Source organism: Hyaena hyaena, unplaced genomic scaffold (assembly GCF_003009895.1).
Source record: "Hyaena hyaena isolate Hyena2069 unplaced genomic scaffold, ASM300989v1 scaffold_559, whole genome shotgun sequence".
NCBI classification, from domain to species: domain Eukaryota; kingdom Metazoa; phylum Chordata; class Mammalia; order Carnivora; family Hyaenidae; genus Hyaena; species Hyaena hyaena.
Window position 1 is genome coordinate 1,201,941 of NW_024081191.1, and position 119,473 is coordinate 1,321,413.

The 119,473-nt window shown below is 42.3% G+C and overlaps 1 protein-coding gene and 1 pseudogene across 8 annotated transcripts; both read left to right on the forward strand.

Moving 5' to 3' along the window:
• Positions 1–7,956: 7,956 nt before the first annotated feature.
• On the forward strand, positions 7,957–106,041 carry NIN (ninein). Of its 8 annotated transcripts, none has more exons than XM_039256101.1 (33): positions 7,957–8,025; positions 8,485–8,538; positions 16,744–16,838; positions 17,116–17,319; positions 27,723–27,804; positions 38,893–38,982; positions 40,556–40,716; positions 54,944–54,983; positions 56,358–56,548; positions 60,842–60,988; positions 61,470–61,637; positions 62,133–62,269; positions 62,565–62,705; positions 62,962–63,136; positions 65,919–66,029; positions 66,419–66,508; positions 70,012–70,150; positions 71,941–72,062; positions 73,426–73,931; positions 74,977–77,124; positions 78,405–78,530; positions 78,635–78,704; positions 80,237–80,452; positions 83,663–83,776; positions 87,148–87,270; positions 87,966–88,079; positions 88,809–88,955; positions 90,859–91,038; positions 92,307–92,456; positions 94,883–94,987; positions 98,888–99,088; positions 102,854–102,967; positions 105,168–106,041. In XM_039256101.1, exons 4-33 carry the CDS (start codon positions 17,137–17,139, stop codon positions 105,375–105,377), a joined length of 6,501 nt encoding a protein of 2,166 aa, XP_039112032.1. In that variant the 5' UTR covers positions 7,957–8,025; positions 8,485–8,538; positions 16,744–16,838; positions 17,116–17,136; the 3' UTR covers positions 105,378–106,041. The 8 variants fall into 8 exon arrangements, with proteins under 8 accessions (XP_039112032.1, XP_039112034.1, XP_039112033.1 ...); XM_039256103.1 differs by having other exon boundaries at positions 94,886–94,987; XM_039256102.1 differs by lacking the exon at positions 16,744–16,838.
• LOC120247992 lies at positions 47,598–47,698 on the forward strand (annotated as a pseudogene).
• Positions 106,042–119,473: the final 13,432 nt, after the last annotated feature.

Below are 119,473 nucleotides of genomic sequence, written 5' to 3' on the forward strand. Positions count from 1 at the left end.
CCCCCCCCCCCCCCCGCCACCAACCACATGCACACATACCATAGAACTACTACCTGCATCTGGTAGTTAAGATTCCCACAAAGATGCCTCTGCTTTTTAAGAAGACTAAGCTGTGTCTTGATTTGTACTAATATTAAAGTATATTAACTGAGTGCATTGAAAGCAAATACTATATGAGTCCATGTAGTGTTTTTCAAAGGATGCATCCCCTTAGCATCTGTTGTGAGCTTTTTTGATACGTGGAGGTAGTTCTCATTCCTCTTTACTAATAACTCCATCATTAAACCAATTAATAATCAGCATGTCTCCCCTCCCTAACTATTTTCAAATTACAAGAAATATATATGAACTATAAATTGATGGTGCTCTGCCTGGATGTTCTTGGGTCTGTGACTTACTGGTGCAGGAGATCGAAAGCCCAGCTCCCCTGAGTCCAGTTATGGCACATTCTGGGATGTGGTTTATGCTCCAGAGCTCTACTCTGGATTCGGCTGACGTTAGGGATTTGCCTAAAAGTGTACCCTTGGCTGTCTCCTTCTTCTTCTGCTTTCCCTCTCTTGCCCCTCCCTCCCCATTCTTCTCCCCTCTTCCACCACACTCCCTTACAGAATGAAAGAGTATCTCTTTAACAACATTCTCGCACACAAATCCTCATCCCGGGGTCTGCTACTGGGGAAATGACTTAAAATTCTGTGCAGTGGAAAAATTCATTTCATGCTGATGAAAAAAAGGTATTTCCTGCTGATAGATGGAAGAGTTGCTGTTTCTGGAGCAAGGAATGTATGCATATCTGCTTTATCAATCAAGAGCTCGGAAGGAAATGGTGGATTAACTCCAATTAAGTATTTGGAGAATAGTTCATAAAGGGACTAATTACAAAGGGGTGGGCTGGGTGCAGAGAAATAAGGGCAGGGCCTGCCTGGAAACTGATCACAGGGGGTGCTGTTCCTAAGCCCCACTGGTGTCTGGAGAATTGGTGACAGAGTTGTGTGGACAGGGCTGTGGCAGAAGCTGTGGTCTCAAGGGGTGCAGCCAGCCCACAGACACCCGATAGAGGGCAAGCTGGCCAGAAAACACCCCCATCTCGTGCTCCCTCATTCCTCTCATCTTTTACCAGTGACCCCATGAGCTGAACCTAATGGGAAGCCAGGTGCAAAAGGGCCCCTTCATGCAGTACATCCAAGCTGGCTGCTTAGGTCATGGGGCGGGTGGAGAAGGTCAGAGAGGGCATCCAGAGGGACAATCAGGAGCTATCCAGCACACCCACCTACCTATTCTCTCTCTCTCTCTCTCTCTCTCTCTCTCTCTCTCTGTGTCTGTCACACACACACACACAATTTGCCTGTTCTTGACTTTGGCCTATGAACAGACACACATAAACTAGTCCCTAATTTTTCTCTCTGCTGATCTTGTTTTATTTATAGTTCGGGGACCCAGAGATAGGCTGCATGATGTTGCTCATCATGTAGCCTATCAATAATCAAGAATTGGACAAAATATATTGTTACTTTTATTAAAGTCTGGGTATGGTAACTGGGCATTTCCACAGTAGCCCCCAAAACCCCAGCCTCTAAGATGGCATTTTTTTTGTAGATTGAAATATGACTCACAGAGCTTACTACCATAAAATTTATCATCATTTTCACCTCCATACTTTGGTGTAAAGAGCTCTAATTTATATCCCTAGAGAACCATACCCATTTTCTCCCAACTGAAAACAAAATACAAATCAAAGATTTATGTGTTTGTTTGTTTTTAAATAACATATCTAATTGCTTTCTCATCAATCCAGGTGCAAAGGTGCCCTCATTATTCAGTTTACTCCTGACTGTCCTCATTATTGGAAGCAATGCTCTCTTTCTATTGGTCTCATTTTCTGTTTTTGAAATGGTCATTTTCCTCCCAAGCAGCTTTGGCCTGATTCAGAATAGAAAGCACTGCAAAATGTGCAGACTGAAAACAAAAGATCACTCAGTTAATTCAAGGTCTTTGAGATTAATCATGGAAAGCAGCATCCTGGTGCTTGGGATGCTAGCAGGGGCTGATGTGGGTGAGATGAAGGACAGATGATGGAGAAGAACCACCTGCACACATCCCTGGAGGGCAGGCAACACACAGCAGTGCCTTCTGGGTGTCTAGCCCTCTCTCTGCTGGGTGCTCTGCAGACTCAGACACAGCTGAGCACAAAGCAGGCAGGCCGTGGGAACACGCATTAACAAATGGCCTACACAGGGCTGTCATTTCTATGTATTAAAATCCTATATTTTAGACTATTGTCTTCTGAAATTTTATTTTTAAGATACTATTGGGTGGGGAGTGTCCCAAGGTTTTAGAGGGTGGTGATTTTTTAAAATATCTCGTAACACCGTGTTTCATTTTGAAGCAGCTGTTCGCATCACCCATGGATCCTCATGGAAGGTAAGTGTCCAGGGTGGTTGGATCCCATCTAAGGAGTCTGATGGAGTCGCTGTGAGATCATCTTGAGCAAGGCACCCAACCCTCACAAATTCCTTGTGAGAAGGAACGGGGTTAGATGAAGTTAGAATCTTCTTGTTCTAACATTGCACTGTGGGCTATAGTAGCCATTGGCCACATGTGACTAGTCTGAATTGAGATGTGCTGTCAGTATCAAATACTCACCACATTCAAAGACTTATACAAACATGAATGTAAGTTATATCATTAAAAGTTTTTGATATTGATTACATGTTGAAATGATAATTTAAGGTTGTATTGGGTTAAATAAAATATAACAATTTTACTAAGCCACTGTTTACATTTCTATTGGACAGAACTTTTTAAAAATGTGTTTAGTTGTTAGTTAGCTATTTTAAAATATAGGTTTCTGGGTTCCCATGTCTTCTGGATGCACAACAAATTCTAATAAACTTAAAGGAGTCTTTCTTGGGAAAAGAAATTATATCATTTTCCATTCAAAGGTCTTTTTTAAAAAAGGTAAAAATGTCGGGGCGCCTGGGCGGCTCAGTCAGCTAAGCGTCCAACTTCGGCTCAGGTCATGATTTCATGGTTCGTGGGTTCAAGGCCCGCGTCGGGCTCTGTGCTGACAGCTAGCTCAGAGCCTGGGGCTCGCTTCTGATTCTGTGTCTCCCTCTCTCTCTGGCCCTAACCTGCTCATGCTGTCTGTCTCTCTCAAAAAAATAAACAAAACATTTTTTAAAAAAAGGTAAAAATGTCATGTCGTTTTGGCTAAGTGTTCAAGAGAGTGTGAAGGGAAGGAACACCAATGCTTCTTAAACTAGAATTTCATTTTCTTTTACTTTGAATGAAACTGGAGTGTCAGTCTTCAGGCATGTATAGTTTTTAGTTTCTTAAACTAGAATTTCATTTTCTTTTACTGTGAATGAAACTGGAGTGTCAGTCTTCAGGCATGTATAGTTTTTAGAATAGTAGAGCATTTCCAGATTCCAGGCACATGAAAATCGGTGCTTCCCAAAGTGAAAAAACAGGCCTCCTTCCCTGCCACACACACACACACACACACAGAGGTTGCCTCTTCTCCATGTGAGCACCAACCAAGTGTTTGGAAAGCACCGAAATGCTTAGTTCATGAGCTCCAGAGAGCACATGTCCAATAGCAACTTCCTGCTGTGCAATAGCCACTAGGTCAAATAAAAGACAGTAGACAGAGACAGGGTATCAAATATGCCTTAGGACTGATGAGCTGGGCAGAAAGGGCAGCACAAGGAAGATTCAGAGGCACATCAGAGTTGAGTAGAAGGAGGGTAGTTTGTCTGGAGACACTGAGCATCCATTCCTCTGCAGGGATCAAGTAAATGCTTGCCTATCAGGAAGGAAATCTAGGACCTGACATGGAAGACCATGGCTTGAATGACCTGACAGAAGCTGTGTTTTAGGGGACTCATCCCTCTCTTCCCTGTCATGCTATATATGTGTATCCTCCCAACTGGATTAGATTAGAATCCTGTGCTGCCTCCCATTCTTCCCTTACTCTCTCCTGTGCGTGTTGTTTGCTTCCCAAGGGAGAATGATACATTCAAGGGCAAGGGCCAAGGTTGATGTTTCTTTTGAATATCTCATGATTTCCAGGACAGTAGTAGGCAGACTAGGTACTTAGTGCTTACTTAAAAAAAAAAAAAAATTGTGCTGAATCCATGTATCCTCTTCTTTCATATATTTCATGAGGGAAAATGGAAAATCCTAATTCCAAATGAGTATCCTTCAAGGGCAAAAGTGTAAATCAGTTTGCCTTCTGTCTACTTCCTGTCCCTTTTCTGTGTTTATCTCCTTTCTTCCTGGATTCTTACCACCACCATTTTGTCACTGAAATTTTCTCCTAGCCTTTGACTTACATGTCTAGATAGAACCCAAATTTCCCCTTTCCTCCTTCACCACCAATTTCCTTAGGTTCTTGGGGAGACTGTGATGTCCCTTTCACACAAACAGTCCCTGGCTTGGACTATAACTGATAATCTGCTTTAACCCGAGGCAGTTTTGCAACTTACCTGAAGATTGTTCTGATTAGTTCACATGGTCAGGGAAATAAGAAAGATATTTATTAAACAAGTGTAGAAGCAGCTGGGAGTTCTACGGAGTGACAGAAAAGGTGTTGTTTTATTGTTGTTTTTGTTTGTTTACTGTACTGTAAGAAATAACTTATAGCCAACTGTGACTTTGGGTTAGGGTAGACTGAGTTTGGTTAGAACTATTAGCTTTCCTTGCCTAGAAAAAAAATTATATATATATACATAGATAGATATAACACTTTGTAGATCCCAGGAAATTTACAAAGCCTGCATTTTCTCTTTTCTCCTTTTTAAAAAAAAATCATTTTTGTTGCCCTGACTCTAAACTAATCATTACAAAGTTACTTCAAGAAGAAACAAGAATAACTTTCTCTTCTGTGGTTAACTTTTTAGAGCTTTTAGCCACTTGAGAAAGCCAGTCCAATACTGAAAAAATGTTGCAGAAAAGCCACTCAAAACCATCACCTACAAATATTTTAAGGTTCCTGAGTCTCTGAACAAGGCTCTTTGTGGGAGTTAATAGCAGAGGCAAATAAACTGCAACAGATACAAGTGAACTGTGGTTTGTAAAGGCTGGGGAAATGTTTATGCTTCTTTTCATTTTCCCTCCTATTGTATATAATGTAGAATTGGAGCTTAGCCACTGTTTCTGCTGTTATCTTTTTTTTTTTTTTAAGAGAGAAAAGCTTAAGTGATAGGTTCTAAGGTAAGTCTTTGTTTTCCAGTGACTCGAGACTGTACCAAGATTAACCTTCCACCCTGTGTAACCTAAATTGCAGGCACATGGTATTAAATCATCTGCCTTGGTAGGATTGACCTTGCAAAGCTATACCACCAAGTGCTCATGCCTCACACTCTCCCTTCCTTTGTAGCAAGGCTGGGGGGTTGAATGTGATTTCAAGTTTCTAGATCCAGCATTAACTCCACCCCATTCACCCCTCTCAAGAAAGAGTATCTTGTGTTTCTCACATCACACACCCCCTACGAATTCTGACCTTTCTCCATAGGGAATGAATGCCACCTCCCACACCCCTTGGCTCCCAGAAGCCATCCCAATCTTAAGGATTCTTGCAGGTAAAAGGGATTCTTGAAGAGAGAATCACTAGCATGAAGCTTCCATGGCAGAGTAGGTGAAACAAAGAAACATCTCTTCGTTCTTATCTTCTTTTTTTTTTTTTTTAATGTTTTATTTATTTCTAGGAGAGAGATAGAGACAGCATGAGCAGGGGAGGGTCAGAGAGAGAGGGAGTCACAGACTGAAACAGGCTCCAGGCTCTGAGCTGGCAGTCAGCACAGAGCCCGACGCGGGGCTCGAACCCACGAACCGCGAGATCATGACCCAAGCGAAAGTTGGACGCTTAACCGACTAAGCCACCCAGGCGCCCCTCTTCGTTCTTGTCTTCTAAGACTGTTGGCTGTTTCCCTCCCCCATGAACATTCTTCTCTTATTTATAAGATGACACCTATGTAAGTATTCTGGAAACAAGTTAGCTATTCATTTAACAGTGTGTCTGTGTGTTGTATAATTATTACTGGACAGAGCAACTATGCACAAAATAAATGTGTGCACATGCACAGGAGTATTAAAAAGGGTGGGGGAGGAGGATGTGTTGAAAGAAGAGAGCTTGGTTCTAAAATAAGACAGATCTGTTTTAATTTTTTAAATGTTTATTTTTGAGAGAGAGAGAGAGAGAGAGAGAGAGAGAGAGAGAGAAAGAGCATGAGCAGGGGAGGGGCAGAGAGAGGGAGACACAGAATCAGAAGCAGGTTCCGAGCTGTCAGCGCAGAGCCCAACGCAGGGCTGGAATGCAGGAACTGCGAGATCACGACCTGGGCCAAAGCCGGAAGCTTAACCGACTGAGCCATCCCTTTGGTTAACAAACTTTTAATTTGGGGACAAGTATAGATTCCCATTAAGTTTTAGGAAATAGTACAGAGAAATCCCTTATAGGTCTTTTACCCAATGGTAACATTTTGAATAGCTGTAGTGCAATATCACAACCAGAAAACTGACATTAAGACAATCCTAGGGCCTTACTCACAAGTCACTAGTTTTGCATATACTCATTTGTGTATTTAGTTTGGTGCAATTTTGTCACATGTGTCATCTGCTTTCGAAGCTCAGCTGTGCTAAGTACTAGCTGTGAGATCCTGAGCAAGCTCCCTAGTTTTTCTGAGGCCCAGTTTCCCCATCTGCAAAATGCGCATAATAATGTCTGTCTCCTAAAGGCAGTGTGAGGATTAGGCAAAGTCATTTCTGCGAGGTTTCCAGCACACTGGGTTCTCATTGAATGCCAGGTTCCTTCCTGTCGATCCCTCTTTCTTTCACTAGCAAGGGAACAGTCTACAGTTTCCTGCTGAAATAACCAGACTTGTGGGTTATAGTCAATCAGGTGGCTCCTTCAAGACCAACACATTTAACCTTGCTGTTGGAAGAGAGCACAGTGGATGTCACCTGCCCTCAGCTGCTGCTTCTTGGCCTGGGCTTAAGATCCCATCTGCATCCAGATCAGAAGGGTAGAGATGGGGGCGGGAGGAGTGAAAAAGGAGAGAAAGGGGAGCTGTGGAGTAGGGGTAGGAGGTGGTAAACAGTGAACAATCGTTGGCTGGAGAACTTCCAACCCCAAAGAATCTCCGTCCTGTGTGGCTAGTGACTGAGGGCTGGGATGTACCTGGGGAACGCCTGATGGGGTGGGAGCCTCTGAGCACACGGTGGGCAGGTGCGGAAGCCCGACTAGACCTGGCACCAGGATCACACTTGTCCCAGAGTTCAGGGTCAAGTCTAGAGCTTTTCATTCTCCTGGAGCCTCTTCCAATGAGGGCCAAGGGCCGCTCAAAGGCCAAGGAATCCAGGACTGTCTGGGGGCAAGAGAGGCGCCAGATTCCCCACCTTAAGGTTCCGCTGTCTGGAGGCGGAGGCCTTTCCTCCACACGGAGAGGTGGCTGGCTGGGTGTCTTCGGCGCAGCGGGGTGTGAACGGGCGCGTTCGCGAGGACAGACTAGAGGGCAGGGGGCGAGAGGTGGACGCACTGGCCCCTGTTCGGCGGCGACCTCAACGCGCCGATCTCCTCCACCTGCGCTCCGAGAACCCTGCGTTTTCCCAGTTCACGTCTCCGAAGCGGCCTCCCCAGCGTCACGCAGCAGCCAAGCCGGGACCGGGCTGCCCCGCGCTCCCGCTGCCTGAGCAGTCCCCGGGACCCGGGGCGCAGCCCCGGTGCAGGTGGGGGCCGGAGGGCGGACCCCGCGGGGGCCGGGGCGCCGCTCGGCGCTCCTCCCTCGGCCGCCCGGGCGCCACGGGCCGCGGAGGAGGAGCCGCGCCCCGGCCGGCACCGCCCTGGCTCCTCCTCCCCGCGCGGGCCCGGCCCTTCCTCCCCGGCGTCCGAAGCTCCGGGTGGCCGCGGCCGAGCCGGGAGCCAAGCGCGCTGGGCGCGGCCGTCCCGCCGCCGCCGCCGCCGAGCCCCGAGTGCGCGCGCGGCCATGGTCCCCGAGGCGGCGCCGGGCGCCTGAGCCCCGGGACGCGGTGAGCGAGGAGCCCCGCTCCCGGGACACCCCCCTCGCGCCCCGGGGCCTGGGGGGGGGGGCGGTGCGCGGAGGCCTCGCGCTGCCCCCCCGCGCCGTCGGCGAGGCCCTGCGCGCCCAGGGCGGACCCCTCACGGGGACCGGCTGGGGCTTCCCCTCGGGAGTGCGGGGCCGGGGTGCGCGCGGCGGGGAGGGGGCGCCTTCGCGGGGAGGAGGAGGGGCGGCCCCCGGCGGCGCGGGCTGCGCTGCCGGGGGGCGGGCCGGCGGGCGGGGAGGATGCGCGCAGCGGCCCCGGAGAGCCGCGCTTTTGTACGAGCTGGCTCCTTACATATGGAAATGACGCTCGCGCAGCTCCCCGGTCGCGTCCTTTTGAAGGACGCCCGCCCGGAACCGCGGCGCCGGCTGCGAAGTATTGTCGCGCTTCTTGAGCCCTAACAAAGCGTCCCCCTTCGCTTCGCAGAGCGCTGGAGGCGCGCGGCCGGCGGTGCGGGCGCGACGGAGAGGCCGCCAGAAGGTAGGCGAGGGCGGCGGGGGCCGGGAGAGCGCGCTGCCTGGTGACACAGTGGGGGTGTCCGCGGCTCCGGGGGGCGCACCGGGCGGGCGGCTGGGAGACGCATCTGCAGCACAGCTCTGCGGGGACCGGGGCGGCGCAGCCGAGGCCGGGATCCCCCGCCACCCCCGTGGTCCCAGCCCGCGGCCGCGAGCTGAAAGCGGCTACTGTGTGTGGACCCGGGAGCGGACTGGAGTCCAGAAGCAAGCAGAAAGGGTGGCGGCTCAGTGGCCCGGGGCCACCCAGGCAGCCTTGTGATTGAGCAGCTGAAGTGAACCTGTCTGGGGAAACCCGAGGTGATGAGCCTGGGCTCTCCGAGCCGCGGAGAGCCGTTGGGGGGCCCCCAAAGGGGGAATTTTAGAAGGTGCGTGGGAGAAATGCACTTAGAAAGACTTCCCCGGTGCAGTTACTAAAACCTAAGGGAAAAGGATAAAATGAAAATGACACTCGGTTATTGCCCGTAAGCCTTGATCGCCACACCGGTGGAATGGAAGAGTGGAGTGCAGCGGGAGAAGCGTCCAGGGTTCCCAGGGCTGGTCCCCGACAAAAGGACAGAGCTGCTTCTGTGAAGTTGAAAGCTAGAGAGGGAGAGACGTTTTCCTGGCCTCAGCCTTGACAAAGCTGGGTTAAGGTGCACATAACATAGGAGCTAGAGAAGTCACCCTACAACTACCCTGTTTAATACCTAAGCTATAATGGGATCTTATGCCTTCTTAACAGGGCCAGGGCAATTGCTGAGATGGATGTGCCATAGGAACTTCTGAGCTTTTGAAATCAAAACAGATCGCATGGTTGTCTTTTGTGACTGACATGGTAGATTTTTAGGATTCAGAATCCGGAGAAAGTCCATCATGGCACATGGGCTGAGCTCCTGAGGCCGTGGACGGTTTCTCGGTTGGGCTCCCTTAAATGTGTTAACATAAATTCATGCTGCTGCTTTCCAGAGGCTTGACAGTTTACAAGGAAATGAATTTTTTCTGTGTCAGCTTAATTTGATCTCGAGTCTTCTTTAGTGGTTTAGTGTATGGGTGAATGACCTGAAATTGTGGCAGATCTTGCTCCGGAGTTGGGGGTGTGTATCTGGGGATAACTTCCAGACTGTGTGTAAAAGTAACGTTACAGGCTGGCTGAAAAACCAGTTTGTTGTAGTCTCTTTAGCTGTTGTCATTGTTCTTAGGGAGGAAGAGTGAACCCCTGGGGTGTTTATTTGCAGATTTGTTTATTTTCACCTGTTCTCTGGTGATTCCTTGGGAGAAAGCCTTCTGAACCGCTGTTTTGGTAAAGGGTTGGACTTAACAGATGTTCCAAATGGGTTGGACATCAGTATATTGCCAAGGCAGGAGGAGGCTTTGGAGGGGCAATGGAAAGGAAGCCATCACAGGTACAGTCTTCGCATTAAAATGTCACGGGTCAGTCATTTTAATAGGCACTTGCTCAGAATGGCCCGGTGTCTTTCTTCTTGTTCTTTTTTCATTTTAGATATGTGATGACCCTGAACATCCAACCTTAATTTGATAGGCAATATTCTTTTTTTTTTTTTTAAATGTTTTATTTATTTATAGGAGAGAGAGAGAGAGACAGCGTGAGCAGGGGAGGGTCAGAGAGAGAGGGAGTCACAGACTGAAACAGGCTCCAGGCTCTGAGCTGGCAGTCAGCACAGAGCCCGATGCGGGGCTCGAACCCACGAACAGCGAGATCATGACCTGAGCGAAAGTCGGACGCTTAACCGACTAAGCCACCCAGGCGCCCCTGATAGGCAATATTCTTATCGTCAGTCAAATGCTGTTAAAATAAATTGTTTTAAATGTCACTGCAAATGACTTTCTAAACTAACATTTCAACGATCTTGATGCTTCCATTTTATGTTGGTAACGAAAATGCATTTTATCAGTCTGACATTGATCAGAGGTTGGCAAGTTTGGCCAGAGTATTTTACCAGGATTCAAGCCGCCTAAAGCCTTTTTAGGGGGTTATTTTTATAGATGCCAATTCATCTGTAAGCCAATAAATTATGTGGTTTGAATTCTGGCTATTGAGCTTGCATCTGTTGGGCAGAAGCTTGTGGGGAGACGGAAGCTTGCAAAAAGATGTTCTTATCTTACAAATAAAATAGAATTTGAGAAAGACTATGGGAATAGGAGCAAGCAACTTTTTTTGAAATTAGGACACTTCTTGTTGCAATATATATCAGCAGTTAATCATTTATTCAAGCTTTTGGGTGGAAAAATTAACAAAGTGTGTTCTAATGTTCCCATAAAAAACAAAGGTGGGAAAACCTGGTTTATAGATGTGGGAATAGAAGCTCTTCCTCAGGGAACTAGCTGCAGGCATTCTGGATTAATTCAGGTACATGTAGCTTAAGAAGTGAATGTTGTTATAAGCAGTCTCTTTTCAGAAAGTAACAAGCACCTGGGTGGCTCAGTTGGTGATGCGTTGGACTCTTGATCTTGGCTCAGGTCATGATCTCATGATTTGCGAGATGACAGCACAGAGCCTGCTTGGGATTCTCTCTCCCCTCTCCCTCTGCCTTTACCCTGCTTCTGCAGGCTCTCTCTCTCTCTCTCTCTCTCACTCACTCACTCACTCACTCAGTCTCACTCTCACTCAAAATAAACATTTTTTAAAAGTCACAAACAGGTAGCTCTGTTTTTCTGTGTCTGTAATTTTACTTAGTAGCTGATTGCAGGTTACTGACGCTACAAGGTGCTAGCCTAATGATTTTGTTCTCCAGCTGCCCTGAGTTAACCAGCTGATTGGTAATCCACCTAGCTCTTAGGCTTACCAAAAGCTTGGGGTTGGTACACAGCAATATACTAAACCCCGAAATCCTAAAACCTTTTTTAATGCTTTAGAATAAATGCTAGGAAGACATCCTTAGTTGAGTTCAATTTTATAGTGTAGTTAACAGAGGTCGTTATTTCAAATTTATTTAATGTGGCTTTTTTTTTTTTTTTAATTTCTGTGCAGTGGCATTTAATCTTTTGTGTTCTCTTTTTATGCCATGATTTTGTTCTTGGTGATACTCTTGTGCTTGAGATCTCCAGCTAGAAGTGAGGTACTCTCAGAACCAAGAGGAGGCTACCTGACAGGAGTCATTTTGATGAGTAGCAGTAGTTTCTGGCAGAAATATTCTATATAAATGTAATGTAAATATAGATATATAGACATGGAGATGAAAAAAAGACAGTTGCTTTTTCCATTAAGCTGTTCCTGAACTTGAGTATATTCTTGTCACTGTTTCATTTTACACTGAAATGAGTCCAAAATGTTAAGACTGGAGATCTTTGCAATTAAAGTGTTTGCAGAAAAGAGGGAAGAAAAAGAAACGCTTTAATTTGATCATTGGCATTATGAGGCTCTGGCCAAATGGTGAAAGCTTAAAGGCATGAATGAAAAGCTTTCCCAAAGCAGGATTTGTCCATGTTCACCACTTTGGTTATAAAGTAACTAAATTAGTCACTTGGTGGCCACTGCCTGGTCTGCGGGCCCCCAACAGCTCTGTCTGAACACAAATCTGAAAGCATCTATTATGATACCCAAGGAAAGCGGCCGAGCCAGGAGGGGCCTCCAGACATTGCACATAGCTGTTCAGCTGCTGGACCATCTGGAGGGAAATAAAAGGCCTGGACCAGGGGCTATGGCATTGTGCTCATTTATTATTTGGTTTTCCCTTGCCAGACTTTGTCCCTTTTCCACTCCCTCTGGCCCACAACAAACATCCCCTTTGGCTGGGGTGCCATTCTTACAAGCTCCTTTCTGTACCTTGGATGCTGGAAAGTTCATAAGTTCATGTATCCACTTCATGTTCGCCTCATGTTGGGGACTTCATTACTCTGGCTGGACCTCCACCTATTTCTTTTCAGGCCCAGTTGGCACTGATTTCATCAGCCGGGGTTGCCGAGTGGAGCGCAAGGACACAGATCTGTAATGGCCATCCCTGTCAGGTCTGCACGTTTTGGCAGCCTTGTTTGGAGTTATTTGGAAGGAAAGTTCTCCAAATAGTTCTCATTATGGGTGGTTATTGGGTGGTAAATGTTTTGATTAATGGCTCGGTGCATCTGCCTCTTATTTAACCATCCCTAGTTAAAACTCCAAAATATTGCTTACACCGACCCTTCTCTTCCAAAGGAATTATAAAAGCTTCTGTCAATTTTATTGGGAAGGTAGATAGCAACAAGAGGCCTTGACTTGTGGGAGGCTTTATAAAACTGGAGTTATTCTTGGCAATTTGAAGGAGGCTTTATTACTCAAAATCCAACTTTCTTCATCTCTGAGTAAGATTTCTGTCACTGGTGGGTGTTAGGTAGGCTTTAACTAAGGAAAGCATTGATTGCACAGACAGACCAGACATACTTAAGCATTTTGAGGAAGTAATTTAACAATTATCAATTTCTGTGCTGTGCCCACTGTTGAAGATCTGGAACTCTTCATGGTCATTTTTATATAAAATTTTATTTCTTCTTTGCTCTAAATCCCTAAGCTGCTTTGGAAAAAAGAGGATGCTTATTCTACACATCTCTGGTGTCTTATAATTATTCAGTAAGTGGATTAAGAGGAGTAGTGAGGAAGACCCCCCCCCCCCCCACCATCCTTCCCCATTCCAATTTGGAGGAGTTTGTGGCCCTCAGGTTTTCATGGTGGTTTCTGGGACTTAGTGCTGTTTCATTGCTGAACACATTAAGGTGGAGATAAGTGATTTGTCAATGATGTCCTGCTCATGTGTTCTGTGTGCACGCATAGGACCGAGAGCTAGTATAATTTAGAGTCAGACCAGAGTTCGATCTCAACTTCATCCCCATATTAGCATTGTGTCCTTGGAGAAGTTGCTTACTTTTGCCAAGCCCCAGTTTCTGAATCTTAAATTGGAATATGATATCTACTTTAAAGAATTAGAAGGATTACATGAGATCATTTATGTAAAGTACTCAGCATAGGCCAGTTACAGTAGATGTTCAGAAGTTAAAAAAAAAAAAGTTTCTTCTTAACCCCCATCAATATTTCAGCCTTTCTGCTTTTGATTGATGTCAAATTTCTCAATAATCTGCCTTTTAAGATGAAGGAGCACTGAGCCTTACCTGTTGCCATTGACCATTTAGTAACATAATGTTGTTTATGTGCATAATATCTGCCCTGCGCATTCTTGCTGTCTCTGTGGCATTCCACAGGTCCTGCTTTGCTTCTTTGAAAGCAGATCTAGGGCTGGCTGACTTCAGTTCACCCCGCCTTTGCCAGTTGCAGGTATTTTCTTGGTTGTTTTCTCAATTCCCCTCTTGTATCGACTTTCTCTGGGGTCATCCTCTCACTTGCTTGCCATCTTTAACCCTCGGGACAGCCCTTCCAGACGGGTATTATTGTTCCCATCTGTATATATTGTTCTATAAACAAGGGGACTTGGGACAGTGGTTTAGTATAGATTCTCTTCCAAAGTCACATCCTATAACCGCTCCCCTCAAAACAAACAAAAATTACAGCCCTCGTCTATGAATCCATTGATTTAATTACTAGCTCCTTAATCAAACTCCAGACGGTTCTAGATGCTACAGTTTGGCAGTGGGTTCTGGCTTACTCCTCCTGATTCGTGATGTCCAAGATGGAAAATGCCTTTGAAAAAAAAGGCTCAGATGGGGAAAGGAGAGATGTGCTTGTGGAAGAAATGGGCATTTCATTTCACAATCTTCATAGGCTCATTTCATCACTCATTCAGGGTAAGGTTCCACTCATGGAATCTCCCTACACTACATCTCTGGTGTGAGGAACAGACTCCGCTATGCATTTGGGGGAGGATATAAAAGAAAGAAGTTGTGGACCTTGTCCTTACAGAAATTTCTGCCAAACAGGGAGGAAAAAATTCTTGCACATGAAATTAGTCACGAACATTTGGGGAATAATATCAACCAGGAAAAAAAAATGCATTCTGTGCCAAACAAGGACTGACAACTTGTCACCATATGTAACATCTTCTGGATGTTTCCGTATGCTCATTTGTTCCACAGGGTTGGGGCTGTTTTCCCCCTTCAGTCAAAAGAATGTTCCAAAGCGCAGTATCTTGGGAAGGAGGGAGATGAAAAAAAGAGATAAAAAAGGAAAGCTGCTGTGAAATGAGATTTGATTTAGTGAAAATCCAGTGACCTCCCAAAAAGCAGGGCATGATAGCTTCTTGAATTCAAAGCCATGGATAAGATCAGGACTTCTCAGTACATTATGAGTTTTAGGGCCCTCTTTCATTGGTCTAAATGAACCAATCCGCATGCCTTAAAAATAATTTTAAAAGGCAGAAATGTTTGAATTCTATCACACTTGAGGGTTTTTTTTTTAATATGCAAAACCAACTAAAAGCAAAATAGTCTGCCTTTTATGAAGTTGGTCAGATTATAGCCCAGGGGACTATACAATTCAGAGTGAGTCTGAGAGCCACGGCAACCCTGAAAATCCCAGGGCACCTGGGGAGTCTCAGATCCTAGGCGACAACAAACTGGCAGACTCTCATTAGCCAGGCAATGGCCTTGTCTAAATTTCTAACTTTTGTGGCTTCACTTAACACCTTGGAGTTTCTTTTCTGATGCTCTGATGTTTATATCGCACTCTCAACTTATTTTGAAAATATTTGCATGGTGATTAGTTCACCCAACAGACCAATCCTGGGAAGGCAGCCAGAGCCCACAGCACCTAGTAATAGAAAAGCTGAGAATTAAAAGAAGGACACTCCCCTCCCCCCCATCCCCAGACCAAGAGCCTGGACCTAAATGGTGCCACTTTGCCTTAATGAGCGGCTGCAGTTCACATTGAGTAGTGGCCGTGCCGTTTGAATCCACCTTGAGTCCATGTTGTTTTGCTGAAACTGAGGATGGTCATGGCTCTGTTTTAGCTTGTGATGTTTTGGACGGCAGCCCAGAGCAGCACTGATGTCGTACGGAAGCCTCACTCATTTTCAGTCTGGCCATGTTCAACACCTGACCTTGCCTGTTGCCCGTGTTTCCCATCTGGTATATGCATATCGCCCATGAATTAGAGAGCTTTCTTACTCAGGGCTTTTGTTAGTTAAAAATGCTGCTTTGAAAACTAGAATGATGCTTGCCTGGGGGCTGGGGCAGGGGGCAATGGGAAATTGTTCTGCAGTGGGTACAAAGTCACACGAGATGAAAAATCTTCTAGAGATCTGCTGTACAGCAGTGCACGTATAGTGAACACTGAAAATTTTGTTAATAAATTTTTCTTAAGTTAGATTTCATGTTATTTTTTTTTTATCACAGTAAAGCTTGTATGGGCAAGATAAGTATATTTTTTGAAAGTGCTGCTTTTTATAGTCAAGGGGCTGATGCCGAGAGCCTGGTTTAGATGGCTGAAGTCATCGTCTCGGGAATAGGTTGTGTTTGGCTTCCGTTGCATCATGGTGAAGGTAGCTTCAGACGTGTGCACATTTCAGGCTCTCATTGGAAGACCCACCATGTTAAAAATGAATTCTTGTACAACCAAAGAAACTCCTAGATTTCACTCTTAAAATATGAGGTACCTAGAATTTTATGATGTCTATTTTTAGCAGAAGTGATTCTGAGTTGATAATCATGAGCCCATGTTTTTATTGGTCCTATGGAAGGTGGAGAAATGGAAAACCTGGGGTTGGGGGATTGAAAAGATGGAAGACAGACTAACCCGGTGTACAGACATGAGGCGGTCTGCGTAGTGGAAGTTGCCTGAGATCCTGTATGATTCATATTGTCTGTGGCTCCTCTGAAGCTTGCAGTCTGAAAGGTGGGAAGAGTGTTTTCCCCTTTCTCCAGGCAATTAGGCATTGCCTAAACCTCCCAGGACCGAAGCGAGCTGCAGGGAATACCCTTCCTGTCACACCTCCGTAATTGCACCAGTGAAGTTAATTGCACTGCTTTTGGGGGAACTTGTGTAAAAGGCATTGTGTTTCATGTAAACAGGGACGTGGTTTTGTGTTGTATCTTGCACGTTCATCCAGTGCCTCTTGCTGCAAGCCTCTGGGCTAACTGAGCATCTAGGCTGACCCAAGTGGAACTAGATAGCCCGGCCACAGCGCAGGCATCTGGGCAGGTAGTCTGGAGCTCGCCGACTTGCCTGGCAGCTCGGACCCCGCAGCCTCTCTCGGTGCTAACAGTTTGGAAGGACTGAGTGTCAGAAGTGGCCTTTTGCCTTCTGTACATCCAGGGTCTCATGAGCTGATAGAGAAGCGCTTTCAGCCTTGAGTTTGAGACTGGCCGCCTGCCCGAGGACCAGGCAGGAAAGGAGACTCCCTCATTCTGGTAACGTTACCCTGTGTGACCTGACCTGTGACTGTGGCCCTGGTGTGAGTGCCTGTGTGGGAGCTCGGCTGGCCAGGGCTGGCTCCTGGAGGGACCTGAGGGCTCGCTGGGGGTGGGTTGGTGGGGGGGGTGTGGCGTCGCCTCCTGCCAGCCTCCACTGAGGTCCTGATGGACCAGCATCGGGGCCAGGATGTACGGAGCCTTCAGAGGGGGCTGACGAGGGCAGGGGTAGGACGCCTGGGCTGCCACCACTCGCCCTTGTCTCTGTCGCCCGCAGGTGAGCGCCGTGGGCTATGGGATGGATGAGGTGGAGCAGGACCAGCATGAGGCCCGACTCAAGGAGCTGTTTGACAGTTTTGACACGACGGGCACCGGGTCCCTGGGACAGGAGGAACTCACCGACCTTTGCCACGTGTTGAGCTTGGAGGAGGTGGCCCCGGTGCTCCAGGAGACGTTGCTTCAGGACAACCTCTTGGGCAGGGTAAGGTCTGGGGGAGAAGGCAGGTAGCGGGAAGTGGGTGCAGCTTCTGTCCGGGTGGGGGAGGGGTGCAGAGCACGCGTGTCGCAACCTCTAACATCCTGGCTGTGTGTGCCCCTAGCTGTTATAACCTGATAAGCAGAAAGAAAAAACCAAATGGGTGGGACCCAACAGTGTGGTTTGCTCGCGTGGTGAGGGCCCACTGGAATTTGTGCTCTGGAAGAAAGGTGTGCCCCGAGCATCTTAGATGAAGAGAGAGAAAAAGCATGTTTTCCGACTCTTGTTCACTGTGGATCATTTTACGGACTCTCTATTCATCGCTGGGGCAGAAGGAGGGAACTGAGATTTCCCTTGAAGAGAAGGAAAACGCAGCAAGCAAATTGCCCCTCACAGGATGAATAGATTGCTGTTATGACTTTTACTCCCAATAAGCTATTTTGTGTGCAGATTGTTTCTGGGGTGAAGTATTAATTAAACCTTTCACCTAGGAAATAAGACAGGAGGGTAAGTAAATACAGTGCAGGTTCATTTAAAACCCAGCACGACTTGCTTCCAGCAGGGATGCATGTGTGCTGATGTTAACTTCTGCATTTGACAACAAATAGTCATGTTGTCCCCACAGATCAAGTGACAGAAATGAGTAGGAAGTGAGAAGAGGCCTTTTTTTTTTTTTTTTTTTTTAACCTCCTGCTGGTAGCGGAAAGGGTGTTCTGTCTCGACCTCATATTGCCTTCAGTTTCTGTAATTATAATTAAGAGCATCATTTGTAAGGCTTTGGGTTGAGTCTTGCTGCTGATTTTTGGAAGGGATGAGAGGAAGAAATGGGCATTGCTGTTTGAGCTCTGTTGTCATTCATGACGATTCCTAGACAGTGGTTTTTATCATGTGGTGTAAATTGAGGAAGGAGGCATGAAGCTCAGCTTTATTCCAGTGACTAAGTTTCCTTTTCTTTTATTTCATTTTCGCTGTCTCTTAGTTGACAAGTTGGGTAAGTGACCTCAGATACAGTAAGATGTATTGGCTGTCTGTGACAGGAGACAGACCGGGATAGCAATCATCTTGAAATTAATGTACAAAGGATGCTATTCCCAGGGATTGGAACTATGAACATCATATTTAACAGGGTTAAAGAAAAACAAATGTGAGGTTGTTTGTTTGCTTGTTTGTTTTGCAAAACTGGAACCATTCTTGGCCACTCTGGGGAGAGGGATTAGCTGCTTGTGAAAACATGTAGTTGCTAAAATGTGCTAAAAATCTTGCTTCAAAAGTCAGAGAATTGGGAGGTTTGAGGATTAAATCATTTGCTCCTCATCACGTAACGCGCTCAAATGTGTTTTCATTCTGTCTCCATCTCGGACACCTTAGGGAGATAAGGGAGTAGCGGTTCCCACTTGGCCCTTGGGGATCTCGGCCCCTTTGGTGTATAAGGAATAGTACCAAGGGTGGTTCTGTTTCAGTGCTTATTAAAGCCTGAGAAAACCTGATACAAACTAAGGGTTCCTTGAGAGTTGTGCCCGCGTCAGCGTAAATACAGAACCCTCTGCTGTTCACAGAATGCACCTTAGCGCCTTCACAGTTTGCTCTCCAGATGTTGCACATCTTTGTCCTCATTCTGCAAACTAAAACCGGGGAACAGTTATCGATTGATTTGTTAACGACTTGACACTATCAGCCTGCTTTTTACGTTTGCTATTTGCCTGTGAATAATGAATACCTAAGTGGTCTGTAGCCTGATATTTACTTAGCGAGCCTGTGATAAAAGTTAAATCGATGTATGCATATTGATTTCACGTGGGAGGTCCCTGGTGCCTGTCTTGAGAGCAGGGTTGGCATGAATTAATGCACTACTTTTCGATTTGCATTTTTTATGAAACTGAATTATTCTCCTCAGATGATCACATAAACTTGGCCATATGCTGTTAAGATACTCTATATGGTCTATAGTTTTAAGTTCTAAGGAAAAAATCCCTTGGAATTCACTGAAGAATTCTAAGTGTTGGGTATGGATTGTAAGTTGTAAAATGGTAAGTTGTTTTCAATGCCAATCATCTTCTCTTTAGAGGTGTTTATAAAAAAAAGTTAAGGGTTAGGGATTTGGTTTAATAAACAAGGAGAAAGAAATAGTAGCATGACAAATCTAAATATATTCATCTATGTATTAATTCAACAAATATGTATTTTGTGTGTCCTACATGTCAGGCATCCTGCTAGTTTGCGTAACTTATTTATGTATATCGTAGACTAAGATTTCCCCATGAAATTGGCTTTTGGATACAGTAGTAGCCAACAGGTTCCTGGATGCTTAGGGTTTAAATGTATCTTTAAATTTTAATGAGTGTTATTTTTAAATAAAACTTCCAAATTTACCTTTATTGGAATTGGGCTGAATTAGTCATTTTTTTTCTTGAAAAAGAAATAAGCTAAAACGCATTGTCTTCCTCAATAAGAATATGAACATTTTCTGTTTATTTTTTGTTTTAAAATCCATCTGTAAAGAATTCCTGGCTTTTCTTTTTTAAGCCTGATGTTTCTTTTGACAGTTGTTAAGGAAAGTAACTGAAATTGACTTGCCATTTTCACGCATTTTACTACAAGGCCATTCAGCCCTTTCAATTCATCTGTCTGATCTTGCTTTATAACTTGAGGCCATATTCCCCTGAGCATAGTGCTTACTATATAAGTGTTCGCAGTCCCTGAGGATTGTGGGTCACTGATTTGAGGGAAGCAGGACACTGCTGGTAGTTGTTTGCTGCAACATAACCCAAAGAGCTCCATCCTTACTTAGCTTTGTCAGTAGTGAAGCACCTGTCAGGTGGGTAGGAGTCCAAGACCAGGGGCTCTTGAAGACACTGAAGAACTTCCAGTCTGGTCAGTTAATGTGCCTGGCAGGTGGATAGTCCTGGGAGCAAATACTGCAAACATAGAAGAAAACAGAGCAGCATTAGCTCTTTTATTGAACCAAGTTTTGATCCTAGCAATTGATGTTGGTCATAGGTCCTTCCTGGTCTTTTTGTATCTTCGAAATGAAATGTTTTCATTTGCCTTCCTCTTTTATTAGCCATCAGGACATAAGTATAATTTACCTTGGTTTTATTGAAGGTGTTATTTATATAGTTTTAAAAACAGATTTTCCTTTACTTATGGAATATAGCAACTTCGAGACAAAATAGCCCCCAAGGTTCTGAGGAGTTTCCTTGCTGTACTCTCTGATATGAATCTGGATGCTGAAGCGTTCCATGTCTTTGGCACTCTTTAGAATCAAAACAGGCCACCTGGTAGCAGAACTTAACCATTGGCTTCCAAAGAGTCCCATACGTGTATGGACTCTGTTCATCAAAGGCGCTTTGAAATTTTTAGTTTTAAGATCTAATAGCTTTACAAATGTGTAATTAAACTCAGATTTCCCATCTTTGTTTCAAAGTGTTGGGGAGGGTCTTTTGTAAATATCATGATGAATTTCATGTGGTAGACTTACTTGTTTGTTTCCAGTTCATTAAAGGCTTTTTCAGATATTTTTCTCTTATACATATTTTAACCATTTTCTTTCTCTTGTACATATTTTAACCATTTGAAAAGTAAATCAGAAATACAGAAGTGCTTTCTGGTAGTGATTATTTGGGTTTGTTCTCTGTGTGCAAAATTATGCTTGATCATCAAATAGTGCCTGTCTATAACTACCCCATGTTCATCCTCCTATCTCATATTGATCTGAGGCTTGTTGAATGCATTGGAGGAAATGGTGGAAACATTTCTCATCACGTCTCTTAGTAAATGCCTGGACCTTTGCTGTATCTTACTGTGTAACCACCATAGTTTAACCTGATATGGTGAGGGATATTTTCTGATTCCCATTTTGTCTTGTGACTCTGTGTAAACCATCACTCCCTTCTTTTCCAATTATCTCCCATTAGAGTTGACTTGAACTCCTAAGGGTCTGTAGTTCCCATTTGTAGATAAGAAGACAGTCTGATTAAGAGGCTGCAAGATTTACTTCTATTCTGTATTAATACTTTGTTGTCAAACTCATTGCAAAATTAACTTTGGCTTTGTGTGCTGTGAACCTTGAGTCTCTCAGAGGTTTTTAGTCTGATGGGAAGGCCTTTAGCTCCCAGCGAGAGGTGGGCACACGTGCTGAAAGACTGTTCTCTCCTACCTGCTTTATTTCAGTAATGACTGTCTCTTTCTCTGGAGAAAGTATGGTGCAGAAGGCTGATCTGATTTCTGCAGTATTCTACTGATACTTTTACGAGTAACTTCTTGTCTGGACAGAGGGGACTTCATGTTCTTTTGTGTCCATCACAGATTTTAGACTTCAGTGTTCATCTGTATGACAGAGAAACCTTAGAAAGAGAAATTGGAAAAGTACATTGACATGTCCAAGGTCAGGCAACTCAGTTGAAGTGGCAGCAGGATAGGAACCCAGATTTCCCCATCCCTGAATTTGAATGCATGTTTTCACAGCCTCCTTGGACTCCAGATATGCAAGAATGAATCTCATTCTCCACGTCCCCTCCCCATCACCGCCACTACCACATCAAGACAGTATAGTATTAGAGCACAGTCTTTGAAGTCAGATCTGGATTGAAGTACTGATTCTTGCCCCTTTTTAGCCCTGTAGGACTAGGAGTGGAGAATGGATTTGCTAGAAACTCTGGTATGGCAGTGGTTGCATCCATCTCCATCTGTAGGCAGGGCCTCTTGGACCAGTCTTGGAGTATGACTTCATGCAGTTGCTTTAGGTTTGGACTTGCCTTTTATTTTTATTAAACATTTTTTAAAGTTTATTTATTTTGAGAGAGAGAGAGAGAAAGAGAGGGAGAGAGGGAGGGAGGGGAGGAGGAGCAGAGAGAAAAAGAGAATCCCAAGCAGAATCCCAAGGCCTTGATGTGGGGTTCAAACCTGTGAATTGCGAGATTGTGACCTGAGCCGATAGCGAGTTGGATGCTTAACCAGCTGAGCCACCCAGGTGTGCTGTGGACTTGCCTTTTACGATGGCCTTGCCCCTTTCCACATTGCCCCTGTCCGCATTGTCTGTAGTAAATGACTACAATAACCTGAATGCTTTACTTAGAATGAAACATTTCACAACTATGCCTTTCCTTATGAAATGACATCTCTTTGAATCATTTCTCTTTTGCATAATGCTGTAAACATCATTTTCTTGCACAGTGTTCTTTTGAAGAGTCCATATTTCTCTATCCATTTCAGCTAGCATTTAATGTTTTGAGTGTTCTTTCATCAATTTCCCTTTGTATTGCTAGATATGAACCTCCTCAGTGTGACGATAGTTAACATGGGCCTTTGTCTTGTTTAGTAAGATCGCTTGGTTCAACACTTGGCTTGAGTCTCTCATCCTGGGTCTGTTTGAAGTACTGCACGCATGTGGCAACTGTATGCATTTGATCTCCATGATTGCGCGAGATGATTTTATGCAATGTTAGGTTCCTTATTCTACTTCCTGTTGCAGGGGTTTTTTTGTGTGTGTGGTTTCAGGTAACATTTTTTTCTTATATGGTACTTACTTTCTTTTTTACAGAAAGGCAAATTATGTTTCTAAAAAAGCATTCGTATGAAATTTGGAGAGGAAAAATGATGAGGTGAATTTCTCTTAAGCTCTGGTGGTGACACATGATAAAAAAAAATCAGATTTGACTAGTCTTCCCATTAATTTACTTTAAATGTCATGTGTGTTTTTAGTCCGTCATGTAATTTTCCCATTGCTGCAAACTGTCCTTTGAGGCATACAAGATATAGGAATGCTTGTAAAATGAATGGCAGCAATTATTATTCAAATGAGGGGGTACCAACCAGGGGAAGCATGGCTTGGAGGCTTGTTACCGCATGAGATTTAATTGCATTGCATATTTGTGAAGATTTCTAAATTTTAACGTAATGCAATAGTAAAGCTCCCTTGGAGGAGAAAAATGGTACTTACAAATTCCAGTTACTGAATTTAGTGAGCCCGCTGATGCACATTTCTTTACAAGAGAGGGCATTTATTAACGCTTTGGTTCTGGGATGTGCCCTAAGGGGCTTTTCCACCACATCAGTATTCATGTGCATTGTCAGAAAATAGCAGTCACCTGCCTCTATTAGAGAATTGTCTTCTTGGAAGATGTGGAGTTTACTGTTATTTAAAGTGGAGGGTCCAGTGTCTCTCTGCTCTGGCAGGAGGGAAAATAAGATCGGTTTAAGGCTTCAGGCTGCTCCGGCTGTTTTGATCAGCTTGCCACGTTTTCATTTTTGGATTTCTAGGGGTGTGTGTGTGTGTGTGTGTATGCGTACGTGCATGTGCGTGTGGAAGAGGTCCATCAAATAGACAGTGTTGGATTATGGAAGAACCTCTGAGTTCATCAGGTATAGTCTTTTATAGCCCCTTTTTCTTTTAAAAGAAAAATGTGGCTGATTCAATAGGTCTGTTTTGGAAACTCCGCCTGGGAATATCTCAGAGCTCTGCCTGTGAATATCTCAGAGAAGCCAAATGTCACAAAAACGGTCTCTCCAGCTTGTCTTTGTGTCTCTCAAAGCACTCACCAGCTTCTATCTTTTAAATGCTCATCAACTTTCCTCTCTCCTTCCTTCTTCTACCCTCCCACACTCAAGATCTCCCCCTGATCTTTTTACCCCTTGGAGCCCCAGTGTACTGTTCTACACTGGCTTTGTGTAAAGTTGAAGATGTGATGTAGAGCATTGTAGGGATTTCTCTGAGGGGTCAGAGAGCGAGGTAGGTCTAGGGGAGGGGGGCTGCCGGGCTTTGATGGGTCCAGTCAGAAGTCCTGGGTTCTCCAAGGAACCCCAAAACTTTAAGACGTGAGTCCAGCACAGGGCCATGGAGGCCCATGTCTTTCCTGTGCTCTGACTCCTCAATTCTAAAGGGAGATGCCTGCCTTGACTGGCTCATGTGGATGTTGTGAGATCCAAATGACCATATGCCTGGGAAAGAATGAACCTGCAGTGATACACCCACTCATCTAGTGTTATCCAGGATCCACATGAATACAATTTTCTAATAACTGCACCTCCTACCCCATAAGTTACAGTCTTTAAAAAAAAAAAGTTAACCATTGGGGATTGCAAACATTTAAAGTTTTGCCCTGTCAAAGAGGATATTAAACAGTATAAGATTATTCTTGATCATTTCAACTCTTCTTGGTCTGTCAGTTACTCATCTACATTATAAGAGCAATACTCTCAGGCTTTATTTAGTGGCACATGGATACTTGTCTCAACACTAAATAACCTCAGCCTAGTAGGTTTTTGAGTGCATGTCTTTTCTAGTAGTTGATATAGTTTTTAAAACAAGGTTTTTTAAGTATGAAAACTGTATTTTTGTCTGAGGAAAGGTAGTTAACATCTTCATCGCAAGATGTCAGTAGTTAACTTCTTGTAGTACTTAACTTCAGAGTGCTCCTGTCTCTTACTTGCTGCTTCTAATCTACAGTGGGCTGGGAAGTAGGAGAATAAATTTATGATAAATCAGGTAGGGTGAGAATAAATAGTTCCTGAGCTGGTTCTGTGGCATTTTCTGTGAACAGAGTGTGTGGGCTTCTCCATACCTTCCTCCATTTTGGACAGTGTTTGTTTATTTGTTTTCGATTGTCTGCTGCTCATTCTCTGTAAATGAAGTTTTACTGTCTCAAAGGTTGGTGCCTTTGTATGAGGCCTGACTATTCCTTAAGTGTGGTAGAACGAAGTCTTGGAAGTTGATGAGAATCAACGTCCAGATTGTAGGCATCTTGGTCATTTCTCAGGGTGAGTAAAATTGAGATACGTAGACTTCTGGTGACCCTCATGGTGAATACTCACTGAATTCAACTACGTAAGGATGAGATTCAACAACCTCTGTCAAAGCCCAGACCCGGCAGAGACCCACAAGGGAAGTAGAAAGGACATGAAGTTCTCCAGGCAAGCACCTCCCTTTCGAAATAGGAGCCTCTTTCTGTTCAACTCCGAACAGTGGCAGGGAGACACTTCATTCGGGTCATTCCCATCACTGTCCTGAGAGGAGAAACCCCTAGCTCAAGTCCCTAAACACAGCAGACTGGATCGGCTTCTCTGACGTTGGGCAACTGCCCAGATTCTGGCGGGGAGGCAAGATCCCCGCTGTCACCTCTGCCATTGCCACGTGGCTGTCTTGGTCACTTTCAGGGCCGGTTGCTTGGCTTGAAAATGTGGCCATTTCTCTGTAAAGCAGGGGAAACAGTCNCCCCCCCCCCCCCCCCGCCAATATACCTATTACAGTATTAACTACCACTTGCCGAGTAGCTGGTAAGTTACCCTGGAAGTTCTAGACACCTTACATAACTCCCATTTTAATTTCCTAATGCCTCTGTGAGGGAGGTGTTACTATAAATAACAAAGAAGACATGCGATGCTCTTAACACAGTGGCTGCCTGGACTTCCTGTGACGTTTGCTGAGAACATGCACTCCACGGCCGCCGGATAGCTGTCACTCTTGTTCAGTGCTCTGTCAGCAGGGCCTAGGATGGTGCCTGACCCATAGCAGCTGCTCAATAAATATTTGTTGAATGGATCCTAAAATTTAGTTGTTAGAGGTCCCCATTTTTATACATGAACAAACTACAGCTCAGAGAGGTTTAGTAATTTAGCCAGTTCACAGCAGGAAGTCAGTGGCTGAGGCAGGGCCGGAACCTGGACCCTGCCGGCACAGAGCCCTAGCCCTCTTCCTGCCACCCTGAGGGGAAGGAATGGTTCTAGTCGGAAGTAGTAAATGCCTGGCTAATGTCCACGGGTGGCAGAGCCCTGGGGTCTGTGCTGGTTTTGAACTGGCTGCTGGAGAAGACGGCCTTGCCCCTGGGAACGGAGCCAGGATGCCACGGTGCCTGAAGCCCACACTCTGACTATGGGACAGCAGCAGGACCTGGCCCTTCCCCCTCCTGCAGGCTCTGCAGCGCTTTCTCCACTGTGAACCCTAATCAGTACCGCTTCATTTCTGCGGTCTTCTCACCTTTTCATTGATTGCACAGCCCTGGCTCTCTGGCAGGTGTCCTGCCTGCCATGACAGATTTCTGCTCTGGCTGCATAGGGTATACTGATTTTTAGTCTATACCATCTAAAGGGACATGATTTGGGAAAGTAATTTGGAGTGATCAAAGTGGACGTGGTAGAAAAGTCGGTTAAGTGTTCTACTTCAGCTCAGGTCATGATATCACAGTTCATGGGTTCGAGCCCTGTGTTGGGCTCTGTGCTGACAGCTAGCTCAGAGCCTGGAGGCTACTTCAGATTCTGTGTCTCCCTCTCTCTCTGACCCTCCCCTGCTCATGCTGTCTCTTTCTCTCTCAAAAATAGATAAAACACTAAAAAAAAAAATTTAACAAAAAGAAAAGAAAAATCACACCTACTGTGGGACAGTATGGTAAATTCCATAGATATGACATAAAATTTTTGTCCTTCATTGTTTAGATGACTAATGAGGTTTGTTACTTTTCCCAATATAATTTACCAAGTGGTTTTTATCTGTCACTTCTATTTAAACTTCGAGGCAACGTTTTGTAAGGGTGTCCAAAGAGACCCTTAGTGGCATACGTTACACATTTACCAACTTTGAATTTTATTTATGGGCTTCTGTATAAATAGGTGCCACAATATCAGACTAGAATTATCATGAGAAGAAATACCATCTTTCCCCTCTACTCCACGGTGAGGTCACATAAATTTAAATTATAGAAGAATACACATGGCCATCAAGAAAACGGCTTTACCCCTTTAAAGAAAGTAATGCCCCAGTTCTAACGGAATATTACTTAAATACAACTTTTGTTCTTTCATCCTTCTATCAAGGTAATTGTAATTTTAAGAATTCAAGACAATGCTTCCCAACGTTCTTTTATTCTTTGTGTTTGCTATTGATTTCTATTTGTTTATAGAGTCACATGGCCTTGGGAGATAAGTATTATATACCTGCCTCAGGCAAGACTGTATTCAAGTCATCCTCAGACGATAGCTCACTCTCTTCCAGAATCTCTTCAGAGATGAAAGCGTCTTTGGGGCATTGTTACAATGGATCATTTACTTGGGAAGTTTTTCCTAATGTATAACCTAACATATTTCTGTTGTGATCTTGTTCAGAAAAATAAAAGGAGTTGAGTTCAAAACATATCTTTCTCTGAGTTTTTAAAGACGGTTTTGCTATGTAGCTTGCCCCCTCGGGGTTGAATAAATATTGATGTTGACATTAGGGTTTATGACACGGGGGTGTCAGATATGATCAGCCCACTTTCCCTTCATTGCTTCAGAGAAATGAAGAAAAGGGAACAAAAGCCATTGATGACTCACTTCAAGGCTGTCAGGATGCTAACAAATGCTTCTGGTGTCTTGAAGATGGATTTACTTCCTTAGGCCTGTGGAGACTACTTTGAATTTATTTTTAATTGTTTACTTTTTAGGTGCATTTTGACCAATTTAAAGAAGCATTAATACTTATCTTGTCTAGAACTTTGTCAAATGAAGAACACTTTCAAGAACCAGGTAAGGGCATTCACTAACTTTTCTTCTCTACATTCCCCTTTAAAAATTGCCCAGGGAAGAATTTGGGGACTTTGAAGCATGTCTATGAAAGATTTGGGGCATCTGCCTTTTACAGATTGAGCAGTTATTTTGAGTTACTTGTCTTCTGATATTATCCTAAAAGCCTTGCAGCTGTTGAACACTAAAATGAGGCTTCCCTACCACAACAATGTATTATGGAAGAAATAATTGGATTGTTCCTAGGCAATATGTCAGATGGCGTGGCAATAACTCATTTCTGGAATGGCAGAGTGAAGCTGAATGGTACCACCTTCATCCTCATTTCCTGTGTCCTTGCAAGGAACTGAGTTGGGGGGCAATTTTGCCTGAAAGAAGAAGAGTGGCCAATTTAGAGATAATTTGATTTAGTCTCTAGTTGGTGGATAACCCTCTGCTACAGGCATTATCATATATTATAATTGATAATGTATATCCAAGTGATAGTTCTTGAGGACCATGTTCATTTTTGTATTTTCAGTGTCTAGTAGAATGCTTCACACATGGTAAGTATTCAGTGAATGTTAAGAAATAAACATTACAGGACTTATTACATTTCACTGACTTTTTAAAAAAGCACCATAGATTATAAGACATCACTATTTTATGTATCTCTGAAAAGAATTTTTTTTTTTACATTTATAATAGTAAAATGCCAGTGATTTTAAGACATAGCCTACTGTCACAGTGTTCACATCTAGGATGTGTGTGTGTGTGTGTCTGTTTTAGGATAAATGAAATATAAATATTTAAAGCAAAGTATAAACAGTGCTGATATTTATATTACAATACAGTCCAGTTTTATCAAATCATTGGTTGTCAGGCTAGGAGTAAGGGTTGGTTATAAACAAGCATGAGGGGATTTTTGGGGTGATGATATTGTCTCACATCTTGATTATGGTGGTGGTTACTTAATTGCTTATTTTTTAGGTGCAGTTTTGAGTTTTTCCAACCCACAGAATTGGGCACTAAAAGGAAATTTATTCTATGTGAATTACACCTAGTATATATAAAAAAAAAAAACAACTGATTGGGGCACCTGGGTGGCTCAGTTGGTTAAGCGTCCAACTTTGGCTCAGATCATGATCTCACGGTTTGGGAGTTCGAGCCTGGCATTGGGCTCTGTGCTGACAGCTAGCTCAGAGCCTGAAGCCTGTTTCAGATTCTGTATCTACCTCTCTCTCTTACCCTCCCCTGCTCATGCTGTCTCTCTCTCTCAGAAATAAATAGAACATTAACAAAATTTTTTTAAAGAAAAACTGATTTTAAAAAAGATAACATAAAAATATAGTCCAGTTTTTGGGATTGAGGAAAAATCATTAACATTTGTCACTACAAAGAGTCATTCAATGTGACCTATTTAGATAAAGCACAGATGGGAACTCATTTCTTACCTTTATTGGTGATCTAGTTCTTCATCATACCTTCTGGAATGCTCAAGATATGTGTCATATCTGTGAACATTATGCTTAGCAGTGTTTTGGATTCTGGATTGAATCTCCCCTTTCTGCCTATAGCGACCCCCCTATGGAGATAATCTTCAACTCTGAGGCTTGCCAGAGCTCTCTAGAAGCCTCCAGTGAGCCTGTGGGGGAGGTTATTGCCTTCTGGAGATTTTCCAGACTGCTAATAGAATTTCAGTAGATGGCCGCTCCTGGAACATGAGCTTTTGTTCTTACACTGTCTCACATTTTATTGGTATTTTTACTTATTTGAGGTTGTCTGTCATCTTGATAACAATAGTGTAAGATCTAGGGACCCCAAATATAGCCTTGGTGACATCTCCACATTTTAATTAGTAAGAAGAGCCTTGGTAACATAAACATTAAGTTTGTTTTTCTTCTGTGTGCTGATCATGTGCTTTTATGTGGGTTTGGAATGGGCAACTCTGACACTAGTCCATGTGATCTCTTTGCTGCCCTTTCTTCAAAACCTGTATGGTCACCTGCCAGAAAATTGTTATAATAAATGCACAGACTTATGGTGACCCCAGATGTGAAGGGTACCTCCTAGAGTTGTTCAGTGCAAAGATCTAAATAATAGGATGAGGAGGCAGACAATGGCTGGCCGAGTTTGCCAGTAGCTGGAAGTAACATTTATGAAGCTAGCCCCAGATGGCGGTGTCAGAGTTATGTGTGTCCCCCACTACTATGCAGGTCGAGACCATAATTTGGATGAGTCTTCCAGGACAAGGCACAGAAGGAATTTTGATAGTTGCTCTGTGTGCTGCATCTTTGGGTAGGTTGTAGAAAACCCTCGTTAGAGAGCTGCCCTGGATCAGTGTAAGGAAGCAGCAGAGAACTTACTGATAGCTGTATCCAGCATTTATGGGACCCCTCTAATGTCTGGCCTGGTGGGATAAAATCTAGGCTCGAGCCAGTGCCTTAAAGGGCGGTTTATCTCAGAGGAGGCAGTGAGTCAGCCCTGCCTCCCACATTCCCTGCTTTTTGTTCCTGAACATTTCTGCTTTTTCTGTCTTTTGTCCTTCTCTCTCCAGCCCTTCCAGTTGCTCTTGGGGATCATGCAGTTCTTTCCACTGAAACGTTCTCCCACCCACACGAAAATGTGATTCAACCCCCACAGGCCAACTGGCTTGGCTTGCGAGAGACAGAGAAAGAAGGTTAGGACTCAAATGCAGTATCAAGAGGCCACCTCAGTTCACTCCCACCGTCCCCTTTATGATGATAACTATCACCTAAATCGTAGACCATATGATTGTAGGGCCGGAGAAGACACTGGCATCTTCTCATGAGTACCTTGAGGCCCAAAGAGGCACACTGCTTACCTGAAGTCTCCCAGATGGTGGCACAGGAGGACGCTGAGGAGCTCACCAAGGGCCTCCTCCTCTCTGGGAAGCGTGTTAACCCCCGGTGGGTGAGCTGGGGACAAACCCAGTCCTGTCAGTGCTGCCTGGCCAAAAAAATTCTGACAAGTGGCCAGAGTCAGCAAGAAGGGGTGGAAAAAAAAGCAAGTTTCACCTGATCATTAGTGACTGGAATGCCTATGTCTGCAGCATTATTTGGCTTTCTGGTACTTTTTTCATCTTGTACTATAAGGGCCAGACCTGTGGTTTTTTTTTTGTCTTGTCTTTTGAAAATCTTTAGACTTTGAGAGAAAAGATTACTGTTAAATGATGGAACGGGACTAAAAGAATAGGGCCACAGTGTACAGCCTTTGAAACAGAATGGGTCATGGGTGGATGTTTTATAACACCTAGGATTTTATAAGTTAAAAATACCAGATGCTGGTCACATAGACTGTCACATAGAAAATCCAGCTTGATATGATGGAAAAGCACCTGAGGCAGGAATTCTAAAATACTGGCTCTGCTTTTCTAATTGGGTGGCTTTATATGTCCTAACCTCTGGGGTCTGTCACCTCATATGGGAAAGAAGTTGTACTGGAAAATACTTAAAATCTGTTCAGCTTCAAGATTCAGCCGTGTCATCTCTGAATATCTAAATGACATCTAAATTTATGGAAAAGGCTAGCTTTGTGTTTCTGTCAGATTTTACCCAACATAAATTGACAGTATGAGGGTCTGCTTGCTAAGGGCAAACGCCCAATGGGTTTCATGCTTTCATATTCCTCTAATAAAAGGCAGTTATATATACATAAAAATGAAGCTATATTAGAATTTGAGAGGAGATGGAATTAAGTCATTATTTCCATAGACTTGGGTTCTGCTACTTATGTCTCTGAGGTACAGTTTCTTTATGTTTAAAATTGGTGTGATTTTTCAAATTAGAGGATTTGCAGCATCATTTTTCCTCTGATAATTTATGATTCTAAGACTCTTAGAAAAGAGCTTTTTTCCCTAAAAACAATTCCTACCTGATTAACGTCACCAGTGATATAATCCCTCCTATCTTCATGTCCAATTTAATTTTTAAATTATTTCCCTGGAATAAGAGAGGGGCAAAAACCTAATTATTACTTATTTATTCAATTTGCTGTGGCTTTGGATTATAGGATTGTGTCATGGAGAGCCTCTAAGGTATATGGCATCAGCACGCTGTCCGGGTCTGCTCTCCAGTGATTTTGTCCTCGTTCGATGCATCTTGCATTAGATTTCTGTTCAGTCATAGATGTTAGAATAACACAGGAAGCCCTTTCTTTCCCTGATAGGGTTAATGTAAAAGTCTTCCCTTTGTTTACTGGAAAGCGAAAATTCAGAGCTGGAAAAGCCCAATCATTGGGAAATTAAGACTATGCATGGTTTTGGTGCAGATGATTTTTAAAAAAACAATATTCCTAATTCCAGGAGCTGCCCTCATGTAATTATTTTTCTTAAATTTTGAAGAAGCTTATAGATATAAAAAAACAGATACTGTTTCATTCACTCAGCAAGTGCACACTGAAGCAGGTCTTGTGGCCAGGCATTGGGCTAGAAGACCCTGATTTGTAGCAGTTAAAGATATGTGTTTGCAACTATCTTTAGAGTCCTTGGGGCCCGCAATGAAGTCTGGCTGAGGGTGCTGCATTTAGGAGATAGATACACCAGTGGCCCAACTGCTGTGTTTGGTTGTCCTTTCTCTGGTTGCTACAATACTCTAATAACTAGTATCTGTGAGACGCTAACAGTGAAGACCAGGAAATTTTTCCAAAAGTTAAAAGCACAATAAACCACTACCACCACCACCATCAAGAAAGGAGTGGAGTCATTTCATAAGTTGAGGGAGAATTGGAAACACTTCCACTGGGAAAACCACACCCACTGGTGGTCATGTAAAATGATAGGATCTTCCTGGAATCAATCATACCAAACAATGAATGGGTACCAAAATTGTAAAAATGCCTTTGGGTAATCAATGCAACTCTCAGATTTTATTTTGTGGAAATATTTATGGATGTACACAAAGATGTATATATAAGGATAGACATTTAAAGTAGTGTGAAATATATATCAAGTATAAATATTTGATAGCGTATAGTTAGATTGTGTTGTATCTGTAATCACAGAATAAATAGCAATTAATGTGTGCTATAGAAGAACACTTGTGATGATTTTACTAAGAATATTTATGATTTTGCATGTGCCTTGTTTTCGCTAAGGGTAAGAAGGCATTCTTTTAAAAAAATACATTTGTTGGGGGTGCCTGGGTGGTTCAGTTGACTAAGTGTCCTATTTCAGCTCAGGTCATGATCTCATGGTTTGTGAGTTCGAGCCCCGCGTTGGGCTTTGTGCTGACAGCTCAGACCCTGGAACCTGCTTTGGATTCTGTGTCTCCCTCTCTCTCTGCTCCTCACCTGCTCATACTCTGTCTCTCTTTCAAAAATGAATAAAATTTTAAACTATTAAAAAAAAAATACATGTGTTGGGGCACCTGGGTGGCTCAGTCGGTTAAGTGTCCAATTTTGGCTCAGGTCATGATCTCACAGCTCTTGAGTTCGACTCCTGCTTTCGGCTCTGTGCTGACAGCTCAGAGCCTGGAGCCTGGTTCAGATTCTGTGTCTCCCTCTCTCTTTGCCCCTCACCCACTTGCGCTCTATCTCTCTAGAAAATAAATAGTAAAATTTTTTTAATTAAAAAAATAAAAAATTCATGTGTTGTGCAAAAACCAAAATACGTTAACAAAACAGTTTATTCTGGAGTTGTGCCATTGTTTTAAGTTTATTTCAGCTCCAGAGTCTGAGAAGATTTCTAAAGCAGAGACATGAAAGTGGTGGGAAGTATTAGCAAATTGGTGTGGTCCTCTCATATCAGCCCACTGATAAAGGGGAAGGAGGTGACAAGGAAGGGAAGGTTAGGGCAAGAATGAAATGGAGGTGATTTCAGTGTCTGAGATGACGGATTGGATAACATCATTAGGCTTGTGCCACTCATCTTACCCAATACAGAACAATGAGGCCGCGAAAATTTGCAGTGGTTTTGGGGGCTGTGGACTCTCTGACTTCATTGCACTGGCCTTGCCCACAGGCCCCCGGCCACTGCTGGCTCCACAGAAGTCTGGATGGGGGGACCCACTGGGGTGTGTCGTGAGCTTCCAGGGCAGCAGCCACCTGACAGAACAGTGACCTTGTCCCGCTTAGCCCCTTTTTCCCTTCCTCCAGATAAGTAGACTAAGCCTTCATGACATTAAGTACTCATCTTTTTAACAGCTGAGGGTTTGGGTCCAGGTCTGTTTGAATCAAAGTCCAGGCTCTTTCCATGATGCTCTCCTACCCTGGGAATCAGTATAGTCCAGCTGGGTGGGTAATTCTAACATGTAAAATGCTTTTAGACAAATGTGACCATGATCATTATTAAATCAGGAGCTATCGACAGTATGGGTTGCACATAATTCATAGAAGAAAAGGTTCCATGAAAGTTGTGCCAAGCAGTTACTTGATAGAAATAACTTTTGAGTTGCCCCTGGAACAACAGAGAAGATTCACTTAAGTGAAACATGAATCTCCGCCTTCTTCCCCGAAATGGCTCAAGATGCATGACCTTCCAGCGGGGATCAGCAGGCTGACATCTCTAGGAGAAGCCTGGGGAAACAATCCTGTCTTCATTATCAACTCAGAGTTTCTCCTGTTGATCTTGAACGGCTTTAGGGTTGAACAGACCATCTAGTCAGACTACTCAATCCTGGGGGTTGCCGGCCATGCTCACCCACCGTCCTGGGCACCCTCGTGGGGTGCAGGCCTTGGCCTCAGAGCTTTCCTCCCAGGCAAGAGTAATCAGAGCCATTCCATTCGCTTTGTGTCCTGAAGTGCCTGTCCAGCAAGAAACATCCACTGGGATTGGTAAGAATTGACTGGAGACTGCTCCTAACATTTGGTTCCTGCGTTCACTGAATGCCCAGGTGAACGTGTACATCTTGTGTGGGGCCTGCAGGAGGGAGGAGTAGCTAGTGGCCAGTAAGCAGCTGCCCCAGAAAGGCCTGTGTATGCACAGAAGTGTGGGGTGGTGACCCTGTGGCTGATGACCTCCCACAGAGGAAGAGAGCACTCCAGAATGCGGGAGAAATGGCAGAGAATGAATGTTTGAGGGCTTTCCTGATATCTTTATGTCGTTCATTCTCTCTTGGACTCTCTTTTCCCCTTCCCTCCTTGGGACATCCCCTTCCTTACCCCTTTCTTCTTTCCACCACTCCACCTCACCTCTGCCCTCCTCCCTGGACCCCCACTACACTTTGCCCCTACTTCTCTATCCCCTCCCCGATTTGTTCCTCCTGCTCCCCCTCCCCCTCTCTCCACAGGCCCCTAGATCCCTGCCCATCTTCTTCCCACCCCCTCTCCCTTTCCCCACCTGCACGTATGTCTGTCCCTCCCTCTACCTCTCCCTTTTTCTCTCCCCCTCTTCTCCTCTTGGTCTTCGTCTCTCTTTAATTCTCTCTTCCCTTTTCTCCTATTTAGTGTCAAGTATGGGGTGAAACTGTGCAATATGCATGCAATGGTGGTCACAGGAGGCAAGGAGCTGAGGATGGGCCACGGGGCTGCATGGTGCTCATTTGCTGCCTGACCGCCCTTTCCCAGCGAAGCTTCTTGGAGGTGCTTGTCCTGAGATTTGCACATGCTTCATTTTTGACCCCTTATTTTTTTTTTAATGTTCATTTTTGAGAGGCAGAGCACAAGTGGAAGAGGGACAGAGAGAGAGGAAGACCTAGAATTCAAAGCAGACTCCAGGCTACAAGCTGTCAACACAGAGCCTGAGGCAGGGCTTGAACTCATAAGCCATGAGATCATGACCTGAGCTGAAGCTGGATGCTTAGCCAACTGAGCCACCCTTGACTCCTTATTTTTAAATGAGTTTCAGGAATCTGTGAGCTCAGCAGAACTGTAATATGGAGGGCCTCAGACTGATGTTACTCTGGGCTGAAGGCCTTTGACTTTGGAAGGCACGTGTCTGTGGGAATGATTGTCCAGCCTAACAGAATGGAGCAGAAGGGGAAGTAGAAAGCCAGGGTCTTTTCAAGCAATTTTTTAAAAATTTTTATTTATTTTTGAGAGAGAGAGAGAGAGAGAGACAGAGTGTGAGCATGGGAGAGGCAGAGGGAGAGGGAGACACAGACTCCAAAGCAGGCTCCAGGCTCTGAGCTGTCAGCACAGAGCCTGACACGGGACTCAAACTCACAAACCGTGAGATCATGACCTGAGCCAAAGTCGGACGCTTAACCGACTGAGCCACCCAGGCACCCCACAGGCAATTTTTAAAATAAGAATATCAGCACCAAAAAGGCAAAGCTCTCTTCTTCATCCCTTAAGTATCCTCAGTCAGTTTTGGGAACAGGGAGGTTTAAATCAAAAGGCGATCGTATATCCATCTTCTCCCGCAATAGGTACAACCTGATACTTTGCCCATGGCAGATGTTCAATAATTAGAAGTGAAAAGAGTCTACCTGATACTGGAGTGTGTCTTTGAAACTCTCTGGTAACTTCCCAGTGTAAGTGCCATGGAAGGCGTACCATCCCAGGTCCCAGTCTTGTGTTTTTGTAAAGAAAGCATTGATGGGATAAATGGTGTTGAAGCTTTCCTGTAACCATTTCTGCTTCCTCTTGGGCCCTCATTGTTTTGCCCTTTGGCCATGGGGAGAGCTGAGCCTTCCAAGTGGAGACCCACATCAGGAAGGCTGCAGTAAGTCTGAGGAGCCAGTGGAAAGTGTGCTCTGTACTCCTCAGCTGGAGTTGAGGCAGGGAAGGGAGTCGAGAGAGGGCTGGATGGGTGTCAGCAGTTTACCCTGTGTGCACAGCTAGCTTATCCCCTGAGTGGTCCTTCCCACTGACACTGTATTGCAATTTTCCTTTTGTAATAAGTGTAAGACCTTCAGGTCACAAGCCATGCATGTGTATGGTGGTTCACCCTGATTCTAGAAGGTGGACATTATCACAGGTCCAGAGTGTTTCTTCTTGGGACAGATGAAATCTGGAGTAAAGAAAGCGGTGTCTGGGCATCCAGATGTTGTTTAATTTTTAAGGCTGGAAAGAATGATTTCTTTGGTCTTCTGAACTCCCCGTTGAGATCACCCATCTGCTCTGTAGAGACTATTAGTAACTTCCATATTCCTCTAGCAGTCTTTAGGGGATTGAATCAGGGTTTCTCTGTTGTCCCCTACTCATAACCGTGTGTTTGATTTATGGAATAAACCCTGGATCATCTAAACTGAGTCAGGTAGGACTGCTTCAAAGCCACTTTACTGTGACTGGTGTGTTTCAAAATAAATTCTCTGAGGATGGGGTCCAAGACTCCTCTAGGCAGGCTTGTCTTGTCTTCTTTCCTTCAAAGCCCATTTTTGTTTTTGTCAAATAGGAGAAATAGAAAATTGAAAGAAGCAAAAATGACTCTGAATCTTGGCAGTCCAGGTAGAATCATAAATAAATGTTCAAGGAAATAAAACACTGCAGGTTCGGCAGTCCTTTATGTATTGTTCGTCTCACTGGCATTTCCTAGCCCTTCTTGGAGCATGTGATTGGAGCAGTTACTTCCACTATATGATGTAAGCAGTTTCATTTCTGTTTTAAGCTTATTTATTTTGAGAGAGAGAGAATGTGCAAGAGGGGGAGGGCAAAGAGAGAGAGGGAAAGCGAGAATCCCAAGCAGGCTCTGTGCTACCAGGGCAGAACACGGTGCAGGGCTTGATCTCAGGAACCCCAAGATCATGACGTGAGCCAAAACCAAGAGTCAGGAACTTACCTGACTGAGCCACCCAGGTGCCCCATATTAACTGGCATAGCTAAATTGTTCAGTAGTGAACCCTGACATGTGTTAAGTTACATCTGGATGTGCTCTTAAAATATATCAACTTTGCCCCGGGGCTGCAGTTTTCTAAGTCTTTCTTGAGCGCAAGGATGGGGTAGGAGATTCTTTAACTAAGGAGTATAAAAGTGTCTTAAAATTCATTTGGTGGACTGTTGCTGTGGCCTTTTAAAGGCCTGGTTGAGATTGATAAGGAAAAATCATAGTTTCCAAATGTTTAACACCGTAATTACTGTTGACCATGAATGTCCTCTCTGAACCTCCTTACTTTTGCTATCTTTCTTCATTTCTTATCATGTAAGTATAATGATGCTCATGCTTTAAGTAGGAGAGAAATATGTAAGTCAAAGAAGTCACTGTAATTGGTTCAGTTAGTCTAATTCTTTACTGGTCACATAGAAGGTTTGGGAAATGCAGTATGAGGTAACATTAACACCCCATTTTTCCTTTGTGCTAATCTCTTTATTCCAAAAAAGAGTATACAGTTCACTAGATTTCTCTAGAAATTGACTTTGTGATATATTTACATTCTGTTAAAGATACTGAAAGTTTGATCACAATTAGTTATAATAATAAAATATAAATAAAAACTTTAAAAACTCTTGGCAATGCAAAAATAAATAAAATTAACCCAAATCTCCCAGGGTCCCTAATGGCTCACAATCTGTTACCTTCTGTTCCTTATTCAAATACACTGCTGTTCCCTGTAGGGCATGGAATATTTAGTGGTAAATAACTGGGGGCCACTTCATCCACAGGGAGGTTGTGGAGTAAATTACATTAGGTTTTTTAAGATGGCTGCTTTGTGCCATTACTCTTTTTTTTTTTTTTAAAATAATATTACCAAATCTTCTTTATTCCAGCAACTTTATTTTTTTTTATTTAAAACTTCTCTTTTTAATGTTTTATTTATTTCTGAGAGAGAGAGAGGGACAGCATGAGCAGGGGACAGTCAGAGAGAGGGAGACACAGAATCCGAAACAGGCTCCAGGCTCTGAGCTAGCTGTCAACATAGAGCCCGACATGGGGCTCAAAGCCGTGAACCATGAGATCATGACCTGAGCCGAAGTCGGACGCTTAACCGACTGAGCCACCCAGGCACCCCTGTCCCGTTACTCTTCCTCCGTAAAAGCGCAGTACACAGTAAGGGCTCCTTTGCCATTTCCATTCCCAGACCACGACTATTCTCACACTGGGAGAATGTCACATTCCATTTTCTGATGTTGTAAGTTTTTCTTTTAATCTTTTCCAACCCCCACCCCCACCCCGGCCCCCATCATCACTAATGGTGTACCTTGTTGTCTGCCAGTAAAATTTAAGAATGTGTAATAAATTAAGGATGGTTCTGCGTTGCCTCTTTATCTGACTAGCATCTGTGGGTGTCAGCTGCCAACAAGTAGCTCGGGTGTCTGGGCCGCTCCTGAATACTCCCAGACTGACACACTCTCTCCTGATGAAAGGTACCTTCAAACGTGCATGTGATTTTCAATCTAAATTGCATATGCTTAAACTCTTCGTGTAAGGGAACCGCTCGACCGATTACAATGACTTGGCTGGGACTTTTTAAAAGCTGGATATAAATATTGCTGGAAATTATAAAGCAAGCATAAATACTTCACTCTGAGCTGTGCTGAGCGTTTTCAGAATGCTTCTGACCACATCTGTGAAATCTGAGCTTCGACCAGAGGAAGGGCATGGGGGTGCGGGGAAGAGCAGAGTTAGTCACACAGGAACGCCTGCCCTCCCATGGAAGCTACAAAGTAATGGCTTAACCCTTCATGTGGTTTCAGTGGTAGTAAAGGAATGGTTTTGACCTTTCAGTTCTTATCTAATTGACCATCTTGGTTTTGATGACGTGTGTATATAACCTCATTTGAAAACCTACATGTGTGAATTGAGACCTATTTTGTTAAGATGGTCGTGGTCAAATAGAATACACATTATGTTCTCTAGAGAAACCCTATGCTTTTGTGGGTGATAAGAACTGAAATCAAAGCATTGCCGATCCTTTGTATTTTAATAGGATATTTTATTCTCCTAATTCTGTGCAAGGTGCTAAAAAGCCTCTATATCTAAGATGGCATGTGCATTGAGTGAAGTATTTATTCTCTTGCTTTAAAGCTATCCATTGTAGAGAAAGGTCAGTGTGTGGTGGTGGTGGTGGTGGTGGTGGCAGCAGCGGCGGCAATGGTGGTGGCAGCAATGGTGGTAGTGGCAGTGGTGGTCGTGAACATGGCGAAATATTGAACCTGAGACATGTTACATCAAAATGCTGAGGTCCTTCTTTAAGGTCAAGAAATAGCCCTCACCTTATGCACGTTCCATTTTATTTTGTACAACACCAAACTCATGAAGAGAATAAAAACATAATGTAGCATTTTTCTTTATACAGTTTTGCCTTTACTATTTTATTCTACAGCTTTTAATTTTATAATGAGATCTTGATGCCAGGTTTCATGTAAGTGATGAGCTGTCATTAATTTATTAGGATCCACTGTGTCAGCTTCTTTGTTCTGTCATCCCGCTTGTCTGATGGATCAGAAGGTGGGATGGTTAACAAAGGAGTCACTGAGGTACAGGAGGGGTGTGTGAATGCTAACAGTGCTGATATGGTGTCGGTTTTATCATTATTTTCCAAGACTTCCTCCAGCGCGTCTCTTTGTCAGTATGATCTCCCCCTCTCCCTTTTCCTCTCTCTGCAAGATACCAGCTTAATAAACAGGAGAACAAATATGACCCCTTGCTTTATCCTGATCTTAATTATGTACTTTTAAGTCAGACGCTTCTGCTGGCATTGCATCTCTCCCATTGTATGCAGAGATGAGCTCCAGGCGCTGTCAGTCATTCAGAAATTAGAAGCTGTGCTCTGCATCTGACCTGGTGCCTCACACACGCCCACATCCCCACACAACTGGCAAACAGTGGTGGTTTATTTTGGGGCTAGTATAAGAGGCTGCATCTGACAGCTGTGAGTGTCAGCTAAGGGCTGAGACTGTCATGTAATGTGGCCTCAACTCTTGTCTCCCTGCCTAGACTGTTCCCTAGAAGCTCAGCCCAAATATGTTAAAGGTGGGAAGCGTTACGGACGAAGGTCCTTACCTGAGTTTCAAGAGTCCGTGGAAGAGTTTGCAGAGATTGAGCCCCTAGATGAAGAAGCACGGCCGTCGCACACCCCAGCCAGTGATCGCCACGAGGTAAGGAATTGGACAAGCACAGCCACTCGGACCAGAGGAGCGGTGATGGACAGATACCCCTGCCATGGTGGTGTGGAGACAGGAGACCTGAGGAGTTTATGGCTCTTCTCAGTTACCAGCCACTTGCTAATCTTATTACTTGGTCTCTTGGATATAGATGGCTAATTTTTCTGTTGTTTGAATGTTTCCACCTCTGTTTCAACCCCTGGAGAGCTGACATTTCTGTGCAAACTATTTTATGTGCATATATTTTAAAATTCAGTTATTTTCCTATTCTCTGGGGTCTGCCACCTCGAGCACTTCTTAAGAGAATGTCTCTCTTCACGGCACTGTCATTTTTAGTTGTCTAAAAAGCTGCCCCCGCCCCCCCCCCCACGCAGTTTATAAAACAGCATCAATGGCAGGTAGGAAACAACAGCGGTGCGCTTAGGCAGTTTGAAAGGGGCGCCTTCTCTTCCATGGCGGGGTACAGCAGCTTTCCCACTCGGTTCTTGTGGCCTCAGCAACCATCACGGTTCTCCTTCCTGGCGCCAAGTCCTCCTGGCCTTCCAGCAGTCAGATGTGCCCGCTTCCCTCATCTCCTTTCTTTCCCTTTTACGCATCACCGTACTTTATCAGTGAAGGAGAAGCAGTAACATTTTCTTTATTCTTTCCTTACGGCTCATTTACCAGCATGCCATTTATTGAACATGACTGAAAACGCCATGCTGAGCAAGCTCTAAATATTTCTTGCAAATCCCAGCTCAGACTGGGGATGCAAATATTTCAGATATTAACATAAGCTGGGAAAGAGACAAAGTGCCTCAACCTTCTTAAATTGTCTGTAGATGGTGGATTGCTGGAGGTGTGCGCGTTTGTGTGAGTTCATTGCTGTCTAACGCCCATGTTCAGCTCATTAAAATCCACAGGAAGCTTGCTCCAATAATGACCCCAGCAGTCAGACATCTAGCATCTTCAGCCTTCCAGAATGCCCACAGACCCAAAGGTAACAGAACCTAGGTACTGAGCAAAAATGAAACCAGCCAGAGCACATCAATTTAGAAGACACAGGACTGGTGGTCTATTGATCTGGGGAAGTTTGCACTATTGTTTTAAAGATAAGGAATACCTGTCCTCACGCCAGAAGTAAAGGAACAGTGGTAGACCTGTGAGAGAGAAGAGAGGAAGAAAAGCAGCTAGAGAAGAGGGAGAAAAACCTGCCAAATGGCGTAAGGCGGGCATGGGTGAGAGGTGACAGCTGAAGACAGAAGAGGACATGAGAAACCAGGAAGAGGCACCTGGGGCTGGGCAGGGGGCAGAGGCTACCTCTTTTCTTGAGTCCCGTCAGTTTCTGACCCTTTCTCACGTCCCTGGGAGATAGGGCCCTTTCCCCAATAAAACACATATACTCACATGCACAAAATTTTGCATATGCAGTTTCAGAGATGTAAGTAATTTGCATAGCTATTGCAGCGCTCATAATATTTATCTTGCTGTCAGGAAGGGTAGCATTTTATTACCTAAAGTCTGTTTCATAACCCTATGTAATGTAGAATGTATCTGAGACACTTCTCTATGGACCAAAAAAAAAAAGTATGTGTCAACACTTCTGGGGGTATTTGGACCTTTCATTATTTGGAAAACACTTTGAAGTCTAGTATCTCTTTTCTCCAACTACTTTCAGTACCCAAGGCATTATGATTTGGCGCTCAGAAATTAAATGATGACTTATTTTTTTTTTGGTAAGATAGTTTCTAGTTATGATCTCAGGATACCCAGAAAATTTCTTGCGCAGAGCTCTTATATCCTTGTTTTATCTTATCTACAGAATTCCAGTGAGATTTACTGTTTAAAAGTGAGACTTTGGGCTCCTGGATAAATAAAGATAAGTGTTGGGGCCTGAGTTCGGGCAAATTCTTGCTGCTGTGTCTTGGTGAAAGGGCATGTTGGGAGAACACATTTCACCCCCAATATTCAGCTTGTCCTTACTCCTTCAGAACCTCTTGGGTGGGACTTTTTCAAACTGTATATAGAAGCTTTAGTGTTCAACTACCCCTTTCACCAGAGCAGCAAATAGAGGCCTAGAAGGGTCCTTTCTTTCCATGTCTGTCCTCCTTGAAGACCCCCTACTGACCCGACTTCCCGAATCTGTTACATCTGGCCCCCAAAAGGCTACAAGGGCACCGCATAACCCCCTTTTACCTTGTCTTTTTTAAATTATTGAAGGTGGACTCAAACTGAATACTCGCCCAGATGCTTTCTTGCCTAACAATGAAGTGTTTTATGAGCTGAACTGGGCCTGTCAGTTTTCACATCGATGCATCACTGTAAAAAGTCAGTAGCCTCACGTGTGACATTTTTGAAGCCCCTGTGGACAGCAAGAAGGGCCTGTCCAGGCTTTGTTAGCAGTAGGTCACACTCGCTGCCTTCACACATACACACGGTCCGGTGGCTTGATTTCCACGGGATGTCTGCCTTCACGGCATACCGCTGGGTCAAGACAGTATTCCTGTTTCCTGGCCCATTTCCACAGAAGCCTCAGCAGTTTCGGGCCACTCAGCTGGCCAACAGAACTTCACGCTCTGGACAGCACGTGCTCACACCAGAAATCCCCTGGTCTCTTTGGAGTGCCGGGTAGCCTTCCTTATTCTAGAGTGGGTCCCAAAAGGTGAAAATCCTTAATGACCTGTAGGGTTTACTTATTAACTTATAAGCATTTCAGAGCCTGTCAGGAGTTCTTTACTGTTGGCTTCTTTTTTTTTTTTTTTTTTTTTCCCTCTTTTGGTTGCCCGAGCCCTTTTGTCTCCTGCCCTTGGGTGTTAAGAATTTATTTCTCAGGTATATTCATTACCTGTGGTTCCTACTTCATCTCAGTACCATTGGGCAGTATTGAAGGAGGGAGCAGGGATGGGTGTCTCCTGATGTGAATGATGCATCAGGAGTAGTCAGCTGGGGAGCCAGACATGGGTCTTCTTGGTTTTGACTGTGAGTTTCCTTTGACTCCTGGCTCAGGGAGAGGTGAGGTTCCTAGCTTGCCTTCAGAATGCAGTTTCTCTTGCTCTCAGACATGCCAAAGTTTTCTCGAAGTGACTTTAGAATTTTTTGATGAAGTTGAAAGGACTTTAACCTGTCATCAAAAGTTACATGGAGAAGCCTGGCTGTTGCTCCCCAGCAAGGAGGCTAATCTTTGCTCCAGGATGAATCAGTGTCTTTTATCTGAGCACTTGGAGAGGGGAGGGCAGTGGAATGGAATGGGGTTACAGACACCTGTAAAAGCTGCTCTCGGGGTGGCTTGCTTCCTTCTAGGAGCTCCTCTTATAGGGATAAGTGAGCAAATGATCATCTGAAGGGATAAAACAATAATTCCTCCCCAGGGAGCCTGGGTGGCTCAGTTGGCTAAGTGTATGACTCTTGCTTTTGGCTCAGGCCATGATTTCACAGTTTGTGGGTTCAGTCCCCACACCGGGCTCTGTGCTGACAGTGTAGAGCCTGCTTGAGATTCTCTCTCTCCCTCTCTCTCTGTCCCTTTCCTGCTCGTGCACTCTCTTTCACTCTCTCAAAATAAATAAACATTAAAAAAATTTCTCCCTCACGCCTCTCTTCCCTCTAGGATTATTCTGTAATAGAGAAGTTGCTTTGGATCGACAGTTTGGTCCTCTGCTCCTGGTTAGTGACTCACAACACTTTTTTCTGCATCTTTATTTGGGAAGGCCTTTTCCTATATGTACAACCAAAATGATGGGTAATTCTCAGTAGTGGTACTTCTCTGCAGTCTACCTGTAACTCCACCCTCCTGTCCCACCCAAGAAAACAGAAATACAGATACTGAAGTAAGAGTGATGCTATTATAAAGTTTGCTTTAAGCAACTACATTTATTTTATTATTTATTATTGAGAGAGACAGAGCATGAGCAGGGGAGGGGCAGAGAGAAGGGGAGACACAGAATCTGAAGGAGGTTCCAGGCTCTGAGCTGTCAGCACAGAGCCTAACGCGGGGCTCGAACTCACAAACTGTGAGATCATGACCTGAGCCGAAGTTGGACACTTAACCGACTGAGACACCCAGATGCCCCAACTACATTTATTTTATTTTATTTTTTTAACGTTTTATTTATTTCTAGGAGAGAGAGAGAGAGACAGCATGAGCAGGGGAGGGTCAGAGAGAGAGGGAGTCACAGACTGAAACAGGCTCCGGGCTCTGAGCTGGCAATCAGCACAGAGCCCGACGCGGGGCTCGAACCCACGAACCGCGAGATCATGAACTAAGCGAAAGTCGGACGCTTAACCGACTAAGCCACCCAGGCGCCCCCAACTACATTTATTTTTAACGTAAGTCCCATGTGAAGCTACAGTCTTCATTAGTTACAGTGACCTGGAACCCCTCATATAACCATTCGTGGCACACCATTGTGACGTGGTGCCTTGGGTGAGAGGCTGCTTGGTGGCTGTGGGGTAACAAATGATCCATTCACCACATTGGCCTCATCCTCTGATTAGAATGTAGTAGAATAAAGCTTGCTATGAGGTGGTTTTGATAGTGCTCGACTTTTGTTTCAGACCATATATGTTAAAAGCCCTAATAAAAATTGTATACATATTAATCCTCTTGATCCTATCCCCAGCCTTAATTCTGGCAATTGGATTCTTTCCTGCTGAAACAGAAAATATCTAATCTAGCTAGGAAACTTGCCTCCCCTTCCTCGTCTAGTTCACAAGGCCACAAAGCCATCGCATAGGGAAGGACCACTGTAGTCTCCCTAAATTCTCAGCACTATAATGTGTATTTCAGAATTTCGTTTGGAAGTCCTGAAGCAGAATGTGCTAATTTCACAAGTGTCAGGTAGGTTCCACCATGAGGCTGAAAGGTGCCTTCTTCACTTTCCAATTTAGTGTGTTTATCTGGCAAATGGATTCCCTTGGGAGTCTGACTTCTCATCTCAGGTGGTATTGAAAGAAAAGTGGTGATTTTTTTCTTTTTTTTTATGGGATCATTTTCACTCAAGGCATTTCAGTTTGACGTTCTATTCTGAATTAATCCCAACTAACAAAGGGCACATTCTCGATTCCAGTGTAAGATGTGATTAATGAGAAAGTTTGGGTGGTTGTTTTTGGTTAAGAGACAGAAGTGAGATTTTAGTTTCCAGAGAGTACTTTTTTCCCCTTTTTATATGCATACCCACAATGGCTACTGAACTGACCTTGAATTTTGTGATTTCTTCTAAGGATAGGTGGAAGGGGGGAGAAGCAATAATGCCCAGTTCTATTCTGTATGACTGAGACCTGGTAGGAAAGGTTGTTCAATGAATATAATTAGGGCAGGACTACTTTGCTTTCTGCCCTCGTTGAAAACAGAGGACACCTTGTTAACTGTTTTCCTCCACAGGGAATAAATCAGGTCTAGGAAGATTATTATCGAGAGCAGGTGGCTTTCAACAATTATTTCTTCAACTACAGACAATAGTGGTGTAAGCCAAAACTGTGCGGTTGAAGTGAGGACCTGAGAGAAAAGTTGAAGCTACTTGCTTCATTTGCTCAACAATGGGGTTTGCTCAGCAAGTCATGTCTTTGTGTTTGGACAGTGGGGGTAGGACAGGAGTGGCAGTGGCGGTTTAAGAACTAAGAACAACCCCCCAAACTGATTTTACTACCTCACATAAAATCAGGCTTCTTCTAGAAGTGGGAAACTGACTTCTAGGCCCCTTATGTTCATTTTCATCTATGTGTTTCTTCACAGTTAGTCTTCATGAATTATTCATTCATATTGTCTGGCGTAAATACTTAATTCTGGGCAAACTTCTTAATAACTGAGAGAAGTTCTGGAGGAGCTTTTGTAGTTGAAATGTACCTGTGGTCCCATTCCTCCTGTTAGATGTTTTGTTCTAGTCTTTGACAAAGTAAGCATTTTCATTACTGATGCCATTTCTTTCCGTCAAACGATAGGACATCATCAGGATAGTTTTGTTTTTTTTTTTAAATTAATGGATTTCCAGTGTTTCCCTTGATTTTTCTTACATCTATTAGATCCTTTGGCTATTCCCAGAGGTGAAACACTCATTCAAGATGCAGTTGTAGATCACTTGAAAGTGATGTAAAGAAGCCCCTTCAAAGCTAATAATCTCTCTCATTTTAACACAGACCGCCCTGTCAGGCTTGCAAGCTGTGCTCTTCTGCTATGGCTTCCTGACTGGATCAGAGGGAATTCCCTGGGCCTCCAGCTCCCACCCCCACCTGCTTCCAGGTCAACAATTTCCAGTATTTATTTATGAACTAGAAAGTAAAACAGACAACAAATTGAAAATGAACAAAGTTAAGTTTAATGATAATAGTAACGTTTTCCAACTATACTGTTAAGTGTATTTTCCAAACGGAAAACACTGTTCCTTATCTACCAAGAGCAACTCTGATAAAGGAGATACCATGAGCAGATACAGTAAAAAATCCCTTTAGGGACTTTGAAATCCAGTGAACCAAGAACACTCCCCGACCTTGGTAGGAGAAGAGGCTTAAGGCTCAAATTCTTTTCAATTCAGCATTTCTTCACTGTTGCCAAACTGAAGACTTTTTGCAACGTAGCAGGACTCATATAAATGTGTGTGCAGTTAAAAATCCTACATTCACTCCTGGTGTCCCCAGTATTGACCTGTAGGTTTTAATTGCTTTAAATTTTTTTAAATGTTTATTTATTTTTGAAGGAGATACAGAGTGTGAGCGGGGGAGGGGCAGAGAGAGAGGGAGACACAGAATCTGAAGCAGGCTTCAGGCTCTGAGCTGTCAGCACAGAGCCTGATGCAGGGCTGGAACTCATGAGCTGTGAGATCGTGACCTGAGCTGAAGTCGGACACTCAACTGACTGAGCCACCCAGGCGCCCCAGCTTTTAGTTGCTTTTAAAGATAAAGGAACTGTGCTCGCTTCGGCAGCACATATACTAAAATTGGAACGATACAGAGAAGATTAGCATGGCCCTTGCGCAAAGATAAAGGAACTGATTCGCTTTCTAGTTATGACAGCTCTGCAACTGCGGGGCTTATCTGTGGGTTCAGAGCGGAGGGACTGGGGAGCTGGGCCGGTAGGCTCTCTCCATTGCCCATTTTGCATTCAAAGGCAGGATGACAAAAACGAATTGAAGTCCCAGGAGTGTGTCCCTACAGAAAGAGGGGCCCTGCTGGGCTTGCTTGGCTTTCAGAACCTGGCCCAGAGCAAGGGCTTTATACATATTTAGGACTGTTAGTTAAATATGCCATGGATGCCATGTTTTTCAAAGTCCTCACGTTTTGGTCATAAACACCCTTCTAAACTGAGTTCTGTTTGTGTTTTTGCAGACTTCCTGTGCTTGGGTAAGTGTGTCGCTCTTGTAAAATGGACACTATAGCTCAATTTGTTTGGGGAGCTTTGTTATTCCAGCAAATTTCCTTCCTCTTCTTTCTGGGCTTGCAAGGCTTTCCCCTTCCAAAAAAAGAAAAAAAAGAAAAAGAAAAAAACATCTGCTTAAGGCTGCTGAGGTCGGTTCAGCAACCTCTGCTGGGAAAGAATAGCCCCGTGTGTGCCCCCATAATCGTTTTAATTAGCCATACATTCTGCAGGGCACAAGGTCTACACTGGAGCAGATGGCTGGTGGGGGCTGTGATGGGGCTATTGTGGGCAGGGGCCTCGCCGGGCCCGCAGGCTGCAGATGCCGGCCCGGCCTCAGGGCTGGGAGCCCGGGATCCAAGAGGCTCAGGCCATCTGCTCTGGAGTCCAGCAAAGCAGGTGGCCTTCCAGAGAAAGCATTCCTGAAAGCGACGTCGCTGGTGTAGCCTGCGTGTGCAGGGCACCCTCATCTGGCTGTCGGGCAACCAGAGAGCTGGCCACAATGGCCAGGGTGACACTGAGATGCACAGTCTATGGACTGGGCTTCCTTTGTCCGCCTGGGGTGGGGGGCTGCCTTCTGTAGTAGCCATTTTGGGGCCAGGCAACCTCTGACCCTCTCCCCTCTAACTGCTCTCAATGGGGCCGTTGGCCAGCACACTTGGTATGGTCATAAGGAACACAGGCAGTCCCCGCCAGCTGTGGCCACCCAGGGGACCCTCTCTACAGGGGGAGGGTGCCTAGGGAGCCCCTGCTCCTAAGCTGAATCAAAAGTTGATTGCTTCATTACAATTACTATGTTCAAAGCTATGTTTCTACAGAGCCTCTTCTGGGTTTGTTCTTAAAGCTGACAGTGGTCTGTCGTTTCTTTTCTCTGTCCTTGTCCTAATTTTGGACACACAAATAGTAGGAATAGTAATGGTAATATTTATTTACTTAACAAACACTCAGCTCTCGAGTTACAGCAGGCACCGTTTTACGTGCATTCCAAATATTAGCACACCTTAGTAGGCAGGTACTGTTACTCACTTATCCATCAGATAACTGAGGCACGCTGGCAATTAAGTAACATGCCCGGGTTTGAACAGCAGGTAAGTGATGGAGCTGAAACTGAACCTGGTGGTCCAGCTCTTGAGTCCAGATCCTTTTTTTTTTTTTTTTTAATGTTTATTTATTTATTTTTGAGAAGGGGCAGAGAGAGAGAGAGAGAGACAGACAGACAGAATCCGAAGCAGGCTCCAGGCCCTGAGCTGACAGCACAGAGTCTGACACGGGGCTCAAACCCATGGAACTGTGAGATCATGACCTGAGCTGAAGTCAGACACTCAACTCACTGAGCCAGCCAGGTGCTCCTGGAGCCCAAATCTTTAACCACATCTTTGTTTTGGCTGAAATCATATAAATAGCTATCACTTCCTAAGTGATATGCCTTTGTGTCTGCGCTGGGCAGCTCATCCCCACTTTGGGCATGAAGTAAGGTACTAAGTAAGGGGTCACACCTAGTGGCAGAGCCAGACTGAACCCGTGCCCTCTGTGCTCATGCCCTCTACCGCTTTGCCTCCAGAATCTCACAGAATGACTGTAAAACATTTATTAACATCCATTCCTCCAGTGATAGGTAATCTAAGATTTCAGGGGAAGAATTCAAAATCCTTTTTCATGAATTAGTATTGAGAACACATGCCAGCAGTTGTGCCTCCCGTCTTCCCCATTTTTCCAGAGATTCTGAGATTATCTCCCTTCCAGTGCTCATGGCTGATCTGTGTCTAGAGGCCACCTGCCAGGCTTTCACTGTGCTGGGTAAACAAGCGACAATTAAAAGACCTTGTTCCAGAATGATGCCTCCTTCTATTGGTGGTGGTCCAGTAGGCGAATGACCTAATCCCCCCAACCTTCTAACCTGCCATCCCCTCCCGCCCCTGCTGCTTTTTAATTAGAACTACGGGCGCCAGGCAGTGAGAAAGAAAATGAGCTGTGAATGAACGGAATCTCCCCCCATCCCACCCCTCGAAATTGCAATTTAATAACAAACATTCGGCTTCCATGTGCTTTCTTCCCCCTTGTTAAAGGAACAGACCCTTGGCAGAGACTGGGGAGAAGCACAGCAGTGTTTCTGGTGGCTAACTCCATCTGCAACTGAAGTGGTCTCGGGATGGAAATGTAGCCATTTAGTATATGTTTGCTTCTAGCAGGGCTGTTCCTAGCTGGATCTCTAGTTCTTACTTACACAGGGCCATGGCAGAAATGCTTGGGAAGTTGTTCCTCCTGGAGATTTTTTAACTTACCTGCCACCACTTTCCCAAAGAGTTGTGTGAAATCATTAAAGCTGCCAGTGCTGCCTGGGGCTTGAGAAGGCTGTGCTGTGCCTGATGCCATTGGGTTAAGCTGCCTGAAGGATGGCCATGGTCTCAGTCCCCAGTTCGGGTCTCCGGTGTCCCTGATCTCTCCACACTCTGTGAAGCTCAGGAGGCACTGGCGTCAGCAGCTTTCACCCTCCTGACCAGCACCTGGGTCCCCCCGCTAGGCTTCCTCTGTCTCAGGTCACAGAGCAGATGCACACTGCGAAAGAACTTTCCCTTTCTCTCCACTCCCAGGTGACAAGAGATTCATTTAGTGAGAATTAGAAGGCAGGGTGGTAAAAAGAAATAGTGAAGTTGCACTTGTTTATATTGCACAAACGTTTATAATAGCAAAGGAAATATAATTGTTTCCCATATTCCCTCAACTAAATGCATCTATTTTTAATTTCTATTTCCTTCCAGTCTTTGTCTGATTGTATGAATATTTTTGCCTGTGGTAGTCATAGCATAGATGGTATTTTTGTTCTGGTCTTTCATTTAACATTTCATGTGATGTTTTTCCATCTCTTACATGGTTTTAGAATTATACTTTAATGACTACATTATGCTGTTCAATTGTACTTTGTGCTCCACTGTTGAGGATTTACATTGTTTTCAGTACTTTTACAAAAAGTGCTAAATGAACCTATCTATGCATATGCTTTTCTCCTTTGTTTTATTGTCAACGGAAATCATATGAAATTATTGGGTCAAAGAATGTGAACATTTGCAAGGCTTTCAAACATGAAGCAATTTTCTTTACCAAAAGAGTAATATCCATTTCCATTGCTACTAGTAACATATAAACAGTCCTATTTTAATTCATAATCCTGATGGTAATAGGACTCATATCTTAAGCACTGCTAATTTAATGGGAATAAAGGGATTTCCTGGTTTTAATTTATACTACTTTGCTGTTGAAATGAGTCTTTGAATATTTGCTGGACTTGGCATTTTCTTACAAATTTATATGAGTAACTGATATTTCCCCCAGGCCACCTAAATTAACGCCTGAAGTTTAAACATGCTAATGAAAATAAAACCTGCAAAAACAAATTTAATATGTACTACATAAACACACATACAATAAAAATGAGATTTTACAGTGCTTATTATGTGCCAAGCACAATTTTAAAATATGTACCACTTTATTCCCATTTTATAGATGGAGAAACTGAGGCAAAAAGCAATTAATAAATTTGTCCAGGCCAAATTCAGTAGGTAAGGAGCAGTCTGGCTCCCATGTCTGTGCTGTCACCCCCATACTCTTACTAGTTTGGGGGTAAGAATCAGGGAAGGAGAACAGAAGTACTGACCTAAGAACTGAATCAGGTATAGGGGCGCCTGAGTGGCTCACACACTCTGTTAAGTATCTGACTTGATTTCCGCTCAGGTCATGATCTCATGGCCTTGAGATGGAACCCTGCATTGGGCTCTGTGCTGAATGTAAAACCTGCTTGGGATTTTCTCTTTCCCTCTCTCTCTGTCCCTTGCTCGCTCACTTGCTCTGTCTCTCAAAATAAATAAACTTAAAAAAAGAAGTGAATCTGATATAATCACCCAGCCTCATTGACTCATGAAATACTGGAACAGTATATTAGATCCTCTTGCTCCTCTGAACTAATTGCTCACTATTTAAAAATAAATGGAGAAGTGAGCAAACGTAAGAAATACACTTTTCTGTAACTATACACACCTCATTACTTTAGGAATTGTCACCAAGGGTTTTTTTGAAGGTGTGTTTCTCTTTCAGTTCCTCAGACTGGATTAATTTCAGTTGACTAGTCTTCAAATTTGCTGATACTTTCTTCCTGTCATTTCAAAGCTGCCATTCAAATTCTCTAGTGAATTTTTGCATTTTTCCATCTGTGTGTCCCAGTGGGGGTTCCCTTTATTCATGGGGTCCAGTGATCCATATTCTCCTGTTATTTTTCCTGTCTGTTTGTGCTGTTAAAAATCCTCCCCTGCTTGTGATTTAGTATTATTTTGACCAATGGTTCTTAGATCATAGAAACCTATTTCATTTGTTGTAAACACATTTAAGGGATTCCATTTTAGAGTGCTTCCAAATTATATGCTGAATAATGAATTTTCATAATTTGGGGATGTGAAATTATGTAGTATTAGGATAAGAATTTAAATCTTTGCTCTGTGGGTAAGGAAACAAATATACTGGGACAGGCAGGATGCATTTTTCAGTGGATCTTGATTGATTTAAATCATTTTATACGAAAACAGTAAAATTCCACCCAGAAACAATAATGTAAGAAAATCTACAGAGGGCTCTTTACCCCACCACTCCTTCCCTACCCCCTCCATGCTTCACATATATCCACTAGGTTTGAAATATGTCTTTAGGGCAGGAACTGTGGGCTGTTAAAATTGTAATCACAAATGAACAAGCAAAAATCACACTGTCCCCTAATTATGTTTCCATAACTACCATGTATATTAGTGACTTTCAGTTGTAATCTGAATGAGTTGTAGTGAACATGTACATTGTGAGTTATGGCCTTTTGAGGTCTTCCACGTGGCATGAATGATCCACCTCATCATTGTCAGTCTGGAGTTTTGGTGTAGTGTGGCAAAACTGGGGAAACTCTGGTGCTCTCCTCAGTGTCTTTCCAAGTAAAATATGGAACTGTGAAGTCCTGGTAGACAATTGTCCTTTAAGTGGAGAGGCCCAGCATAAGTGAGTATGGGGTGGAAAGAGTAGACGTACTTAGATTGCCTGAGAGAGGACCTACATTCTTGTCAATTTGAAAGAGATATTGAAATACAACATTCAACCTAAGAATTTTGGGTGGCACACCATTTGCGATAGGGACCCGAGCTCTTGGAGACTGGATTTAATCAGGCTAATTTTCCTGCTGACTTTACTTAGGATTCCAAGAAATCAGATCATCTTGTGTAGTCCAACCATCACAGAGAGAGGGCTTGATATTTGTTACCAAACGCAGCTTCATTCATCAAGTTGGATCTCTGCTGAGATAGCAGCCAGGTTTCAAAAGGGGGAGACGCCTTTTCTCAACAGGGTTGGTTTCCTGCCATAGTTGTAGAACCTCCCAGCAGGAGTGATTCAGCAGCTCACTGGCCGGCCCAGGGCCACCATGGCCCTGCTTGTTGCCGCTGACCAGAAGCAGACCTGTGCTGCGCTTGGCTGGTGGAGCAGGGGCCGGAGTTTGGTTCTGATTGTGCCCTGGCTGGGTGCCCTTATGCAGTACACAGACTACAAAAATGTATGCTGTGACTTGAAAAAGACCCAATAGTAAGATAGCACAATAGGGGCAAAACGGCCTACTTCAGGTAAATTTCACTGCTTCTAATGCAATTTACTGGTAACATATATTTTCTTTAACTTGAGCTTTCTAGCCACGTGTTTGGGGTTGCATCTCTGTCTTCTCCCTCAGTGTGCCACAAAAATACTAGGCTCATTCTTACCTCTGTGCTTCAGCAAATAGTAGCTGCTCCTTTCTTTTCACATAGCTGTCTCTTGCTCACCCTTCTTCAGGTCTGAGTTTAGATGTTGCTTCTTTCAGGAAGTCTACTCAGATGTCCTAAGTCTGAAGGATCCTGTTTAGGTACCCTCATAGCATTTGAACTTCTCCATTATAACACTTTCTATAGGCTTTTTAATTTTTTTAATGAATTTTTTAATACTTATTTTTTTAAATAAATTAAAAAAATTTTTTAAATGTTTTATTTATTTTTGAGAGAGAGAGATCATGAGTGGGAGAAGAGCAGAGAGAGAGAGAGAGAGGGAGACACAGAATCAAAAGCAGGCTCCAGGCTCTGAGCTGTCAGCACAGAGCCCAATGCGGGGCTTGAACCCACAAGCTGTGAGATCAGGACCTGAGCCGAAGTCGGATGCTTAACCAGCTGAGCCACCCAGGCGCCCCGAGTGCTTATTTATTTTTTGAGACAAGAGAAACAGAATGCAAGTGGGGGGAGAGGCAGAAGGAGAGAGGGAGACACAGAATCTGAGGCACGCTCCAGGCTCCAAACTGTCAGCGCAGAGCCTGACGCAGGGCTTGAACTCGTGAGACATGAGATCCTGACTGGAGTCGAGGTTGGACGCTTAACTGACTGAGCCACCCAGGCGCCCATCGCACTTAATACACTACAATATTATACTCCGTTTTCCTGTCTGCATGTTTTCTTAGCGTATAAACTTCTTGAGGAAAGAAATTTGTTTCTTCTGTTAATAGTTGTATTCTGAAAATGTATCATAATATTTGGCACCCATTACACATTGAAGAACAGGTTCATAAATGCATCATATAAATTTTTGTTGGTTGATAGATTCTGAATATTTGCTTTGGCTTGGTTTTATTAGCTGTGATAGGTTTTGCTGTTGAATAAGTGAATTTGCAGACGGGAAAGGCAAATGCCTAGTGGCTCTGTGGTATGTCTTAGGTGTCTCTTTCTGATTGGCTGGTTGACTAAGGATAGCCCACCCGAAAGGTTCTGAATCATGTGACTTACTCAGGTGATGATTCCAGAGGTTTTCTTGGAAAAACTGAATATTTACTAAAGCACACTAATTTTCTCTTGCCTTCTCTAGCACTGGAAGACACAGCGCAGTGAAGAGTATGAAGCAGAAGGTAGGAACTGTGTGTTTGTGTGGGGGAGCCTGTCTGGAAAGGAAGGGCTGCCATTCCCAGGGCGCTCTTCACATCCCCATTTCCTGCATCTCTTAGCCTTCTTCCCAACAGCCTTGCATGCTGGAGGCCAGCTAACAAGTAACCTTAACAACAGTGACAACAAAAAAAATTCATTCCCAAGGGAAAGTTCATAGTTTTAAAATCCCAGCATTTTAACTTCATACAAGATAGGGCAACTAAGATGAAGAATTTCACTTATGAGTTAATTGCTTTCTTATGCAAACTTTCAAATTAATCTTTGAGCAGCCCTGAACTAAATAGTGACCTTTTAAAACACACCCGTTGTCAACTTCCAGATGTATTTAAGTAGCTGCGAAACATGTTAAACTTCTGCGGCCAGCAGATGGCACTGTGGTTCAGCAGACGGAACGTGAGCCCACCTCACACCATCCTGGGCTGTACTCTCCTTAAGTGTAATTACTGTGTGTTCTCTAGGTCTCTAACCTGGAAAGACACAGCAGTAATGAACTTAATTTCTTCAGTAAATAGTAATGGTGGCACTAAATGCTCTTCTCAACCTTTTAAGGCTCTTCCAGGCACACAAAATTGTCCCTCTGATTATCTCATGATTAAGTAATGACTATAAATCTCTCATGTGTAAGCAGAAAATTTAACCAGAAGCGAGAACTTGTAATAGAGGATAAGTAAATTTTGAGTTTTAAATGAGTTTGATCCTTACGTCTTCAAATAAAATGTGTCCTTAAAGTATAGATGATTAGCAACTTGGAGTTTACAACCATTTATTGTTTCAGGTTGGTTTGTTTGTAGGTCAGAATATTTAAATATGTAAACAAGCTAATCCTGAGACTTTTACAAGTATTTTATGATATTTATTATGAAATCCTTTCCTTCTCAGTGAAAGCAGTTCTAGTGCTTAGACCTGAAGGAAAGTGGTGATAATAAAGTCTGATAGCTAGAGTTGAGGCAGGGCTTATACATCTTCTTGGAATGCTTCTCAACTAGCCTTCTCTTCCAGTCACATCAAAGCCTGTGCATGTTTTCAGTTGGAACAAAACAGACCTAGGGCCTTGGTGTGCCTGCACACAAGATACTTGCTACGTGGCACAGAACAACGTTCCCGTTCGCTCTTGTTGCAGCCTAGGAACCAGTGATTCCATTTTCTTTGAACTACAGACTCAAATCAAGGTGGACCCAGCATTTATAGTCTCTTTCTTGTAATACTTTCAGAAAGCACAGGTTTCTTTGAGAATAGGCTCTTGCTCTCTTGCGCACGTGCGCGCGCTCTCTCGCTCTCACTCGCTTTCTCTCTCTGCAGTTCCTTTGGGAACAGCACGATATATGTTTTTATTTCAGGCCAGTTAAGATTTTGGAACCCAGATGACTTGAATGCTTCACAAAGTGGGTCTTCTGCTCCCCAAGACTGGATAGAAGAGAAACTGCAGGAGGTTTGTGAAGATCTGGGGCTCACCCGTGATGGTCACCTGAACCGAAAGAAGCTGGTCTCCATCTGTGAGCAGTATGGCCTGCAGAATATCGATGGAGAGGTGAGCCGTGCATCGTATCTTTATTCAGGAATAATCATCATGATGAACTCTCAGCTGGCCACAGGCTAGGAATGGCCATATGTTGGCTTCCTGCAGCATGTTACAGAGACTCCATTCTCTTTTTTCCCTAGGAGGTGAGCCTGGAAGAGTCCTTCTTTAAGAAGCTTGTGTTGTGTTGTGGGAAAAAAACCAAACTTGACAATAGCTAACCCTCACTGAGCCCATACTACCTGACCCTCACTGTGCTAAGCATGTTACCCCACATTATTACTAGACTCTAACCAACTCAGTGGAGCCACCACGTCAGACAGATCTGTAGAAGTGGCATTCACAGAACACCGTGTGAGAAAGACCTGGAGGAAGGATTACGCAGGGAGTTCAGAAGATTTGAGTTGGGAGAATATTTCCAAGGCCAGGCTGATGAGTTTAGGTTTTTGGAGAGAAGATCTTGGTATCAGCCCTGCATTCTTCAGCAGATTGAGTAACGGACAAGAAAAACTTAGATACTGAGGATGGGCTGAGCCGCTTTCTGGGGTATATTGGTGTACAGACAGCCTTTGGCTAGGAGACCGGCCAGGAGCCATCACAATATTCTGGTCACGAGGAAATAGAAAAGGGTGGGCTGGTGGTTTTGAAGGTATACAGAAGAATCTTGAAGGAGCCCCGCCCCCTGCAAAAGACTGTTGCTTGCTAAACTTCTGAGCTTTGTTTTCTGAAAAATTAAGAGGGAACTGGCAGGAGTGGGTGCTTGAACAGCCATGAAACATAAGAATATAAATAATTTTAAGGCATGTCTTTCAAAGAGCTGAAAATAAGAATCGGAGGGGCTCAGAGATTAGGGCTACCATTGTAGTTTGGGGAATCGTTGATTAGAATGGTATTTGAAACCATACTGCTTGCTTGCTCAGGGGATAAAGTGGTATTATTTTCCTAAACCAGAGAGAGATTTATCATCGAAAGCTACCAAGTAGCCTCATTTGCAGAGGAGATTTTTTCCCTCCTTCTCCGTGGTATATGTGACTGTTATATACCCGTTGACTAGCTTTGTAATGGCTCCATGGTCATTTAGTTTTCAGCGTTGTTGAGTCATAACATTAAATTCACCCACCTAAATTATAAACCAGTGCAGTATGCAGAACCTTGGGGTGTTTTGCCAAAAAATACTGCACAAACTTGGATTATTTATCCAAGAACAATTCTTGGAATAAACTGTAGCTGTTTGTGGGGAACTGCATTTTCTTCTGTGGTGGAATTTCTAAAACCCAGGGAACGAAGTAGCATATTTAGTTATTTTCCTCTGATCCAAGGGTGAGTAAAAGGTTGCTCATTGAATACAGCTTTTGCTTAATGTTTCTCCTCCACCAAAAAAAAAAAAAATCATGAAATACTATAGTACCTTATACTGTTAGCTCTAGACCACAGAGCAGCTGAAAGTTCAAGATGATCTCATCTACACTCAACTTAGAATCATAGGATTTCATGACTGAAAGCAATTTTAGGTTTAGTCACCTCCTCATTTTATAGATAAAGAAAGTGATGTCACTGCTGCTTATGGCCATTACCATGAAGGGAACGAGACTCACTGTCTTACGCACTCTGCTTTCCAGAAGCAAGGATGGCTGTTTGGCAGGGATGGCACACTGTCCCCCTACATGCCAAATACGGCCCCAAGTTTTGAGTTGTTTTTGTTATTTTGGTCTGCTCACTGTTTAGAAATTCAACTCTTGCTACACTTCTTAACTCGGGAGATTTTTCTAAAACCCTGAATATTTGACTCCATTCTGCTAGCCGTGGGAAGTGGCCGGCTAACTCCCCTGGACAGGGCACGCGCTCGTGTGTTCAGCTCCCTGCTTTAAATGGGACTCCTTTGTAATGTCTCAAGACCATCTTGCCTCGTTCATTTACATCACCTTCCTGCCCTCTCTGGGTATTCGGGTTTGTTATCCCCATTCTAGTGCATTATGTTCCATTGTATACAACCACCCAAAGTCCTGGCTGGCGTGTCAAGAGTAAGAATGTCCTCAGGGTTCTGGATCTGGCACAGGCTGCCAGGGTATCCCACTTGCCCATTTGGCATGCGTTCTGTGTAGCCCAGCCCTGCCTTTTTCTGACTCCTCAGTCTTCTATTGGCCACTCGTCCACTCCTGCATGTACAATAATGCGGGACTCACCTGCTCCACTGCTTTGAATGTTGAATAGATGAGGTGATGGGTTTTTAGGCAGTCTGGAAACCGGTCATTGATTTGGCCAGGGTCACAAGGCCAAGCAGTGTGAAGCTAAGGTTGGAGCCGAAATAAGATTGTTCACTTCAGTCAGCACACCTGGATGTTACTGTGACTTCTGGTTTGATGATCCTGAGAGCCTAATCCTCTGAGAAACTGTTCTTGTGGTTGGTAAGACCGAGACAGAACTGCTGGCGGATCTTAGTGACCTCAAAATCTAACCCCAAATACCTTTCCATCGGTTTTACCATATAATTCTCTATTAGGAACTGTTCCTCTTCCAAAGATTTCCACTCTTTAGAATGGTTTCTTGTTTCAGAGTTCTCACCAGAGGAAGTGGTATTAAAAAAAAAAAAAAATAGAGACAGATGTTTCCTATTGGATGTGAACTGGACAGAAACATTGGGGATAAAAGAAATGCCTCTAGCACTTCCGTAAAGAATAAAATCAACACTTATGAGATAATGAATCCTAGCAATAGTCCAGACTTATGAAATGGATATGCAAAATTTGAAAATGTGTTACAAAGAGGCCTTTGTTAGAATGGACCCAATTGCAGACTCAGATGCCTTCAGATTAAATGTGTTGCTTACGCTATGGGCATCACCTGAGAACTTGTTAGAGATTCAGAATCTCAGACCCCACACCCCAGATTTAACTGTATCAGAGTCTGCATTTTAACAAGATCCTCGGTTCTGTACAATGGAGGGGTGTCTGTATAGAAAAACTGGAGCCCCCAGAAGAAAGAGCAATCCAGTTGCCAGGAAAAAAGAGCTCATTGCCTTTCCTCCCTATTTTGTGATGTCAGTGACTCATGCTGCTTCATCCATCTTTTATGCTCCTCTGCTGTGCTAGGGAACAAACCGTCTCCTAGGGAAGCCTCTAGAAGGGACTACAGTCCAGCCTCTCCTTCCCCAGTTACACGAGGAGGATTACTTCATTACCATTAGAGGGCACAGAATTCCCTTCTCTCTACATTTCTTGGGGCCCTTCTGTTGGGCACACACAAGATCCTTCTTTTTTTTTTTTTTTAATGTTTTTATTTATTTCTAGGAGAGAGAGAGAGACAGCGTGAGCAGGGGAGGGTCAGAGAGAGAGGGAGTCACAGACTGAAACAGGCTCCAGGCTCTGAGCTGGCTGTCAGCACAGAGCCCGACGCGGGGCTCGAACCCACGAACCGCGAGATCATGACCTAAGCGAAAGTCAGACGCTTAACCAACTAAGCCACCCAGCGCCCCTAAAATCCTTCTTATCTGACCTTCATTTCTCCTCTGCGAAAGCGTTAAAGCAAACCCCAAAACATGCAGTCCTCTTCCAAGCAGTGCTCTAAATCCCGAGTCATGAGTTTCAGACACAAACTCTTAGATCATTGCAATCTGTCCCAGACCAAATTCTGCAGTGCCAACATACCAATTTCAAAAATTCAGTATAAGCAAAATATCATGTTGAGTCACCACGATATAATAGTTTAATGACTGTCCAAACTTACTTCTATTGTTACAACACTGGGAAGCTAGATCTTTATATTTTTTAATCCATAAGAATAATGTGTAGCAAAACTGAACATTACCCATTTCGGGGTGCCTGGGTGGCTCAGTCGATTACGTGACTTTGGCTCAGGTCATGAGCTCATGGTTCGTGGGTTTGAGCCCCACGTCGGACTCTGTGCTGAGAGCTCGGATCCTGGAACCTGCTTTGGATTCTGTGACTCCCTCTTTCTCTGCCTCTCTCTTTCTCTCTCTCTCTCTCTCTCTCTCAAAAAATAAATGTTAAAAAAAAGTTTTTTAAATAAAAATGATTACTCATTTTAAGAGTGTGCATAAAAGAGAAAACAGTTAATTGCTAAATTGGCTAAGGTTATGAAAATGGTTGTTTACACTTAGCTTGTGGAGGAGGAAGGACATATTACTGAAAAGGAAAATAAATTCAGCGAAATGAAAATAAAGGTACATGTTATATTTCTGGAGCCCTGGGATCAACAGTGGTGCCAGGTTCTATTGGCCACAAATGTACTTTGGGCCTTGTGTTATTTTGAGGGAAATACTTAAAGTAAGTGGTTGTTCTTTTCTAGATGCTTGAGGAAGTCTTCCATAATCTTGATCCTGATGGTACAATGAGCGTAGAAGATTTTTTCTATGGCTTATTCAAAAATGGAAAATCCCTCACACCATCAGCATCTACTCCATATAGACAGTTGAAAAGGCACCTCTCCATGCAGGTGAGAAATAAGTAGGAAGTGGTTTCTTTGTGAGTAGAAGTTAAAACTCACTTGAATAGTTTCTAATGAATTAATCTGTTGTTAGAAGAAGAATAGGGAGAAAGAAGCAAAAGAAAAAGAAAGACTAAACCATTGGGAAGGAAAAGTTGGGTTTGAAAAATGATCATAAATTACAGAGTGGGGAGCCACTAATTATGCCCTTTAATGTTAGCTGTGGGTCAGAAGAAACTTGGCGTTAAGTAAAGACACATCTCATCTATGTAAAGGATCTCCCTACCAGAGCAACTGTTTTTGATACGTTTTACATTCTTGACTCCCTTGGGAAAGACAGATCAAAGGGGCTGCATGACTCTCTTTCTTTCTTTTTTTTTTTTAAAGTAGTGTTAGACATGGCTTCTGCTCATTGTGGTCGGGACTGACCAGTCTGGGTCAGTGTCTGGTTGAAAGGGTTGACCTTGCTCAAGTCTCTGTCTTCTCCCAGTCCTTCGATGAGAGTGGACGACGCACCACAACCCCATCAGCAATGACAAGTACCATTGGCTTTCGGGTGTTCTCCTGCCTGGACGATGGGATGGGCTATGCATCAGTGGAGAAAATACTCGACTCCTGGCAGGAAGAGGGCATTGAGAACAGCCAGGAGATCCTGAAGGTGTGGCAGCTAAACTGGGAGAGGACAAATTGGGGAAGGGTTGAAAAATTGCAGTGCTTTTGAAGCTGATTTGATTTGACTTGATTTGATTGCTCCTTAATGATTCTTCTAATCACACGCTCTCAGAAATAAGAGGTAACTTCTCTTACCCCCTTTAATCAGGAGTCTTTTGCTAACCACTTCCCATGTTTCTAACTCCTAAACTATGGACAAGTGCAGTGAGTGCTCTTAACTGACGTCTGGTTGGTAAAGATTAGAGTTATACTACTGTATTTATTTATATTGCCAGAGAGATTTTGTTAAATGTGCACATAAGCACGTTATGGTTTCCTTAGAGAGAACTTCGATTGAAGGTTGTTCCTAAGCTATCACTAAAGAAAGGTGATCCTCCAACTTCTTGACTGTACATTCACTTCTCTGGGTTCGTACACCTTTCACAGCTTCTGCTTTAGAGGACAGAAATTGTAATTTTCTTGAACTTGTTCTGATTTCTAGGCCTTGGATTTCAGCCTTGATGGAAATGTCAACCTGACAGAATTGACACTGGCTCTTGAAAATGAACTTTTGGTCACCAAGAATGGCATTCACCAGGCAGCTCTGGCCAGCTTTAAGGCTGAGATCCGGCATTTGCTGTGAGTTGCGTGGAAGGTCCACCCGCCGCATTCCCTTTCCTGGTTGCCCAGCAAGTCCTTTAGACACCTGTGACACATTCTGTATGCAAATGGGGCTAATCTCCTATCATCTCACCATTGTGAAAATTAAGTTATGGCTTAGATTTGCATGTAGGCTGTGAAAGTGTTTGTTGTGGGAGGGTCTGGGTTGTCTTGGTTTTGTTTTTGTACTGAAGCAAAGCAGAGGAGAGCTTTTTTGGGTCCACTTGTTGCTTAGAGACAGTTTCCCTTTAACTTGGTCTACTTCTCATTCAAGGGAGCGAGTTGATCAAGTGGTCAGAGAGAAAGAGAAGCTACGGTCAGATCTGGACAAGGCTGAGAAGCTCAAGTCTCTGATGGCTTCAGAGGTGGATGATCACCATGCGGCCATTGAGCGGCGCAATGAATACAACCTCAGGTAGGACTGGTGGGGTCAGTCCCCTCTTTGCCACCACGCTGGCAAAGGCGGTGGGGCTCAGCCTGCCTGCCTGCTTGGCCACACCTGGCTGGCTAGAGGGATGCAGGTGTGGTCGAGCCTTAAGGAAAGCAGGACCCAATAGATACTTCCTCGAGAAGCTTCCCATCGCTCTGACTCTGTGTTTCCGTTTTTGGTGGGTCTGCACAGGGACCTCTGAGGGTCTTAATGGCAGCTTGTTGGTCTCTCCTCCTCACAGAAAACTGGATGAAGAGTACAAGGAGCGAATAGCAGCCTTAAAGAATGAGCTCCGAAAGGAGAGAGAACAGATCCTGCAACAGGTGGGCAAGCAGCGCTTGGAACTTGAGCAGGAAATTGAAAAGGCAAAAACAGAAGAGAACTACATCCGGGACCGCCTCGCCCTCTCTTTAAAGGTAGTCATCCTCTTTGTTCTCTGCTCTGTGTCTTGCTGGGGACACCACGTGGAAAACTACAGCTCTGGGAAGAGGGCAGCTCAGCACAGGGCGCAGTCCCAGGATTCCCGTATATTTGTCCTGCCGGGCCGTGACCCAGACGTGACAGAGCTCCTGCTGGGATCTAGATTGCAGGAGTGTCCAGGCGCCTGGTGGGCCCGCAGTGTCGGTCAGTAGATCTTGTGCTTCTCACCCTTGTAGTTGTACTGAGCCATTGGGCTCTTTGGCACCTGATGCCTTCTCCCTTGCCTGTCTCCCACCCTGATTCTGAGCAGATGGCCTGGCCCCTGCCACACAGAGGTCATCAGCTTTGTTTCCTTGCTTCCAAATATGTCTTTTGCCTTATACATCCTCTCCTCTTTTCCCGTGTGTCAGTAGAGGAAACAATCCTTCTCTTTATTGGACTCTGATACGGTGCACTGTAATCTAGGGATAAGGGGTGTGTGTGTGTGTGTGTGTGTGTGTGTGGCCTCAGACTGCTACTTCCATTCTGGATACTGCTGCTTACCGGAAAACCTGATCACGTTATCTGAACCTGTTTCCTAATGTACAAAATGGGCACCATTTTGATATCTGCCTCATAGCACATTTAATGTGGGCACTAAGTGAGATGCTTCACATGCAGTGTTTAGAAGGGAATAAGTACACGTAGGATACTAACTATTATTCCTGAAACTCCACACATCAAAAACTGGGCTAACTCTCCTACCCTAGCCATCAAATCGCCTCCTTTTCTGAATTTTCTCCTTAATCCAGGTCATCAGCATGTGCTGTCACAGAAGCTAAAGTCCTCAGCCTGAGGCCTGTTGGTGCTCTGAAATGTCTCTCAGATTTATCCGCTTCCTCTCCATTTCCACAGCCTCGGAACAGGCTCAGAATTCATTAAAATTTCTCAGCTGACTTCTGTGCATCTTCTCTTCCATCCACTCAGCCTCCATATGGCCACCAGAGTTACGTTACTAAAGAACACTAAAGAAGTTAGCGAAGGGCATGCTGTTACCCTGTGTAAAAGTACATCGTGGTAGCGCTGAAAGCCCCTGGAAGGGGCCTTGTCCTCACACTTTTCCACCCTCAGGTCCCGCCAACAGCCCCCTGGGCCATCCCCTTAATCCCACCTCCGCTGCCATCAACTCTCGCAGCTTATCAGTGAGCTTTTATGCTCCTTCCCTGCTTTCTCCAACACTGCAGGCCACGTGACTCTTTCAGTCCCATTACGCTTCCTTTTTTCTTGCCAGAAGATCGTGCATCACAGATAATTGTGTCTACATCTGTCTCCCTCCCCGCTGTCTAGATTGTGTTTTCCCTGTGGTCAGTAACGGAATCTGATTTGTTAGTTTCCAGAGCACCAGCACAGGCCTGATACACCACAGAGATTGCTCCTTACTGTTTTGACATCTAAACTTAGACATACTTTGAAAGCTTAGAGTTCTAGCACTGGCATTTTGGTAGAAAGTGGTGTGTGTGTGTGTGTGTGTGTTTTTCTTTTTTTAAGGAAAAAACTCTTCAAGCATATTCTTTTTTATTCCATATTGCTGTGTGAGGGTGTGAACTAGAATGTATTAAAAATATACTGGCTTTATGTTCTTTTGGCAAAATATGCTTTGAAAGTAATGTTCTTCCAATCAGCCTTTAACACTGGAACGGAACATATGTCAAAATGCACGTCTGTGTGGTTTTATCTTTTTAAACCAATGTGGGTGTAGATCTCTCACAAGTATTATATATACAAAAAAAAAAACCCTACCTTTTGTGGACTTCTGTTGAGGTGTTGTTATAATAATTTAAATATACAAGTTATGAAAAACCTATATGTGTGGAGTTTTACATCATTAAGCCAAAATAAGATTGTAAAGTGAATATAAACCAAACTATACCATTAATAAATGAAATTAATTTTAGTTACTTTTTTAAAATTTATTTTGAGAGAGAGAGAGAGTGAGCATAAGTGGGGAAGGGGGGGAGAGGGAGGAGAGAGAGAATCCCAAGCAGGCCCCACACTGTCATGAAGAGCCCAACACAGGGCTCAAACTCATGAACATGAGATCATGACCTGAGCTGAAATCAAGAGTGGCGGGTGATCAACTGACTGAGCCACTCAGGCTCCCCTGGTTATTCTATTTTTTGATAGTTTCTCTGAGTTCTTTTTTACTAACTGATATGTAGCCTGCAACCAGTTGTAACAATCTGTTGAGAATGTTTTTCATATCATTAAATATTACATTCCAGTGCTTTTGGATAGAAATACAATGCAAACCGTATATTTAACCTCAGATTTTCAAATGGCCACATAAAAAGAACCAAGTGAATTTAATTGGAATCACTATATTTATTCTAGTATCTCTAAAACATTACTTTGATGCATAATCAATATACAAAAATTATTATTGAGCCATTTTACATTTTTGCACTAAGTCTTTAAAATCTGTTGAGTATTTTATACACTTAGAGTACATCTCAATTTGTTCTATGCATATTTCAAGTCCTCAGTACCTTCAGGCTACTAGTGGCTACCATATTAGCATAGTTCTGTAGGATCAAAAAAGAGGGGGTAGACTTTTGGGTTGTAAGATAAATACCAATTTTTTTATATTTACTGTTGAGTTCTGTAATCTACTGAAACTTTCAAGATCAACAAATTTTCTCAGTCTAGAGCACTAATTTATGCTTCATATAATGAAATATACGAAACAATGGTTTGCTTATTTTTCATTTATACCCATTTACTTTCCCCAAATTGCTTTAGGAAAACAATCGTCTAGAAAATGAGCTTCTGGAAAATGCAGGGAAGTTGGCAGAGTATGAGAATCTGACAAATAGACTTCAGCGAAATTTGGAAAATGTGTTAGCAGAAAAGGTAAATCTGTTTGAATTTGATCTCCTGATATGCAGCCCAAAGTGTAGATTACTCAGAAGAGCAGAAGCAATACCACCAAGTCAGTTTCTCTTAGAGAAGTTTTTAGATGGCTAACGTAAGCCGTCAGTTTTGCAGGGATCTAATTTCAGAGACTGGATACAAGGGAAGCATTGCATAGTACTGAGAAATGACCCCTGCCTTAGTTGAACACATCACTCTAGAATGTTCTCCCATCATCCAGTTGGTAGTGTTATGCTTAAATGTCACATTCCTTTCATACTCAAGAGACCATACTCTGGGTGAACACCAGAAACTGAGGCCTTTGGTGGGTTAAAGGTCCAAGAAGGACACTTGGGGAAAATGAAAGCTGTATCTTTTTCTTTTTCTAGTTTGGTGACCTTGATCCTAGCAGTGCTGAATTCTTCCTGCAAGAGGAGAGGCTGACACAGATGAGAAATGAATATGAGCAGCAGTGCAGGGTAAGTGACTAAAGAGAAATTAGTAAGTGGAGGAGGGCTCGGGTTCAAATCCCACTTCACCATTTACTAGTGACCATTAAAATGTTACGTAATCTGTGGGCTCCTCAGTTCCTCATCTATAAGATGGTAAAAATAAGAGTACTCACTCAGGAGGTTGTGAAGAATCAATGAGTGAATATACGTAAATTATTTAGAACAGAGCCTGGAACATAGTAAGCATTTAATCCAAATGTTAGCTGTTGTTATTTAGTACCCAGAATATTAGGGACTCATACAACCTGCATTTAAATTTGTTTTATCCACGTCAGAGATTGCTGGTTCTTAGGGGAGAATAAAGTTTTAGTCCAAGTAGAGAAATACATGGTCATGTTCACATGCTTATTCCAAAATGAGCCTTTCTTTTTTTTTTAATGTTTATTTATTTATTTTTGAGAGTGAGAGAGAGACAGATACAGAATCTGAAGCAGGCTCCAGGCTCTGGGCTGGACGCAGGGCTGGAACCAAAGAACCATGAGATCATGACCTGACCCGAAGTCAGACACTTAATCAACTGAGCTACCCAGGTGCTCCTGAAATGAGCCTTTCTTAAATTTTTTTAATGTTTTTTTAACATTTTTGAGAGAGAAGGGCAGAGAGAAAGGGGTTGGGGGAGACAGAGAATCCAAAGCAGGCTCCAGGCTCCAAGCTGTCAGCACAGAGCTGGGCATGGGGCTCGAATTCACAAATTGCGAGATTGTGACCTGAGCTGAAGTCAGATGCTCACCTGACTGAGCTACCCAGATGCCCCTAAAATGAGCCTTTCTTAATCAAACACTGCAGACCTAATCTGATGTAATTTGTTTTTGTCCTGTGTGTATGTGTTTTTCCCCTGAATACCTTATTTTATTTACAAAATGCAGAAGCAGCAAAAATCACTCAGGGCTTTAGCTACTAAATAATTACAAATTCCTACCAGAAGTAGGGCACCTGGGTGGTTCAACTGTGGCTTAGGTCATGATCTCATGGTCTGTGGGCTCAAGCCCTGTGTTGGGCTCTGTGCTGACATCTCAGAGCCTGGAGCCTGCTTTGGATTCTGTGTCTCCCTCTCTTTCTCTGTGCCCCACCTCCACTCATGCTCTGTCTCTCTCCATCTCTCAGAAATAAATAAACATTAAAAAACAAAATTCAAACAAACAGACAACAAATTCCTACCGGAAGAGACAAAAACATTTTTATAAATAATAGGCATCTTTGATTTTTTTGTAACTAACTCTCAGTTGTAACTAATTTGGGATTTTTTTTCTTCTTAAATCACAATAACTTGATTTTAACAAGGTAATTATAACTGAGTTCTGACTACTTGAAAATTGTGTTTGTACAGAAATGAGGAAAACAATCACTTCCTTATGAGGTTGCCCATAGCCTGCCTTCCCAGGAAATATATGTGCACATTTTGAGAAAAGAGACAAAACATTAATGCTAATTTTACAATTAAGTTTTGGCTGTCTCTAATCAAGTAGAGGTGTTTTCCTTATAATTCTTAAAAGTTATGATTTCATTAGTAAAATCTGTCATCTCTACCTCCCCAAAATTCCCCAAATCCATTCAGTTATATTCTTAAACAGATTATACACCATTCACCCATGTCGTTCACCCATTTAGAGCGTACAACTCTGTATCTTTTAGTATATTCACAGAATTGTACAATCACTACCATAATCGATCTTAGGACATTTTTATCACCCCAGAAAGAAACTCCCACTCCTCTTAGCTGTAGTCTATCCCTAGGCAACTAATCATCCACCTTTTGTCTCTGGAGACTTGACTATTCTTTATAAATGGAATCTTCATAAACTTTATATAAATGGAATCATACACGATGTGGTCCTTTGTGGCTGACCTCCTTCACTTCTTCACTTCCCGTAGTATTTTCAAGGTTCATCCATGTTGTAGCATGTATCAGTGGTCCCTTCCTCTCTCCTCCCCTCCCCTTCCTTTTTTTAAATTTTATTTATTTTGAGAGAGAGAGAGAGAGAGAGCGCGCGAGCAAGCGGGGGAGGGGCAGAGAGAGGGAGACAGAATCCCAAGCAGGCTCTGCACTGTCTGGGAAAAGCCCAATGCAGGTCTTGAACTCCTGAACTGCAAGATTATGACCTGAGCTGAAATCACAACTGAGCTACCCAGGCACCCCAGTACTTCTTTTCTTTTCATTGCTACATTATCTTCCATTATATGTCTATACTGCATTTTAATTATCCGTTCATTAGTTGATGAACATTAGGGTTAGTCTATTATGAATAATGCTGCTATGAACATCTGTGCACAAGTTTTTATGTGGATATGTTTTCATTTCTCTTTGGTATATGCCCAGGGGGGAATTGCCGGGTTATAATATCACTGCATGTTTAACCTTTGGAGGAACCGCCGAACTTTTCCCAAGGAATTTGCACCATTTTACATTCCTACCAATGTGAGAGTTCCAGTTTCTGTACATCCTTGACAACAGTTGTTCTTGCTATGTCTTTTGGAATTTAGCCATCCCTAGGGGTTGTGAAGTGGTACCTCACTGTGTTATTTACATTTCCCTGATGACTGTTGATTTTGAGTATCTCTTCAAGGGCTTATCGGCATATCTCTCTTTTTTAAAGTTTATTTATTTTGAGAGAGAGAGAGAGCATGAATGGGGTAGGGGCAGAGACAGGGAGAGAGAGAATCCCAAGCAGGTTCTGTGCTGTTAGCACATGCAGGGCTTGAACTCATGAGCCACAAGATCATGACCCAAACCGGTCAAGAGTGGGACACTTAACCAACTCACTAGCCACCCAGGCACCCCTGCATCTCTTTCTCAAGAAAGGTCTATTCAGATATTTTGCCTAATTTTTAAATGGATTGTCTTTTTATCATTGAGTTGTAATAGTTCCTTGTATATTCTAGTTATAAGACCCTTGTCAGACCATGTAATTTGCAAAAGCTATTCTCCTATTCTGTGGGTTGTCTTCTTACTTCCATGATATCCTTTGAAACAAAAGTTTTTGGTTTGGTGATGTCCAGTTTACCTGTTTTTTTCTTTTGTTGCTTGTGCTTTTGCCGTCATTTTTAGACTTGCGTTGATTTTTATGGAGCACCAGGGTGGTTCAGTCGGTTAAGTGTCCGACTCTTGATTTTGGCTCAGGTCATGATCTTACAGTTCATGAGATTAAGCCCTGCATTGGGCTGTGCACTGACAGCCCTACTTGGGATTCTCTCTCCCTCTCTTTCTGTCTGCTCCTCCCCTGTTCGTGCTCTGTCTGTCTCTCAAAATGAATAAACAAACTGGGGTGCCTGGGTGGGTTGGTCGGTTAAGCGTCCAACTTTGGCTCAAGTCATGATCTCATGATTCATGGGATTGAGCCCTGTATCAGGCTTTCTGCTCTCAGCTTGGGATCATCTGTCCCCCTCCCTCTCTTTGAAAAATAAACTTTAAAATAAATAAACAAAAAACTAAAAAAGAAAAAAAAAGACTTGTGTTGGTTTTTAAACTCCAGGTATTACAAGACCAAGTGGATGAACTCCAGTCTGAGCTGGAGGAATTTCGTACGCAAGGCAAAGTGTTGAGACTTCCCTTGAAGAACTCACTGTCCGAAGAACTTGAGGTTAACAGTGGTTGCATTGAGCCTGATCAGGGTAAGCCATTCAGACATCATCTTTCCAGAGGCTCTGCCTTTGGCTTTTGCTTTTATGGCCATGGCTGAATGTAAAATTGCACAACTTTGGCAACTAACAAAATTTTTTTAAAAACCTGGGCAGTACTATTTTCTTGAGCTATTTCACTTGTGGTCTGTTTTTTTCATTTATCCTTAAAGTCTTTATGAGAATATTTCTTTCTGATTTTTATACATATCAACAAAGGAATGGAAAACTCAAATCACAAGGATATTTGCTTTGTTTAAAACAAACAAACAAACAAACCTGGCACAAGTCTGAGAATCCAGGGCTTGGGAATGTTAACATTCAGACACTGAACTATTGCCGAATCCTCCCTTTCTTAAGGAGTGCCTAACTGGTATGATGATCATTTTGGAGAATAGGCCAACCAGAAACCAGAATTTGGTTTGCTTACACTGGCCGTATTAAAACCAGCATTGCCTCTGTAGAACCACAAATAAGTTAAATAAGTGTTGGTTGCCTGTGCCTTTGAGGAGGACCTGGAGTGGGAAAGTTGGAAGGCAGCGTTTGGGAACGCTGCTGCATTTCTCATCAGCTCTTTTCCTTCCTCCTGGCCTTCTGCCTCTTTCCTCAGTGTGTTGGGTTTGAATTTCACAAACTCATAATAAATTCTTCTGTTCTAGTCTTCCCTACTGCTAACGGAGTACAGGTTCTTACAAGGATTATTTATTCCTCTCATTAGCTATTCATTCTAGAATAAATAAGGGATTTGGGAGGGGACGGAGAGAAGGCTTAAGACCTTTCTTGTGATTCTAAGTATGTGGTCAGTAGCCTTACTGTAGTGTAAGGATGGAACCCAGCTGATGGTATGATGCATCTCAGAAGCTTCTCTGGACTTTCCCGATAGTGTGGGGGGTTCTCCTCATGGATATGTGAAGCTGTTCCATCCTGGGGTGGTTTGCACCCATCACTTCTCCGGTGGGGATATACCAACGGGAAAAGAAAGAATATGTGAAAAGAAAGCTCAGGGCAAGACTCAATCTCAAATGCTAGACGTGCCCTTTCTCATATCTGCCTGTGAACCCACGTGAAAAACTTTTTTTGAATCCCCTGCCTTAGGAGATTCCCACATAGTATTAGACATAATGATTTTGTCCATGTATGAGCTCAGTCTCCAATTTATGCTTCACATTTCGGTGTCCGTCGTCATCATGGACAGTTGCAGAAGTGAACTCCTATGAATGACATGAGAATTTTCCTCCCAAACTGCCTATATCCAGGTTCCTAACCTATTTTTAAAATTTTAGCTGATAATTTAAAATGGGTTTCCACTTGCACTGTAGGAAATTAATATTGTGGGTTCGCCCTCTTGACCCATGAAGTTAGCGCCCCCCCGGCACCTTCTGCCACATTGCCTCTCTGCTGATTTGTCACATAGTATTTGTTGGATAGAAAGCTGATTGATCTAATCAAACTCCCTTACTCCCCAGCATTTTCATTTTAGAAGGTCACCTTTAAACCACAATTTCCACGCCTGCCCCCACCTACCCTTCAAAAAGATGGATTCTATTAAGGTTTGGTACAGAGTCTGTACATAAAAGAATCTTACTGTATTGCCTGTTCACCATCATTTTTCTCTTGTTTTCCTTAATGCAAGCCACCTCTTGGCTTCTCTGGTTTCCTAGTAGATCCCATCAGCGGTAACTGAGGCTGAAATGTATTTCTTTAACTGGACGTTCCCTCCTCAGAGGCCAGTTGTGTTACTGAAAGAGCCTGCCACAGGCTCACCGGGTCCCGTGTGTTTTCAGGGCTTGGTTCTGAAGAATGCAATCCATTGACTATGAGCATCGAGGCAGAGCTGGTCATTGAGCAAATGAAAGAGCAACATCACAGGGACTTATGTCGCTTAAGACTGGAGCTTGAAGAGAAAGTAAGTCCTTGTCCTGTTCTCTCATTTCTTTGACCTCTGGCAAGCTTTGGCTTATAGAACATTCTTAATTCTTTTTACTCATAGAGCATCACTTAAAAAAAATTCTTTTTAATGTGTATTTATTTTTTAGAGACAGGGAGAGAACGAGCAAGCAGGAGTGTGCACAAGCAGGGGAGAGACACACAGAGAGGGAGACACAGAATCTTAAGCAGGCTCCAGGCTCTGAGCTGTCAGCACAGAGCCCGATGTGGGGCTCAAACCCATGAACCATGAGAGCATGACCTGAGCTGCAGTTGGATGCCTAACCGCCTAGGCCACTCCGGCGCCTTATAGAGCATCACAGTTTATACATTTCCTGTTGTTTCTGGTGGCTACCAAAACCCCCTTCCTCAGGATGGTTTCTTCCGTAGGCTGAGCATGAGGCCTTTCCTCCTAGGAGAGACTTTTGCCAAAATGTATTATCTTCAGCCCTAGCAAGCATGGAACTTGAAGGCCAATGCATTATTTCTAACTTGTTGAAAAACATCTTAATAAGACCAAAGAAAGCCCTTTGATATAGCAGTAAGTACAACTTCTGAAGCTTGGCCTCCAAAACCCTCCACCACAGTGCTTCAGCTTATATATCTAGTCTTCTTTGTTACCTTCTCCTCCAGCCAAGCCAGTAGTTCGCAGTTCTTCATCAAAGTGGCCTCTCTCGTTCATGCTGGCACCTGCTGTGTTACTCCTCTCTCCCTCTTGAAAGTCTGCTTACCCTTCAGAGTTCAGATCCAATGCTACATCTAGCACGAGCCCATTCCTGAATGCCCTTGGCCAAATGTGATCTTTTCCTCTTTGAATCTCTCTCTAGGTTACACGGTAGCTCTCTTTTCTATACCTTTTATGTGTTTCATTCTGCCCTGTAGCATACTTGTTTGCACTCGACAAACCCGTGTCCAGAGCGGTTTCTCCTCGATGGCAGGACTATATCACACCCGACTCTGTGTCCCCACAAGGCCACCGAGTGCCTATGATAGGTGTCTGATCAATGTTTGAATTTAAATATTTTAAATCCCTACATTTACAGTTGGACAGGACGCCTGGGAAGACCAATGTATCTATGTGAAAGTCTAGTCATTTTTATCAGAGTTGTTCAGAAACTAATAAAATTCAACCGAGTTACAAAGGAAAAGAAACTATGCCTGACTCAATCATATCTCATTTAACATGTTTTCGAGCTGTTAAAGTGGGAAAACTGAGGAACGTCCACATGGGAGAGAAGTAGTTACTGCCCACCCCCCCCCCCCCCCCCCCCCCCCCCCCCCCCCCCGCCTTCCCATGGCCTTGAGTCGAGTAACATTGAGGTGGTTTCGCTTTCCGACTTCAGGTGCACCATTATGAAAAACAGCTGGATGAGACCAAGGTCGCCTGGGAAAAGGAGCAAGAGAGCACAAAGCAAAAGTACGAGAATGAGGCGCACATCTTGGGAGAACAAATAAATGACCTTAAAAACGAAATTGCGGAACTTCGGGGCCAGGCAGCGGTGCTCAAGGAGGCCCAGCATACAGCCGTCTGCAGACACGAGGAGGAGAAGAGCGAGCTGCAGATGAGGTGGGATGAGGAGAAGGCTCGCCTGCGGGAGGAGCTGAGGCTGGAGCACGGGGTGGAGCTCGAGGCCCGCCTGCAGCAGGCCGAGGAGAGCTTCCACCGCGAGAGGGAAGGGCTCCTTCGGAACGGCGCCTGGACGGAAGAGAAGGTGAGAGGCCTGACTCAGGAGCTTGAGCAGCTTCACCAGGAGCAGCTGCAAAGCCTGATGGAGAAGCACGCTCTCGAGAAGGAGGAGTTGCGGAAAGAGCTCTTGGAAAAGCACCAAAGGGAACTTCAAGAGGGAAGGTAAGAAAATAGGGGAAATGGAGAAGCCAAAACACTGTCCCTTGGGGGCACCAGAAGTTCCAGTCAGTTAAGGAGACTTTGACTAAATGCCTTAGTTTCTCAACCTATTTTGCCATTGTTTAGATGTAAGCCTACCCTGGGGTTATTGAAATGGATTTTTCCTTAAGATAGTATTTCTTAATGTTTGTTTATTTTTGAGAGAGCATGAGCGGGGGATGGACAGAGAGAGAGAGAGACGCCAAATCCAAAGCGGGCTCCAGGCTCTGAACTGTCAGCACAGAGCCTGGCACGGGACTCAAACCCATGAACTGTGAGAACCTGAGCTGAAGTTGGATGTTTAGCCAACTGAGCCACCCAGGCGCCCCAAAAGATAGTACTTCTCGTTTCAACGACTATCCTTTCAGGTTCCAGATGAGAATAATTAGTGTGTTCTGAGAAAGGCTATCTGTGAGCTAAATTCTGGGTAAAGTTCTATAATGAAGAACTCAAAGAATGAAGTGCAGCTTTGTGCTTACCTTCCCCACATGAAATCACAGGTACATGTGAGGGCTTTGAGGCTTCATACCCTGATTATTTTAGTGCTGTTTTATTAAATAAGGAAAAACGTAATGAATATATTAATATGTATGGTGTACAGGACTACTACTCTCCAATGTATACTTAATTAAAATGAAGGAATTTTGTATACTTCCCGAATTAGGGTTAGGTTAATATGCATTTGATCGTGAATGTGAAATATCAGTTTATATTTTTGGTTAAAAATCCATAAACACATCCAGGAGGATGCCAAAGAAGGCGGTTTCTAGATTTTCCCTCTAAACACAGAGAGAGGTAAGTCTTTTAAGTTCATTATGGCTGCCAGTCTCCGCTCTCAGAAATGAGACCCTCTGTATAAATCAATTACACAGGAAGACGTAAAGACCGTTTTTATAGAAAGGGTTTAGATTGTCTGCTTGTTAGTGTCTTCTTTGCGCGGGAAAATGTGTTTTGTTTGCTTCTGGAGTCGGTGGCAGTTTCAGTAATGCTGTATGTTGACTACATTTAGGGAAAAAATGGAAACTGAGTGTAATAGAAGAACCTCTCAGATAGAAGCCCAGTCTCAGGCTGATTGTCAGAAGGTCACCGAGCGGTGTGAGAGCGCCCTGCGAAGCCTGGAGGCGCGCTACCGCCAAGAGCTGAAGGAGCTCCTGGAACAGCAGCTGGAGGAGAGGTCCCAGTGGGAGTTTGAGAAGGACGAGCTCACCCAGGAGTGTGCCGAAGCCCAGGAGCAGCTCAAAGAGACGCTCCAAAGAGAGAGAGCAACTTCCCTGGTGCTGAGCCAGGAGAGAGAGATGCTGGAGAAAACGTACAAAGAACATTTGAGTAGTATGGTCGTTGAAAGAGAGCAGCTGCTCAGAGACCTGGAAGATCTAAGAAACGTGTCCGAAAGTCAGCAGAGCCTGCTGTCTGACCAGACACTTGAGCTGAAGAGCGGTGGTGAAGGAGCGCCAAGGGACCGGGAGCAGGTCCCGTGCCAGGCAGGCGCCTCAGGGCGGCAGGCCGCCAGCCAGCAGCTTGAGAAGCTGCAAACGGAACACGACCGGGAGAGGCAGGAAATGATGTCCAGGCTTCAGGCCATGGAAAGTGTCCACAGGGTGACCTGTGAGAAAGCGGATCAGGAGAGGGCCGAGATGAGCACAGAAATCTCTAGGCTGCAGAATAAAATCAAAGAAATGCAGCAGGTGGTATCTCCTCTCTCCAGGACAGAGAGTGGCTGCCAGGCAGTGGGCGGGGAGGACGCAGAACGCAGTGGAGCCATGTCCCTGCTCCAGCAAGGAAAGCAGTTGTTGGAAGAGAATGGAGATGTCCTCTTGAGCCTGCAGAGAGCTCACGAGCGAGCAGTGAAGGAAAATGTGAAAATGGCCACTGAAATTTCAAGACTGCAGCAGAAGTTACAAAAATTAGAGCCGGGGTCAGTAATGTCTTCTTGTTTAGACGAGCCAGCTACGGGATTATTTGGAAGTTCTGTGGAACCGACAGAGCCATTTTTACTGCAGAGTCAAATGAAGCAAGTAGAAGGTGTAGCCACACAGCACGCCCTAAGTGACCTACAAGACGACGAGGCCCGGGATCTGGGAAGCACAGGGACGAGCTCAGCTCAGAGACAGGAAGTCAAAACAGAGGAGTCTGAAGCATCAATAGAGAGTTTTTCCGAGCTCGAGAACAGTGAAGAGACCAGGACCGAGACCTGGGACCTGAAGAATCAGATTCGTCAGCTTCAGGAACAGCTGATGATCTTGCGTGCAGACTGCAGTCGGGCTTCTGAAAAGAAACAGGACCTACTTTTTGACGTTTCTGTGCTAAAAAAGAAACTGAAGATGCTTGAGAGAATCCCTGAGGCTTCCCCCAAATATAAATTGTTGTATGAAGATGCCAGCAGAGAAAATGACTGTCTTCAGGAAGAGCTGAGAGTGATGGAGGTGCGCTATGACGAAGCACTAGAACATAACAAAGATCTCACTTCAGAAGTTTTCAAATTGCAGGATGAGCTAAAGAAAGTTGAAGAGGTGACCGAGACCTTCCTCAGCCTGGAAAAGAGTTACGATGAGGTCAAGAGAGAAAACGAGGAACTGCATGTTCTGGTTTTGAGACTTCAAGGCAAGATTGAGAGGCTCCAGGAAAGAGCGGTGCTGCGCTGTGACTGCTTCTCCTTATGGGAAGCCCATTTAGATAGCCTGGAAGTCCAACCTGAAGAGAAGGTGCCCGGACGACATCAGGCACAGGAAGAGCATGTACCCACAGTGATGAATGTCCACCATATTCTAGAAGAACATTATCAAGAAAACCAGTACCTCGAGCAGGAGAACGCACAGCTCGTGGGAGAAGTAAAAGCAAGTGAAATTTCCTGGCTTCACAGAACAATCCGGACACGTCGAGAGAAGCCCAGAGTACAGAACCAAGTTCTACTGGAGGAAGACATCGCTCTGCTGGGCCTTCAAGACAGACACCTTCAGCGTCAGGCCACCATAGCAGAGTTGGAACTGGAGAAGAAGAAGCTGCAGGAGCTGACAAGAAAGCTGAGGGAGAGAGTCACTACTTTAGTTAAGCAAAAAGATGGACCTTCTCAAGGAGAAAACGAAGAGGAACTAAAGGCAATGATGCATGACTTGCAAATCACATGCAGTGAGATGCAACAGAAAGTTGAACTTCTGAGGTAACGTATGTACCTTCTGAACTTCACGGAACCCCAAGAGCACCTCACCAAATCTAACTTCCGCCACTTGCTGTGCCTAGAGAAACTAACCTGTTAGTCTTCAAGAAAAGAGCAGTACCGTAGACTTCCTTCTGCTTCTGTGTTGTATTAACAAATAGAATAACCCTGCCTAGGAGGCATCCCCTCCCCCTCTATAGGAAATAAATGTCATTCGTTTGGGGTGTCTTAACGGAGCGTGTTTGCTGTTTAACCATGTGCATCCTCAATGTGTGTCAAGTCTTTAACTCTTTTCTGGCATTTCATTTGGGTTGGTAGTTTGTTTGGTTTTGTTTTGGCTAAATGTTAGTTGTTCTCCTCATTTGCTGGAACATGTTCTATGAGAATGCCTTTTGTTTATGATTAACTCACTTGATAGAAGAGAACTCTTATACTAATATAGGAAAAATGCCATGCTTTGTGGCTTGTAGTTCTTCACATCTATCACTCGAGGCACAGGCTGATACTGTATAACCAATGGAAATTTATCTTAGAACATATTGTTCTGTTGAAGAGCTATCAAATTCTAATAAATGTGCTTGAAATTAAGACAGAAATGAAACTCATGCGAAACACCACTCAATTGATTTTATATAACATGATTGCAATAGTCTTCTAGCAAATTTGGTTTTCAAAGACTTGGAAAATATTACATCATGTTTCTGAAATACCTTAATGATAGGAAACAAAAGAACTGAATTCCAGATATAGTTTTTCCACTTCTTCAGACCATTTTTAGTTCTAAAAATCCGAATATAATGAGTTGAAAAAATCACAAAGTTAACCTGAGCGTACGTATTTCTTTTAGTTACGTAGTGAATTTTCTTTTTGTAGGTGCCCTGAGGTCTGTAACGAAAGCTAATACAGCTTAGCAATAGGGCCCATGCCTCTATAGAGCAGGTAGGACTTGAGCCTGAGATAAATGGAAGCTATTAGCCCAAAGCAGTATGATTGCCACCGAGAAAACCAGCAACCATAGCGGGCAGAGTCTCGGCTCCCATCTCTGCCTGCGCGCCAGTGTTTCAGCCACGCTTCCCTAATGGCTTCTGGTGACATTCTCATCTTCCCAAAAGAAAAGAGTCAGTATGTCAGAGCTTGATTTCCAGTACTAAAAGTGTACTAATTTAGACTTCTCTTTTTAACTGGCATGGAATACTTGTTTCATTGGAAGTTCCTAGAAAGCATTTTTCAAAGATGCCACGACTGCCTTGTTATAACGGTATTTTTAAATCTCTGTGATTCAGATGTGAATCTGAGAAGCTTCAAGAAGAAAATTCTATTTTGAGAAGTGAAATTACTACTTTAAATGAAGAAGATAGCATTTGTAACCTGAAATTAGGGAAATTAAATGGATCTCAGGAAGAAATGTGGTAAGACATTATACTTAAATTTTCTTAGGGCATTTTTGCAAGGACTAAAACTGTTTTACTTCAGCATTTAAAGCCTAACTCTTATATTTTCACTGTCCCTTTAGGCAGAAAATAGAAACTGTAAAACAGGAAAAAGCTGCAGTTCAGAAGATGGTTGAAAACCTAAAGAAACAGGTAAGGAGATACTTGGTATTTCCCAGTGTCCCTTGATTCTGAAATTTTCTTTTTTTATTTGCAATTTATAAATTTATAGGACATACTACTATAAATGACATGTAGCTAATGGTGATAAAGTTGTGAAACCTGGGTTTCAGAATGGAAACTCACCCCATGCGGACTCTAAACTAGGCTTCTATTTTTTTGTGAATATGATAACATATATGTTATTTCTAGATTATGAGTATTTAATACAAATTTTATAATCAGTGGGAATGGGGAGACGATATGAGCTCTAAAACCAAATTCATGAAATACTAACCCTGTCCCTCACATTCTTTCAATTAATGTTAGCACCTTCCTCTTTCATCACCATGATTGAAACCGGAAAGTTAAGGACAGAATTTCACAGGTAAAGAGTAAGAGTGTATATATCTTTTCATAGGAGTAGAATTGATGCAGATAGCCTGTGCCATTCCAGTGCCCAATTTTGTAGTCTCATGACATGCAGTTGTGCAGGACAGGGCCATTTAAGAATCTATCTGAAACGGCCAAAAGACCAGGACATCCTGGGAAAAGAGCATTTTCAGTCCTAGAAACAGACAAGGTCTCAATATCCAAAATATATTCTGTGCTCTCACAAATAAAGGGCAAAACTCAGTTGGAAAAACAGGTAATTGGTAGGAGTGGTCAAGTAAAGGGGAGAAATAAAATATAGAAAAAGATAATTAACCTTATTAGGGAAGTGCAAATTCTTTTCTCATCTTTCAGATGAGCAAAAACTGAAAATACCACCCAGTCTGTAAAAAAGGGGTAAGGGTATGAAGGTACTCATACATTTTCTATAGGACTATAAGGTGGTAGCACGAGGAAGACATTTTGGGAATATCTATCAAACCAGTAATATAGGTATATACCTTCTAACTCAGCAGCCCCGCTTTTAAGAAGATGATCCGAAATCCAAAATGGTACCCTCTGTAAATGATTTTTTCAAAAGATTGTTTTTTTTCTTCATAATTAAAAGAATGATAACAAACTTGTGTGTCAGTGTGAGAATGGATAAATACATTATGGAATGTTTTGACACCTCGAATAGAGGCTAGAGCCACTAAAAAATATAGCTTGTTGTGGTTTCTGAATGCACTGTCTTGGGAAGATAAAAGTCTGTGAGATATTGTAAGTGGAAAAAACAGGTTGCCCAAACATCTGAAATGATTCAAATTTTTGTGATAAGAAGGAGAAAACCTCCATGTACATATGAGTTTTGTATATACATAGAAAACAGTCTGGAGAGATATGTACCCAGCTCTGAACAATGGCTACCCCCGTGGAGTTAGACTGTATGGAGGGTCTGTCACTTCTTCAAACACTTCCCAAGTGATGGAATTTGTAATAATGAATAATAGATTAAATTCTGTTATTAAGGGTATGTTTGTGTACATATGTATGTATAAAACTTTATCGACATAGAGAACAAAACCAGTCTCTAAATCTGTTTTTTAGTAGAATTAGGGTAACTAGTTTTTAAAATTCCTTTCAATTTTCATTAGGTTTCAGAATTAAAAACCCAAAACCAACAATTGGATTTGGAAAATGCTGAACTTAGCCAAAAGAACTCTCAGAATGAGAAAGACCTGCAAGAACTTAATCAACGTCTGGCAGAAATGCTATGCCAGAAGGATGAAGAGCCAGGATGCAGTACACTGGAGGAATGGAAACAAGAACAGTCTAATCTGAAGGAAGAACTGGAACAATGTAAAGTGCAGGTATGGAATGTAGCCACCCTACAGCCTTTTGGGAGCAAGTCCCAAAGCATAAAACAATGCTTATATTCAATTTCTTATACATAAAGTCTTAATAATTAAAACAATATAGTACCAGCAAATGAATAGACAGATAGAGAAGTGGAACAGAAAGTCTAGAATTAGACTCAAATACATGTGGAAATGTAGTATATAACAAATCACTGGGGGAAAGATGGATTTCTTAAATAAGTGGTGCCTGGACAACCCAGACATTTGGAAACAGATAAAATTAGATCCATATGGGGTGCTTGCGTGGCTCAGTCAGTTGAGTATCTGGCTCTTAATTTTGGCTCAGATCACGATCTCAGGATCATGAGAATTGAGCCCTGCCTTGGCCTCTGTGCCGGGTGTGGAGCCTGCTTAGGATTCTCTCTCTGTCTCTCTCTCCCTGCCCCCCTTCTGCATGCTCTCTTAAAAAAAAAAAAAATCATATCTTAAACAGTACATATGAATAAAGTCTAATTGGATTAGGGGCCTAAATATAAGAAAGAAAACTACATAAGTAGTAGAAGAAAAACTACATAAGTACTAGAAGAAAACCATGGGCCAATTTCTCTTTAATGTTAGTGTGGAGAAAAACTAACTATGACTCATAAACCAGAGGCCAAAAAAGAAATGATTAGATAAAAATTTTTTTTGTGGCAGAGAAAAACTACTATAGACAAAGTCAAAAGACATTTCACAAACTGGGAAAAAATATTTATATCACATACCACAGAAAGTAGGGCTAATATCCCTACTGTGTAAAGAACATTTAAAAATCAAGGATTTAGGACCAAAATCTGATAGCAAACTGGGAAAAAGACATGAATAAATCTCAATAAAAAGATAAAATGACCCTGAAGCCCATGGAAAAACTCACAATCATAATTATAAAAATGCAAATAAAACGATACTGAAATATCTTTTCTCAGCTATGAGATTGGAAACGATTTTAAAATATGACTTTCTGTTGACAAGACTCTGGGGAAAGCAGGCACTTTTGTATGTTGCTGGGGGTGTAAACTGATATCATCCTTCTGGAGGGAAATTTGCTAATACTTAACAAAATTACCTATGTGCTTACCACTTGGCCCAGCAATCCCATTTCTAGGGATTTATCCTAAAGGTACACCTCCAACAGTGTGAATACTCATATACACAGAGTTATTCATTATAGCATTGTTTGTAACTGCAAAATATTGGAGACAATCTAAATGTTCATATATAGGAGAGTGGCTGGAGAAATGTGGGTACGGTCACACCTTGGGATAGTACTGTGCAGCCATAAAAAAAGGAAAGAAAGAAAAGAGAGGAAAAAGAGAGGGAAGAAGGAAGAGAAGGAAGGAAGGGAAGAAGGGAAAGATGTCTACCGATATGAAATTCTTTCCAGGACATACTCGTAAGTGAAAAAGAGAAGCACAAAAGAGTAGAGGATGACTCTGTCCATGTAAGACAGAAAGGGATGGTATAAAATAAACATGCTCCTATACTTGCTCATCTGTGTGAAAGACATACAAAAATGAAAACCAGAAACTAAAGAGATGGTTACCCATAGGGGGTGGGTGGGAAAGGGATGGAAAAGAGGAATGGGAACAATGTAGAAGGGATGAGGGATGGGAGTACCACTTCCTTGAGTAAATCTTTTCAGGCTCTGACTCTTGGAAGCATAGCAGTGTTTTACATACTCTTCGCATACCCCCAAATAAACACACAGTTAAAACCAATCAGGATGGCGAGAGACACCAGCCTGGAACACAAACACTAAGAAATGAACCTAACTATACCATAAGTGGATAACGTAACTACGATGGGGAAGAAAAGAATGAAGTAAATTGGAAATGATTATCTTGACTATACTGTAGGGCTTAAGAAAGAAAGAAGTATACACAAATGCTAAAATGCTCCAGCCAGTGAATGTGTTTCTCATGGGGGATAAGTCAGTAATTCTGAACCCACTTTTTGTCTATTAGAATTGAGCAAATAGTAAATAGATTATAGGCAACAGAACTGAGGTTCTCACTGTTGGAGAAGGAAACTGCAAGGAGGAAGTAGCGGAAGGCTAAAATGAACCCTGTGGTGTTAGACTCGAATTTGAGGCATTAGTATAAACTCACGTTTCTTAATATATGTATAGACTGATACAGAGACATGGATGTATGTATATGCATGGAGTGCCCAGATCTTGGTTTCTAAATATTATTCTCTTATAAAAGAAACTAGGGCTCTTTGGAAAAAATGATTGATTCTAGGGCTGGGGCAGGGAAAATTCCAGATGAGTCTGGAACACCTCATGGTGCCAGAAAGAAAAAAGTGCTTAAAGAAAATAGATGGGGCATATTTAAAGGATACAGACTCCCACCTAAAGAACTGCTCATGGCCAAAGCTGGAATAGTTTGACCAACAAAATAGCTCATGGCCAAAGCTGGAATAGTTTGACCAACAAAATAATCATAATAAATCATAAAATAAATATAGAATAAGTAGGTATGGGTACAGACTGATATTAAAAATTGATTAAATGGAGGAGAATTAACAGCTCTCCCTTATAGTAGAAATCTGATTAATAAATGTAGAGTGAAAGAAGGAAATAGAAAGTCATCATTAGGCAAACATGAGAGTAGCACCTACTGTAGACAAAATCCACTGATAGAAACTAAAATTAATAAACAAAAGTTTAAGGAGAAACATGATTTTCATAGCCTCAAACTATCTCCCCCCAGAGAAAGTAGCTTTGCAGTGGAGAAACCTGCAAAAACTATCTGAGAAATCATGTTTGTGACGTTGGGGTGGACAGTCTTTCAGGAGATAGTTTCAGGGGGCACCTGGGAGGCTCAATCAGTTGAGCATCCAACTCTATGTTTCAGCTCAGGTTGTGATTTCACGGTTTGTGGGTTCAAGCCTCGCATCGGGCTCTGTACTGACAGTGCAGAGTCTGCTATTGTCTCTCTCTCCCTCTCCTTCCGCCCCGACCCAACTCGTGCTCGCTCGCTCGCTCTCAAAGTAAAAATAAACTTAAAAAAAAAAAAAAAAGATAGTTTTGGTTCATTCCACTGAATGTAATGGTCATAAAAGAGTGTGTCATTGAATCTGGGGCTAGGGTTTCCTTAATGCTGCTGTGTGTGAACCCAGGAAGTCTCCCCTGGCTAAATGAGTATGTCCTCTATTTGACTTTTTAATTTTTCTTCTTAGTCCTCCACTTTAGTGTCTTCTCTGGAGGCAGAACTTTCTGAAGTGAAAATACAGACTCATATTGTGGAACAGCAGAACCTCCGTCTCAAAGATGAACTGGAGAAAATGAAACAAGTAAGACTGCGTGCTGTGTGGAGTGGGTGCAGCGGGGAGGCTCATAGAACGCTGCGGACCTGGTGGTCTGGCTTTGCCAGCCACCGGACATCCTTTATGCGCTGTCCTGTCAACTAGCTTGTTGTTTCGTAAAAACTGAGGGTGTGTGTACAAGTCCACGTATAAGGGCTCCTATTGCTAGTTCTCTACATGCTGTTCGAGGTATGTAACTGACATGCTGTAGACTGAAATTCTATAAATCAGTCACAGCCACTTCAGTTTAAGAAATTTGTTGCTCTGTTTTCCTCCAGCCCAGTGAAAAGTAACAATACATTTGTCTAAAATGAAAGTGACTTTATTGCTCATAACTTTAATAACTATTCCAGATTGGTGCAACACACAAAAAAGTCCCACTTTACCTTTTTTCTTTTCTTTTTTTGTTATATTTTTTAATGTTTTCTTTCTTTCTTTTTTTTGAATGTTTTATTTATTTCTGAGGGAGAGACAGTCAGTATGAGCAGGGGAGGGTCAGAGAGAGAGGGAGATACAGAATCTGAAACAGGCTGTGGGCTCTGAGCTGGCTGTCAGCACAGAGCCCGACGTGGGGCTTGAACCCACGAACCATGAGATCATGACTGAGCTGAAGTCGGACGCTTAACTGACTGAGCCACCCAGGCACCCCCCCACTTTCCCTTTTTTCTTATGGCAAGTGTGAGTCATCTATCTTGGGCTAAAGAATAAATTCTAGAACATTATCAGGGATGCAGTCTCAGTTATGAATTTGGCTTTAAGAAGCCTATTTCAAAGTTTGAAACAAAGACTTGATTTTTAAGGATAGAAGACAGTTCACCTAAAGTTATATCCTGAACTTTGTCCTATTTTATTCTTTATTCTGCACTTTTTAATGAGCACAGGATTTGATTAATCCTTATTTATAAATCAGAGAACTTAGTTCTTTTTGGGGGGGGGAGTGCAAGCAGGGAGGGACAGAGAGGGGGCGATAGGATCTGAAGCAGGCTCTGTGCTGACAGGCTGAAAGCAGGGAGCCCGATGTGGGGCTCAAACTCAGGAGCTGTGAGATATGACCTGAGCCGAAGTTGGACACTCAGCCGACTGAGCCACCCAGTGCCCCTCGTCCTATTTTTTTAAATTTGCTTCACTAAAGGTTTACTTTGATATTAAGACGTCTTTAGATTATAAAATTCTCTGTTTTGTATCTGTTCAGCCTGTGAGCATAAAGGTGTCCTATGAATGCCGAAGTTTTGAGTCTCTACCACTGAGTTTATGTTTGTGTTGATCTCTAATTGACGCCTGCAAGTCTTCATTTCCTAATAGGATTGTAATACTTCCAGGGCATTTGTGCCTCTCCTAATGCCTAATCCTGGTACCTGGTAGGAGCTCTGTAAGTCAGAGGCTGCCATGCAGAGTAGATCTGTTCTGCCCTAACAGAAGCTGTCTGCCATTGTAAACACTGCAGAAGTTAAAGCTCATAGGGCCTTTCTGTGGCACCTAAGTTTTCCAGTGCTGTTCTTACCAAGTGCATCCTAATTACCGTGGGCATCCTTTTCTCCTTTACCTTTTGAAAATCTGTTGTTTGGTCTTTAAGATGATAATGATGGGCTCCAAATCCATAGCATGGGAAATGTGTGTTTTGTGACTTCACTGAGCTAGAGATCAGAAGGAAAGGAGTGTACCTGGGAGTAAAATAGCATGATGAGGACATCATTTGGCACATTTTTATTGATAGATTTTACAGAGATGGTGGGATAAATAGTGAAGTAGAAAAATGGTGAGCCTTGTCTGTCTTAGGCAGGAAGTTATTCTGTGGCACCTGGGCTCTTTTGGATCACGACAGTAGGATAGTATCAGCCCATTGTTGCTGCCATACTGTGTGGACCTAGGAAGTATGTGCTTGCTCTGTAGGGCAAAATACAAGTAAATTGTGAGTGAGAATTTCTCTTGCACAGACGAGAAACACGAGTAGCATCAGCAGAAGTCACATGCCAGCCGGCACACCCAAAATGGTACCAGGCTTTGTGAGGTTCTGGGGATGAGAAAGCAAGGTAGTGAGCAAAGGAGAAAGGTCCTTTAGCAAAGCAGTGCCTAGGTACTTTAAACTGCATTGTCCTGTGTCCTCATTTTAGATTTGTAAGGTGTGATGTATTCTCAGTTGGAGACAAGATTCAACCCTTAAAGTCTATGTTGTCATATTATTCCTGAAGCTAAATGTGTGAAACAACTTAAGATATGAAGTAGAAAGATGGCCATAAAATCATGATAAAGAACTGAAAATATAAGTCAAGTGAGGGGCACCTGGGTGGCTTAGTCGGTTAAGCGTCCGACTTTCACTTGGGTCATGATCTAACGGTTCGTGGGTTCGAGCCCCGCGTCGGGCTCTGTGCTGACTGCCAGCTCAGAGCCTGGAGCCTGTTTCAGTCTGTGACTCCCTCTCTCTCTGACCCTCCCCTGCTCACGCTGTCTCTCTCTCTCTCTCTCCTAGAAATAAATAAAAAACATTAAAAAAAAAAAAGTCAAGTGAAACAGAGGGAAATAAAAGTATATGGACGATGGGAAGAAACAATCGGTGTCTTTAAAAAGCAGTCATTGCGGGGAGGAAGGAATCACTCCCACACCCTGGGACATTTAGCAATGTCTAGGGCCATTTTTGGTTTTCACAACTGGTGTGTGGGGACAGGGGTGCTATGGGCATCTAAAAGCCAGAGATGCTGCTAACCATTCTCCAGTGCACAGGACAGACCCCCCACAACAAAGAATTATCTGGTCCACAACATCAGTCCTAGTAAAGCTGATACTGAAACGGAACAGAAACAGCCTTTGGTTTGTCTTGATTCCGGTGGAGAGGAGGAAGCCAATGTGTTCGCATTAACATTTTACTAAGCAAGGCAGTTTGGGCCCCTTCCGAAGGGAACCCATGAAATACACTGAAAAACACTGACCGTTTTAGCTTTAAACTTGTCCTTGTATTGATTCACTGTACTTGGTTCATGCCAAGTCTATAGTCTTGACCGAGATAGCTGAAAAAGATTTTTTTCCAGTTAAAAAAGCACGAGGAAAATGTCTGGTGCTATATACGTGCACAAGTTAAATTGATGACAGAATGGCAGCATGTTACTTATTTTCCCCTGAAGGTGAAACAGAGGCTAGGACCATTATATAACAGTGTCTGTGTGAATCCATCTGAGCAGACATTTTGGCAGTCAATTAGAGAATGGAGAGACTCTAGCAGGGAACATTTTTTTAAATTTAATTATAGTTCCTTAGGGTTTATATGTCCTGTGAAATATCTATGTAGATAGGGAAATAGCAGCCATGAAAATGCCCTGTTTATAAATACAGCCATGAGACGCGATGGGATTGTTTATCTCTTACAGCTGCACAGATGTCCTGATCTCTCTGACTTCCAGCAGAAACTTTCTAGTGTTCTTAGCTACAATGAAAAACTGCTGAAAGAAAAGGAAACTCTCAGTGAGGAACTAAAGAGCTGTGTGGATAAGGTAGTAAACAGAAGACTTTTTACCCTCACTCTACAGTGTATTCCACAGTGAGCATTTCTGTGTCCAGTGGCACTTGGCTCTCCCGTTTTAGCCGAAGTGTTCCATGGTCTCCTGGAATAGCATTTCAGCGGGCCTTATGCGACCTCAGAATTTCTGAGGTCAGGATTTTAAAAGGAGTCTAAATTAGTTGTTTAATAATTACATTATTAAACATAGTAATACATAGTTTTCCTCATTTTAATATATAACCATGCTACTTAATGTATATTATTTATGTATGTCACTATTAATAATATAGTGTTGCATTTAATACTCTGAGATCTATTACGTAGACACACACTTTGTTTTCTATTGTATTTTCCCTAGCAAATCCTATAACATTGCTTTCGTCCCACCTGCCTTAATAGGCATTCCGTATTTTCCTATTATGGTACTCTCTTGAGAGTTCTAATTGCCTTTCAGCCTACCATTTTTCACCCACAATGAGGGCAGTGAGAGAGAAAAATGGAAACTACCAAAGAGAAGAGACTCCTCAAAATTAAAGGTAGAAAAGGGAGTCAGGAAAATGTCTTTCTTTTACTTTGCCCTGCTCCCCCATGGCGTTTGATCTTTTCAGCCTATGTGGAGATAGGTAAATCGAGGCTATAGATGTGTTTGCAGACATGCCTGCTATCTCTTTCCTTGTCCTGAAACAGTTGGCAAAATCAAGCATTTTAGAGCACAGAATTGCTGTGATGAAGCAAGAACAGAAGTCGTGGGAACACCAGAGTGAGACCTTAAAGTCGCAACTAGTGGCTTCACAGGAAAAGGTATGTGGACAACTCTTGTTTCACCTGCACAGTTAATATTTTCCTATGTATTTCAGCAGAATTTCTAGTAGAAAGAATATTCCAGATAGAATTGGCTCATAATGATTCATTTTGACTAATATTTGTCATATGCTTATAGTGTGATGAAATTGAACAACAGTTTCTCCAGAGTTCATTATTATGAGATTACCTCATCATTATGAGATTACTTATGAAACCTTGAGATTACTGTGTAGAAATGACTGCTTGTTTCTGATTTAGAAAAAGAATTTCTAAGGCAGGTTCATGCCTTGTTAATATATCTATCAACATTGCATTTACAAATCTAGATTAATTTTAATTAAATAGATACCAGAGCGCGTGGATGGCTCATTTGGTTAAGCATCCAACTCTTGATTTCAGCTCAGGTTGTGATCTCACGGTTCATGGGATTGAGCTAGGTTTTGTCATGCCAGCTGGTACTCACTGGTTCTGTAAGATATCACTTGATCATATACCAGATGACTGTGTCAGCAATACCTTGCTCCAGGGCATAGCTCATCAATTGATCTGAATGTAATATCCGGTAAATAAACATAATAACTGGGGTTTCCACTAGGCTACTAAAAAGAGCTGGATATAGTAAACAGGAGGGACCTTGGAATTCTCTTAGCTCATTCATTCCTAGACATGCTATAGATGAGACCATGAGGATCTGTGTCACAGTGTAAGATTTTTCTCATGATACAGGTTCAGAGTTTAGAAGACACCCTCCAGGATGTAAACCTGCAAATGTCCCTGATTAAATCTGACCTCCGAGTGACTCAGCAGGAAAAGGAGGCTTTAAAACAAGAAGTGTTGTCTTTATATAAGCAACTTCAGAATGCTGGTGACAAGGTAATTTCTTTTTTATTGAGGTATAACTTTATACAGTTAAGTGCACAGAGTTGAAGACTGTCATTTGAGTATTTTTATAGATGTATGTGTGTTTACATAAATAATAGTTGATCCTTGAACAACGCAGAGGTTTGGGGCCCTAACTCCCTGTGCAGTCAAACATCCACATATAACTTCTGACTCCCCCAAAACTTAACTACTAATAGTTAAGCCTACTGTTTACTGGAGGCTTTACCAATAATATAAGCAAGTAACACATATTTTGTATATTATACATACTATATACTATATTCTTATAATAAAGCTAGAAAAAATACAATACTGTATAGTCTCAAAAAAAATCTCCATGTTAATGGACCCGTGCAGTTCAAACCTGTGTTGTTCACGAGTCTTTGTGTATATTTGCCACACCGATGTATGTGCATATGTTTATACTTGTGTAAACACCTCCTATCTCAAACTACACTGCCAGCACCCAGCAGGCTCTCACATCTCCCCTCCAGTCAGTAACCACAGGGGACCCACTTCTCCACCCTCTGCCACCATAGGTTAGGGATGCCTATTTCTGAAATTCATATAAATGGAGTTTATAAATGGAGAGTGACAAGATTGTTTTGTATTATGCAAGTCAGGAGGCCATGCTGAGTTATTTTATGGTAACAAAAACATTTTGATATTGTATAAAGTGTATCTCGTTTTAATATATCAAAATGCTACTTTGTGTGCTTATATAAATTAAAAGTGGTACTGGGGCGCCTGGGTGGCTTAGTCGGTTAAGCGTCCGACTTTCGCTCGGGTCATGATCTCGCGGTTCGTGGGTTCGAGCCCCGCGTCGGGCTCTGTGCTGACTGCCAGCTCGGAGCCTGGAGCCTGTTTCAGTCTGTGACTCCCTCTCTCTCTGACCCTCCCCTGCTCACGCTGTCTCTCTCTCTCTCTCCTAGAAATAAATAAAAAAAAATTTCCAAAAAAAAAAAAAAAAATTAAAAGTGGTATTACAGATGTCAGCCTTGTGGAGATACTAAGATCTTGTCCTACCATAAAAGTAGGACAGTTATTTTAATACAGTTATATCTTGGTGATACTTTTTATTTTATATATATATACATACATATATTTTTCAGTAGGCTCCACACCCAACATGGGGCTCAAACTCATGACCCCAAGAAGAAGAGTCACGTGCTCTACCAACAGAGCCAGCAGAGACCTCTTTTTTATTTTTTTACAAAGGAAAATAGTTCTTTCCAGTTTTAAAAATTACTTCTGGGCTGACATTTCTCTCAGAAATGGGATTGTAACTTTTTTTCTTTTTCATGTATTGGCTTAAAATGCAAAAGGTTTACCTACCTGTTACCTTTTTTAAAGCATTTTCCAAGATCCAAAAAATCCCTTTGGTAGCTAAAAGCATATCCTGAGTTCAGGTCTCAATTACATGGACAGTACGTGCTTTGGATTCTAAGAAAGGAGATGATTGCACATGGGAAAAAATGAAAGTAGAGTTTAGCTTGTGAAAGCTTTCAGGTTAGCTGTGCATCTTGAAGTCCCCTTTGTGTTCTCTGTTAAAGGAAAAGAATAGTGATCTGGGTTCAAAGCATTAACTCCATAAGAATGAAGCTATTTTTAAGGCCACCAACCTCTATGCAATTGGGTTCCATATGGACTCGACTTGCCCTAACATCTTTGCTGTTAGACTTGATGGAGCTATTTTGCCAAAGATTATTTTAAACAAAGAATTTTCCAAACCTCTTTTAAATCAAACCTCCCAAATATTTTTTTTATATGTATATAGACAACATACACTCATCCCTATTAGAAGACATGAAGAATGATTATTGTCACTGAGTAAATAGATTCAAAACAACAGTCAGCTTGTGTTTAAGGCTTAACTCTGCAATTTGCTTTTCAGAACTGGGCCCCAGAAATAGCCACCCATTCATCAGGATTCCATAACCAGAAGCAAAGGCCATCTTGGGACAAGATGGAGCATCTGATGGAGCAGGAACAACAGCTGTGTAGGCAGGAGAACGAGAGACTGCAGACTGCGGTGCGGAACACCAAAGCGGAACTCACGCACTCGCGGGACAAGGTGACGAAAAGCGGCACACGGTCGCTCGCATACGTTTGAAAATAGTGTGGTATATAGATGAATGTTTGATAGGACTGAAATGGTTCCAGGGTATGGATTTAAGGATTCTGCTATGGCAGACTTACTTTCACAATGTCTGATTTATCATTTACTTGCAAATAACTTTATCCTAGTATGATCATAAAATATTTTGTTTTGCATTTTGTGTAATCGTTTCTATATTAAAAATCAATGACTTTAGTCGTCACTTCCAAAACAGACTCATAGGAATGATGGTAACCATGTTATTTATTCTTCATTCAAATAGACCAGCCACCAAGACTGGCAGTACAAAAATGGCAAAATTGGACTCCCATCTTGCTGGGCTAACTCCTTGCAAGAGAAAAAGTACCCCTTTTTAAAGACTCAGCATTTCGAGGTTAGAATGGTCTCTGAAGATGATCGTTTCCAAACACTCAATTGATGTTTATAGTCTTTACTTTTGCTGAGTAGTTGGCCAACGCTGCTTAAACATCTCCCTTGAGGAAGAGCTCTCTGAAGAGTCACAGATAGTGATTTAGAACACCTGCTCTGTGCCGGAAACTCTGCTATTGCGGAAGTTACAGTGTTGAGCCAGACAGACATGGTCGCTGTCTTCACGGAACTTGATGTAGATACGTTGTTTCATGTGTCAACAGTCCAATGTGAAATTGATGGAACGGTCACCTCACTGACTCCTAAAAGTTATGCTCACGTCAGAGAGCGGGCGCCAAGGACCATGTCTGTTTTCCTGACAGCCCTGTCACACTGTGGACGCCCAGCAGTTTGGTAGATCCAGAGGTCCTCTATTCTCAGATCCTTACAGTGTGGGGTTTTTAGACCCAACCAGACTAAAAATAGATTTACCTAGAAGGATCTTTTACAATCCAAAAAGGCAGACTTTGAGAACTGGCAGACTCGGGTGCCTGAGTGGCTCAGTTGATTAAGTGTCCGACTTTGGTTCAGGTCATGATCTCACAGTTTGTGAGTTCAAGCTCCACATTGGGCTCTGTGCTGACAACTCAGAGCCTGCTTCAGATTCTGTTTCCCTCTCTCTGCCCCTCCCCCACTCACTCATAGACACGCACTCTCAAAAACATCAAAAAATTAAGAAACATCAAAAAATTAAAAGAATTGGCAGACTTGACTGGAAAGTGTTTTTAATATAACAAAACTTATGTTCTTTTTGTGTTTTTTTCTCACTGGATGAGCATCTTAACATTTGTTCCTCATACATATGTTACTCTTAGGTCCGTCAGCTGGAATCCAACCTTCTTCCCCCCAAGCACCAAAAACATCTAAACTCATCAGGTACTGTGAAGCCTACAGAGCAAGAGAAATTGAGCCTAAAGAGAGAGTGTGAACAGTTTCAAAAGGAACGATCTCCTACTAATAGGAAGGTGAGTTTTGAGAGGTTATACTACGTGTCAGTATCCTTACTATGATGTGTCCCTAAGTGTATGTTTTTTTCCCTGCATGCTTCCAAGGAAGTCATCACAATGGTATATTTTGGTTCTTCTATCTATGTTTTTGTAATCTGGTCAAATCGTATCATAGTTCTTTCTGATTGAGTGATGGTTGCAAAGGAGCAGTTAACTTTAAGCATTCATAATGAAGATGCTTAATCATCTTCAACAGTATTACAGCCCTTTTCATTTTTTTTTTTAAATGTTTATTTACCTTAGAGAGAGTGCACGAGAGAGACAGAGACAGAGTGGGGGAGGGGGAGGGAGATGGAGACACGGAATCTGAAGCAGGCTTCAGGCTCTGAGCTGTCAGCACAGAGCCTACACAGGGCTCCAGCTCATGAACTGTGAGATCATAACCTGAGCCAAAGTCAGACACTCAACTGACTGAGCCACCCAGGCGCCCCACAGCCCTTTTAAGTTAGTAAAATAGATATATTTTTAAATATATATATATATGTTGAATATTATGAACATCTTACTATATGGTCTGTATTAGTTATCTCTTGCTGTGTAACAAATTAAAACAACAAACATTTGTTGTCTCAGTTTCTGTGGGCCAGGAATTCAGAAGCAGCTTAGCTGAGAGGTTTGGGCTCGGGCTCTCTCATGAGGTTGCCGTCCAGATATCAGCTGGGACTACATTTATCTGAAGGCCTCACCGAACTAGACCATCCACTTCTCAGTTCAGTAATATAACTGTTAGGAAGAGGCTCTGTTTCTTGCTGGCTCTTTACCAGAAGCGTCAGTTCTTCCCCACCAGGGCCTTTTCTCAGGACGTGGTAGCGAGAGATAGGAGAGAGAGAGAGAATTCCAAAAGATCATGACAGAAGCTGTAGTGCCTTTTATAAGTGAATCCTTGGAAGTGACACATTATCATTTCTGCGGTCTTCAGTTGGTCACACAGACCGAGGGTGTGAACACCATGGGTGGACATCATTAGGGACCATGTTGGAGGGTGGCTACCACGTGGTTAAACATCTAGCACAACTTTCTATAGTTTGTTCCATGAAGTAAGAGATCTAAGACCAGTGCTACCCTGGGAGTCCTTGTCATTACTTGTTTTTCTTTCTTCCTTCTTCTCAACTAAAACTCAGAGTGGTCACTGTTACCTTCCTCTTCTGAAAATTACAGTTTATGCAAAAATGGGGGCAGAATGATGAATGATCATTCATTTCTGTTGTAAAGATTGTCTGAAAATTTTAAGTTTGTGAAAGTTATGACCATAGGCGGTAAGAAGCCCAGTTTGTGCTCTAAAGCCGAAATGCCATTTAATTTTAGGTACATTCAAGTACACTTTTCAGAAAGATAAAGGGTTGCATCCAGCTGCTCACTGAGGGGAAAGTCTAATGATAGGTTTTAACTTGAAAAGATTACACTTCTGTTTAAAAACTCTTGCCACTCTCCTCAGCTCTTTTTGATAGAAACCAAAATCTGCATCCTTGAGAAGTATCCTATATTTTCTACTTAGCAATATCCCGAATTCCTGGTCAGGTAGCTCATGAGATTCTTCTTGCAATAGAGAATTCCAAAAAATATCGGATGCTCATAAAATCTTCAGATTTCGTCTTTAAAATTGAGATAGGAGTTATATAAATCAGGTGTTTTTTTTTTTTAATGTTTTTTATTTATTTCTAGGAAAGAGAGACAGCGTGAGCAGGGGAGGGTCAGAGAGAGAGGGAGTCACAGACTGAAACAGGCTCCAGGCTCTGAGCTGGCAGTCAGCACAGAGCCCGACGCGGGGCTCGAACCCACGAACTGCGAGATCATGACCTAAGCGAAAGTCGGACGCTTAACCGACTAAGCCACCCAGGCGCCCCATATATAAATCAGGTTTTATGTACTCTGTTTTAAACCTTATTTAAACTTTGCCTTAAGACCTTTTCCCACCGCAGATCCATAGTAGAGGATCATGAAAGTGATTTAGTGAAAGCATCTACCTTTTTTATTAATAAAATGTGCTAGAAAATATCAGAGTACATGGCTCATGGTAAGGATAAATATCATTTCATGAAAGTTTTCTTTCAGTGATTTGTACTTATAACTGATTATGCATATGTATGTACATATGGGTGTGGCTTTATGTCCTGGATGTGCTTCTTACAGTGAGTAAAACTGAAGTGTGCAAGCCAGGTGCCTTATGGAATCTGTTCTGTGTACGTAAGCAGTGATGATCAAAAACCACACTCCTTAAGTGTAATTGATGCACTGAATCATATTGTCATTTTCCTTTGATGAATGATCTCTGCTTTCTTCCAAGGGTTGAGACGTTGGACTGACGTGTGTCAAAATAAAGTAGAGCAACTCGAGTGTGTGTGTGTTTGTTTTTAAAGGGAATTTTTGGTATTTTTGTTTTTCAGCAGGTCAGTCAGATGAATTCCCTTGAAAGAGAATTAGAAACAATTCATTTGGAAAATGAAGGCCTGAAAAAGAAACAAGTAAAACTGGATGAGCAGCTAATGGAGGTAAGTTTTTAAGCAAAGGACCTCAGCTCTGGAGAATATTTTAACCCATGAATGTGCCATTGTCGAGAGAGACTAGCATAGCACTGAATTCCCGCTATGAAAAAAACTGGGAAAGTGTGCTGCCAAGCTGAATTCTTTGGTCTGTCTTACCAAGTTTGACAGACATTTTTGCTCATTACATAGTCACAGGAATTCACACTGCTTCACAGAGGAAGGAAAAATGCAGGTAAACCTAAAATGCAAGTACCCGCACCGCAACAAATTCAGGGGCAGGGACTCTGTCTGCTACTGGCTCGAAGGCCCAGAGCTCCCCACCACTGCTCTGGTTGTAACAGTTTCCCGATACCTCCTGTATCGTATGTAGTGCAGGTTGCTAGCAGCCTCTTAGGTTAGGAATTTGGGAACACTAGCATTTAGAATTTTAATGGTCAAGTGCTGTCATTGTTTATTACAACATTTGTAATTCAGCACTGCCTCGGGAGAGGTACATCTGTTAAACATAAAAATGGAGATGTAAAACTTGTCAGCTTGGACACGGAGTGTCCAGTCCACCAGACTGCTTTCTGATTACTAAGTACAATTGTAGGATGTTAATATCTGTACAAATCCTCCTTAATAAGTAAAAACTTCACTGAGACATTTGGCTTTGGGTAAATGAAAATACCATGTAGCGAGCTGTAAAATTTATGTCAGGTAGAGAGGCATAGGTAGAAAATGTGTTTTTGTGCTCTTAAAAACTACTACGTATAAAATTTCTTAAAACCAGAATTATCCGGAGAAAGATTTAAATATTTTAAGAAATTGGACATGCCCAAGTAATTTTAAATGGATGGTTTTTAAATGTGAAATATGGGCAAACATGTCACACTAAAAATTTGCATGACCACTGAGGTTTCTGCCAACTTTAAGTTCTCCGATTTATCCACTAATAGGGAGATTAAACTATAAATAGTGAAATCCAAACCATTTTTTCTTTCTCTGGCAGCATATAATAAATGTGTTCAATAGCTCGAGCTGCAGGCTGTGTTTAGATAGACATGCTTTCTGATGAAATAATTATATACTGTGATGAATAAGGTATCTGAAGCTAAGCTCCACAGCTCTAGTCCCAAATTAATAAGTAACAGGGTGTACTTAATCACTGGCAGTGCCTCTCCAAATGTTCTGCCCGCAGGCCAGTTCTTCTCCCACCTGCTCGAGCTGTCCTCAGAAACCTCCATCTCTTCCTAACCCCACTTTACATGATTAGCAATCATAAGCAATTTCCCTTCATTATTTTTCTCCTTGATCGAGTAGTAAAGATTTGCTAATGGATGAGGTAAATCGAGGGTTCATGGCACTAGAGCTGAATAACTAAAGTAAAAGCATGAATTTTCCATTGGAACACTGAAGACTATCTCCTACACTACTCTAATGAAATTTTCTTGAGGATAGAAGACAGCTATTAACTCTGTACAGACCTATACAAAGTGGATTATCAGCTTTTTAAAAATATACTTCACATACTATATACAGTTTACCTATTTAAAGTGTATGATTCAGTGACTTTTGGTATCCTTTTATATTATGGAAATATTTGCATAACAGAATTTGCCATGTGAAGCAGTAAGTATACAATTCACTGGCATTAATTACATTCACAGTGTTCTCCAACCATCAGTTCTTCCAAAACTTCTGCATTATGCCAAAGACTCTAACCATTAGGTAGGAACTCCGCTTATCCCACCAGCCCTACACACTGGATTTTTACTTATATTCAGATATCTATCGAGTAGGGCACTTTGGGGGGTGTACAGTGGTTTTCACGCCATTTGTGTGTGTGTGTGTGTCCACCTCACCTGAGGGATAGGTACATTCCTGTCACTCGGCAGGGGCTGGGGGCAGGCAGGGAGAGGTTCCTACATCAGGATCTTTGGGATCAAGGAACTTAACAAAAGCTTTCTAATCTGATGTAGGCACTCCCTTGAGGGAAGGAGTCTCTCCTCATCCTTCTATGCCAGTTTAAAAGTCACTGATCTGGTATAATACATGGTCCTACCCCAGGGCAATTATAGATCCCAAATCACTAGAGTAGGAAATAGAAGAATTTAAGTCCCATTCCGGGGCTCTTTGAACTTCACGAGGCAGTGTTCTATAAACAGTTCATTTTGAACATTCAAAAAAGGGGTTACAGTCCATACCAGCAGTTCTCACGTCCACTGTGTACCTCTGGTAGCCAACAGTTTTCAAACACTTGAACGAGAAAATTGCCATTTGGAGATGCAGAATGTAAACTGTAAAACCAAGTATTCAACATGAGATCCCCCATGCTGGACCTGGACTAACTATATTGGGGTCGGTGGAGGAAAAGGTGGTAAGTTCCCAAACTCAGACTGCAGGTGCAGGATCAGAGCCGTAAGACATTTAGTATCTATCAAGTTTGTATACAGAGAAATGTAAATGTTGGTCATTTGTAAGTTCTTTCTGACTAGAGCACATCTATTCAAGTATATAATATACCCAGTTTTAACTGTTCTTTTTATAACTCCTACTTTTCTTCCTCTCTTTATGACTCCTGTAATTTTCTTTTGTTTTTGTTTTGTCTGTGGCTAACCTGTACCTAGAACTCTGTGGTTGGAACTAGCAGAGAAGGGTGCAGTTCTCTGCCTGAGATAGTGTGTGAAGGTAGAACATTCTCTTTCAATGAATTTCCTAGCATGGAGACCTCATTAGACTCCTTGTTCATGTAATCATTTCTACTGACTGTAACAGTTAATACATACCTCAGGTAAGAGCCAGTATTCATTTTTAGTTTGCTTTAACTGTGGAATACATCTGTTTACATTTATACCAAGATTTTCCTCAGTAGTCAAAGATCTATGTGAAGAAAATCATCCTGCTGACGTAAAATCATGGGATTCTAACTCTCCATGTTCTTTATTCCTGAAAATAAAATGGTGGGTTTTCTAAATCTGTAACTAGAAAGATTTCAAAATAGGTAATCTCCCACCTCAGAAATTTAGATTTGAGAAAATGGATAATGGCTCTGAAGTTTCATGGTCACGTTTAGTTATAGTCCTGTCTTAGAGGGCCTCCTTCCCCTCTCACAAGCCTGGAGGTGCTTCTTCTTGAGTTTGGTACGTGGTTGTGTTCGTTGCATGCCTTCTGTTGAGTCCTCGGTCTGCTGAGTGTAGTGACAGATGTGGAGTGGCATGCTTCACCGGCCACATGCAGTGTGCATTCTCCTTTTTCCTCTCCCCAACTTTGGCATGTGATACGCGCATCATTTTCTCATTGTCTTGAACAAATACGTCAGTTCCCAGGTGTTCGAGGATATCACCCTCTAACCCCGAATTGCTTATCTTATAGTGCTATCTAAGAGCTAAACATTGGTAAACTAAATAGGTTAAAATAATTTTAGATATGAGATTCTTTGAATAAATTGCTAACGTGGAAAACATGTAGTCATTGAACATTTGCTCTTAAGAATCTTTACGAATGGTAAGTGGCAAAACTGTAAAGCAAAACCACATTCTCCCCTTTGCTTACCTCAACCCTGTCTGTGTTTGTTTTTGAAACAGGCATAAGTAAAGATACTAGTGACGGAAAACAATGAAGTAGAATTCAGACACATTATGTATATCGTGTAACTCGGTCGAGAGTGAGGAAGTACAATTTTTTAAGTCTAAAACTTTTAAGAAGGCCTACTTCTTCATTAACTATATCCTCTCCTAAGGAAAATGTCCCCTCCCATTACTTACTTCTTGCTCAAGTCATGTACTGTCCTGTGTTCATGTTATCAGTGGGTCAGAGAGGCCATTCGTGAATTCATCAGCTTCACTCCCTCTGCTTGACATTTTCAAGGGCAGCTCTGTGCTTGAGGGCACCGTGGCTGACCAGGGCTCTGCCTCTGTCCTCCAGATGCAGCACCTGAGGTCCACTGTGATGCTTAGCCCAGCCCCTCATGCGTGGGATCTCCAGCTGCGCCAGCAGCAAGCCTGTCCGACGGTGCCCAGGGAGCAGTTTCTGCAGCTTCAACAGCAGCTGCTGCAGGCAGAAAGGATGAACCAGTGCCTGCAGGAGGAACTTGAAAACAGGACCTCCGACACCAACACACCACAGGTACAAGGCTCTGTTTTCCCTCATAGTAAACTCAGATCACCTAATTTGATCTGTTTATTGGGAAGTTAGACCCGTTCAGAGGTGGGGATGAAGAACTTAAATGTCTGCCGAAGAGTTTCCACCTCACCTGTGTTACAGATCCACGGAACTGCAGCGTCGTTTGGGTTTGGTTTTTTGCAGTGATGCTTTTGAGCTCTCAGCTTCGAAGCTGGGAGATGCAGTGTTCTGGGTCTCCTTTGCACATTCGTAATTGATGACGAAGGATCAGGGTCACTAGACACAGTGTACAGCTGACCTAACATTTTTTGACTTGGCATCGGACAAATGTCAAAAGTACTACAGAATTCAAGTGTACCTCTAGGATACGCAGTACTAACACAGCACCCTGGGATTTCCTGTACCAGAGGGGTAGAGCTTGCTGGGTTCCATAGAATTCACAAGTGGGAACTTTGTGGAGTCAGTGACTTAAGTTAAATGAAAAACGTCACCTACATTTTTTAAAATGATCTAGTTGGAAAAACTTTTCCCCTTCCCTTTGAGTTAGCATCATCCTAGCTCCCTACAGACACAGTCTGATACAAGCTGGATTTTCAAATAGTTCTCTTAAGTGCTTCATTCATAGTCCAGCTTTGCTTGCCCGTTTTGTTTATTGAAAACTAGGAATAAAATTAAAATTACTCCTTATTTTTTATAATTTTAAATGCATTCTTTCTAGTTTGGATGCTCTTTTTCTGTTGTCTCTCCGTGGACATTTAATAAGGAATTCCCCCAACTCCTTTTCCCTAATTATCTCAAAGTGGCTTTGCAAAGTCAAGTTTACAGTAATACAGTGGAGCAGTTCTGTCTTCCTCTGCTAATAGTATATATCGAGGCTTTGTCATTATATCCGGTCATCTGTCCTTTCAAACAGAACCTCACAATTATTTGTCTTTTGTGCTTAATTTTTTTTTAACATTTATTTATTATTAAGAGACAGACCATAAGCATGGGAGGGTCAGAGAAAAGGGGAGACACAGAATCTGATGCAGGGGCTCCAAGCTGTCAGCACAGAGCTCAACCCGGGGCTTGAACCCACAAACCGGGAGATTATGACCTGAGCCAAGTTGGACACTCAACCGAATGAGCCACCCAGGCGCCTCTTGTCTTTTGTGCTTTAATCCACGTTTTTGGAAGCTTCCTCTATGCTGCTTCAGTTTCCAAAAATCAAAATTCTGTGGGTGGGGTGTCAAATAGATGCTTCAGTAACTCATTACAGAACTGAGTTATAAAACCTTGACCTCAGTTTTTAACAGACATTTTAACCAAATGATTAGGCTAAGATTTTATCCATTTCTTTCTCATTCATGCTGTTTTCAAAGCATGTTCTTCCAACCCACCCACCCATGTTTAAAAATAAAAAAATACACTTTTACTCCATTTACTTCAGGCTTAGATAGGCAAAAGCTGTTAAGGTTTTTTTTTTTTTTTTTAATTTTTTTTATGTTTATTTTTGAGAGAGAGAGAGGGAGACACAGAATCTGAAGCAGGCTCCAGGCTCTGAGCTGTCAGCACAGAGCCTGATACGGGGCTTGAACTCATAGACTGGGTGATCATGAGCGGAAGTTGGATGCTTAATTGACTAAGCTACCCAGGCGCCACAAAAACTGTTAAGGTTTCTATACTGAAAAAAATAAAAAATTTTTTTTTCTTCAGCCACATGGCAGAGTAGACTGCTTTTGCTAGAATACCCACAGCAGGCTCTCATATTTCTGGCCTCTGAGCTGACACTAATTTTAAGATTACAGAGCATCATTAGAATCTGCACGTTGCCTCTGTGTGTGGAGTGATGTGATTTTTTCCACCTCTGTGTTGCTTTGCTTGCATTGTAGTGTTAATGTGTGTGCTTTTAAAAATCCTTTGTGTTATAAATGTGTGAATTTAGAGTCCTCCCAAAACATGATCTTGACATCAGGGTGAAGTGTACCACTTGCCTTCTTTCTCTAGGCCTTGCTACCGGAGCAGCGAGCAGTGCATGCAGATTCCTACAGAAGGATTGGGCACCTGTGAAAACTGGGCTGCTATTGATGACATTTCTTACCCTGGCAGCTACTCAGATGCACACGCCCCCACACACACCCCGCGCCCCCCCCCTCCCCCCACAGAGACATAAGCTGGAAAACATTTTGGAATCAAGTGCTCTTTTAAATTATTATTATTATTATTATTATTATGCCTTTGCAGTATTATGTCTCTTATTTATTAATGTAGAAATGACAGTTTGTGAATCAAATTCACAAATTTCAGCTGGTTGCAAATCATTTTATTTATACCATTTAAAGAGTGTGGACTTGAGATTCTTGGAAGGATGTATTCTATTTATTTTCTCATTCCATATGCTGTAACTATTTTTAATAAGAGGTACTACTTTTATACATGGAATTTGAAGAAAATTTGGGTTATTTATACTGTTTTGTATAAGATGTATAATGCTTTTTTGACAGGAAAAAGGAAATTTTTGATGAAATAATAAAATAAATTTTAAATATATGACTGCCTTTGTTTTTCCTCTTTCCTCACTCTTGGGCCATGCTCCATGTTCTTTGAGTTATCTGTAATTTTTTTTTTTTTAAGCCAAGTAGAAATCAGGCATCTTCTGTTTACATTTGACCTTTAAAAAGCCATTCTATCTTTTAAAATCTAGTATTTTTTAAAGCTAAATATTCTCAAAGCCTAATTTCCTGAAATTTACTCCTGGCATTTTCTTTTATCACTACAATTGTCTTCAAACTAGTCACATGGTTTAGTTGTTTACATTTGAATAAATGCTGTCATTTTATCCAAACAAATGTTGGCTTTCAACCCATGTTTGGTCATTCTGAACGCTTTTAAAAGGAGTTATACCGTAAGCCATTAACGTCTGAGTTTTGCATAAATGCTTGAAGAACCTTTTAAAATCTGAAATTCCTTATGTGGACATTTCAGTGGCCTGCAGGGAGGGCAGCTGGTTGCACTCTAAGTCTCTCTGGGTCCTTCTCTCCAAAATGCACGGAACTTCTTCAGCCATCACTGTTGTGTCAGGCGAGGAAGAGAAGCCAGGGCTCTTCTTCTGTCCTCCTCTTTTATCTAGGAGTTGTTTGTGGGGAGATTTAATTTTAAATCTTTTATGATAAACCCATCCTCCAATCCAGATGTTTACTTCACATTGACAAGTCAAATTGGGAAACAGATGACAACAATAACTGGCAGGAAGAAGCCGATTATTATGAAGAAAGGAACACTAATACCCTCACTGTAAGCAGCCATTTCACACAGAAAAACTGGACATGCAAATTGCAAGCTGATTGGAAACGTTAAGTGATCCTGAATAAACTCAGTTTTGTTTTGTTCTTGAGAGACCCACAGTATTGCCAAGGCCCAAGTCATAGATGCAGGGTTGATAACCATAACCATATTTTAATTTACTTTGGAAAAACTATTTTACTAGAAGAAGTGCCCACAGGTACTAAATTATGGGTTTTTAGAATTTTGCTTTATCTCAGGGGAAGATAGTAACACAGGTAAGATGTTTCTTTTTAATCTTTGATTCTTTCCCTGATTAGGGTTACCTTTCTAGCGTGCAAGCCATGTGGTGGTCAGAGCCCCCATTTCATCAGAAATCCACCCCTCCATTTACAAAGGCAGTTACTGTCCTTTCTCTAGGCATCTTGTGGGAAAAATAAATTACTAGTGCTTTCTTTTCAGTATGGCATGATTTTCAAATGAGAACACATTTTTTCTTCCCTTCAGGGAAACCAGGAACAACTGGTAACTGTCATGGAAGAACGAATGATGGAAGTTGAACAGAAATTGAAACTGGTGAAAAGGCTTCTTCAGGAGAAAGTGAATCAGCTCAAAGAACAAGTGAGCCTCCCAGATCCTCTCCACCCACCATCCACCCCACATTCCACTTTTAACTCCAGTTTTACATTCCTTTATTGCCATTAACTTGTTCACTTTTGTTGTCAAATAAAGGCAAATTCTACCACAGATGTATAGCAGAATTTAGGACTCACTCTCTCCCACACCACTCCAAAAGTATGAATTCTGTAGTCTGCATTATTTTTCCAACGCTCTCAAGGCATGTTTGTCTACAATTTAAAAAATGTACATTTGTAACAGAGACTCATTTGGACCTAACACATTCCTAATGAAGTTGAGTGGCTCATTTAATTTTTTAGATTTTTTTTATTTGCCCCAGACAGTAAATATTCTACTTAAATCACCAGAAAATCTTTGTAGGTAAAAAATGGGAGGATAATAAATGGAACTTCAGCTTTCCTGTTTGAGACGGCTATGACAACTTCCAAAAGTCTCATGGCTGTATCCAAACCCCAAAAGGCTGTGCTCTGGATTAGAATAGGGACCCTGACCTGCTGGTGCCAGGTGTGGCCTGGATTTAGAAAATATTAGCTAAACCACTGCAGAGACCTGCAAAAACGGACCACTCTATAGGGAAGATTTACAGCTACCTTGGAAACGGAGATTTAAGACCCCAGTGGAGGTGGGTAGAGAAATTGCCCAACCTGGCTTTGTAGACTCATAAAACATACGAAGAATAATACCAAGAGAAGGTCTTAATGCAGAGGCAGACCAGAACTTTCCTTTGCCCAACCAATATCTTAATCACAAAATGGAAAGAAAGGAAAGTCTTACATAATCCTTTGTTCAACCTTTAAATCATTCATTTATTCAAAACATGGTTACTACGTGCCAAGTCCTTTTCTAAGTGCAAAAGATTCGGCAGTGAACAGAACAAAATCCTGCCAGCGTGGAGTGTAGTGCACGTACAAGGTATCGAGCATTTGGCAAGGTGGTAATTTTAAAAATAAAGAAAATATGATCCACTCTGTTTTCAGCAGAGGGAAACACAGGGAAGAATAGGTGATCCAACTCCATGGTTTAAGGAAAGTTTCTTGAAGGCCTCTAACCGAGTATTGACAGCTGAGTAGGATCTGAACAGGTGAGGAAACGTGAGAAGGGCATTCTAGGCTACAGGAACATCATACAGTTATGACAATGTTCGGAGTGTGGATTCTACAAACATTTTGACAGTAATAGTTCATACTGTCCTGGGAGGAGCAGGAGAAGAAACTAGAGAAATGAGGAGGAGTGGGCAGTAGAGGGGCCTGTGTTGCTGAACTGGGAGTTTGAATTCCATTCTGTAGAGTGGAATTCCATTGTGGAGAGCATTCAGAGTGTAAATGGCAGGAAGGAAGGGAGAGGAGGAGGGGTGAAATGATTCCTTAGAACAGCTCAATAGAGTAGGTTAATATGTCACACTTGCCAGTCATCTAGATTCCAGGCTTACGAGTGTTAGAGTCTTTATCATTGTCCTTTGCAATGCTCATAAGTTGGCCACTCTTCCTTGTTCTTGACTCCCTGAAACCTCTATACTTTTAGATGCCCTGCTTAAAACTAGGTGTAAAATGAGGTGTAACAAGGGAAGAGGGGTGGAATACATATAATAAGAACCAAAATAAAATTATCCCAAGGCTGCTGACCAATTTTCCCATCCCTTGACTACATATTCTAACCATAAAAATTAAAATCTATCTTCTAGACAAGTTCTATATAAAAGAGGAAGAGTTAAGGTAAAGGAGCTGCCCAGATCTTACCTCTATAATTGTAATACATGAGCCAGATTTTAAAATAATCAGTAGGTTATGGCTATGAATGGGAAACTCAAGCATCTGTTAAGAACAGAGTTAAAGGTCACACCCTAAACCTCAGAAGTTATAAAAGTATTTTGCTAATTTTAGAGAATGAGAAGGCAATAACAATTTATTTAGGTGGGGGAAAAAACCATTTTTGAGCCTCCAAATATCAATCTGTTCTTTTATTAGTGGCTTCTACAAACATTATGCAAAGAAACAGCTTGAAAAAGTGAATGTGCTCTGCTTGGATCCCTGATGCCACATCTGATGTTAAACCTGTGTCATAAAATAAAAGAATATAACTGATAGAAGTCATCTGCCTTTATGAACAACTGTCCTAATGTCAGACCTTAAATTAAAAACAATCACAGAAATGGAGTCAAAATTTTTCTGGTTTCTGTTTCTAGCTTTGCAAGAATACTAAAGCAGATGCGATGGTGAAGGATCTGTATGTTGAAAATGCCCAGTTGTTGAAAGCTCTGGAAATGACTGAACAGCGACAAAAAACAGCAGAGAAGAAAAATTACCTCCTAGAAGAGAAGATTGCCAGCCTCAGTACTATAGTCAGGAATCTGGCACCAGCACCACTGACTTCTACACCTCCCTTGAGGTCATAGCCAAGCCAAAGGATACACTCCTATTTGTGCACTTTACTGAAATGGATGGAACGTTTCAGTACATTCTCTCAACTTTTTTTTTTTTTAAACCTTTACTGGTTTAAAGTTCAGCATAACCTAAAACTGCCTGCAACAAAACTGGACTCTCCATTCACTGTAATTAGTTTTTCTAAAGAGACTCTCATGGAGCTGCAAATAGATATTCACATATCTGTTTAACTTATTCCCCAGTTTTTAAAGTTCAAAACATGTCCTAATAGCCACCAAAAAGGCGGATATATGAACACAATGCAAGAATCTTAAAACCCCCGGTTGTCAGTTTTTTTTAATATCATGTACAAATCTGTGTAAATTCCAGATATTTTAAGTTTGAGATCTGATGAAATTGTTTTGATCTTTATTTGAAAACTGTGTCTTCTTACAGTTTAATATGGAAAAGTCATTCTGTTTCTAGTAATTTTGGCTCTTTGGTAGCCGACCCTGAGCTCAATAACCACAGAGGGCGCAAGAGCCAGAGCCTGTTTACTTGACCTTCTAACACCTATGGCAGTATTACCACTCCTGATCAATTAGACATACTAAAAACTGATTTACTCAACTGCACTGTTAACTAAGGTTAAAACTTTACTTGATTTAAAAAAAAAAAAAAAACTTTTTTTAAGCATTTTTTTTCCTTCTTAGAAGTGTCATTTTGGGAGCTTCTCTTTTAAGAAATGAATAAAGCCACGTTCTTACAGCCTTTGAGCTATAGGGAAAGCACTGAACAAATCACTTTAAACAGTTACTTAGAAGATACATAAGCAAACCATGTTTTGGGGTTCTCTCCCTCTAAAATCTTAGAGTTCATGAACTTACAGTTAGGGTTGCTTCAAGAACTCAGGGAACAGTATTTTAAATGGTCTTCCTAAAACACTGTAGGGCCTCTTTAAGAATTTGAAATACATAAGCCATGTGACCTTATTTATCTTACACTTTGAGCCATGGTGTGATTTTTTGTTTTACGCTTTTAGTGAATTTACTCTTTTGGGGGGAAAAAAAAAGCCTTGATTTTAGAGTTAAAAACCTAACTTCTGGAAGAGTTATTATTTAACGTAAGTTAAAATTTCCATGCTTCCTATTCCTCTAACACCTCAAATCTGACCATAAGAATTTCTTCCTCTGGTAAGCACTGGCATGCATTCTGAGGTAACGGAGTGCCAAATAGGATTTTGCATTCAGTACCAAGACGAGAACTTTCTAGAACAGTCAACATTTTAGAATGGTAACTTATTTTCCCCCAAGTAAAATCTTTGCTTCTCACCCACTTCAGCTAGTCAGGCATTGGTGGAGGACTTATTAGGTTTAGGACACTAACAAAGCTCATCCTAGTTAGCTATTTGTTTTTGTCAGACAGCAATTAGATGAAAAAATTCACTCTGATGTATTCCTGGAAGGCCAAGCCCATCAATTTAAAAGAAAAGTAATAGCAAAGTCGCATACTGCTCTATGGGCAGCAACAAAACATGCAAGCCAACTGCCCAAGAGATCATTAAGTGTTACAAAAAAATCTTTGGGCACCTAGGTGGCTCATTCAGTTAAGCATCTGAATCTTGATTTGGGCTCAGATAATGATCTCACATTTCATGGGATCGAGCTCCTTGTGGGGCTTTGTGCTGATGGCATGGAGCCTGCTTGGGATTCTTCCCCTGTCTCTCTGCCCCTCCCCCACCTATGCACGCACATGTGTGCTTTCTGTCTCTCTCATAAACATCAATTTTTTTTTTTATTTTAACAAAATAATTTGCATCAAGCAACTTTAGGCCTCCTCATGGCCTAACCATCTGTTAGCCCCACCTGACAACCTACTGCCAGCACAGGAGTCCTCCCTACCTGAGCTCTGACAAGGCACGGCCATTTATGGGACTGGAATTCACATTCATGAGGCAGACCTTTTCATGTCTGCAAAGCTCTTACTATCAGAAAGTCATGACTTCCCCTTGGAAAAATAATTTTAATTCCTCTCTAGAATTACCCTTCAAAACATTTGACGTCGCTATCACGCCTTCCTTAATCCTTCTTCCCCAGTGCAAACATTACTAGTAAGCCCAACGACATGTATGGCATAGGCTTTAACAGAGAATATTTTTCACTTAAAACTGTGGCTAGACCTAGGCAACTAAGGACATAAGTAAACTATGCATCTGTAGTGTATTTATGTAATATGCTTCTAGTTATTCAAGGTTATTGCTCTCAGAACAACGCCAAGCATATTTCTCAAATTACTGGCTTTAGCATGTAATCACATGTGTTGTATTTACTTTTTACATTATGGAAAGCATACATTAACTTCTTACAAATCTGTTTACGTGTATAAAAATGCTGTACAATGAATGTAAATATGACTTTCTGGAAAGTTTTAGACAACATTTAGAATCTTTTATCCAAAATCAAAATGCTGCTCAAATGAAAATTAACTGAATCAACATCTAGGTACTTATTAATTTCTTGCTTTACTGCACTTATAAAATTGGAAGACCAACATGCGAAATAGTTACCTTAAATTTACACATTTGTGCAGTTTATTTTTGTAAACTAGAGTGGGAGTTTAACTGGCAATTTATAATAGCACTTATAGCTTTTAAAAGATATTTTAAAGAGACTAAATTTGAACTTAAATGTTTAGGTTTTGCTTTCAGACTTTATAATAGCATTCATTGAAATCACAAGTCATATTTTATAGGCATTTACGTGTTTATTAAAAGCACTGGTTAAATTTTCTTTGGATTCCTTAACAGTTATTTATATTAGTTTTAGAAGATGGGATCTTCATTTCAAGGAAAGAGAATTAAGTTTGCTTTGGTGATATGTGAACTAGGACAAAAAAAAAAAGGTGGATAACAAAGCCTACACTGTTCTATTTTTGCTTCTTCTGCTTTTTCCAGCCTGAACTCTTAAGCTCAAATTGTAAAAGGAGAAAAGTAGAGGGGGAGGGGTAGAACCAATCACAGTGTTTTATTTATTTTTCTAAAACTCTTAAAACCCAGATTTTAAAAACTATTTTAAATGTGAATCTTTCCCAGAAGCTTCAAATGCATTGCTTATATATTTAATCTCAAGCCTTTCACATAAATAGATCACAAAATCATAAGCTTTCAGAATAGCAATGGAGCTCTGACAGGTTTAGTGTTTCAATAATTCAATAATGTATGAACACCCAGGTCAGGTATTATTATGACGAACCTTTTTTTTTTTTTTTTTTTAAGAATAAGAAGTCCACTTCATGGTGAACTTTGACATGTGGGAATGAATTTATTTTTGTGATTTTTTTCTTGAGTGAAGAAAAAAAAGAAATGTGCTGTTTTTGTCTTCATCTTAAAGGTATTCCCAATCCAGGCGAGACTAAGTGCTTTGTAAGAGTATTGAGCAAGTCTTGTTTTGAATGGATTACCTATAATGACTCATTGGAATGACAGACAGTTTCTGCCAAAAGCCAACTCAAAGCCTAATAACCAAAGCATTCCATATTTAAAACTTATCATGTTTGGGCTTATTTGAACATCTCATTACTCTAAAATAGAAAACTATCTTATGGCATATGGATAGCTGTTTAATAGTAAATAAAAGCTAGCTCTTTATTTCTCAGCTTTTTAAGATGACTTAACTTTATTCTTATGGGAAGACATTTTCACATGATTTAAGGGAATACTGGTTTTGTCGAGGAAAAAAAAAACCAAAACAAAAGCAGAGTTCATCAAAAGCCACCTACAGGATAATTTTTTGAAATAAAAATGTATGTGTTGATATCAACTTTGTATATTTCATCTTAGCCATTCTACCTTAGAAAGGTCTTAATGTGAGCTTAATATGTAAATAAATAATTTTGCAAACATGGCTCTTGTTTTCTATACATCCTGAACTTTTGTAAACAGTGTGTGTTTGCCATTGATCTTTAGAGTAAAAGCATCAAAATACTGCTATAAACACATGCTACAAATGCAGGATCTCAGCACCCACTCCAGACCTAACAGATCATATTCTTCATATTGTACATTTTAAGAAGATCTGAGCACTGAGACTCCATTTCTGTCACCAGCCAGTTTGAGTTCTCTGTACCCTGTAGTGTGGTTCATAATTTACTTCTAGAATCCTGACTTAATCTCACGCGAGGCCCTACCTGAGATTGTGGGTGCTTCAGAGGTGGCTCAAGCTTTCTTAATTGAGCTGCTTGTGAGTGGTGAGATATATGCAAGAGTCATAAAAGTTAACCTGGAAGAATATTAAGTCACTATCTGAATATTGAAATGTAGAAGCAAAATGGTGGTCAAACCAGACCCATCTCATAGGCCTTGTTTTATTTATGTTCAAAGCTTTTACTTATTTTTTAAAAATATTTTGAGAGAGAGAGAGAGCATGCTGGGGAGAAGACAGAGAGAGGGAGAGAGAATCACAAGCAGGCTCCACGCCCAGTGCAGAGCCCAATGTGGGGCTTGATATCACAATGGTGAGATCACAACCTGGGCTGAAATCAAGAGTTGGATGCTTAACCAGCCGAATCATGCAGATGCCCCTCGAAGCTTTTAGATCGGCCACACACTGCCTTTAGGAGGCAAGAGCTATTATTATTACCACTTTACAGATAAGTAAACTGAAACCTAGCAAAATCGTGATTTACTCAAGGCCACACAGCCAGCTAAATAGGACACTCAGGACTTAACGCCCAGATTTGTCTATATTAATATGTTGCAATAGTTGTATCAATTTCTTCTTCTACCAAACAATATTTAATCAGTGCTGACTGAATACCTATCACACATACTATAAGGGAAAATCGAAATCATTCCTGGTTTGCTGCATGATCTGATTGGGACAGAGTAGTATTTACGCACAAAAAAGAAGTTAGAAAAAAAAAATGTATCCATATAGAAGATGGTTACATTTTGTTGAAGTGCTATGGGCACTAGGATAAGGAAGGTTGGCATCTTCAGGTATTTTAATGTTGAATGAGGAAGATTCTTCACCTACTGTATTAAATGTAATTGTGTATGTTCTTCATTCAGATTAGTGTAACCTGTTTGCAGTCTCATATTCATCATGAATTCAAAAAGTCCTATTTTCTCTGATATTTACTTGATGTCCAATAAAATGGTTAGATTTTTATTCAAAGGATCAGAATTTTAACCTAAATTATATGTTATCTATAATATGTTGATTAAAAAGTTAAATTTAAATTAGATGAAATGTCATAAGTCACACAAGTGGTTTTTATTTACTATGTGGCTTTGCCTCATTTATAAATCAGGGGAAATGACTAAACAAGTGAACATCCTTACAAAAAAATAATAAAACTCCACAAAGGCAAGCTGTAAAACCAAAACAGTGAAACGTCAACTAATGAGAAGACAACTGGGAAGTGCCTGGGTGGCTCGGTCGGTTGAACATCCAACTTCAGCTCAGGTCATGATTTCATGGTTCATGGGTTCGAGCCCCACATGGGGCTCTGTGCTAACATCTCAGAGCCTGGAGCCTGCTTCAGATTCTGTGTCTCCCTCTTTCTCTGCCTCCTCCCCCACTCATGCTTGGTCTCTCAAAAATGAATAAATGTTAAAAATTAAAAAAAAAAAGAAAACAAAAACAAAAGTAGGCAACTAAGGTGCTTGGCTGGCTCAGTCAATAGAGCACTTGACTTCATCTCTGGGTCATGAGTTCCAACCCCTCATTGGGTGTAAAGCTTACTTAAGGGGGAAAAAAAAAGTAGGCAACCATGTAAAACAAAGCTGGATACCCTCATGCAGGAGATATCCTTTACAAGTTAAAGCAAAGTAAAAATCTGAACAGCCCTTATAGCCTAGATGAGCATTTACCAACCATTTTTCTTTACTGTTTGGAATTTTATCTGTCTTCAAGATCTCAAGCAAGCACCAACCCAGTCCCAGGCACTAAGATGTTATCCAGTATTGCAATGCTATGGACAATAGGGATTATTCTAGAAAAATGTCCATGTTATAAAAAGATGAAAAAAAGAATGTTCTAAATTAAAGGAGACCAAATACACATGACAACTAAATGCAGTACCTACTCTTAGGTTATTATTCTATACTGGAGAAACAAAGGGAAAAAAGTGGGAATATGGATGGTATGTAGAATATAGTATTGTATCAATGTTAAAAATTTAATGACATTGATAATGTGTTTATGTAAGACTATTCTAAGGAAATATATGCTGAAGTTTTTCTGGGGATAAAGAACCATAATGTATGCAACTTATTCACAAATGATTCAGAAACACAAAAATCACACACACACACACACACACACACACACACACACACACCCCAAGTAACAAAGCACAGTGTTTTTTTAAAAATGGGGAAAGCTATGCAAGTATTTGTAATATTCTTGCAACTTTGAGCTTGCAATTATTTCCAAATAAAATGTTTCCATCTATAACATATAGATAGAAATTTACTAAATGTGAGTGCACCTGGGTGGCTTAATAGGTTATGTGTCAACCTAGGCTCAGGTCATGGTCTTGGGGTCCACGAGTGTGAGCCCTGCATCAGGCTCTGTACTGACAGAGCCTGGAGCCTGCTTCAGATTCTGTGTCACCCTTTCTCTCTCCGACCCTCCCCTGCTCCTACTCTCTCTCTCTCTCTGAAAAATATACATTTAAAAAAATATATTAAAAAAAGAGAAATCTAACTGTGGCAGTAGGCACTTAAACTTAACCTCACAGCAACTCTGAACAATAGATGGCATCAAAATGGTAGAGAAAACGAAACTGACTAGAAACCATTTATGGCGGCCTATCCATGTACCTATGGTCTATCATGTAAAGTTCAGCAAAATCAGATATTTTTCCTATTTTCCTGGAAATAGAGAAAATGGGAAAACAAAGGGAGACTGAGGCATTTGGCAGAAGAGGTAAAAGCTAAAAACAAGCAATGGTGGGTTCTAAAAGTTACAGGAGAAGCTGTTCAGGAAATGAATCCCCCTCCACGAACAAAAGGACAGTCAAAAAGTCATGAAGTAAGACATAAAGGTCAGTAGGGGCTCAGGACAAACAGTGCACCCTCATCTCTCTCTTCACTTGTTAGCACACAAGTATTTATTTTTCCCCAAGGTAGAAAACACACTTTATCCATGTCTACAAATGCTTGTACTCTCCTGCTACCCTAGGAAGAATGTGACTCAAAGAAACAAACTTGTGGCAGCTAGTTTAACAAAGGAGATTTACTATAAGGAATCAAATTTGTTTTATGGAACCAAAAGGCAGAAAATATAGACAGACTTCACTAAAGACCTTTGGGAATCTTAGAACAGTTCCTGGAAGGGAGGAGAAAAGCATAGCCGGGACAGAGAGGAATTGTAAGGTGCCATCTCTAGCTGCAGGGCTTTTGGAGAAAAATCTCACCTCTAGCCTCGAAGATTTCTTCCGGCAGGTGCGAGGAGAGAGCAGTCGCAGTGGGATTCAAGAGGAGACAGTCCCATCATACTTGATCACCCTATCCTCGATCCCCAGTAGGAAGCGCCTGGGCTTCCGGGATTACACTCCAGGTGGTATTATTGCAAACAGAATAAGAACTGGAAAGGAGGCTGGGCAAGGGACATATAACACGGCCTTCCTTGGCTGCATCTGGGGGGCAGGGATACTGGACCCAAAAGAGTGCTTTGCAATGCCTGGTTTGAGAGGTGACCTAGGATCACCATCTTTCTACCCCCAAACAATGAGGTGGGGCCCCAGCAACCCATATTGGAGGTGAGCCTACACCAAACCACGCCCATTTGCCTTGCTAGTTGCTTGGTTACTGGAGGCTGTATTCCGAACACAGAAACAACCCCTCTCCCAAGATCAACATTGACGCATTGCAGTGACTGACTCTAGATCAATTCTGGCTATTCAGACAGACATTCTCCCTTATCACATCCTTATCTCTCCCCTCCTCTGGACCCGGTTTTCTGGTTCTAGGTTCCCTTAAACAGGCATACATAATCCATTCGCTTGATGCATGTTCTATCTCCATTGTAACCTTCCTTTCTCTATGAAATAATCAGACTACATAGTTTCTCTGGGTAACACTATCTTCGTGGGTTTTTTCTTCTTCTTCTTCTTCTTCTTTTCTTTCTTTTCTATTCTCCTGCTGTATTCTCCTTTCTCTTTATCTGAATTAAGCATTTTAGTCTCTCTGCCTGGTCAATGTTCAACTTTTCTTTCTCCCTACCCCAGTTATTTCTCTCTTTGTATATGCTCCTCCATCAGCACATTACTCTTTATATGCTTTTAGACTGTCCTTTCTCTCTTGGGTTTTTTTTTGGGGGGGGGTTGTTTTTGTTTTCTTTTGTCCTTTCAGTCTGCTGGTTTGATTTGTTTGTGTGTGTGCATGCTTTTGCTCCTTGTTTGTCTGTTTTCCTTTCCAGGGCTACCTCAAGAAACAAGCCAAAGTACACAGCGTGGAGAGCCCCAAATAACACTAAGAGTAGGGAAATAAAATAACCAAAGTCTCAACAAGAGAGACCAAGAGACACCATTAAAAGAACACTACCTGAACAGACAGGCCCTGGACAGTTGATAAGCCTCTTTTCCTGCCAAAAAATGGCAGGAAATCTTCAATGTGATGAACAGAAAAAATAACAGTACTCACAGGTGCAGAACACATAACAAGCTTTAAAAACTGATGAGAGACAGAAAGCTAGCCAAAATGATGAAACAGAAGAACTCTCTTCTAAAGAAATTCTAGGAATGGGGTGCCTGGATGGCTCAGTTGGTTAAGTGTCCTACTTCAGCTCAGGTCATGATCTCACAGTCCATGGGTTCGAGCCCCGCATTGGACTCTGTGCTGACAGCTCAGAGCCTGGTGCCTGTTTCAGATTCTGTCTCCCTCTCTTTCTGCACCTCCCCCACTCACTCTCTGTCTCTCAAAATAAAAACATTTAAAAAATAAAAAGGAATTCCAGGAAGAAGTAACAGCTAAAGAATTGCTCAAAACAGATACAAGCAACATAACTGAACAAGAATTTAGTCACAAAATTAATTGCTGGGCTTGAAAAAAGCATGGAAGACATCAGAGAAGCTATTGCTACAAAGACTATGGAGCTTAAGAATAGTTGTGATGAGGGGCGCCTGGGTGGCTTAGTCGGTTAAGCGTCCGACTTTCGCTTAGGTCATGATCTCGCGGTTTGTGGGTTTGAGCCCCGCGTCGGGCTCTGTGCTGACTGCCAGTTCAGAGCCTGGAGCCTATTTCAGAGTCTGTGTCTCCCTCTCTCTCTGACCCTCCCCTGCTCATGCTGTCTCTCTCTCTCCTAGAAAAAAAAAAAAAGTTGTGATGAATTTAAAAATGCTATAAATGAGGTGCATAATAAAATGGAGCTGGCCAATGCACGGACTGAAGAGGCAGAGAGGAGAATAGGGCCCTAACATACAAAGGGAGACCTATCAGAGTAGTGGCAGATCTATCTGCTGGAACTTAGCAGGCCAGAAAGCAATGGCAGGAAATCTTCAATGTGATGAATAGAAAAAATATGCAGGGGATAATCCTCTATGCACCAAACCTGTCATTCAGAATAGAAGGAGATTTAAAGGTGTTCCCAAATAAACAAGAATTGAAAGAATTCATCACCATTAAACCAGCCCTACAAGAAATCCTGAGGGGGACTCTATGAGGGAAATGTTGCAAGGAACAAAAGGTACCAGACACACCACTACAAGTGTGAATCCTGCAGAGAACACAATAACTCTAAGCCCATATTTGTCAATAATAACACTGAATGTGTTATTGCTGAATGTAAATCGACAGAATGCTCCAATCAAAAGAAATAGGGCATCAGAATGGATAAAAAAAACAAAATCCATCTATCTGATGTTTACCAGAGACTCATTTTAGGCCTGAGGACACCTTCAGATTGAAAGAAATGGGATAGAGAAATATCTATCATGCTACTGGAAGTCCAAAGAAAGCTGGAGTAGCCGTACTTATATCAAACAAACTGGACTTTAAAGTAAAGACAGTAACAAGGGATGAAGAAGGGCATTATATAATAATTACAGGGTCTATCCATCAGGAAGAGGTAACATTTATAAATGTCTACGCACCGAATATGGGAGCACCCAAATACATAAATCACAAACAGAAACAATTATTGATAAGAATGCGCTAATAGCAGGGGACTTTAATACTCCACTTACAGCAATGGATAGATCAACCGGACAGAAAATCACTAAAGAAACAATAGACTTGAATGACACATTGAACCAATGGATTTGACAGATATATTTAGAACCGTACATCGTGAGGCTATGGATTCACTTTGACAGATACATTTAGAACCCTACATCGTGAGGCTATGGATTCACTTTCTTCTCAAGTGCACATGACATATTCTCCAAGATAGATCACATATTGGGACATAAAGCAGCCCTCAATAAATATTTAAAACAATGAGATCATACCATGCACACTTTCTATCACAATGCTATGAAACTCAAAATCAATCCAGGAAGAAGTCTGGAAAACCTCTAAAAACATGGAGGTTAAAGAACACCCTACTAAAGAATGAATGGGCCAATCAGGCAATTAGAGAAGAAATTAAAAAATATATGGAAACAAATGAAAATGAAAAAACAATCCAAACTCTTTGGGATGCAGCAAAGGCAGTTCTAAGAGGGAAGTACATTGCTCTACAGGCCTATTTCAAGAAACTAGAAAAAGTGCAAATACAAAAATCTATCAGCACACCTACAGGAACTAGAAGCAGAGCAGCCAGAATACCCCAAACCCAGCAGAAGAGAAATAATAAAGATCAGGGCAGAAATAAACAACATAGAATCCCCCCAAAAAACAGTTGAACAGATCAATGAAACAAAGAGTTGGTTTTTTGAAAAACAGACACATAGATCAATGGAATAGAATAGAGAACCCAGAATTGGACCCACAAATGTATGGTCAATTAATCTTTGACAAAGCGGGAAAGGTATCCAATGGAAAAAAGACAGCCTCTTTAACAGATGGTGCTGGGAGAAATGGACAGTAACATGCAGAAGAATGAAAGTGGATCACTGTCTCACACCATACACAAAAATAAACTCAAAATGGATGAAGGACCTGAATGTGCAACAGGAAACTATCAAAACACTAGGGGAGAAAGCAGGAAACAACCTCCTTGACCTCAACCACAGCAATTTCTTATTTGACACATCCCCGAAGGCAAGAGAATCAAGAGCAAAAATGAACTACTGGGACCTCCTCAAGATAAAAAGCTTCTGCACGGCAAAGGAAACAATCGGCAAAGGAAACAACCCACAAAACTAATAGGCAACCAACGGAATGGGAAAAGGTAGTTGCAAATGACGTATCAGAATAAAGGGCTAGTATCCAAAATCTACAAGGAACTCACCAAACTCCACACCTGAAAAACAAATAATCCAGTAAATAAATGAGCAGAAGACATGAACAGACACTTCTCCAAAGAGGACATCCAGATGGCCAACAGACACATGAAACGATGCTCAGCGTCCCTCATCATCAAAGAAATACAAATAAAAACCACACTGGGATACCACCTCACGCAGGAGGTGACTGTAGATGCATCAGGAGACTCTAGATGCTGGCGAGGATGTGGAGAAACGGGCACCCTCCTACACGGTTGGTGGGAATTTAACTGGTGCAGCCCTCTGGAAAAAAGCGTGGAGGTTCCTCAAAAAATTAACAGATCTCCCCTAAGACCCAGCAATAGCACTGTTAGGAATTTCCCCCAAGGAATACAGGAGTGCTGATGCATAGGGGCCCATGTACCCCAGTGTTTATAGCAGCAACTTTCAACAATAGTCAAATCATGGAAAGAGCCTAAGTGTCCATCAACTGATGAACGGATCATATGTGGTTTATGTATACCATGGAATACTACATGGCAATGAGAAAGAATGAAATCTGGCCATTTGTAGCAACGTGGATGGATCTTGGGGGTGTTATGCTGAGGTAAGTCAGTCAAACAGAGAAGAACAGATACCATATGTTTTCACTTATAGGTGGAACAGGAGAAACTTAATAGAGGACCATGGGGGAGGAGGAGGGGAGAAAATAATTGGGGAGAGGGAAGGAGGCAAACCATGAAAGCCTCTTGAATACGAAGAACAAACTGAGGGCTGATGGGGGTGGGGGAGAAGGGAAGGGGGTGTTGGGCATGGAGGAGGGCACTTGTTGGGATGAGGGTGTTATAGGGGAACCATCTTGACAATAAACTGTTTTTAAAAAAAGGCCTTTGGTACTCTCCCCTGTCACCCACCTCCATCACTATCCCTATCTCTCATCACATGGTCTCTCATTTTTGCTTCTCTCCCTGTAAAAGTTTGGTGGTGGTGGTGGGGCAGCAGCACTGTTTTCCTGCCTTCTATCACATCCTTGTTCAAATGCCAAGTGGCATCTAATGATTACCTTCAAGTCACAATTCCCAGTTATAGAAGAATTTGATTTTTGGAAAGACCCTTGCCTGGTCAATCAACTATGGATAGCAAGAGTCAGGGTCTTGGGGTATGGTACAAGCTGCAGAGGCTATCACAGGAGACAGAATATGCTCATAGATAAAGGGTTACAGTGGACAGTGAAGGAAATTAGGCTAACGATATGTAGAGAGTATACAAAAACAGCTTTAAAAGGTAGAATTTCAGGGGTGCCTGGCTGGCTTAGTCAGTGGAGCATGCAACTCTTGATCTTGGGGTTGTGAGTTTGAGCCCTGTATTGGGTGTAGAGACTACTTAAAAAATGTAAAGGTAGGATTTCAAAGACAGACTTTCTTGTTTACTCCCATTTTTATAGAAGCCTATTGAAAGGTAAGTGCCAATTTTTTTTTTTTGAGAGAGTGGAAAGAACAAGCAGGGGAGGGGCAGAGAGATGGAGATTGAGAATCCCAAGCAGGTTGTCAGGGCAAAACTCCACATGGGGTTTGACTCACAAACTATGAGATCATGACCTGAGCCGAAAGGAAGAGTTGGGTGCTTAACCAATTGAGCCTACCCAAGTGCTCCAGTAAGTACCATTTTAAATGCCACCTGGTGACAAATGTAGTTGCTCACTATTGTTCATGTTATTCCGACCTTTTGTCCTTGTTCCCTGCCCCCACTCCTTTGTCCTATTTCATACATTTTTTCCAGATATCACAAATAAAGTTCATCAGAGTGTCCATTCAAGTCACAGTGGGTATAATAAACACCATAACCTACTTAAACAGTATAATCGTGTAACAACTTATTTAAAATATTGACAGGGAAGGCAAAAGTTAAAGGTCTTTAAAAAAGTATAAAGAACAGGGGTGTCTGGGTGGCTCAGCCAGCATTTGATGCTTGGTTTCAGCTCAGGTCATGATCTCACGGTTGTGAGATCAAGGCCAACATCACTTAGCCCCGCACTGGGCTCTGTGCTCACAGCACAGATCCTGTCTCGTTCTCCCTCTCTTTTTGTCCGTTCCCAACTCTCTCTCTCAAACAAAAATTGAAATCTTTATATATATAAAGGGGACATTATGTATACATAGATATAGATATATATTATAGACATAGAAGGAGGTTTAAATTTTGTATTAAGACCGTGCATAAAGAAATTTTATGGAAGTTTTTCTAAATATTTTCCCTTAGTCTCAAAGACTGGCGTAGGAGCCCCTCCTATGTGCTCATATAAGCATACTCCACATTCCCAGGTACTCAGATCTTTTAAGATAAGAACTGATGCCTTATTTACCATGGTATTCCCAATGCCCAACTCAATGCCTGAAAAAAAAAGTGGTGCTTAATTAATGTTCATTATATGGGTGGAGAAGTATATTTACAAATACTTTATTGTCAAGTTGGTTTCCATGTAACACCCAGTGCTCATCCCCACAACTGCCCTCCTCCACGCCCATCTCCCCTCCCCCCCCCAACCCATCAGTCCTCAGTTTGTTCTCAGCATTCAAGGGTCTCTCATGGTTTGCCTCGCTCCCCCTCCCCCACTATTTCCCCCTTTCTTCTCCTCCGCGGTCCTCTGTTAAGTTCCTCCCAATCCTCCTATACGTGCAAACATATGATACTTGTCCTTCTCTGCCTGACTTATTTCGCTCAGCATAACACCCTCAAGGTCCATCCATGTTGCTAC

Excerpts from the sequence above, each read along its gene's own strand:
- NIN (XM_039256101.1), top strand. The coding sequence starts at position 17,137 with ATGGATGAGGTGGAGCAGGACCAGCATGAGGCCCGACTCAAGGAGCTG. Across the intron at positions 63,137-65,918 it reads GCCTCGCCCTCTCTTTAAAG|GAAAACAATCGTCTAGAAAA; the intron begins GTAGTCATCCTC and ends AAATTGCTTTAG. Across the intron at positions 83,777-87,147 it reads AACTGGAGAAAATGAAACAA|CTGCACAGATGTCCTGATCT; the intron begins GTAAGACTGCGT and ends TATCTCTTACAG.